This window comes from Podarcis filfolensis, assembly GCF_964270895.1.
Source record: "Podarcis filfolensis genome assembly, chromosome: 6".
In the NCBI taxonomy this organism is placed as follows: domain Eukaryota; kingdom Metazoa; phylum Chordata; class Lepidosauria; order Squamata; family Lacertidae; genus Podarcis; species Podarcis filfolensis.
The window spans coordinates 56,008,701-56,141,824 of record NC_139609.1 but is presented as its reverse complement, the minus strand read 5'-3'; the positions used below and the strand labels follow the sequence as shown (position 1 = coordinate 56,141,824).

At 43.2% G+C, this 133,124-nt stretch overlaps 5 protein-coding genes and 2 long non-coding RNA genes across 16 annotated transcripts in view; 4 read left to right on the top strand and 3 right to left on the bottom strand.

Moving 5' to 3' along the window:
* The first annotated feature begins 29,963 nt into the window (after window positions 1–29,963).
* LOC310764374 lies at window positions 29,964–59,000 on the top strand. Of its 2 annotated transcripts, XR_014549127.1 has the most exons (5): window positions 29,964–30,954; window positions 33,499–34,626; window positions 39,769–39,853; window positions 56,570–56,703; window positions 58,083–59,000. It is a non-coding gene; the product is annotated as an uncharacterized lncRNA (long non-coding RNA). The 2 variants fall into 2 exon arrangements; XR_014549126.1 differs by lacking the exon at window positions 56,570–56,703.
* Window positions 59,001–64,920: 5,920 nt separating this feature from the next.
* Window positions 64,921–75,843, top strand: LOC310764363 (triggering receptor expressed on myeloid cells 2-like). 3 transcript variants are annotated; one of them, XM_083618083.1, is made up of 5 exons: window positions 64,938–65,062; window positions 67,596–67,937; window positions 69,233–69,287; window positions 74,420–74,586; window positions 75,530–75,843. In XM_083618083.1, the coding sequence occupies exons 1-5, from the start codon at window positions 65,020–65,022 to the stop codon at window positions 75,532–75,534; spliced, it is 612 nt and encodes a 203-aa protein (XP_083474209.1). In that variant the 5' UTR covers window positions 64,938–65,019; the 3' UTR covers window positions 75,535–75,843. The 3 variants fall into 3 exon arrangements, with proteins under 3 accessions (XP_083474207.1, XP_083474209.1, XP_083474208.1); XM_083618082.1 differs by having other exon boundaries at window positions 67,593–67,937; XM_083618081.1 differs by having other exon boundaries at window positions 64,921–65,062; window positions 67,593–67,937; window positions 74,420–75,843.
* Window positions 75,844–77,559: 1,716 nt separating this feature from the next.
* Window positions 77,560–88,312, top strand: LOC310764347 (uncharacterized protein). 4 transcript variants are annotated; one of them, XM_083618052.1, is made up of 8 exons: window positions 77,560–78,546; window positions 80,433–80,828; window positions 81,108–81,518; window positions 82,321–82,369; window positions 82,940–83,043; window positions 84,215–84,270; window positions 85,310–85,428; window positions 87,922–88,312. In XM_083618052.1, the coding sequence occupies exons 1-8, from the start codon at window positions 78,489–78,491 to the stop codon at window positions 87,956–87,958; spliced, it is 1,230 nt and encodes a 409-aa protein (XP_083474178.1). In that variant the 5' UTR covers window positions 77,560–78,488; the 3' UTR covers window positions 87,959–88,312. The 4 variants fall into 4 exon arrangements, with proteins under 4 accessions (XP_083474178.1, XP_083474177.1, XP_083474176.1 ...); XM_083618051.1 differs by lacking the exon at window positions 87,922–88,312 and having other exon boundaries at window positions 84,218–84,270; window positions 85,310–85,667; XM_083618050.1 differs by lacking the exon at window positions 87,922–88,312 and having other exon boundaries at window positions 85,310–85,667.
* Window positions 86,356–102,570, bottom strand: FANCE (FA complementation group E). 4 transcript variants are annotated; one of them, XM_083618025.1, is made up of 12 exons: window positions 101,524–102,570; window positions 99,452–99,700; window positions 97,905–98,152; window positions 96,015–96,672; window positions 95,000–95,044; window positions 94,772–94,831; window positions 93,529–93,672; window positions 90,828–90,951; window positions 90,220–90,295; window positions 89,350–89,416; window positions 88,830–88,955; window positions 86,356–87,845 (listed from the first exon to the last, which is right to left on the bottom strand). In XM_083618025.1, the coding sequence occupies exons 2-12, from the start codon at window positions 99,503–99,505 to the stop codon at window positions 87,729–87,731; spliced, it is 1,719 nt and encodes a 572-aa protein (XP_083474151.1). In that variant the 5' UTR covers window positions 99,506–99,700; window positions 101,524–102,570; the 3' UTR covers window positions 86,356–87,728. The 4 variants fall into 4 exon arrangements, with proteins under 4 accessions (XP_083474151.1, XP_083474153.1, XP_083474150.1 ...); XM_083618027.1 differs by lacking the exon at window positions 101,524–102,570 and having other exon boundaries at window positions 99,281–100,892; XM_083618024.1 differs by lacking the exon at window positions 101,524–102,570 and having other exon boundaries at window positions 99,452–100,892.
* Window positions 102,571–102,695: 125 nt separating this feature from the next.
* On the bottom strand, window positions 102,696–115,870 carry LOC310764348 (uncharacterized protein). The gene is made up of 8 exons (XM_083618054.1): window positions 115,592–115,870; window positions 111,041–111,160; window positions 108,439–108,755; window positions 107,567–107,670; window positions 106,601–106,815; window positions 105,363–105,473; window positions 104,693–104,837; window positions 102,696–103,665 (listed from the first exon to the last, which is right to left on the bottom strand). Exons 1-8 carry the CDS (start codon window positions 115,690–115,692, stop codon window positions 103,513–103,515), a joined length of 1,266 nt encoding a protein of 421 aa, XP_083474180.1. The 5' UTR covers window positions 115,693–115,870; the 3' UTR covers window positions 102,696–103,512.
* A 3,519-nt stretch (window positions 115,871–119,389) lies between these two features.
* Window positions 119,390–133,124, bottom strand: part of PPARD (peroxisome proliferator activated receptor delta) — a 45,306-nt gene continuing 31,571 nt past the window's right edge. Inside the window, exons 4-9 of the mRNA XM_083618001.1 lie at window positions 131,084–131,235; window positions 128,969–129,107; window positions 128,059–128,261; window positions 126,179–126,629; window positions 121,251–124,873; window positions 119,390–121,013 (exon numbers count right to left, since the gene is read on the bottom strand). Of these exons, the coding sequence (XP_083474127.1) occupies window positions 124,626–124,873; window positions 126,179–126,629; window positions 128,059–128,261; window positions 128,969–129,107; window positions 131,084–131,235 (1,193 nt within the window). The 3' untranslated portion in view covers window positions 119,390–121,013; window positions 121,251–124,625. The remainder of the gene's footprint in view (window positions 121,014–121,250; window positions 124,874–126,178; window positions 126,630–128,058; window positions 128,262–128,968; window positions 129,108–131,083; window positions 131,236–133,124) is intronic.
* LOC310764378 lies at window positions 126,932–129,076 on the top strand. The gene is made up of 3 exons (XR_014549132.1): window positions 126,932–127,083; window positions 127,617–127,663; window positions 128,943–129,076. It is a non-coding gene; the product is annotated as an uncharacterized lncRNA (long non-coding RNA).

The window sequence follows — 133,124 nt, the reverse complement described above, 5'->3', positions numbered from 1 at the left end:
TCTGCACATCATCCCATCTGTCAGTAATAGCTGGGGATGATGGTAGAGAACCAGAATGCTAGGGGAATGCCTGTCAAAAACAGAGCTCCCTTTAGGCTCTAGTTAAGGGAGCAGGTACATAACCCTAACATTGCAACTCACCTGGACTCAGCATTGTCCCTGTACTCTTAGGTTTTGACTGTGGTCAGGAAAGCCTTTGACCAATCTCACCAACTATGCCCACTGCTGAAAATTACACGGCTACCATCATTTGTGCCTTAAAGTCTACTGTAATGCAGTCTGTGTGGGGCTGCACTTTAAAGTGACTAGGAAAGTACGGCTAGTGCACAGTGATGCTATCTGTTGGTGAGCACATCACACCCATTCTAAAACATCTGCATTTGTTACTAGGGTTATACACCAGACACTTAAGAATGCATCTCCCCACCCCAAAGAATCCTGAGAACCATTTTCAATTAGCAATAATCACACCCTGGATTAACCCCATTGGCTATGATGCTGGGGATTGTAGCTCCGTGAGGAGTAAACTACCATTCCCAAAATTCCTTTTTGGGGGGATGTGTTTTAAATATGTGTATGTTGCCTATACTAGCTTAAGTTTAAAGAGTCCAACCTTAATTTAAAGATGCTAGTTGTGACCTTTGAAACTCTATGGTCTGAATTCACCTGAGTATCTCAGAGACAGTCTTCTCCCGTGCAAGTTCCCATGTCTACTAGCCCCTACTAAACATCTTCCAAGATAATAATGCCCGATCACATCGTAAAGAGTTCATAACCCCCCTACTCTCAGCAGCCAGAAACATCATAGCCAGACACTGGAGAGACCTGTCAGGAGTCAGCATGGACCAATGGTATCAAATAGTATGGGAAACAGCCTTATTAGAAAAACTAATTAGAAAAACTAAACTGAAACTGACACAGGAATAAATAGAAGACTCCTTCACCCCGGTATGGCTTCCCTATATCACACACACAGCCCAACACAACAACGACAAGAATCTGCCAACAGCATACAAATCAATATGGTTAACCTGATACAAAAACACCCACCCACCCCACTCAAACATGAAAAAAGTTAACCACAGTCAATCACAAACAAACAAACAGCCACACCCTAGGCCAACCCCAACCTCTCTCACCACCAAAGGAACACAAGCAAATAGTAAAGAGAACCTGCATAAGCGATGCTGACACAAAACCCCACACATACATTAAGCAGAACAGAAGCATTGCCACCCAACCCCAACCCCAACCCCACTCACTGTCATGGTCCAGTTCACAGGCAATCGAAGTCCCGGCTGGGGATGTCAGGACCAGGGTCAAGATGACAGGGTGGGAGCAGGAACGGGAGTCAAGAAGCCAGGAGTCAGGAAGCCAAAGTCTGAGGGTCAAGAGAGCCGGGAGTCAAGAAGCCAAGGGTCCGAGGGTCAGGAAGCAAGGAGTCAAGGAGCCAAACACAGCAAGGCAGGGAATGTGTTGCTATGGCAAAGAGCCAAATGGAAATGCTGACCTTATATCCCTTCTGAGCTCTTGCCACCAGGTGCTGTGAGTTACCAATCAGCCTCACCTGTGCCTTGCCTCTTCAGAAGAAACTTATGAAGGCCAAAGTCCTGCAAAGTCCTATTGGTCACGGGGCCTGGCTCCTGCAGGTACTCCTGATACTCACCATCCCCCCCACCTCTTTCCCCCTTTTCTTCCTAATGTAACACTAATGTCTCAACAAATGAAACTGATCTGTAGAAAATGTATCTTGAAAAAAGAGACATTGCTCATACTTTTGTAAACCAAGAAATCTTTAATAAAAATAAGTTGTTTTTTTTAAAAAAAAGATCTACTAGCGAACTGTTGGAACTGGATATTTTGTCATTTAAAAAAATATAAGGCTTATCAATTTGCTGTAAATTAATATTTTCATTCTAAAAATGTTAGCCAGTTTTAAACGCTAGGCAGGTGGGTACATGAATTGCACTGGAACTCTTGCATGCATGTATATAATACACAGGTCCCGTTGTGAAGGTATTTTGTGTTTAAATCGCAATGATTGCTGATTTTAACGGTCTGTGCCTGTGTCCATATGCAGTTGCGCCAAGGTGTATATTCTGCAGGGGTGTGTGAATGGAATTTCTAAGTGTGTGTGTGTGTGTGTGTGTGTGTGTGTGTGTGTGTGCATGCACGCATATGTGCACACATGTGAGAGAGTAACAAATTTATGCCTGGATATGTAAACACAGCATCAGTGAGAGCACTTGCAGCTCCAGCACTTGGCATTCTCGGTGCAGTTCAGTTGCAAGGTTAAATAAATATCTGACTGCAGCTCAAGGAAATGAGTGAAAGCATTGAGAAAGAAGAAACCCAGATCTCCAGAGAGATGAACTCTATACACAGCCTGTTTGCCTGCTCTTGGGCTGCCACCTTCCCCACAGGCCCTACCGCCGATCTCCCCCAATGTGCTGTCTATTTTCAGACAGCTCCCGACTTCTTCAGAAGCCAAGTGGACAGGCTGATAATTCCTCTGGTCCCTCCCATGGGTCTGCAGCATGGCCTCCAGCTTATTGGCAGCGTTGTCGAGGGCCATCTTTAGACCATGGCTGCTCCCCTCTTGGCTAGAATTCATTCTAAGCTAGCAGAGGGAGTTCCTTACCTGGGGAAATCCCAGAACTGGAGCGGGGAAAGGAAGCAAGTGATGATGACAAATGTCTCAGATTCTCTTAACAACCCAATAGGAAGTAGGCGAGCAGCAAACTGAATGGCATCCAGGGAATGAGGCAGAACATCAGCTAGAGAGCTAAAAGGAGACGCGGAGTCAAAACACAGCAACCAACCACCATAAGTGCCTGAGGGGAGGGGAAATCAGATCTCCTGTGTGGGATCTCTCAGCCTAAGCCAGCTGAAACCCAGCCATTTGCTTTGTTAGTAATATACCAAGCCAGCTGGCTTCTATCATCTGTCTTGCCCTGCTGGAAGAAAGAGCTGTAAGCGTGAGGCTTCTTTGCCACCTTCAAATAGGTAGAAGTTCATGCCGGGGCTTCACAAGGAAAAGGCTAATCTGCAGCTTTTGCTGGAGCTTTGAACCAGAGACCTGCAGCCTGGAATCTGGCCACTTCACCCAAACCAGTGTTTGAAATCCAGGCCCTCCCAAACTGGCCTCTTGCCCTCCTGCTCGGTTGGTTTCCTGGCCCAGAGTTCATCAAGCAGTCTTGCTTGCCTGTCAATTTCCTTCATGCCAACAGGACACACCTCTCCTTAGGCCCTAGTTTTTCCACCGCTCCCTTTTCCACCAACTTCCAATTAAGCCTCTGCCTCCTCCGCCCGTCCTCTCTGCCTCCCTGCTTCTCAGACTGCCGCCGACTCGTTTCCCTTTCCTTCTTCCCTTCTGTCTCTTGGGCCTTCTTCCCACTCAGCTTCCTGACCTGGATGCTCCCGCCTGCCCAGCTCTCCTGTCTCTGATCCCCCTTCTGCTGCCAACAATAATTAAATCCTTCCTATTCCTAGGCACTCTGTAACAGATTACCCCACCCTTCCTTCTGCCAACCAAACTGGACTCATTGTCACAACACTCCAGAAAGAAGCATAATTCTGTAGCAGATTTGGGGTTTAGCAGCAGATTTGGGGTTTCTGGAGAGAAGATGCTGGCCACACTTATCCATGCTCTAGTTAAACATCTGGCTAGATTACTGTAATGCAGTAAAGGTGGGGCTGCCCTTGAAGAGCATTTCAAAAATGCAGAGGACTGGTGTGAAGACACAGAAGAAGAAGAAAAAGAAGAGTTTGGATTAGATATCCCACTTTATCACTACCCGAAGGAGTCTCAAAGCGGCTAACATTCTCCTTTCCCTTCCTCCCCCTCAACAAACACTCTGTGAGGTGAGTGAGGCTGAGAGACTTTAGAGAAGTGTGACTAACCCAGCAGCTGCATGTGAAGGAGGGGAGACGCGAACCCGGTTCACCAGATTACGAGTCCACCGCTCTTAACCACTACACCACACTGGCTGTTCCATGTGATTATCAGGAAATGGGGGCACACTGCTGCCCCCCCCCCCGATGTACATGTTTTGGTGCAGATATTTACTGAGGAAGTCTGCATTTGAGCAGCTGTTTGCATATGGGCTTTCATGTAGTCAGGACCCCTGCACATTTGGGGTTCCCAGCTGGGTGGGTGCTTGTACACAAGGCTTGTACATTTTAATCTAACTGCAATTTGCCATTATGTCCAATTCTGGACAAAACGTGACTCATCTTAATGATGGCTTAGGGAAACAAGCCACCTTCAACACCCTGGTTTCTGATCCTGGCTTGTTGCCCTAATCATAGTTCTGAGGTTCACATATGTAAGGCAAAACCAGCCTTCCCCAACCTGGTGCCCTCCAGATCTTTTGGACTACAATTCACCACCAGTCCCAGCCATCAAGACCAATGGGCAGGGATGATGAGCGTGCCAAATCGGAGGTTAGCAATGTATCCAAGCCCAACCTTATTGCCCAGCTTAGTGCAGAGGAGTGGTTGGTGACCCCACCTTTCTGCAGGACATGTCTGCCTGTTGCTCCTGGGTTGCATAGTTCCTGTACCGCAAGAAATTCTCAGGACTCCCTGAAGACATGGGGTACAGCCTTACTAGCTTCACTACTTCCTTTATCACTTTGCTATCCAAAATTAAATTATTACTATGTGCATTGTCTGTTTTGAAAAAAGCTCTTAGCCCCTTTCAGTTGGAAAGAAATGTGATTACTGTAGAGAACTGTAGAGATTACTGTGATTACTGTAAAGAAGACAAAGGAGGAGGAGGAGCAAAAATTGTGGCAGTAGGAGACCAGGGCAGGTGTAGCAGAGGCTTGAAAGGGTTACTATGATAGTGCTTGATTCATAATGCAGCTGAGCATAGGGATCTGGAAAAATTCATATTCCAAGCCAGGTAAACTTTGGCAACATCTTTAGCAGCTTGTACCTCAACTTGTCTTATTTTAGATTTAGATTTGCCAGAGTCTGTATGCTCTTCTTTATTTTCTTCATTTAGAACAGACTTCCATTTCTTAAAGAAAGCCTTTGTGGTTTTCATAGCCTCCTTCCTTACTATTTAGCCATGCTAGCATCCTTCTACACTTGTTTGTACCTTTTCTAATGTGAGGCACACATTTTACTTGAGCCTGTATTGTAGTTTAATAACTTCCAAGTTTTCTCATGGATTGACCCCTCCCAATTGTAGCTTTCAGCTTCATTTTAACAAATCCTACCATGTTAAAGAAATATTAAAATATTCACGTTTTAACTGTTGCAATGGACTTTCTATTATGTTTGCTGACTGGGAACAGTTGTGGACCACTGGTATGAAATTTACGGCATGTAATGCCTTAAGAGAGAATATTATGAAAATGATATACAGGTGGTACATGACACCAGTCAAGCTTGCAAAAATGTATCATCTGCCCGATAATAAATGTTGGAAATGTAAAGAAAATGAAGGTACATTCTTTCACCTTTGGTGGACGTGCCCAAAGATTAAGGCTTTCTGGGAGATGATCTATAATGAAATGAAAAAGGTATTTAAATATACCTTCCTGAAGAAACCAGAGGCCTTTCTCCTGGGCATAGTCGGCCAATTGGTGCCAAAGAAGGATAGAACATTCTTTATGTATGCAACAACAGCAGCAAGAATACTTATTGCAAAGTATTGGAAGACACAAGGTTTACCCACCCTGGAAGAGTGGCAGATGAAGGTGATGGACTATATGGAATTGGCAGAAATGACTGGCAGAATCCGAGACCAGGGAGAAGAGTTGGTGGAAGAAGATTGGAAGAAATTTAAAGACTATTTGCTGAAATATTGTAAAATTAATGAATGTTAAAATGATGCTGGATTGAAATTAAGTGGCATTAGCAACAAAGTTAAGAAGAATATGCAAAAATGGATTGATAATGGATGAAAATATATAGCTATAATATGTTAAGATATTGAGTTAAGATAAATGAAAGAGGGTAAGGATTTGCTGAATTGATTATGTAAATGGGAATACAAAAAGGGGAGGTGTGAGGAGGTCAAGGAAACAAGCAAATGAGCTTAAAAATATCAAAAAATGGATTTGTTTTTATTTATTTTTACCTATTTGCTTTTTGTATCTTGTATTTTTTTTCCTTTTTTCTCTCTATGTATTTTTGTATTTTTTGTATTTTTTCTTATCTCTTTCTTTTTTATGCTTTCTTTTTATTTTGTAAACTTCTGTTTTTTGTAAAACGTTAATAAATATTTCATTAAAAAAAATAACTGTTGCAATGGACTTTCTGAAAGGAATTGATGAAAATGATGTTTGGTCTGCATTTTTTTAAGTGAAGAAACCTAATTTGCACCTCCCAGACTAATACACTGATGGTAATGTAATTATCCTTAAGATTTTGCACTTCTCTAAATTTTGTGATAATAGTTATCAGCTCAAAAATAACAACACCAAGATTAATTTAAAATGTAAATTTTAGGATAAAATACATTTAAAATGTGTACATTGAGATAGAATACATATTTAAATAAGTATTTTGTGGTGTTGTGCTTAGGCTTTTGGAAATAGGACCTGAAAAACCCGAGTTCAAATTCCCGCTGAGCCATGAAGCTCACTAGGTGACCTTGGGCCCATCACTGTCTTTCAGCCTAGCCTACTTCCCAGGATTGCTATGAGGAGAAAAGGGGGGAAAGGGGGAAACAAGCACACCACTTTGAGCTCCTTGAAGGAAAAGTGGAATATAAATAAAATAATATATATATTTGAAATCACAAAGGAATGTATGTATGGGCTTAAAAAATCAACAACTACAAATTAATGTGGAAATGGAATGGAATGGATTTACAAATAAGCACATGTGAAAATTACATAGACTAGAAATCGACCGATCAGCCCATCCCTACTTTCTGGGCACTTTCTCATCCACATATATGTTATCGCTATTTCCAATAAATCTAATACTTACAGTTTCCATTAGATTGTAGACATTGGTTAGAATTAAATCCCAACTACAGTTTACATTTTTGTGCTTTCACAAGGAACTTTTTGAAAGCAGAACAATTTATTCTCTCTAGAGATTTTGTCTACTTGTCATAACTCATGTGTACGTTGATCCAGTCAATCTGAGCAGGGCCAGATATACATTTGATGAGGACTTAAGCTACTGAAGGTAATGGGGCCCTTTATATGTCCAGCTGTCCTTTGTCAACAACAAATTGTCACTGTTTTATGTGTTGAATATACGCTATATGGTAATTTATGGACCTAACAGGTATCTAAAGCCATTTGCACATGTTGTCATGCAACCAGTCCATGCAGAATGTAGGCGCCCTATAGTATATAGAAATGAGCAAACCAGTGATGTTTTAGGGAGCAGGCTAGCAGGTGGGGCCCATTACCTACGTCATAGGAGCCTACACAACACAAAACACTGTTGCTGTATGTAGGTTTTATTTTATTTGTTTTTTATCTTATATTTTGGAAATGTACATCCAGTTGTTGTTTTCATTAAAAAAAATTGGGGCCCCAAGAGAGTGGGGCCCTAAGCTATAGCTTGTTTAGTTTATACATAAATCCAGCACTGAATCTTTTATTACTTTTTCTACTTAGGCTGCTTCCTTCCTTTCTTTGCAACTAAAGGTTACCATCATTGTTTTGTTCACGATGTGGGACTTAGTATATCTTGCTTCTGTGTTGCTTTTTTTGGTCTGGAATAGGCAGAACCTATGCTGGTTCTGTGGACAAGTGTGTTTCTTTTAAGATCTCGTTAGAAGCTATGCCCACTTCACATATAAAGCAACACCATTTCTATGTTCAATCTACTCTGTCCTTTATACAGATTTGAATTATAAAAATAACAGTAACTTATTCGCCAATATTATATTCCTCTTACTACCTTTGAGTATATGTAGTAATATGCACTCTAGTTTGCTTTGAGACTTCTGGCATTTACTTATAATAACCTATATATGTCCTCTTGAAATGTTACTTTCAAATATAATAGACTGGCTCTCAAGTCTCTCTATGGCTTTTGTCAATTTCTGTCCTATCATCACTCTGAGAACATAGATCATCATCCCTAAGGGATAAGTGGTCCTGAACCAAATGCTCCTCCACAGCTGTTGGCTTACCCGGGAAGTTGGCTTAAAAGATGTTCTCAAACCTCTTTGATCTTCCATTATAGTTCAAGTGGAGTCAAGGCAAATGAGCATTACAATAATCAAGTTTAGGAAGTATGAATACAATAATGACCGTGAGATGCTTTAGCCAAGCGAAACCCATTTTTAGACACAGTAGTCTAACTTTCCAGTTATGTTGTCAGCACACACAACCTTGTGCAACATATATATCCTAGTTTTCCAAAGGATTGAGGTGTGTGGGGTGTGTGTGTTTGTGTGTGTATAGTTCCTATAGGCAAATACATTTAACATTTATTTAATTTATATTTAGCATTACTACTGGTATATATTTTAGGGTTGCCGTGTTCCAAAAAGTGAAAATCTGGACAAAAAAGTTGTTGAGGAAAATCGGCAAAAATGATGCTGCCAACATGGGTTGTTGCCATACATCATGACCAGGAAGGAGACCACTTTTATTCCTCCCCGCCACATTTTTCACCCTTCATTGGGGGGCAGAAAAAATTGCTGGGGGGCTGGATCAGACACCCAAACTGAGGGTTGTGCAACTCCTGAGCTTTTAAGCCCCACTTATTCCAACGGGAGAACTAAGTATATGCTAAATACCTCCCCACTGGAACCAGTGAAACTGAATTTTAGTCCTGTCCACATTTAGGAACAGAAGTTATTGTTTCCATACTGCAATGTGTGTAAATCACTGGTTTATTTGTTATTAATTTATTTATATATCACCTTTTTCAAGGCATTCAGTTCCGTTGCATTGCATCTTGAAGTATTGTGTGTCAATCTGGGTGTGGTACCCAATAAATTGAAACCTTGTGAGTCTGTATCTGGGGCATAATTTTGAGTGCACTTCAAAAAAAGCAGGCATTTAGAACAAATTATGCTCACCATCAAATAATTGGCCAACAAAAGTTGTTAGTGCACTAGTTTTGGAATCCCATACAATGCTAAAAGAAAAAGAACTTCCGTGGCTTCTTTGGTGGTTGTATTAATATGAGCTGGCAATTATTGGATTTGATGCATTGAGCTTTAAAAGAGCTATCCTTTAGGAAAAGGTGGAATGAGTGCATGAAGGGGAATTGCTGGGGTAGTGATGAGTTGAAAGAAGTTAATGGAGTGAACTCATAGTTAGATACAGGTAATAGGGTTATTATTACCTGTCAGGGAAGGTTGATAGGGGTTTAATTTCATCATACTTTGGGTTAAATAATTGGCCAGCCTCAATTTAAATGGAAAGATATGTTGTAGAATCACCATGGAAGTTTACCAACCTTGGCCCAGAGTATCTAGCAAGACGGCTTAACCATGAGGAACGTGTCCAATGATGCTTCCCATATTCATCAAATAATATTTAATTGCAATAAATGGATCTGGTAAACAATAATTCCATAACCTTTGGGGGCAAGACACATAGAAGCTAGCCAAACATCTTAAGTTATTTTCTTCAGTGGCCAACAGAAATAACTAAAAACCATTGGTAAAGAAAGCTATCAGAAATATGTACTAAAATCCTTTAGCATACAATGGATTTAGCATGGTTTTATACCTTTGACTGAAGATATTGAACTGGTGAAAGTAGCCATTTCCCTATCTGAACTTTTTGCTGTGGAAGTGCTGACAAAATAGAACAAAGATTCTTAGGGCACTTTGCTTCTATGGAACCTTGCAGCAAAATACTGCTTGATGCCATCACTACTTAATCTCATATTCACAGGGATGGCACTGGTCATTATGGTAGTCTGTAGTGGGGATCCTGACTCAATTGCATGTCAATGAATGGCACATTCCACAAGTGAATGGCTTAGGTAACCAGTTCATGGAACCAATTCAGCTCATATGGACACAACCTTGGCTGAAACATAAGGGGTTTGTAATGAAGGGTTTTGGATTATGTTCTTCAATGTTTCTAGGGAAGAAATAAATGGCTTCCTTGAACTAAATGGAGAAAGAAAAGAAGATAAATCAATGGCAGCCTTTTTAATTTTAAAAAATAAAATTTATATACCATTTAGTTGTCAAAATATCTAGGTGGCTTACATAAAAAAAATATACAGTGGTACCTCAGGTTAAGTACTTAATTCATTCCAGAAGTCCGTTCTTAACCTGAAACTGTTCTTAACCTGAAGCACCACTTTAGCTAATGGGGCCTCCCGCTGCTGCCGTGCCGCCAGAGCACGATTTCTGTTCTTATCCTGAAGCAAAGTATTTAACCTGAAGCAGTATTTCTGGGTTAGCGGAGTGTGTAACCTGAAGCGTATGTAACCTGAAGCGTATGCAACCCGAGGTACCACTGTATAAATTAAAATTACTGATAATTTTGAGCTGCTCCCTGGTGCAGCATATATCCAGGAAGACTACTCATATGAGCTCTCTGTGCTGTCCTGTTATGTTTTGGTGGTTGAGGCAGACAATACCAATGGTGTCCATTGCAACAACGTATAACAGAACACTAAATAGTTGGCAAATTGCTGCCTTTTAATCATACCCCAAATCCACTATCTGAGTTACAGGAGCACAGGAATCTGCCTTATACAGAGTCAGACCATTGCTTCATCTAGGTCAGTTTTGTCTACACTGACTGGAAGTGGCTGTCCATGATTTCAGACAGGAAATATTCCCAGCCCTACTTGAGAGATGCTGAGGGTTGAACCTGGGTCCTTCTGCATGCAAGGCAGATGCCCCGCCACTCAGCTGTCACCCTTCAATAAAGGTGATTATCTCTTCCTGCCTAAAGTAGGACTGGCCCTGTTTTGTTCTGTAAACCGCATTTTCACAAAGTCAGTTTCCATCTCCCTTCTTGGAACTGTCCTGTTTGATTATTCCATTTTTAAAGTCATTCAAGTTATCCCTAACTGTGGATTCAATACTAATTGTGTATATAGTTGTTCTAAATGTTTTATTTTATGCCTTTATAGTGAAATGTTTTTGTGAAAGTTAATAAAAATATTATACAAAAAAAAAAGTCATCAACCCTGAGATTTGGGGATGCAAACCTACATAAACAAAAAACAGTGGTAAAATAAGAATCTTGAGTAGAACTTTAAAATACCATTCAGGTGAAAAGTTAGGGGTTATCATTCTGCTTCTAATACCTTTTTTATTGTTTGCAACTGGAGCCTGGACCCATAAACAGCTCTCGAAACAAGGTTTCTCAGCTAATTTAACTGGTGTTTCCATTCCAGCCACAGCACTGCGGCAGCTAAAGAGTTAAGGGCATCAGCCAGAGGCTCCTTTCTTTTCCCTCTCCCCCTTGTAAAACTCTTTGTTTTACAAAAAACACATCATCAGAAAACCTGCTCAGAATCCTCTCAGTCAGTGACACAGAAAATTCACATCCCCAGGAGCTGCCAGGGCAACAACAAATAGCAACAGTAAATACAGCTGCCTAAATTTCACTGGATGGTGTGCCGGCCTGCAGTCAGGGGATCAGAGAGGGCGTCATGCTTCAACAAGACTTGCGCAGCGTCTAGAATTCAAGAGGACACTCTTTGCTTTTTCGCTGTGCTCCTCTCGCTCCTGCTCAGACATTCATAGGCACCTCTCATCCTTTGGCCTGTCTGCCCCCCTTTAAACAATGGTGAACGTTTTATCCTTTTTTTCAATCTAATGTTTTGGTTCTCTTTGAACTAGTTCTTGCAGATCATCTCCCCATTTTCCCCTTCTCTTCCTTTCCCTTCCTTCTTTCTCCCTCTCTCAATTCCCTGATTTCCACCATTTTTCTTTCAACCAAAAAAGCAGGACCTCCCTCAGTCAGGGAATCAGGATCCACTAGCACTTTGTTTATTTGTGTTTCACTGGGTGCCTGAAGGCCAAACTGGGCATTATGTGGTTTCTCAAATAGTTTGCCTTTGCAGCCATTTATTTTTATTCTATCAATACAATTCTATGACGCTATGATAGCCAGTTTGGGGTGGGGAAGCCCAATTGAGACAGTGGTGTGGGGGCCAGGGTTAGTTTTAATAATCCTTTGCCTTTACTGTGGTCTCCATCAGAATCTCCCAATGGGACGGGATGCCAGGGGGAACATTCCTCACACTGAATTTGACTCTCATTCTCTGGGGGCTGGTTTGCTTATGTGGGTACCCAGCACGCAGGGTACCTACCCATCAATGGTACCATACCTGTGTAAGTGAACTGGTGGCAATCAGCACACAGGAACTTCAAACTTCACCAGAAACTAGTAGCAGAATCTCCAACTCCAATGGGTGACAGGGATCTGTTTTATCAAATACAGTGGTACCTCGGGTTAAGTACTTAATTTGTTCTGGAGGTCCATTCTTAAGCTGAAACTGTTCTTAACCTGAAGCACCACTTTAGCTAATGGGGTCTCCTGCTGCTGCCGCGGCGCCGGAGCACAATTTCTGTTCTCATCCTGAAGCAAAGTTCTTAACCCAAGGTCCTATTTCTGTAACCTGAAGCATATGTAACCCGAGGTACCACTGTACTTTCTGTGGCAATGAGACACTGTGAAATAAGATTTCTATAATCATAAGATACCATATATGCTCTTAAATCATGCTTAATTCTGTCTTGCAAAGCTGCAGAATAAAATACCACACGTTTAACAAAATCTTTCAAACATACACTTTTAATTCTGACATCCAACCTCCAGAAAAGCTTATTTTAAGCTGCCCAAGGTCCATAAGCTTGTGCACATTTCACCAAACATATCGAGAGAAAACTATACCAGGTGTTATCAAACCAACAGACCTGGAGGCTTGCTGTGTTCTCTTGTAAATGCTAAAAGTTTTATTTCGTTCACCCTCTGTTTCTCAGGGTCATTATTAGATGTGACAATAATCATGCAACTGGCAGTTGCATTCTTACTATTCGTTTAGCAAGTAGCAGCTCTGAAGGAAGGGGGGGGTGTTCCAGATTCCTCCCCTGCTATTTGTATTGGGAAGAGAATTTCCATTGGTGTCATGTCTAATTTGGCCCTCAGACAAACTTACTTTATGTGATTATTGTAGGATAGATAGCCCCATTTATATTGCCTAGAGTTCACTGGATAAAGAGTGGAATTCTAATGATAATGATAAATAATGCTTATTCAGCATATTCTCAAAATCCAAAGATGCTTATAGCAAAATAAGAAAACCTGAAATTATTTTCTAACTTACCACTAATAAGGATTCTTGGAGTGAATTCCAAATGCCAATATACCTATTTTTTATTCCCTCTTCTGTTGACTTACCTGGTATGTCCCAGATCACTGACAGAAATATTTCTTATTAATCCCTGAATGCATGGCTCGGGCCCATTGGATGCCCAGTTACCTAAGATGCCCAGTAACTAAATGGGACACCAGCCCTGTAAGTACACGGAAGGACAGGTGCTCTTTGTCTCTAGCTTAACTGCTGCACAGTGACAATTGCTTAGTGACGATGTATCAGAGCTAAGGCTTCTAGGACAATATGTTGGGGACAATTTGACCTTCATTCAAAGGTTTGAGTGACAGCCACTTGAGTACTGCAAAGGCAAGATGTACGAAATAAAAATCGAGCAAAAATCACAGCAAGGCAGGTACATGATATTAGGATACATCCTGGCTCCCCCTTAAGGCAGGTAAAGAGCAAAGACAGTGGAGACGGGGGAAGAGAGCAAGGCAGAGAAAACTCCTTCCCCATCATATTTACTGAATGGTGCTGAGTTATGACTGGAGGCCAAGATCTGGCTTCAGGCGATTGCCTAAATCATTTAGGAGCTGACAAGGTAGGGAGGGGGAAGAATGTTCTTGTAATTCTTCAGTCTGAGGTACATTAAGGAGCCATAAGCCATGTCGAGAGCTTGAATTACATTAGAGAGATTATCCTGTTACAGTTCATAATCCTGGATAATATACCATCCTGCAGCACACCTGCTAATGATAAATCTTGCCCTGTAATGGGGCAGTCATGACCCTGGCAGTCCTGAGGACCCTCCTGGCATAGCAGAGCTGGGCAGACAAAGTCAGAAGGGAGAGCAGTTAGGAATAACAGCCTGGCATCCCACTCTACACAGAAGCAAAATTCATATCCTCCCAGCTCTTAAATATTTTCAGCATGGTGCAATTTATAATGCTTGCGTATGAGGATGCCCAAAGTTCAGAGCAGCTGCAATGAAAATTATGTTACCCACCAAAGTGATGGAAGAAAGACTACCATTTTCCTTAGCACAAACACAGGAGATTATTTCCAGGGAGTGGCGGAGGCAGCCTTAGAAGAGAGACAGGTCATCTTTTTTCTCTCTCATAAAGTGGCATGATAGAGCCATCAGTTGTTCGTTGTGTGTACATCCATCATTAATCAAAAAGGTTTTGCACATTTTTACAGTACTTGGGAAACCTGCAAAACCTGTTCACTCAGAGGGGTTAGCAGGATTAAAGAAATGAGTGTGCATATTGTAGGCAAAGATAGCTCTGATATATCACATTCAACTTTTTTACATACTGTGAGCCTTCAGTAGAGAGATGATTCAGACATAATGTGAAAACATGGTTTGTTGTGATGCCCAAACCAACACCATCCAACAAACCACATTTTCTGAGTGGCCACCAAATCAGGATCTGAAACTAGTTTGAAGCTGGTGTATGTGTGTTTGGGCAAACTTTGGTTTGGTGTTACATCTGAATCAAGCATCATTTGGAACATTTCTCCACCCTTGGAGGCCATTGTTTAGGAAAGCATCTGGGAGGTTTCAGGACTAAGTTGCATTTATATTAAAATATAAGCACTTCTCTTTCTTAACAAAAAAAAAAAGGGTCAAGTCAGACTCTGATCTGAACTAAAACAACAGCACTGGTCTTTCCCCCATGTTTTTTCCCTATCAAAACTATTATTTACTCATTTATTATTAAAACTACTTTTTATACCATCTTTTAATATAAACATCGCAACATGGCATACAAAAACTACTGCCTGAAATTGCTATTTTCCCCATAAAGGGGGAAATAAAGTCTCAGTGGTTGCCCCCAGAATTTGTTTTTGTCTGTTGTCTCTGAATGAGCAGTAAGTTGGTCCCTTGGGGGTATTTAGCAGCTCTGGAAGGGTGATTTTTCTGATTTTTAAAAATGCACAGCATTAAACCTGCTCTCCTGCATCATGGTCTTGAACTGGCTCAGGGCAGGGCAGCTGCTTTTCATTAAAAAAGAAAACTAGCAGGTCTTACACACATTTTAAAACAGAGTATTCAGTGTAACATGTAGCTTGGCCCTTAAGAAAGGTGGGAAAGAAAGAAAATCCTACAAACTATGATTTACCAGTATGTCTGGAAGACAAAATATGGTTTGTCGTTACTTCAGAACCTTCCATGGCTAAGCTAGTGGGTTCCCACATGTTCTTAACTGAGACACCTGTCATTTACATGAAGGCTTTAGAATACTGCCTTGCCATGGAATCTCCACACAACTCTGGGAAAGAAGGAACTGGCCAAATAGTGCTGACATTTTAAATTTGCCCCAAACGAGTTATATAAAGAAGTTCGGAATGCGAACTCTTTCAAGCCCCTGTGCCATAGACTCACATAGATCTACAGTGGTACCTCGGGTTAAGTATTTAATTCGTTCCGGAGGTCCGTTCTTAACCTGAAACTGTTCTTAACCTGAAGCACCACTTTAGCTAATGGGGCCTCCCGCTGCCGCACCGCCGAAGCACAATTTCTGTTCTCATCCTGAAGCAAAGTTCTTAACCTGAAGCATTATTTCTGGGTTAGCGGAGTCTGTAACCTGAAGCGGATGTAACCTGAGGTACCACTGTACTGAAATCCACAATTCACAGGTAACCCAGGCAAAGGTGTCATTAAGAACCTAGGAAGCTGCTTTAAACAGAGTCAGGCCATGGGTCCATGTAGCTCAGTATTATTTAGATTGTCTGTCAGCAGCTCCTTCAGGCTGGATTCTCTCTCAGCCCTACCTGGGTATGGCAGGGATCAAACCCGGGGCCTTCTGCAAGCAAGAACAGATGCTCTGTCACTGAGTTACGGCCCTTCTAGCGACTTACTCATCATCATTACCAAGAAGTAATAGTCTCCTTTTTCGGCAATCTGTAGAAACCCAAACAGGGGCTTAGCTCTTGATTGCCCCAGGCACAGAACAAAAATAGTTGCTGCACAGAAGAGCTTGCTGTTAAGATAAAAGACAAGACATGACAACAAACGGATGCGGGTAGCGAACAAGGAGCCAAGGAAACAAAGAGGTAATAACTGGAGTTGTGTTGACTCTTGCCATTCTGCTGCACATCTGCAGCTCTGCTAACAATGCCCATTGACTCCTGCCCTCCAGACTCCACTACTGTTGCTAAGTGTGAATTAGAAGCTCACAGCCAAGGTAAGGAGGCCAGTGATAGCTTGCCACAGCCTGTCTGACCCCACAGCAGCCAGTTCTGTTTCCCCCAATTGCTCAGTATAAAGAAAGTGCCTTTATATTGTGTCAAGGATTTGCGGTTTCCCCGATGGCCATGGCTGATACTCGACAGAGTCTCTGCTCTTGGCCCTTGTGGGTTTTGTTTAAGTGCTTCTAGATAAAGCCCTTTTATCACTTTTAAGAGCACTGTTGCCCTGGTTTCTTACCCTGGCCTGAAGGCCATTCTTTCCTTCCTTCTCATCTTCGACCTCAGGTTCAAGAGTGCCAGACCTCCCTGGTTTAAAGGGGGCTGTGGCAGCAGGCGTTCCAGTGAGTGTGGGAAAGGCCGAGGCAGGGATTTCCACACTGCGCTTCACCGGGGAATGGTAAATCACTAGGAATATGAAACGGCTGCTCAAAAGGCAGATAACTACAGAGCAGTACCGCAGTGTGTTTTGCTTGTTTTGTCATTTCACTTTCATGCTCCTTCTGTTTTCTGTGATTGTTTTTTAAGGAATAAAATAGTTACTTTTGAATATTGTCATTATTCCAAAAAGCCAAATACAGATTGCTTTTCCCTCCAGGATTTGCTTTCATAAATGTAAAAGAAAAAGGGGAAACTCTTTCTTTCCACATACCCCACTTTAAAATATGAATAGTTCAAAGAATATAAAACCACTGGGGAAAGGGGGACCAAGAATACGTTAAACTTTGCTACGTTAATGAAAATGTTAGATTTTGCCGTTTGGGAACTGTTGACAGGTGAAGCAGAGAGAAAATCGCTACCCTGGCCTTTGACACCTGAGATATTTATTTCTCTATTTTCTTCACTGTGATATGCATTGTTTTTAATATTGTATTTTTAAATTGTTGCAATCTGCCCTGAGACCTGATGGTGAAGGGTAGGTAAGAAATCACCACCAGCATCACCATCTTGCGTCTCTTCCTTTTGGCGTTCTGGTTCTCTCATTCCAACCTACAGATGCTGCCCCTGTCCCCCACCCCAAAAACCCAATATTGTAAGGTTCTCTCTTCCCATCTACCTTTCCCACTCATCTGTTCTTTCTCATCCTAGTTTTGCCTTCCCTCCTCCTCCTCCCTCTCTCCCTTTCTTTCTCCCCTCGTGGCTTGCCAACTGCCAGAGGATGACATCTCCTTTCATGTTTGGGGCTGAGCAGAGGCTCTGAATGTTCGTTTGATTCCGTTAAGATAATAGCTGGTTCACTGTCAGATGCAGACTGATCAGTTAAAACCTTAATCACTGCCTGTCTACTCACATGGCACTTATTTTTTAAGAGATTAATCCCCTAAGCACTGCACCAGCATACATTCAGGATAGAAAGAAAAAAAGGGGGGGTGGTTTTTATATTATTATTTGATGCTGTTTCTTTTCCTCTTTTCTTTCATTTTTTTTTTAAAAACAGGTATTTCTCCCCCTCTCTTAAATTTTTTTTCCTTTTTAATCTGGTCGTTGAGAAGTATTTGACCTCTCCACCTTAGAACACCTCTCCTTCAAGATGTGTGTATGATAGAGACGTATGTGAAAGTTGGCAAAGAATAGACACCAGTTAGTTCTTTGGCAACACACACACACACACACACACACATGAGAGAGAGAGAGAGAGAGAGAGAGAGAGAGAGAGAGAGAGAGAGGATGAGGAATGCCGCATCAACTTGTTTCTCAGTGTTACCATAAATCTGAGCATGCTTTCTCCTTGTCTGCTCTTGCTACCCTGCTTTTGGAACTCCGGGCTCACTATGGGATTTGCAGAACTAGACACGATGATGAGTCCTTGTGAGCATTTTGGCAATTTCAGGGCTAAAGTATATGTTACGCAGCAGTCACATCATGTAACAGTCTCCCAACATTTATTTTTTTTACAACTGCACAGAAGCTACAGGAGGCTGCCAGTTTGAGTGACGGAATGTTGGTGGGGGAGGTCACTGCTTAACCCTTTCCCCTCTGGCAGTTTCCCCTCCCAAACCTGGATCTTTTCTCTCACGGGCAGAGGAGCAGGCCTATTAAAAAAAAAACCATAAAAAAGCAGAGAGACTAAAGCAGCATCTCCCTCCACATTGCTCATGCATTCGAACTGGAAACCTCCCACAGTTGTTTTCCACTTTTTCTAAAACAAACAAAAAATGCATAGGGAGTTTGTTACATGTTTGTGTAACTTTTCATTTGGCCCTCGGTTGGGTAATTTTACTGTGAGTCAGCATGGGTTAAGACCTTCAGGCAACCAGCCTGCCCTGATGAACCACACTGGCACATACCCCTGCAGAGTGTGGGCAGGGGAGAGCAGCTTAAAAAATGGATTTTGAGTATGGAAACAGCCACTGGCACAAAATCATTAAGCACCTCCTCCCACACCATTACTCCTTTCTCAAAACGGCAGCCTCCATTTAACTAAATTAACATATACTGTACAAAGAAGAAATACCAGTAGGTCAGACTTCCACTGAGTATTGTTTTATTTGAATGTTATTATTAATATTAATAATTCTTTTATTTGGTTTCTGGGAGTAAGCCGCCAGAAAATACATCAAAGAGCATTTGAGGTGAAGATGAGAGCCTGGATTTTTAATGCAATTTGGATATGCCCGTTTTAAATTAAAAACAAACGAATAACCAAAGTTCCCAACTTTTGAGTTTTTGAACTAAGTATGGCACCGCTTGTCCATTTCATGGTAATCACATGACGTCACTGAGTTCAGTCGCATTGTCTCTGGATTAGACCACCAAACTGGTCTGAATCACCAAAGAGGTGGTACAGTTTGCTCATATCCTTTGATCTGTCTCTGTTTAACACCTTAGAGCATGTTGATCTATTTTACATATCCTTAGATATTTTAAATGCTTTTAATATATATATTAGTGTTATTGTTTTAGCACTCATTTTATCACATTGGTATTTGCTGCCCTGGGCTCCTTTGGGAGGAAAAGTGGGATATAATCAGTCGATTAATTAATTAATAATCTGGGAATGCTAATATTATAGTAATGTGTATCCCCCATTAACCACATGAAGCACTGATAAACACATTGCACAGAAAAAATAAATTAAACAGAGAGAGACAGACAGACAGACAGACAGACAGACAGACTGAGGACATTTCTAGAATGTTGCTGTTTTACAAGTGAGATTCAACCAAATACTGGCAAAAATTCATGTTGTGCCGTTAGGACCATAGGAAGTTGCCTTGTACTGAGTCAGACCATTGGTCCATCTAACTCAGCAGCATCAACACGGACTGGTGGCGCCTCTGCAGGGTTTCAGGCAGGGGTTCATTCCAGCCCTACCTGGAGATGCAGGGCCTTCTGCTTCACCACTGAGCCATGTCACTTCCCCAAGTTAAAATAGACTTGGCACTCTTGTGCAATAAACCACCCGTACACCCCTCCAAAGGGTTAAAGGAAAACAGCCCTGAGTGCTCACTGGAAGGACAGATCCTGAAGCTGAGACTCCAATACTTTGGCCACCTCATGAGAAGAGAAGACTCCCTGGAAAAGACCCTGATGTTGGGAAAGATTGAGGGCACAAGGAGAAGGGGACGACAGAGGACGAGATGGTTGGACAGTGTTCTCGAAGCTACCAGCATGAGTTTGACCAAACTGCGGGAGGCAGTGGAAGACAGGAGTGCCTGGCGTGCTCTGGTCCATGGGGTCACGAAGAGTCGGACACAACTAAACGGCTAAACAACAACAACACCCTCCCAAAACAGACCTTTTTGCAATAAGGAAAGTGATTGCAAAATGCCCTGGAAAGTGGCTTGAAATGACATCACATAACCTCCCCGCAAATACTTCAGAATGGATGCTTAATCTAAAGTCGGCGTCACAGAACCACCCTGCAAACTTTGTGCAAACGGATCAAGATGAATGCTCAGTAACCAGGTTGTCTGGAAGCAACCTTAGCCAATAATGCAAATTCACATTGAGAATCAGCCTTGTAACAGTAGGGTGGTTTACGGTTCAAGTGCCAACCCTTATTTCTCGGCTGCTGCCACCCACTTATGTGCCGCATAGGGCAAGGGGTATGAGATTCTTACTGCCTTATGAAAGTATCCTTGGGAGCGAGAGAAGAGCTAGCTGAATTCCAAGTCTCCTGCTTGGCCAGTTCACCCTACCTCCCCTCCCCTCTCCCAGGGACATGTAGGAACTTCATGTTTTCTGAAATTGCTTATGAAATATCATGCAATTGAGTATTTTGTGCCCTCATCAAAGTGAGCGCACATTGAGTAAGATTCCATAAGCAGTCACAGGATTATGATGCTCGGGACTGTATTATTATTTGGGGGGAGGGGAATCATCATTATAAATCCTGCTACATTAGCTCCACTTTACATAAGTAATCTCCATTCTTATGTCTGTAGTAAAATGACATAAACTAAAAAGTGTTATCGGTTACATGGATGCAATTCATGTTACGAAACACACATCAAAGTTTTTGAAAACATTTACCGTGCAAAAATCCTGCACAGGGATGAAAGACCATTATGAAAAGAGACAGAGCTGTGAAAGAGGATGAGCTCAATAATTCATGAAAAATGAACAAAGCAAGGTGACATCGTAAATTGCAGAGCACACATTGGTTGTAGTTGTTCTGCCTATCAAGCTAGCCATTAGCCCAAATGTGCCCCAAAATATAGGTAGAGCCTATGCCCATTTACCTGGGAGTAAGCATCACTGAATGCAGTGGGGCTTGGTTCTGAATAAACATGCATAGGATCATACCATTAGGTGCCATAGTTCAGAACATCCTCTACCAAATTAGATTCCAACTTTATAAAGATTTATTTTATAAAAAAACAACATCTGGTTTCCTTACACAGTGCCCTTACCCTGCCTTTCTGTATCTTTTCTTTGTAAATGTTTCTTGTATTGGATTCCCAGCATAATTTCAATGGCTCAAAGTTCAGAAATACTATTGTTGATGTTGTTACCATCACCACCCGGCCCATGATGGCAGCTCCATTATGATAAAAGAGATGGATTTGCACTTAACGTAAGTCAGATAACCATTCTGGTAATGGTGTTAATTACTGTTTTCATTTTGACTGTTTCTTTTCTTGAAGGATGTCAAAGTCTCTTGTATATATTACCAGGCTAGTCTTGAAAGCAGATAAGCCAGTGGAGATACAGAAGTCCAAACTGGAAGTGACACTCAGCTGCATATATCTTTCCCGCAGTGTTCTACATCCACACCATACATTTAAAGCACATTGCTTCCCTCATCTTGGGAACTGTAGTTTATCCCACACAGAGCTATAGCACCAAGCATCCTTAACAAACTACAGATCCCAGGGTTCTCTGGTGGAAGCCATTTGCTTTAAATGTACGATGTGGATGTGACAGTCTTGGAAGAAGGACACTGTTACACCAGTATCCTGCCTGTCCACCAAACAGTGATCAAGGTGTTTTAGCAGCATTTAAGACACAAAGCAAGGTAACAACCAAAGACATAAACACTCAGATGTACTCCTCTCTGTGGGGAAAATATACAGTTCATATTTTTCCTTTGTGGGGAGAAAAATAGCCGAGGAAGACAATTTTGAGAGGCGAAATGGACAGAGGGGAAAAGATCCCACCATTCACTCCTTCATTTAAACTTGCAGCCACCCAAGGCTGCTTTTGGTTTAAAATAACACTGAGGGGAAGAAAAGCATAACAGTGCATCCTGTCATGTCTGTTTTGGCTCTGGCTGTCTTGTGAATACATTTGGTGCCGTATCTGGCGTTCATAACTTTGAAAACATACTCAGTTGGACCCTGCCCTAAATACACTGTTCTCAGCAGTAGGTGTTGTATAATGTTTGTGCAGTCAGGAGGGCCTAAATGGTACTTCACAAAGAAACATTGGGTGCCAGTGACAATGTTGAGAGCTGAACCCTATATTTCTTCAGCCCTGATCTAACCCAACAGGTCGTCCACCCAACTGGACACATAAAGAGGAATATATATTTTTTGCCTTTCCCACAGAGTCTTGCCGAGGCTTTTGCCGAGACACACAATGAAAACAGTTAGCTTCCCATTGGAAAATATATGGCATCTTGCTCTGTGCTTGTAGCGAAGGGATAAATTTTAAGAAGACCCCTTCCCTCTGAGGGGATAAATCCTTCAGGATGAATCATCCAAGAGAACCAAGGAACAACCAGAAACCTATTGACCCTTTTCCCTGACCGGCTAAAATCCTGAAGTGAACAAGTGGTCAACCTAAGGTCAAAGGCCAGTATGGGGCCAGGGAGAGCTGCTTCCCTCCAGACCCATCTGCCTGTGTGCAGACAGCAGCCACCCTAAAAGGTGCACTATTGATCGCGCTACAGGCCTTGAATGCGTCTTTCCCCAGACAGTAGCAATTATCATAATCAAGCAGTTGACTCCAATTACGCCTTCCTCTCATTAAAGCCAAGGGGATGGCCACAGCCACGGCAGCAAAGGGAAAGTTCGCAGCCATGTCGCCTTTGCATATCTTAATCTAAAATGACAGGGTGTGACACAGGGGGCAGGTGACCCTGCCAGCGTTCAGCTGTTCGTGTGGCAACAATTTCCAACACCAAATTGCTCCCAGGCAGGCCTTGATTGGAGGTTCAAGACAGCCAGAAAGAGAGAGAGAGAGAGAGAGAGAGGGAAGCCATTTCAGGGAACTGAAGCATTCTTCACAAGCATATTTAAATATGGTCAATTTACATTCAAGACCTTACTCTTTGTACATCATTAAATGCATCTTGTACCTTGGTGTATTTTCTCTTTCTGATGTTGCTCGCGGGGAGAACTGAACATAGTTATTTTCCAGCAAAGTGAAAATGACAGAGTAAAAACCTTGACCCTCTTAATCTCAATGGGAGTGTCCCTCTCTTCCCTGTCCTGCTCAAATTTCGCTTTAGGCTAACACTGATCTTTAGGTGGTGCACCTTCCCAAATTCAAATCAGATGGAATATATCCAGTACTAGCAGTTGGCAGGGCAGAGCGGTGCTGCTTGCCTGAGCTTCCAACACTGCCATCCCTGTGGTGTACCAGAAGGGGGAGAGTCAAGGCAGCAGTGAGGTTAGTGCAATGCAAACACATCTGTGATTTGGTGCTCCTGCCAATGCATTTGCACTGCACCAACCTTGCAGCCACATTCCTCCTTGCCCTCCAAGTCCAACACAGCAACGGTGGTGGTGGAAGGCCAGGGAAGCAACACCACCCTGCCCCACCAACTACTACTGGCCAATGCCTGAACACACAAAGGGTTAAACCAAGCCCACCCCCAATGCCCCCTGGCAGGAAGGCTGCTCTTACTTCAGATCTTCACATGAAGGACTCTCCCAATGATTGGAGATCTTGATAAGCCAGGGTTCCTGCTCTTAGGAGGTTTCCAAGAGGGGTTGACTGAACATACCTCTAAAACCTCTTCAGAACTTCTCACTAATTGCAGGAAGACCTGAAGAGCATCCTGGAAACATTTGGAGCAGAGCTTATGTGCACAACCTGGCCTCATCCTCAATTTAAGAGGTTATGGTTTGGGTGAATGCCTGAACTCAACTTCTATGAAAGGTGCAATATAAATGTAGCTCCTTGAAGGAAAGGTACAATATTAACTTAGAAAATCTACCTCTAGATATTTTTTTTATTGTGAACGGACTCTATGCATATTGAGTTCCTCCACTCTCAGCTGAGGGTGCGGGTGGTGGAAACAACACTGGCCCTCAGTGCAGTGAGCAAGAGGGTGTGGTTTCGAATAAGCTTTCAATCCCTGGACCTTGCAGAGTTTTAAACAGGTCCTGCTGGCCAGGTATTTACCTCAGGGCAACAAACACTGATAGCCCTATTGAAAGGGATAGGAAACCCATAACAATAGAATTGGTGGGGGCAGAAGGAAGGTTATTTGATGATAGCTGGAGGGGCTGCTTGTGGCACAAACCATCCCTTTTGACAGTGATGCTACTTGCCAGGGAAGAGGCTAAAATACTTTTACATCTTTTTCTGTTTCAAGGGGAGTAAGGAAATATTGGTTTGTGCCCAGCCACAAGGCAAAAACAAAGTAGTCTTTTACCATTTCCCGGAATCCAAGGCTGCACACGCACAGTACATTTAAAGCATGCTTAAAACACATCCCACCCCCAAGAATCCTGGGAACTGTAGTTGACTCACAGAGCTACAATTCCCTGCCCCCTTAACAAACAACAGTTCCCAGGGTTCTCTGGGTACATTGTGTGCTTTAAATGTGTGGTGTGTATCATGCAGTCAAATTACTTTCCCAAGCAACTGGGAGACAGACAGTTCGCAGAGTACAGAGGGACTTGCTTTCCTAGCAACTGAGCATCCGATTGCAGCCTTAGGTAAAGGTAAAGGGACCTCTGACCATTAGGTCCAGTCATGACTGACTCTGGGGTTGCGGCGCTCATCTCGCTTTATTGGCCGAGGGAGCCGGCGTACAGCTTCCGGGTCATGTGGCCAGCATGACTAAGTCGCTTCTGGCGAAGCCAGAGCAGCGCACGCAAACGCCGTTTAGCTTCCCGCCGGAGCGGTACCTACTTATCTACTTGAACTTGACGTGATTTGAACTGCTAGGTTGGCAGGAGCTGGGACCGAACAACGGGAGCTCACCCCGTCGCAGGGATTCGACCCGCCGACCTTCTGATCGGCAAGCCCTAGGTCCTGTGGTTTAGACCACAGTGCCACCCGCGTCCCGATGTAATTGGACTTGCTGTGTACAGTTGCTGTTCAGTGTAATTTATCAAGGAATAAACTTTCTTAAGTTGAGTTGGATTTACTTCTGAGCTGCATAGGTCTTGGGAGTAGTTCATTCGCTAGAGGAAATTGATTTGCACCCACCAATATGATAATAATTTTTAAATATATATATATCTCCAGTTGCTGAGCATATAACCGATCCTGCAACCAGGGAAGAGACCCACAGTGCAAGCTTATGTGAATCTACTAAGAGGTCTGTCTCATTGAGTTCACTGCTGCTTACTCCAGGGTAACAGTGTATAGGATTACAGCCTAAATAAGGTCCCCTCGCCTCCCTCAGTGATGAGGGAGAGAAAATATGTACCTGCCAGTACCCCACCCACCCTAATCATTTTTCAGCTTCCCCCCAGTAAGTTGCTGGAGAAATCTGTTATGAGAATTATAAGATATAAAATAAATGTTCATAAATGTACCAGGCAAACACATATAAACCACATGTCTGAAACAGTACAGGAAAAAAGTCCTGAAACCATTTTGACTCTCCCAAATTGAACTCAAATGTTTATCTGCAAGGAAGAAGGAAATGGGAAACGCCTCTCCATTGTCTCTGTACTCACAAATCCTGCCTTAAGGGCACATTTGGGCACATGTATAGGGTGAGCCTGTGACCTGGACTCAGGAATTAAGTATTTATCGTCGCAAAAGAATAGCCAGGCTCTCCAGGTAAACACATCAACAGGTTTCCTGTCAGACAAGATTTTGCTGTAGAGCGCCCCTTCTGCTGTAGACCACCCCTTCAGTGATGCATGTATGATGTTTTGAGGGTTGGTCCTGGGCTCCAGAGTGGGCAATTTCAAAAGTCTATATAAGGGCTGGCACACCATTGTTCACTCCTCCATCCTGCGTGTGGTGAGTGAGGAACCGGTTGCAACAGTTCAATAAAGATCAGGCTTACTAGCTGCTTTGCTTCTCAATATTCTCTGGTTGTCCTCTGTTATTTTCTCCTACAGATAGGGAATCTACATAAGAACTCTTGGATACCCCATAAGGGAAAAGGAGCAGTTCTTTTCTTATAACAAATCTGTCCAACATTTGTAGAAGAGAGCAAAGGATTTCAAACCCATGACAGTCACAACCCCCTCTCCTTTTCCCATGCAAAAATATAAAACCTTCACTTTCTTGCCCAATTCAGCAGAGAGAAGTGCTTGCCCAGGGAGGCCACTAGCCATGGCTGCTTTAGTTGAGATTCCAGGGGTTGGACTAGATAACCCTCAGGGTCCCTTCCAACTCCACAGTTCTATGATTCTATATCTACAGTGGTACCTCAGGTTACATATGCTTCAGGTTACGTACGCTTCAGGTTACAGACTCTGTTGACCCAGAAATATTGCTTCAGGTTAAGATCTTTGCTTCAAGATGAGAACAGAAATCGTGCTCCGGCGGCGCGGCAGCAGCAGGAGGCCCCATTAGCTAAAGTGGTGCTTCAGGTTAAGAACAGTTTCAGGTTAAGTACGGACCTCCAGAACGAATTAAGTACTTAACCCGAGGTACCACTGTATTCTAAAATAAGCTCTACTGAACTCAGTGGGGCTTACTCCCAGGCTACTCAGAACTGAACATGGAACAACATTTTCTGCTACAATGCTGACTGAACATTGAAAATGGCGCCAGCTCTCCTGAAAATCACCTGTTTTAAGAAGAGGGGGCTGCAGGTGCTGGGATTCAAGGATGTTAATAGGTGCAAGGCAGCGGCCTCCACTGCATACAAGCCAATCGGCAGCCAGGCAAAAAAATAAAATATGATGGGGTTTTCACTAGTTGATCATCAATCTGGGATTATCAGCAGATATTCGAGATAGTCCCAGGTAATTTAGGTGCTTGGAGGGTAAGCAATCTGCTGCCACCCCAGGAGCTTCAAAGGAGGGGGTTAGTGCTCTGCTTACTCCCTCCAGTCATAGAAATTCCCTGCCCGCCAGCCTTGCCTAAATAAAAAATAAAAAAAATTAAGGCAGCAGCACAGAAGAATGTAGAGGGTTTGAAAGCCTCTTGAGAACAGGTAGAGCCATCTGTGAAAGGCCTCTACCTCCTCCGAGCAGGCGGGGGGAGGGGGAGGGCATGGAAGATCAGTTTACATAAGTGCTTTACCATATGAACAAATAATTTAGTGGTATTAATAGAGGTTAAAGTTTCCCAGGAATCAAAAACAGGCCCCTCAGGCACAGGTGGGTTGTTTCACTCACAGGGAGGGAGGGAGTAACCTGACACCAGCGAGAGGAGATGACAGGAGGCAGAAACCCGGCCAGAATTTACACTGTGCAAATAGGGTGTGGTGGGTCTGCCTGCATCCCAGCTGATTTATTAGGAGGCCTTCAAACAAAGGCTTCGGTGGGGCATGTGGTATCCAATGCGCTACCTCCTCTGCCTCCATTGTCGAGAAAATCCAAGGCATAGGTAGGTGCAGAAACGAGGTTCCAGTGAGGTTTTGGCGGGGCTAAAAGCCTTGAGAAGGAAAGGGAAATTAAATTGATGGGACAAATGCATACAGCAAGAAAAGAAATGTATGGCCTGGAGGCTTTGTGGTACATGTATATGCGCTCAGCATTCATAGCTCACTGCTCAGGTTTTCACACTTCAGCCACGATGCCTCCAAAAGATCGCCATGCGCACAAAGAATGTACAGTATTGCAATGTCTTGAAGCTAGGTCCTCCATCCAGCCCTTTGATTTTATAGCTGGAAGGTGCAATTTCTTCAGAACAGGGGACTGTAAAAAAAAAAACAAAATGGTCAAGGCCATTTCTTTTGTTGGCACATACCCTTTTAGCTGGCAGAATGGGCCGCTGCATACAAGGTGACAGTTTACAGGTGTTTTGTTGCCGTCAGAGCTGCTGGTCAAAGATCCTTCTGGAAGGTGAGCAGAAGGGGGCAATTATTTCTTCCGCTTTCCCTCTGCCTGGAAGTGATGTCCCTGGGTTGTGTGAGAGAGAACAAATGGACCGGCAAGGTCTGTCTTGCTCTCTGAAGAATCCAAGAGCTATGGTTTGGGTGCGTATGCGTGCTCAAGACCCCACCCACCCATCCAAAACCTCAGTGAAGTAGCAGAATTTGTTGGAATGTCAATGCTGTGACCCCTTCCATCTTAAACTCAGCCTGTGAACATTCATAGATGGGCCGTGTATCACAGAAAACACCACTAATCTCCAATAACCTTGGTTGCAAGGAAGCCAAACACAAGCTAAATTCTGGGAGCCCTGAAAAATTTCACGGGGTACACCTAACAGTTTATTCTCACATCACGACCATGCACAGAACATATTTGTACACTCTTAAATTCCAGTACACACAAAAAAAGAATACAGATAACAGAATCCTGCACACTGGACCCAGAGGGGACATAGCATTCACGCTAAAGATATGGGCATGAATGTACATCAGGGGCTCATACTCAAATCTCTTACTGTAGATTCATTGCCACTTAGCACCTCCACTTATCAGCCTTTGGCACATTACATATAATCAGTCAAGGTGGTTTTTTAATGTTTGTGGGCCTTTGAATAGAAGGGTGATTTGCTGTCACAATGGGCTGTTGATTCTCCTCTACTTTAATATTATACTAAACTCTTATCTTTATTTAGGTTTCATCTGTCTAACATAAACTGTACATCTTCCTGGCAAGGACTGCGTCCCTTTTTTGGACTGGTGGGATTGCCAGTCAGCCAGAAAAACAGGCTGGCCAATTTTGTGTGTGTGTATTTCAAGATGAAGCTGTACATGCAGTTTTCCCCTCAGACTCCTCCATGGGGTCCAGTACAGCTGGGATCCACTCCCAGATCCAGCAAAAACTGCTGGGTGGGGTCTCCAAACTCACTCTATCCTTGGATGTCACGCAGATGCCAGAATTTGATTTTCTATTAAAAAGATATATTTATTATCAGATATATTGGTCACCAGGGTGATTTATGAATGAAAATATTTTTAATTGTATAGGTCTGAGAACATCTTCAATAGTTCCCAAAATTAAAATCTAGATGCATTTTTTTTAATTATCTGAAGAATTATACTTTTATATGCTTCGTCAGTTACTGGTCCTCAATAATTAGTTCTTTAATTGTTGAAAATTGAAAAAAAATATATAAAATGTAGTTCCAACTGGCTTGCTCAATTTAGTTATAAAAATATTTACTGTTATATGCTGTTTTTGCAGCGTTTAAAGCACTCCCCATACATTATATTATCAGCACATCAATGCTGTAAAGGAGATTGGTATTATGAGCCCTACATTGCTGATGGCATAGCAAAGAGTGGTTTGCTTAATGCCACTTAGTAAGCTCATAACAGAGGCAAGATTTTAGCCAGGGACTTCCTGGCAGGTGTGGCAGTGCTTGCACAGCACTGACCTCTTTCCTCTCCATCTCCTTTTGGTTACCAGCAGCAACCTCCACTTTGGGAAGCCCCATAAACAACACTGCCCCACACTGCTGGCCACTAGAAGGACATTTTTATTTGCTCAATATTTAAAAAGGTAAAGGTACCCCTGACAGTTAAGTCCAGTCACGAACGACTCTGGGGTTGCGGCGCTCATCTCACTTTAAGGGCCGAGAGAGCCAGCGTTTGTCCGCTTCCGCAGACAGTCATGTGGCCAGCATGACTAAGTCGCTTCTGGCGAAGCCAGAGCAGCGTACAGAAACGCTGTTTACCTTCCCACCGGAGCGGTACCTATTTATCTGCTTGCACTGTGTGCTTTCGAACTGCTAGGTTGGCAGGAGCTGGGACCGAACAACGGAAGCTAACCTTTCGATCGGCAAGTCCAAGAGGCGCAGTGGTTTAAACCACAGGACCACCTCCGTCCTGCTCAATATTTAGGTGGCATTTAATTAGTTTTCTATATACAAGCTGTTGGTTGGCTGCTGCTTTTGTTTCTAATGGTGTAGTTTCTTGGCTTGTTTTTGTTAGAATGGACTGTTTGATTCTGTTTGTAAACTGCCTCAGAGACCTGTGTTTGTGGAAAGGTGGAGTATAAATGTTTTAAATAAATCATCATTAGTTTTCTTTCCCATAATGATAACTTTTCATCAAACAAAATATGTTGGCAAAGAAATTTGCCTAGCAGCAACAATCTAGGTTCGTTTATTTATTTTAGAGGACAGTGAAGCTTGTCCTCTTCAGCATCTAAGAGCTCTATTTTGTGATTGTCTGATTAAGTTTCCAAAATCAAGGACACTGTAGAAGTCTGTTGCCTAAAATAAGGAACACCCATTATGTTCTAGGGAAGTGTAAAGTAATGAATATCAATTCCGTTCTAATCAAGCTGTGTTGGAGGAGAATTTGTTTTCTCAAACTGACCTAATTTGCACCTCCTAGTCTAATACACAGAGCAGAACATAATTATTCCTTGGGTTTTGCACTTTTACAAATTCTACAATATTGTTCTCAGAACACAGTGTTATTATATACATGCTCCAAAATGGTTTTTTTATGTACTTCAAAATAAAATATGGGTGTCAAAAGAAATGTTATTTTGTGATAAAAATTGTAACTATACTTTTTCATGTGGATGGAGAAAACATCATGGAAATGGGACGGAATATAATTTATGAATGAGCACATGCGAAATTAACATGGACCAGATCTATGTAGCATATGAGGTGGTTCCCGTTAAAACAAAGTGCACATAACGTCTGTGGAACCCAAGTTCCATCTGTGTGCGAGCAAAAGCCAAAAGCAAGGAATCGCCATGGAAAGAATGCGGCATTCTTATTTTTCTTCACACAGATTGTTCTCTAGACTAGGCCTGCGCTACACTGCTGGAATCAAAGGTTCCTCTAATACCCTCTCCGGTACGTTTAAACATCAGTTTGTCTGGGGCATGAACTCTACACACCGCAGTTCCTGCCTAGCTCTTTCTTTAGCTTCTCTCTCTCTCTCCCCCCCCTTCTTCACAGGCTTGCTTTTTTTCTCTTTCTCTGCTTCCCTGTCTCTCTCCCCCCCCCCAAAAAAAAAAATCCTCCCAGAAGCACTGGCGTGTTTTTGAGCCCAGGTATGAAACAATTCCTCAGCCACGGCTTGCGATGTTGCAGATAACGTACGGAGAATGTAAATCCTCTCAGCAAGTGCAGCGGCCATAAAAGGCTAAAATGGATTCCTGTGGATTAGAAATAAAACACAGAAAGGGCCCTGTTCTCTTGCTTTCCCCACCCTGTGCTACTTTCCCCCACCCTTTAAAAAAAAACTGTTGGAAATGCAAAGGGCTTTGCTATATATATATATATATATATATATATAATCACAGACTTAAAAGAAAAATAAAATACATTCCAGGAAAAGGACTGCTGCTAAGAAAACTAAAACCAGAAAATGTTTAAAGATGTTTTAATGACTTAAACACAGAGCCGGGATTGTGTCTAAAAGTTTCCACGTTTGCTTAAAAAAAAAAAACCTCCAGCAAATTCAATATTAAATATCCCCCTGCCACCAGCACTACTGCTGTATTTCCCCCACCCCCAACCATCTTATTTAAGCTTTGTGTTATTAACACAGCAGACATGGCCTTAGTAAAGTTTTACATTTATGTTCCCATTTTGAAAAAGAGGGTCCAGCTGCAGTTCCCTTCTGCAATTGACCAAGGGTCCAAGCAACTGTTAACAAGCAGCTGACAGGTTTTTTACACTAGGAATTAGCCCTCATTTAGAGAGGGATTAGCTAGGATCTCCCCTCTAATTGCAGAACAAGCCTGGCTCATGCAATCACCGAGATCCCAGCTTTGCTCCCTTTGGATGACTGCACAAAGAGACAGCACAGCCTCCGTCCTGCCAGAGGGGTCTGGTTCAAGTCCAGTTTTAAGGCCTGGAGCTGAGCGATGCTGCACCAGTTCTCAGCTCCCTCTGCAGACTCCCCGTGTAATTTTCCCAGCTGGCAGTTGATATCGCAGGGTTGCCCGGCTGCTGACTTCAGTTCAAAGCCTGAATTAAAGCTTTTCATAGGAAAGAGAGTGGGTCAGAGGAGAGGTTAGGGCAAGCGCAAGGCAGGGCAGGGCAGCTGTCTGCACTATATATGGCCTCTGGTACATTCACAGAGGAGAACAGAGATAAAAGCCTTTTTTTTTTCCTCTGGTGGAATTATTCTGCTACATATCCTAAGGAAGATTGCTATTTAAAACCAAGATGAAGGAATTAATATATGAAGCAAGTATGATATAAATACAGAAAGACCCTGCTACGTTGTCTGAGTGTGACATTGCAATTGTAAGCCATTAGTTTAAACAGTTAGCTGGAACTCAGAACAAATTGACAATCCAATGTATAGATTTCAGAATCTGATTTGAGATCCCCTCCCCTTCAGACTGAAAACTTGTATGCCCTTACATGTACTGGAAGGGAGTCTCATTAAATTCAGTGGGACTTGCTTCAGAATACTCATGCATAGGATAGTACTGAAAAGGGTACCTCTTTGTAAAGTCTTTGAAAAGTGAATTTGGCAGCAGTTTTATAGGCAGAAATTCCTAAGCAAAAGATGCACAGATGAACACTTTATTTTCCCCCTTTTTGTCAGAAAATAGTTTCCAACTTTGTAGAAAAAAAAATTATATTCATCATTTCACCACTAGAAAAATCTATATTGGAAGAGTTGCTAAAAAACAAAAAACAAACAAGTCTGAAAATTTTAAATATTATACAATTGAAAACTTTTTTTTTTATTTTCTTGGTGTTATTTTTGTTAGTGAGGTGAGCAATCTTGTGTGCAAAGATTTAAAGGCATCGGAATAGTGAATGCCAACCACAACTAAATTTTTGTCCATTTTTAAAAAACTGAGAATGGGGAGAAAACAATCATTGTTTCAAAGATGGTAGGCTCATTTCTCAACCAACCTTTTTCCTGCTCTAATCAAGTCACTCTTAAAAGATGGAGCTCCTCAAGTCTTCGTAAATTAAGCATGTCTTTCAGCTCATCTCTTCTTGATCACTTTTCCAGCGGCCCTGTTCCTTTTAATCAGTATTTCCAACAGCATAATCAGATCCTATATAGTGTTGCACCATGGCATGGGTTCAGGGAAGTGGTGCTGAGCACCGCAATCGCACAATCAAGAAAGGCACATGGACTGAATTTTGTTGAGCCAATTGAGGGAAAGGCCAGTGTAATTAACACTGTATTCCAATGGGTGCTTTACTCAGGAAAAAGTGCAGAATGAAACACGTGTTTAGGATTGCAGCCTTATAATACAATCCTATGTATGTCTACTTAGATGTAAGTCCCACTGAATTCAATGTTCCAGATAAAGAATTGCAGCCTTAAGGATATTTTCCTGGTATTCTTTCCAGTTGGTTCAAATGAGAATTATTTTTTATTTTGCTTTTTCTTCATGCTGTTTCCCATATTTTCCGCAGGAAGAACTTAAAAATCAGGGACCTGGACAACTCCCCTTTTCGTTGGGATGGCCAGAGAGGGCTGAAAATGTCCTCCATTTTGAGACGGGGCAAATGGCATTCTTCCACTGACATCAGCAGAACAAACACAAATTTAAATCCACATACCTCTACCTGGTAATAGGAGTCTTATTTGAAATTTTGAGGAAATAAGAGGTCTTTGCTCCCCCTGCCACCCTATGCTGTAAATCATACTATTTCCCTTGCTTTTAAGGGATGAGAAATGTCTGTACCCTAACTGAAAAATTAAGTTGTTAAAAAAGAAGCGCTCGTACCCTAAGATTAAGGCTGTGTAAACACTACCAGCTTAAAATGCAGCAAGATTGCCCCTCCTGTGTTTCAGTTCAATTTTGCACATTGTTACACTGCTCTTTGATGTTGTCTGGCCACACCAGTGGGTGGAAAAGGGGCAGAGATGGCCTCACCTGATGTGAATTGCCTGGGTGCTTTCCCACCTCTCTGCCCACCCCCAACTCTGTGCAGCTGTCATCTTACTTCTAAGCAAATGTAAAAGCATAAGATTTCAGCGTGTCAGAGCAAACCTGTTCATGACTACCCAGAAACAAGTCTCATTGAGTTCAGTAGGGCTCTGGCTATTCCCAGATCCCTTCTTCCCCCTCACCAAGCCTGGGGTGCAAGCCAAGAGCATCACTGCCCTGTTTGAGTGGCAGGAGCCCAGTGCAGAGGCAGAAACCGGGTTGCCATTATTGCTGTGATCATCTCCTCATACACCCCTGGTTTTGAGAAAGGTGGGTGGGAAGTGAGGTGCTCCTCCACCCATGCTGATGTCAGACATGTAGGACCACCTGTCCACAGGGAACCTGAATGGAATATAGCTACTGTTTTCAAGTCAGATTGAAGCTGGTTTGGGGTAGAACTCATGAAATGGCAGTATTTAGCAAGAAACTATGGGCTACCTCTTGATCGTAGGTAATGCAGTGTGAATACACGGATTCAAAAAAACAACCCAGCAGTAGGAGCACACTGGAGCCAGAGTATAAACAGTAATATATCCACAGCCACAGCTGCCAAAGAACTCTTCAAACCATCAATATTTTCTTCCTTTCGCGTCCCCTTCTCTAGACTCCAGTCAGTATTCCAAATTTCTTTATGTTTGTTTTGTTTCAGTCTGCTGGTGTTGTTTTTATCTGCTGTGGTGATGTTTTTTAGAGGTGTTATTGTGTTTTAGATCAGTGTCTCTCAAATGGTGGGCCAAGGATCACTCAGTGCCTCAACCCACCCAGATTTCTGGCCATACTGTCGCCTTTTGGTTGGACTGATGTCAGCACCAGCAACTCCCGGCATGGTGAGTAAAGGTGGCTGAGAAGAAAAATTGGAGAGGGAAAAGAGGACTCCCTCCTCTGAGGGGAAGCCGCCCGAGAAGGCATAGAACAAAACCACAAACAGATAAAAGTTAATTATTTTTAAAATAGTAAACCTGGAGTAGAAATGAACGGCATAAGATAGAGAAGGTGTTACAGAAGGAAGTGCTAGCAAAAGGAAGGCTAGAAGAAACTAGCAGTATTAAAATCCTTCCAAAGCTAATGCCTAATCTTTCCACGAGGAAAGATGACTACGGAACTCTTTACCACAAGGAAAATTCTGTAGCAAAGAATTTTGTGATTTCCAGTAGAAAATGATGCCAGTAATTGCCAGCTGATTATGCTAAACGCTGTCACAATTTTGTAACTTGACATGGCTTCAGCTGCAGAACCCTCATTTTAGATTGTATATTAGGGTTTGTGTTATTGTTTGTTATTAACATTTTTGGGGCCACCTTGAAAGGGGCAACCCTGAAAAGCGGCCTAGAAGTAAATGAACCACAAGATTTTGAAAGGGTGGTATGTCACCTTTTATGTATGGGTCTTGGTTGCATTACCATGGATGCTAGGGGTGTGTCTGATGCATTATTGTCTCTTGCTTAAAGTGATACTGTTTTCTTTTCAGATGTGCTTCTGGGAGCACAGAGGATCCCAGTTATGCTATGCTGACATTATGCCAATTTTTGTTTGTTTTGTAAAATTATTAGATGCTATCACTTTCTGGAAGTTGTACAAGATGTTGGTGTTCCGACAGCATGCCAAGTACCATGGGATGGCTCTGCCAGGCAACAAATTTGTTGCAGGCGGGGGGAGTAGGATTTGTGGAGAGACGCTGTGTGTTGCGCTAATGTACGAATATTCCTGGACATTGTTTCAATCCAGAATTCCCATCCAAAAGAGTGTGACTAACTTCCTCAAACCACAAAGACAGACAATTCTCCTTTCAGCCACATTTTCCTTTCAGTTGCGTTCTGCCCAGATAAACTCTTCAAATATGAAGGTGCCTAAGTAAATGTATATAAGTGAGATGCTTTCATTAGCTTAATAAACCAGCCCATCGCCTAGTTGGGTATATGTGTCGAGGGGAGTTGGTGAGGGTCTTTAATCCCCGCTTTTAATAAATAGAAGACATTCTAGTCATAATAAAATGTGTTTTACACTCAAAGGGGGAATGGTGGGGGGGCAATTGGCTGGGTAGCGCTGGCTTCTGAGCCCAAACAATGAGGTTAAGAAACATAACTGTAACGCATTAGTAAATTGACAATGAAATTGCAGTTACTTCACTGGCTCTTTATTAAATAAACACAGCCTGAAATGGACCTGTCTGCCCTGGAGGTATTTGTATAGGGTTCATATTACTAACTCAACACTGCTGCTAACACACACTCAGGCACTGCATACCCTGGCATGCAAACGCATTCCAGTACAGCCCCTGCAAGGTGGAGCAGACCGCCCTTTCCCCTTGTCACTTTTTCCTTTACATTTCAACCTCAGATTTTACAGCCTTTGGCTGCGACTCCGGCATCTTATCCCTCCAGATTTTAGCTCCTTTGGAGACTAATAGAAAGAAGTCTATGCAGGATTACACGTGCCAACAGCACCTTCCAAGACCACCCCACTAATGAAACAACATACACACACACACACTCATGGCCTTACTCACACAACCAAAGAAAAATGTCTTCATCTACCACAACCCCTTTATGTGGCCTTTGAACGACAGCAGCCAACGTATGCCATGGCCCGTCTCGCCTTCCCACACAGAAATCATTTACACATGCAGCTGTCCATACTCCTTTATATGTGCTACACAGAAACTGCCCATCTACACAAATTCTAAGGGCTAAACAAGATACGATGTGGGCGATCCATGATCATGTTGGTACAAGGAAAACAATAGGTATATAAAAACCCTGGATGCCAAGATCCAAGTTTGGGGCAAATACTCTTTGGTGAGAGAACCCTAGCAGAGATTTAAAATCACAAAATATGCAGCATGGAAATATAGGCTGCTAGACTTTTAAAATATGCTCTTGTGAGTTCCAAAACTTCCCTCTTCCTCTAGCATAGAGAAAAAGACCACACATTTAGCAAGTTAAAAATGGTTTACTTACAAACTCTCCAAAGATCAGATTTATGTGCTTTTTCATACAGCATTCTGAAAAAGTTGTACAGGCAGTGAAATTTGGCTTAGTTACAGTGGTGAAATACTATTGGTATAGGGACTCAAGAGTGGCTTGTGAGAGCCACACAGTCTGAGCTGCAGCAACCTGCTCAGACCTCCTCACAATGAGCTTTGTGCCTAGACTGAGGTACAATAGGCTTGACTACCTTCCTCCCAAGGTGAGAGGGAGTGACTTGCTAAGCCTAGTAGGACAGCTTACTCTATGGCATTAACCCCTTCACACATTAATTTGACTTAAGCATGTTAGTTATACGAGGCTGGTTATCCCACAGATCAAAAATAAGCAAATAAAGCAAAGTAAGAATAAGCAATTTAAAAAGAGGCAACCATATGGTGCATGTGTGTCAGGGACTGTGCTGAGGAGGGTTGCACTAAGGAGGAATGGTGGGAGCCTCCCCTTCCCCTGGATCAGGATCCTGAATCTTCCCAGGAGCAGGAGGACAGTATAGATTTGGAACAGTGGTTTGCAGAGGGACATAGTTCAGAAGGCAAAAGCTGGGAAGTACTGGGTGGGGAACAGCTAGGAGGAGAAGAACTGGGAAAGAGAGAGTGTTAGCAGACTCACTGTTGCTGGAAAGTGTCCATCCACTCAGCCCAAGGTCAAGAAGAGCAGATAAGATGGCAGCAGAGAAAGCACAGTGGTTATAAGATCAGGTTGCAAGACATGTTAGTGACGTGGAAGACTATGGAAAAAGTGGGTGGAACCCTTAATTGGGAGCACCTTAATTCCTAGGAATGGATTCTTTGTTCTCCCACTGTGATAATTAAAAATTTCTAACTGGTAAGAGACTCCTTTCTCTTTGTTTTGCTTATCTACTGCTAAAGGGGGAGAGAAAGCCAAGTCCCTGAAGCCTGACAATGTGCTTCTGATGAGAGCAGTAATGCAGCAGGGAGGGAATGGTTTAGCCTCACCCCTCAAAGCAACTATTAGCCTGGCTAGAGGAGAAGAAGAAGGAAGATATAGGTGTTGTGTGCTCTCTCTCTCCTACCCACAAACTGGGCTTCAGAGAGTGGGGGTTGCTATTAAGAATGGGAGATGGGAAAGGTTAAACACCCCACCTGCCAAATGGAGCCCTGCCTCCACAGCTGCTTTAAAGTAATAAAAGGGGTGGGCAGATTCAATTCCACATCTTGCTTATTATGTCCGGTTTGGTCCTAACTCCATAGCTGAACCAGAAGTCCCATGATATACATACTCACAGCACAAATGAGCATCATTCCATCTTATAACCCCAAATTGAAACCTACAGCCTTTGTGCTGCACATACATGTATAACTAAAGAACATCCACACTAATATTGTATGCTAAACTGAAGTGGTCAGCCAGCCAGCCACCCCACCATAAAAGTATTTTATTGATCTTTGCAAGGCTCTGGCAGGACTTCGGTTGATGGCCATTCTAGAAATGGAAACAAAAAATAAAGCATATGTATCTATATCCACAGCCAATGACCATCTGTTCCCATTCCTGCATATGCAGCCAAGCCAGCTGTCAGGTAACCAAAGGGAGCCACCGCCACCATGAACAGTCAGCCTTCCCATACTGAAATGGTCTGACCAAAACTTAGGTGCCTTTCTCATTTGCGGAGATGAAACAACGGCTCTTCGCATACGAGTGCTGGGATTTTTCAGCAGCTCGTGGGGTCACCTTTGTCGGAACAGCTGCCTGATTTGTTGACTCTGATAATTTTTGCTTAAGGTATAAAATATGTTTCCTGTGCGATCACACCTTCATTAAAAATGTCTGCTCCTGTGATAAGCCAGACAGAAAGATCCGGGTCTCTGATATATATGTAATCAATTAGGATTCAGGCAGTAAGTGGCCTATACGATGCATCTTCTAATCATGTTATCATCAAACCAGCATCAGCAACAAAATCATGCCATTACTGACACTATAGCAACATCTCAGCATCTACCTGATTTCCATTCAGTTAAAAGCACAGTTAAAAGTCTGTGAGAGCACCAGATAGTGTGATTTGTATTGCCAGTTGCAATGTTAAACTGTGTTTAAGTCCCATTGATCTGCCTTGGTAGCTCTTCACTGATTTAGCAGAAGATTATGTTTTGGGTTCATTGGACTCCAGCAAAGAGACTGATAACTAATAATATTTGCTTATAGGTATTGTAGGTCACAAAAAAAAAAACCTGGACCATGTGTTTTGGAGCAGCCTGCTCCTTGTTTCTTTTTGGAAGGGTGCTTGTGAGCAAATTAACATGGTTCTAGATACAGGTAGGTAGCCGTGTTGGTCTGCTGTAGTCGAAACAAAATTTAAAAAAATCCTTCCAGTAGCACCTTACAAGTTAAAGGGTCCCCTGACCATTAGGTCCAGTTGCGGATGACTCTGGGGTTGCGCACTCATCTCGCTCTATAGGCTGAGGAGCTGGCGTTTGTCCACAGACAGCTTCCAAGTAATGTGGCCAGCATGACAAAGCCGCTTCTGGCAAACCAGAGCAGCACATGGAAACACCATTTACCTTTCCCGCCGGAACGTGCTTTCAAACTGCTAGGTAGCACCTTAGAGACCAACTGAGTTTGTTATTGGTATGAGCTTTCGTGTGCATGCACGAAAGGTATCTGAAGAAGTGTGCATGCACACGAAAGCCCATACCAATAACAAACTTAGTTGGTCTCTAAGGTGCTACTGGGAGGAATTTTTTTATTTTGTTTTAACGTGGTTCTTTCTCTGAAATCATTGTTTTAATTGAAGCATCTTATTCTAGGATACATTCCAGCATGCTGCTAAGGCAGCAAAGCTGTGGATTGGGAATTTGATTCTGGTGGTCATGCATATTGTTCTGCAGTACTGTAAGTACTTAACACCCGATAAGGTTTGTAGGGAAGTAGCTGGTCTTTCATATGTTAACATGAATAAATATGTCCATTCTGATGTGCTTCAGCAGCCATCCATAGTAATGAATGGGTAGGGTGATGTCACTGTGCAGGAAAGAGTGAAAAGGTGAAAATCCGGACACAAAAGTTGTTGAGCTTTGAGCTTTTTTGGCAAAGTTGTTGAGCAAAATCTTTTAAAAATAAATAAATTTCTGAGCTATTTTTAAGGGGAAATGCCAAAAATCTACACTTCGACATGGGTTGCAATATGTCCGGATTTTCCCGGACATTAGCGTAGTGATTTCTGCCTGGACACTGTTTTCAACGGCTTAATATCATCTATGTCCGGAAAATTCTGGGCGTATGGCAACCCTAACATATGCTTAAGTCAAAGGGATCACTGATAGTCCCTACTGTCGGGGGGGGGGGGTACAGTGCAACTGCAGTTACAAAAGTTTGCTGGACTCTGTGTCCTCTGCTTTCTGCTATTTGCCTTTTCTTTGGCATTTCCATGACATAGAACAGATAGTGGGCAACATAATGGACATCCTTACACTCATGTTCTCATTTTGCTGTTAGCCCAAAGGCCTTGTCAAGGAGGCTGGAAGTGTCACGAGTGTTGCAATACACCACAATATAACATGCTAATTCACTCAGTTGTGAGATGCTTTTATTTAAAGCATGCCCCTTATAATTAAGTGAAATGTTTCCTTACCTACAACAACAACTATGCTTTACAGAAGCCAGTAAAAACAAAAGACCTACAATAGTGTGTGTGCATGTCTGTGTTTGTTTGTTCTATTTATCAGTTGTCCAATAATGACACACACTCTCTCTGGGCAGTGTACAATAATAATAATAATAAAGCAGATTAAAATCACAGTTATGAATGCATGAACCAGTGTCCAGGACAGTAATAGATTTCACATATTGCACTGTAGGTATCATTAAGGTAACAAAGCCAACTGTCTCAGTTTATATGATTCACTCTTTTTAGTTGCATTATAATCCACATACAACTGAGTTTGTGTTTCCTTTTCATATCCCACCCCTAAATAAGAAAAGGTAGGGCTATCTGTATCTAAGCTCCTCATATTATTAGTTTTTTAACTTCAGTTTTTGGAAGGTAAAACTCTAAGAACAAGTGATATATTTGACTATATAGTTACCAACTGGAGAGGTTCTGGCTGATGTTTCTGCTTTCAGGTCATTTGTCAGAAGTGCAAGAGGCAAAGTCAGTTCCTTCCTACCAACAATTCTGTCGCCCTTCCTCTGCGATATATCTTACACCTACCTGCAAATGGGCCATCACATATATAACATCATGGAAAGCAATTTTGTATCTACTAGTGCCACTCCACTAATTATTTTACAGTATTTGTTTTCTAGAGGAGATTGTTTTCGGTGGCGACTGTTCACTCGTTTAGCTTCTGAGCATCAAAGATGGTTTCAAATGTTAAATGTGCATAAAATGAAGTTGGCGGGGGAGGCAAGTTTGAAGTTATAAATTCCTGTGGTTGCGCAATCTGTTTATTGGGATCATACGTAGATCAGAGGTCAAGACAGGCCACATCTCAGTGAAAGAACACCTGCTTTGCATGCAGAAGGACCCATGTCCAATCTCTGATTTTTCCAGGTAACGATGGGAGACACCCGTGTCTGAATGCCTGGAGAGCTGCTATCAGTCAGTATAGATGTTGCGTGTCGAGGTCCCCAGGGCCACCCCAATAACTCACACACCACACAGAATTTTTTGTTTAAGGTTTTTGGCATAATTTTGGCCACAACTTAATTAAAATACAAAAATGTGAGTGGTTGCTTAGGCATTGGTTGCGACTATCCGCCCCCACCATGGGGGACAGACTGACATTCCGCATGATGCGAAAGTCAGAAAAGGGGAATACACTTGGGGGTAGCGACGGAGCAGGGAAGCTGCCCTCAGCCCTCCCCAAATGCAACCAGGAGCTCATTGCTATGGCCCGAGCCCCCTTGACAGAGTGGACAAGCAATAGTTAGCCCCCGAATCCTTTAACGGAATCCCTTGCAGCAGCAGCATTAGAGGGGCAGGCACAGCCAATCCATGCCCCTCAACCAACCAAACCATAAACCAATGCCTAACCACAACCTTACAAGTTGTGATGATTTGCTACGCAGTAGGCAAAAACCAAATGGCCCCAGCCAATCAGCCAGATGGACAAAATTCCTACCGGGCCCCTTCCCCAAGAGCAGACGACCCCATGACAGGCATAGCAAGGTCAAAGCGAACAACCCTAATTCTAGGGAGGCGGGGACGGGCAATCCGATGCACGGGTGAAAAGAGGAAGCCCTAGCCTCGTGCAAGGAGTTTTAGCATTTCTGGCTGTCAATCAACAAATGGCAACATTAACTTCTTCCCAACAAGAAGGGAAGCCCCAATCGCATCAGTGGCCAACGATCAATTAGCCCGCCCCAACTTTGGAGTGTCCTGGCGGCCCCCACCGCAACACGTGCTCTCCATGAAGGAGAACACGCTATATTTGAGCTGGATAGACCAATGGTTTGACTCAGTAAGCAGAAGGTAGCTTCCTATTTTCCTAACATTGGAGTTGGGTTTTATAAAGAGGAAGTGCAGAATGTGCCCAAGGGAAGAGAGAAAAACTAATCTCTCACTGCCCCCAGTTTAGCATGAAATACATTAAAGATGGTAGTCCTAGCTGGGCTTGCTTCAAAAGGATTCTAAAGAGGGAAAGAAGAGAAATATACTTTCCCCTAAAGATGCACATTTATTAAAATTGAAGTGGAGGCAGGGAACAGCAAAGTGATTAAGAGAACGCAGGGTCCATGAATGGTCCCTCTGCAGTGGAGAAACATGCCACAGAGGCCTAGTTTCTCTGGAAGACATGGTACTAAAGGTTTGTTTGGCAGTCGTCCCCCTTCCACCCTCCATGTACACAGAGTGACCCCACAACTTGCAGATTGAAAAGCCATACAACCTGGCTCAGCTTGACTCAGTCAGTGCCATAGTTTTTTCCATCTTCTGCTGGAATAACAGGTTCCTGAGGGACAATGAAGCCAAATTTTTGTTGCTTCTATTTTCCTTCCCGTTATTATTTTAAAAAATTCAAGCAGATGCAAGGCAGACATTGCTACTGATCTCACATGCCTGGTCTAATTGTTGTGCTGTGGTTGCTTGGCCCATATGAGGTGATGGAAAACTGTTTCATCAGCATCAGGTGCCGCTGTCGAGACCAGCCGGGCTCTAGTTACACTATCAGCAAACGTTATAAACACATAGGCACATTCCAAATATTTATCCCACATGAAATATCCCATCTGCTATTGAAAGAAATGAGGGGGAGACTTTTTCCTTCTTTCTTTCTTTCTTTCTTTCTTTCTTTCTTTCTTTCTTTTAGCTAAATTAAAGAAAAACTCAGGGTGGATCCAGCTAGTATCTGAAATGGAGGCAGCACAATTATGACGGGGTTTGTACTACAACTGCAATTTCACTTTGTGATAAGGTTGCCATCACCAAGTTTTCAGATCTGGAAGCTGCCATCCCTTCCATTCATCCTCATGAAATTAAGGCTGCAATCCTATGATGAACTCTATCCTGGGAGTCAGTCCCACTGAACTCAATGAGATTTACTTCTGCAGACATGCAGAGGATTGTAGTTAAAGTTTATTTACGCTGGTTGGAGATTTGGTCAACCTTAAAAAAAACCATACATGGTTTTGTTAACTTTTAAAATAATATTGTATTACATGGTGTATCCGTGTTTTATTATAAAATGAAACAATGAAGACACTGAAAATGTTTTATTTTTCTATCTAATGTTGTAGCCAACCTAAGCCAATGGCAACAAAGGGATGCCACATCAAACAAGGGAGGATTCCCAAACCTTCTGGGCCAGATCCTCAGCTCAAGCTGATTCCCACAGTATGACAAGTCAGAAAGACTAGCACAATATGAGTTTTTGAGTGCAGCTCTGACTACAGATATGAAAGCATGCCTTCAGAATAGGTGGGGTCCATGTGTTATTTTTAGCTCAGCATAAATACAAGAGCAGAAGCGTTTCAGTCCCCCCCCCCCCGCCCCAAGCCAGAATTTCATTCCATTTGCAACCTGAAAGTTAGAGTTGGAGTAAACTTTATCATGCTTAATATTCCAAGGATCTGACTCAAGTTGGCTACAGCTATAAAAGGGAAGCGTGCAAGGTTATAGCCGGAATCTGTCAAGACGAAGTTTGCTCCTTTTAATCACGGGAGAGGGGCTGTTTCCTTAGGACTCCCTCCCAGTCCCTCCCTCCCTCTTTCCTTTCTTCAATAGATGGTGTAAACACCTGCAAGTCTCTCTGACTTCAAGGAATAGCTCCAGGTGTCCCTCTGCTCCATGCTGCTGCCAAAGTAACCAAGCAAGCTGTCAGCATCAATGCATCTCTTAACTGTCTTCAGATGAGTAACCATCCAAGAGAAAGTCAAAATTGATTCTTAATTTAGTGAAAACCATCTCGGGTCACAATTACAATTGACATCTGCCCAAAGAATATCTTAACAATAACACGCCACATCTGTAGCTGGCGTAGAGTTACCAATTGACCAAGAGGGTGGGGGGAATAAAAATAAAGTGGCCAGGTCTGTTTTTGTTCTTTTAACAGCAGCTTGATATGCAGAAATTAGCAGGTGACACTTTTCACAGCAAGGAGACTGACACTGACTTGCTGGCATCAGCAGATCACAGAGCTGCTATTGACATGTGTACAGTTCTTGGTTTAAAAGTTGGCAACCTAGGCTGATGTACACTGACTTCAACCATGTTCCACATGCAATTAAATTAGAATCACAGAATTGTAGAGTTGGAAGGGACCCCAAGGGTCATCTAGTCCAGCCCCCTGCAATGCAGGGTTTGTCTTTATTTCTGAGTTATTTAACATAGTATGATTCTGTAGCAATAATACTGCAATGGCACTTTTGCGAATAAGGCATAAACATGGCAAGACACCCAGTGCTTTCAAAGTTTCAAGCAAGTAGTTCAAAGTGCATTTGAAATGAAGCTGTGTACACATTATCGTTTACTCCAGCTCCAATGTGCTCCCTCTGCTGATGTTTGTAGCTGGGTACACATGTTGCCACAATCCTTATGTATCCTGTATTCTCTTGAGAAAGACTTCTGTATGATTCCTCCCCCCCCCCCCCCCCGGTCAAACCAGCTTCCATTCAGTTTGAAAACAGAAGGTGTGGCTAAGCTGAGGTGTGTACATTTGAGACAGCCGTTGCGCATGTGCGGATGACAGCTTCAGTGAATTGGAGTTCAGCGCAGGGAAACAAGCCAGATAAATGTGCTTTGGGTGAAGACATCCCCACTCTCTCTCTCTTGTATGCACAGCAATGTAAAAAAGGACTTGAAATGCAGCAGGGGGGAATAACCTTGCTGTATTTTAAGCCGGTAAAGTCACAGCGCCAGCCTTAGTGAGGTCCCCTGTGAACATGCAAATCACTTGCTAAGAATACTCAGGTTGGTCCACACTTCCTGTCAGTCCACTACAACAAAGGCACAAGCTGCATGTTACCTGCTTGTTTTCCCCTGACGTTTTTATTATTAATGCAAGGCAGTCACAGGTAGTTTTTGGATGAGTGTAGGATTGGCAAGGGGAAAAGGCTGCTTTACCCTCTACCTTCCACCTTTAGCCCAGACAAAATTGCCCCTCCCCCAGCTGCTCTCCCACCCCCAGTGTGTGTGTGGGGGGGGATACACATGGGTCACGGATGCAGCACCAATGGGCACAAGTGTACCTACCAGTACCTCCCATGGTGCATTCTAAAGGTTTCAGCATATATTCTCTCAAAAATGTTCAACTTCCAAGAGACTGTTTGCTTTTCCTGCACAGTTCCTGTTAGCTTAAGCCTCTCCTACATTGAAACATGCCCACATTTCATTGGATGCCTGGATTGTTAGGAGCAGAAGAGAGGTGCAAAGGGTTTCTCTCCGTGAGTGAGTGTGGCAGTGGCTGATGTAGGTGCCTTGGCCCCCCACCCCACCCCAGTTGAGGGAGATGACTGATGTGCAGAATGCCAGCACCATTTTGTGGTTGTGTCTATTTTTCTGTCTTTTTAGATCTGGCAGACATTTTGTGTTATGCCACACACCCTATGGCTGCCTTTTTGTGACCAGCACCCATGGCACTTTCTCAAAATTCCAGCTGAGTCCAAAATGGTTGGTGACCCCTGCAGTACAGAGTCACTGTATCTTATCCTCTGTGGATGGAAAAAGGCAGTTTGGGGAGAGTGAATTTGAGTAAACAAATGGTGTATGTATGTGTGTTTGGGGGGGGGGAGGTGTTAAGCAGACTCTCCCCATCCATAGTTCTCTCTGTTCAGCCAGTTTCCCTGCTTACTAAGGTGGTCTCTAGGTTTGACCCCTGAGGAAAGTTCCATCAAGGGTAGCCCCTCATATATTGGTGGGCCTTGGCAGACTAACCAGGCCCTGGTATCAGCAGAATACAACCCTGCTTGGCAACTTGGAGCCATTTTAATTCCCATAATGCTCCTTGAATGATTCTATGTGGGAGGCATTAAAAGTCCAGGAGAGGGAAGGCCTCAGTTCAGAATTGGTCACTGCTGGGGCAATAGAGTCCTGGCAGCTGACCAGGATCCCACATTTTGATGCTGGACCTGTTGCCTGCTTAGCCCAACACCAATTATCTGCTCAACATAAAATCATATGTTGGGTTTTTGGAAAGAAAGAAAAAGCTTAGAAAAACTACCCCTAACGATGGGAGTACAAGATCAGATCTGTACAGTAAGGGCAGCGGTGTAACTAGAACGTTCTGATATCATGTATTGTGCTTTTTTAAAAAAAATAATATGGATGTTTGTCAAGCTATTTTAGAACCATGTGGGAGTCAGCAAGGATGTACATGGAGAAAACAAGTAGTACGTTCCTCCTTTCTCCCTCTTCCTCTGTCCTTCGTAATGGATCAAACTCCAGACTTTACTTAGCAAAAAATGACTTTTCTTAATCCATTTCCTGAGGTTTGTTGTGACTGCAATGCATCTTTGGGAGCCCTGGCAGGCAGTGATGTATATGTGTTAAACAATTGCTTTTAAGTCTTAAGCTTTGGAATAAAAGGTATATACATCTCCAGCTGAAAATATAGAAGTGCAATTAAGTGCAGACATCTTTGATTTTAGACCATAGACCTGATTCTGATATGGGCAGCTTCACTTATGTTGCTAGTGGCAGCCGATGGGAGTTGTAGTCCAAAACATATGGAGGGCACCAGGTTGGTGAAGGCTGTTTTACTGCCTAGAATTATATTACTTGGCTCTGCAAATATAGTTGTGTGTGTGTGTGTGTGTGTGTGTGTGTGAGAGAGAGAGAGAGAGAGAGAGAGAGAGAGAGAGAGAGAGCGCCTTTGCCCTCTATATACTGTTACAGTCTAAATAACCATTGGCTGAACCACATGTTGGTTATTCTGGTTTATTGTATATGTGCTCCCAAGTCGACATAACTATGAAAATAGTACTTACGCTTTTCCAAAATTCCTCCAAGCCATTCAGATAAACCAGACTGTAACTTGTACTGTACTGTATTTCACGCCTTTGAAATTTAATTGATGAAACACTAAGATTCTGAAGCCCCAGTGTCTGTGGGGAGGAGAGGGACAGAGATGATCCTTTTGATAAATGTCATTATGGTAGATTTTATGGCGAACTCACACATCCTCTAAGCCTGAAAAGAAGAAAGGCTGCATTGACACACAGAGAAGTAGGCTGCTTAAAGACGTACATAGCCAGAGCGAGGAATCCACTATGGATCTATATTCATGCCCATTTTGAAAGATATACAACCTTGGTGAATAAAATTAAGGAGCAATCAGTACAGTACTGCCTATTTCTATGAGAAACAAGCTGCACAGAGTGCTGATTGGTTGGCACTTGTGGCAGTCACAACATCCACCCACCCTACACACCACCACTACCCACAATACCTTGCCTGGAGCAACGTTTCAAGATGGATGGGTGTGTGTGTGTGTGTGTGTGTGTGTGTGTGTGGTGGTTTTTTAGTACTGGACAAACATCTAACTGGATAAGTAAGCAAAGCATGCAAATTATGTCATTAAAGTAGGCAACTGAATACAGTGGTACCTCTGGTTACCTATTTAATTCGTTCCGGAGATCCGTTCTTAACCTGAAGCTGTTCTTAACCTGAAGCACCACTTTAGCTAATGGGGCCTCCTGCCACTGCTGCGCCACCGGAGCACGATTTCTGTTCTCATCCTGAAGCAAAGTTCTTAACCCGAGGTACTATTTCTGGGTTAGGGGAGTCTGTAACCTGAAGAATATGTAACCTGAAACGTACCGAGGTACCACTGTACCACAAAAGGAGAGGGGAAACAAGATGGAATAAAAGGGGGAAGTGAAATGCCTAGGACCAGAAGAACTTTATGAGAAAGCTATACCTAGATTAAGCTCCAGCCCTTTTGGACTCATGATCCAGCTTTGGGGAGAGGAAGCTGGCTGTATGTGAGATCCTTCTAACCCCTGGATCTAGCAAGTGTTAAAATATAAGCCAGGCTAGCTTCCTGTGTTGAAGTGATCGCCTGGGTGATGGGCCATTAAGGGAAACAAAGGAAAGGGGCTCTGGGTAAGATGGCAAAGGAATGGGACCGCTCCCTCAACTCATGTTGTTGTTGTTTAGTCGTGTCCGACTCTTTGTGACCCCATGGACCAGAGCACGCCAGGCACTTCTGTCTTCCACTGCCTCCCGCAGTTTAGTCAAACTCATGCTGGTAGCTTCAAGAACACTGTCCAACCATCTCGTCCTCTGTGTTCCCCTTCTCCTTATGCCCTCCATCTTTCCCAACATCAGGGTCTTTTCCAGGGAGTCTTCTCTTCTCATGAGGTGGCCAAAGTTTTGGAGCCTCAGCTTCACGATCTGTCCTTCCAGTGAGCACTCAGGGCTGATTTCCTTAAGAATGGATAGGTTTGATCTTCTTGCAGTCCATGGGATTCTCAAGAGTCTCCTCCAGCACCATAATTCAAAAGCATCAATTCTTCGGCGATCAGCCTTCTTTTTGGTCGAGCTCTCACTTCGATACACCACTACTGGGAAAACCATAGCTTTAACTATAGCTTTAACCATAGCCCCCAACTCATAGTTAGAAGGAAAAAGCCTGAGTTTAGAGTTTCATTGCAGTGATGTGACCTAGAAGTAAAGCAGCAAGCTGCACATGGCCAAAGCAAACTTTGAGAGTAATGTTTGATCTCTGTGGCTATGGATTTGGAGTATTAATGCTGTGAAGCCCTCCATCTCAGGCTCAGGTTGTATATGCATCACAGGCTGTTTTGCCTAAATGACCCTTGTGGTCCCTTTCAAACTCTACATTTCTTTGATTCTGTGATATGTGTAAATAAACCATATATCATAATGACACCACAATCTCTGCTGTGCCTCATTTCCTGAAGGAAACACGAACCCTGGAGCTCTAGAATGGATAGTCCTAGGACTCTGTGATCCAGCCCAACTAGCCTCAGTACAAAACCATTCCCCATGGTGGTTAGAATGCACTTTGTTCCCCTTGAATGGTATTTAAACATTTCTGCATAACCCCCACCAAAGCTGCATACTTTCTATGGTGCTGTACAGGAGCATTTTCTGAATTGGTGCCCTCTGAACGTTGTTTGACTCCAACTCCCATCAGCCCCAGCCAGCATAGCCAACGGTCAAGAAGGATGGGGGGTTGCATCCAGAAACATCTTGAGGGACATCTGGTTGGAGATGGCAGTTGTATAGAATTTGGGCTCTTTAAGAAGCTTGAGGGTTTGTCCAAGTTCATCAGACAATTCAGGACTATTCAGTTTGTGTTCAAGATGGACAAGTGGTTAAGTGTTCAGGGTTCAGATAAACTGGCCCGAGTTGGCCGTTATTTTCAGTAATCTGAATCCTTTTTTTATTATTTCTTCTTGTACATTCCCCTTTCAGGTGTCACCCTCACAAAGCACACATTTAATCTGCACTGTGTATTTATTTTAATTGTGTGGATTTTCCTTTTTTCCGTCACCCCAGGTTATCTTGGCTTTGCTTTCATAATGTCTTATGTTGGCTAAAACAGAAACAGAAAGGGGTGGGTGCGTGGGTGAGCGAGTGCAACATGGAAAAGGAGAGGATTTTTAAAAGAGACTTTTGGCAGCAAAAATCACAAAGTAACAAGATTTTATGGACAAAAACTCACCCAATAAGCTTTACAAAGGCTTGTGCTCTGAAAACTTTACCTACCTTTAATTATATGGATGACATTTCAGGCATTCAGCTTCCTTCCCCCCCCCCCCTCATATTGAAAACACCCATTTAACAAAAAAAAAAACTTTACAAAATAGCTGCAACAGAACATTTATTTAGTATAAAGTAAATCTTATAAAAATTCAATTGCAAAGTAGCTAAGGTATTTGAATTTTAAAAAAATAGGGAAGAATCCCAAGAAAGAAAGTATTTGATGGCTAATAATCTCATTTCAATATAATAGGACCTTTCTTTTGCAAAGAGCAAGACAGGTTAAAAGATATAATTATGACTTTGCAAACTCTCCCAAGTGCTGGAAGATCATCTGACAGTTCTGATCCCGGGCTCAGCTCTCAAAGGGGAAAAAGTCTTTGTCTAGTTACAGAGTTAAAGAGACAGGATCCCTATTCCACTCTCTGCCTACATTGCAATTTAACTGTCAAAAAAATCCAAGCTGCAAAATTGTCTTATTCCAACACAGCATAAGAAAAAGAAAGAGAGAGAGAGAGAGAGAGAGGATTGAAACTGACCTGTCAAAAGCACCCTGTTTAAAAATGTATAATATATTTTAAATATTTTTTCAGGAGGTACTTAAAGGTTAAAGATGTGCCAAAGAGGTAGGACAATTCTCCCACCCTCTTCCTTTCACAAAAGCATTTTAAAACAATTAAAAAAAAATTCATTTCAGAATTAGGGATCATCCACGTACAATCCCCTAAAGATAAAAAAGAAACACATTAGAATCACATTAATTCAGATTATATATATAAAAAATCCCTTTTTCAATGGAAGAAGAACTTTAAGAACATTTAATAATGTTTTCGTTGTCAATTTACAACAAGGTGGAGCTGAGTGTCGGGGAGAGAAGAATCTCTGCAAGCAGTGCAGAGGCAAAGAATGGGATGGAGACGAGAGCTTTGACATGTCGACTACGGCATGTGAGGCAGTTTCAAACTCACTATTTCTTTCCCCCACCCCAACGTTTTCTTCTGCTTTTCTTTTTTAAAAAAGCCATACATTTCGAAGAGCAGAAAGGAAGAGAGAATGATATGTTCTTTGCCAACTTTGCTCGAAAAGAATGTGATTCCCTTCTTTAGCTTTTGCAAACAGTTAAGCCATTTTTGTTAAGAAAAAAGAAAGAAAAATAAATCTGAGAGACAGATAAGGACAAACGATACTGCTTGGGAGAGAGCAGAGGTATATGAATGAAGGCCTGTGAAAACTGATCAATAGGAATCAAAGCAAAGAACGAACGATGATACTAAGAGCAACACTAAATCCATCCCGAGCTGTCAGGGAATTCTGCACTGTCTCCATCCTCACAGCCCCTCTGCTAACCAAGAGAATGTTTTTGGCTTGGGATAGGATGCTATGTATTCTCCCACATATTCAGGATGATAGGGTCTATGGCTGTATATACACCCACCCACCCATTTTATTCTGCATCTAGTGTGGTTGAGGAAGCAGTGTACACATGACATTAGCCACAATCCATATCTATCCTGTCATTTCTTAGGAAACACTGCATTTTGATGCGTTTATCCCTAAACTGGCTTCGATCCGAATTGAGAAAAAGCATGACCTAGCTGCTTTTTAAGCCAGTAACATGTACCAAGCCTCAATTTTACCATTTTATGAATGTGTCGGTTTTATTTTGATTGTGAGGTACCCAGAACTTTTTAATGGGCAGCAAAGAAGAACAATACATGAAGGGTTCGAGCAAGCAAACAAGCTCAGTCCCTCTTGGGATCAGCTGGCCTTTCGCCTTTTAGCTGACACAGGTTTTTCTCCTTCAATGGACAACGGCATGTGTGTGGCAAATGGCCACCAGGAGAACAAATTCAAACAGCCTGCGTAGATTCCTCCTCCCCACCCCACCCCCACCCCCGCTTGCCTCACCTCATGGCATGCAAAGTGGCAATCAGTGTTCATAGTGGCCAGGTCACTTGACATGATTGTGATTCATCGCACATGCATTCATTCTGTGCAGTGGGAGGCTATCATAGTGGGAACTGGTCCTTAGTCCCACCTTATCAGAGTAGCAAAACAGGCTGCAAAAATCTTCAGCCATACTGGAATAAATGCAAATTGAGTAGACATACATGCTTCTTCTAGTTGCATTGGAGGAAGCACTAAATTTGAAATTGCGTGAGTTTTCTCTTTCAAGCCAGGTGCGATGCCTTAATTTAACACTAATACTTCCGCACGCCCCACTGCTGTGTGCGTGACCGTACTGGCCTCCAACAGAGTTGTACCAGATACACTTTTAAAAACACACACATTCAAAATGCAAACATCATCCAGAATCCTTTTGAATAAATTTACAGGTGAATTTTGTTGACAGATTTGGATTCTTCATGTAAAACATGCAAAACATTTTGGAGACTGACAGCTTCCAGTTTTCAGGTTCAGAATTCACAAAATTGGGTTAGGCCTGAAAATATAACAAACTATGGGCTTATCCACACTTACCTTTCCTCCTCACTTTCCAGGCATAGTCTGGTTGTTAGACTTCTGTGTGATGCATTGGAGGAATCCTTCTCCCCTTCTCCCCTTCAGGGAGTGAATTCAGGGTCTCTCAGGGACAACAGAGGGATCTAGAGCTTCACTGAGAGAGGCAAAGCTCCTTGGACCCCCAGAGGCTGATGGTTTTCCACAAAGATGCAGCATCTCGGGGGATAAGGGCTCCAGCTCAGCTCCCCAAGGCCCACAGCTCACACCTGGCCATGGTCAATGGCCTTAACACCCTTATGGCCCTTATGACCTTTGAGTAACTGATCTTCCTAAAATAAAGCATGACATACTATTATTATTATTAATAATAATAATAATAGGTTAATCTTGCACAGCTTTGTGCTCTAAATACACTTATCAGGCGTACACTGCTTAGTCTTCAGTGAAGAGTTGGACTTTCTTTTATTATTCCAATCAAGCCATTCATAAAACTGTTACTGCCCACCAGGGACTGAGATGAAATGGTTGCCTTATATTTGACAGTGGCATGTGGCAAACAGTTTTATGTAACACTTCCATGCTGTATGGAGGGTAATTTTCTTCAGAAAGCCAAGAGAAAGGGGTCAGTGGATTTGCAGAGTTTGGGGGAAAGTGCTGGAAGACATTTCTCACGCCACCTCCAAATCCTGAAAACATAAACATCTCCACAAACTTCCTTGTCCACATATATATCAAGCTGCGCACTTAAGATGATTTCAAAGGCAAAAGTAGGCCATGATAATTTTTCCCTCGACCTACATTGGACCTACATTAGCTACAAGCCCAGAATTGATCTTGTTTATGTGGGCTTGGTTTTCCTGAAAATAGGATACAGTGCCACAAGTCAAAGACATGAGACCCTCCCCTCCAACTGTATGAAGAAGAAAATACAATCTCTATATTATTTTCAATGAAATCAGGAACAATTCAAAGTAAATGGATACATTTGAATTCATTTAACAGCCATACATAATTCATGGTTCTCTGTGTAACCCTCTGGTTTTGCACATCAATATTTAGCACATCATATGCCACATGAGCTAATCATGGATATGGCCAGGGCTGTGCAGAGTTTGTGTGAAGTCTGGGATGGGAGTCTTGTCTGGGCCGGACAATGTACAAGCCTGGCAGGGGGCCCCAACCAGCTTAGTCCTCTGATGCTCAGGGCAAATGTACCCAGCTGCCCCCCACCCCTGTACAGGGGTGGATATGGCAAAAATAACTGGGTATGTGGTGAATCCAGTTTCTGCTTCATTCAGAGCTTGCCGCATATATCCTGAAGCCTTTATCCCACTATACTAGTAGAGTTGGGTGACACAATTCCTGAGAAGCAGACGGGTCAACTGTCTAAGACTTCACAAATTATAGAAAATATGACCTTACATGTTTCCATCATAGGTAGAATGGGTGTATTTTTCTGTAGCTTTTGAAAGGCATTGAAGTGCCTGGGAGATATGGTTGACTGGTATGACCAGACATATGTTTACCCAGTGCTTTATTTCAGGAAAAATAGGTGTCGCAACTCACCAAGAAGTTCTTAACAGTAAGTCACCAGTCGACTATGGTGCCCACTTGAGAGGTGCCAGAACCGTGCTCCAGCTGGGGGGGGGGGGAGGCACTGCGTTTACCATACATGGGTTTTCAAACATGCAAATAACCTACTAGAGAGAGAGAATATATTGTCTTTTGCGTGCAATGGGTGAAGCTATCATGAAAGTCACAGCTCCTCCTAAGGGCTATTTTTCACATTCCAGGAAAAGAAAGTTCCCTATTCAGGCCAGCCATGTCTTTTCTGCAACATATGCATGTACATTTTCTCAAAACATATGGCAAGCAAGGCTGTAGGAGCACCAGAAGATCACAGTGCCATGTGTACCTTGTGTTTTCAGATCCACAAATATCCTTCAAATCTTATGAGCTGTCAACCTGTGGTGGAAATGTTGGACTCCATCTTCAATGTAACATTGTTTGAACGTTTTGATGTTTGCCGCCCTGGGCTCCTTTGGGAGGAAGGGTGGGATAGAAATTGAATACATCAAAATAAATGTACATCAGCTCTCCATCCCAGGCTGGCTTTCTGGCTGACAACTAATTTATTATTCATTCTGGTCTAGCACTCCAGCTAAACTTTCTTCAACAAAGCGAAACATCTGGGCCACAAGAATCGAACCCTTGTCCCTCAAAACCTAAACTATGAGTCAACTTGAATAAGCTGATGTGAATAGATTGGCTGTCCGCACCTGAGAGGAGGCAATTCCCATTCTGGTTGCTGCTAACCCATGCGGCTCAACAGGGTGATGATCACATGTGTGCCCTGCACGGACATTTATGCCATGTATATTGCACATGGAATGATTGGCCATGAGTAGTCATGATGCCTTTTTACAGAGCCTCATGTACCACTGTCTGTGGAAGGGGTAAGAAGTCACTAGATGAGTGTGTGTGTGTGTGTGTGTGTGCGCACGTGCAAATGGTATAGAGTATGACTGTGAGAGGAGCCAGTGTGCCCTTTGCCTTTATAAGTGATTCACGTCCATGAGTGCATGTATGTCCAGTCTGTAGGTGCGGGTGGTTAGCCGTGTGACTAAGCAAGCTGATTGGCGGATGTACAAGTGGTAAGTGCGCTTGGGTGAGTATGCTGCACTGGCATGTGTCAGGAAAAGGACAGGAGGGCCCAGACAGGGTCAGGGGCTAAGGTGCACTCAGAGGCCACACGGCTCGGCTGCTCCAAAGTGAAGGAGATCGGGTTTCAAGAAAGATGCGGAGCCAGGGGCTGCAGGGGGACAGGAGGTGGGCTCTGCTGGGCTGTTTGCATTTCCCTGGCAGGCAGAAGAAGTCAGGTTTAAAAGAATATCCTTCCATTTAGGAGTTTGTTTATTGTTCTTAACTAAGCGGCTCAGACAGGCAGCCTGGCAGCCCCACATCCACATGGACTTCCCAGGGAGGGGATCAGAGGAGGTGCAGCTTTCCAAACCGGGGGCACAAAGAGATTGTTGTATGGCTGAGGAGGGGGCAGAAAAGGTGGGTGAAAGGAAGTTTTGCAGCCCAAGATCATGAGAGAAGGCATGTGCTAATGCATTTAGGACATCTGTTTTGGGGAAAACCTCCGGAAAGCTTTCTTTTAACACTTCACAGCAAGGAGTTCCATTGGTTAACCAAATATAACCCCACTGCTAGCACTCAGCATGCAGCATTTGGCTTCATCAGTGTTCTTTTGCTCTTGAAATCACTCTGGTCCTTGGGCACTCCTCTTAAATTCCTTATTGGCTTATTCCTCTGGCCAACATGCACGTGATGTCTGCACACACAAATATTCACCCACCTCACAAATAACAATATGCTTAGTATTTACTCATTTCAAGCTGCGGTCCTAAGCACACCCTGGAATTAATGCCAAAGTCCTGTAGATAGTAACTCCCATTGAGATCAATGGAGCTTACTCCAAGGTAAATGGGTATCAGCGTGCAGCCTAAATCACATTGAACCCAATGGCATTTACTTCTGAACAAATATGCCCATTATATCAGGAACCCTTGCAACAATCTTGAAAAGGCAGGTCAGTGTTGCTATCCCCATTTTACAGCTGGGAGACTGAGGCTCGAGAAATGAAAGCTTACCTAAGGCCACTGTGAGCCAGGGAATCCTTGTTCAGACCGCAGTCTCTTAGCCCCTCAGCTATGCATATTGTGACATGCCGTTTCCTTTCCTACCATTAAACCATGGCACTCTTTATTTCCAACAAATGGCATCTCCCCAAAGCACCTTTCTTTCCAGAGTTTCTCCCAGATGTTTCTATATGCCGATCAGTCATTTCTCTCCCGTAGTGTGCCAGTATCAGGGTACACATAGCTTATAAGTAATGCTTGTTTGCTTTCACTTCCTACATCTGCACTAACACCTAGTGGCTGGTTGGCTCGTAAATGATATTTTTTTCCTTACAGGAAAAGCACACACACATAGGACATCACGTCTGAAGTGCTGCAGGAGAGGATTTGGGGCTGTTTGCCAGAGTTACCTGGACTGAGCAGACAATATCGGGAGGCGTCAATCCAGAGACATACGCACATTCCGACGTGTGAGTGTGTGTGTGTGTGTGTGTGTTTGTGAGGCGTGTGCATCCTCCGCACCATTGTAGGGGCGTGTGTTCTCTCTGTCATAAAAGCGAGGTCAAGAAAGTTCACTCCGTTCAATGATATCCATCAAGCTCGGGAGGAGCGCGCTGGGGTGAAGAATCCTCCGGAGATCTCACCAGTCAGTAGCCAGAGAGGGATGGGGATGGGGAGGAGGTGGGGGGGGGGTGGAGAAGGGCTGATGAGATGGAAATAGCCACGTGAAGACCCAAAAAAAAAGAGGGAAAGAAAATAGCTGTAAATGAAACCAGCCAGATTCCTGCAGCCAAAACAGGAGACAGGAAACGCTCGCTTTTTAGATTATTTATCCTAAACTCTAACCTATGGGCCACACGCTGGCTCCCTAACTGGGGAAGACTGCTCCACACCCTTTAGGCTCGGCCCGCTGCAGCCAACTTCACCCTCACTTGATTAGAGCACAACAATTCTCACTTCTGTTAGCAATTTGTTGCCAATAACAAACATCCTGCAGCGAAGTGGACCGTCCGAAAGAGGCGCCTGGTTCCTGCAGGCACGGCGCCCCCACCTGGTGATCTGCGTAACAGCACGAGGGAGCGAGCGGCCAGTCCGATTTCACCACCGATTCCTCTTCTCATTCTCTCCCTTTCACCCCACCTCCGCCCCCCTCTCCTTCTCTGCTTATATCTTATTTTACTCTCTGCGTGTCCCCCCTCCGTCTTTCATTATCAAAGGGGATTTGGATCTTTCTACTTCCCACCCCAAACATTGCCTGAGCTATCTTTTCCCAAATCATGTCACTCACACACATTTCCCAAGCACACTTCTTTGGAAAGAAGTCCCATCAAAACCAGCCAGGCGAATATCCCCCTCTTTTTTTTCTTTTCTTTCTTGCAAGAGACACTACAGGGCAGCTTTGAACCTGTCTGGCAAGATTTGTGCTACAGGTGACAATCGCGGTGCGTTTGGGGTAGCAGAAACAAAATGTATATAGATTCGGTTAGTGTTTTACATTTGCATGAACTGATCTTCCTAAGCAAACACTGATTTCAGCCTCAGACATGAATCTAGCCCAGTAAACATGACCACTGGAATGTAAACTCGTTGAATTTTCCCTCCCTCCCTTGGCAGTGGGAACTGGCTTTTTTTGACTTGGATCTCATTGGTTCTAGGATTCTAGGGCTCCGTCAGAATAAATGTGCCCCCCCCCCCGCACTTTGGGGAGAAGCTTCTCTTTCTCCTGTCTCCTAATATTTTCCATATGAAGAAACCTTCCTGAAGCTGCGCACTGCCCTGCCGGTGAGTCTTAGGCGGGTTAGAGACGACCCTGGGATCCTTTAATCCTCTCTTTCTCTTTCATCCTCAGCCACAGCTGGACGCCCCATTGATGTGGAACAGACCAAACACCAGGCCTCTCACTAAGCTGCTGCTGGCTGCTGTGGGGCCTCTCTGCTTTACAATACAGCCAAGGCCACTGTTCTCATATCTCTGCAAGCTCACAGCCCTGTATACCCAGAGCTCAGCCATACATTCAGCCTGCGCCGCCGTGGCCTCCTCCATCTGTAACCCCTGAACAAACACAGCTTGTCCTCCAGCCCCCAATTCAGATCGGTCCATCCAAAACCTTCCCCCACCCCCCAGCTATAGCCTCCCTGCATCTGTGCTCCTGTATGTTACTGAAGTCACAACTCTACAAGCAGGGGTGCTTTTCCTTAACAACATTGTGCCTCAAATTCTTTCCCTTGCCTTGTGCTTACTGACTGAGCAACCAATTTTGTGCTAAAATCCCTACCCTCTAAATGTTTGAACCAAGAGGTGTAGGGGCACATGTGTTGCAGCTGGTTCCATTTCTGTGTTTTTCATGTCTGGGCGAAGGAGGTAATTTTTTTAATGTTTTCACAACCAGAAGGAAATGATATTTTGGGGGTAATAAGAGTTTGAAAGGCCGTGTGTGCCTATTTTTGCTGCTGCCTTTCGCTTTGGAGATGATACTGTTCTCCCCAATCGAAGTTACACTAAAATCCTGGGCACCTCAATTGTTTTCTATGGGACAGCAATCCACCAGGGAAGACCATCAGAAAAGGCTTAAAAGCAAACTAAGAATCTAGCACATAATTCATGTTTCACTCTAGCCTTCTCTTTGTCTAATTGGCTAAATCAGCTTTCCTAAATGTCAGTCATTGCTATGACTTCATTCATTGACTAAAAATACTGAAAAGTGTGAGCTGGCTAGTTTCTCACAAAACAAATGAGGAGAATAATGCCTGCACATTTTGCATCATATATCAGGTTTTATATATTTATATTTATATTTATATATGCTAGAACTTTATTCTTTTGGGAAAAAAGAATGCTGGCAATCTGGGGATTGTGGTTCTTCAGGGGGCAATTGCACCCCTAGCCTCGCCTCCCCCCCCCCCCCGAGACACCCATGGATTGAACTTGTGACCTTCTTGTACACTACCACTAAGCTATGGTTAGAATTCAGATCCGCACTCACAACCAAAGATGGGGAAATCTGTCAATTTAGTTTCTCTGTTCTCATTTTCCCAATCACAAGTTCTCCACATTTCCACATCAGTTTGCTTTTAAAAAAAAAGTCCATTTCCCCTAATATAATGCTTTTTGGTATGTTATTTTCACCAATCTATGCATTTATACACACATTTGACCTTAGCATGTGCATTTTTGTACGAGTTACTTGGCTGGAGAGATGCATTGCAAAATCTGGGTAAGTGCAAAGTCAAAGAATGCCTGTGTTTCTGTTTGCATACTGTTTCAAAAAGTGTGACCACACTAGGTTTGCCTTTAAATGTGAACTGAATCAAATTTCTTACCCATCCCTACATACAACTATTACCCATCTCTAGCTAAAACAGCGCTTAAACGTCTACAAATTCTCCCAGTTCTCTCGAAGTCTGCAACCTCTCTGTAATGCTTATAATGACATTAGCTATAAAACAAAATAGTCTCTTCTTCCTTCTGTCCAAAGTGTGTTTTCCTTGCACGCTCCTCAGTTGGGAGGTTCCTGTGCTTGCTCTAGGCATACCTTTCATCTCTAGCACTTTGCTGCCTGTCATTTGGGGATGGGGAACCTGTGGCCCACAATGTTGCCGGACTTCAACTCCCACCAACCCTAGCCAGCAAGGCCAATGGCCAGAGATGATGGAAGTTGTGGAACCTGGAGGGCTGCAGGTTCCCCATCCATACTATAGTACCTATGAGAGAGAAGAAGTCACTGGCAACATAGTTTGAAATAACCTCTGTTCCAAGTTTGTCCAGTCACACCAAGCCCAAAATGACTGGCTCAAGTTGAGCAGTGGTAGCTGCTTCTACTTCTCATAAGTCAGCAAAGTGCAGCTAGCTATGGAAAAAACTGCCAGGTACGCTTCTGAGTCCTCAATGAGCGATCAAGCCTTGGTCATTACCAGCAGTGTGGTCACAGAATTCCATCTAGTGGTCGTTGGTTGCATTACAAGCCTCTCATCAGTAGGGACTGCTTACGGGTTGTGTGAATTGTTTTTATTTCTGATCCTTGTCTGCCCTCTAATGGCTGAAAAGCCTCAGTCACAGGAAGGCAACCTTCACTCCAACGAGCACGGACATCATCAGCTCCCCCACTGAAAACACACATTTCCCAAATCCTTTTTGTGCATCAAGGAAACCGGGCCACTTTGACAGACAGGATGATGGATGAAACAGACCTTTGGCCTGCCAAAGCAAGACAGTTCTATGATTATTACTGCAATTTGATGTGTGCTGCTATCCACATAAATGTCCCGCGAAGAAGCTCACAACACAATGGGAAATGTCAAGACATAAGTAACATAAGAAGTTGCATTATATTGAGCCAGACCATTGGTCCATCTAGCTCAGGGTTGGCTACACAGAGGGGCAGGGGCTCTCCAGGATTCCAGATAGGGGCATTCACATCCCCTACATGATCATGCCAGGGACCTGGGACCTTCTGCATGCAGAGCAGATCTCTGCCACTGAGCTATGGACCTTCATTCCAGTAAGCAGTCTAAATACCAAGTCATTCTGAAACATAATGGAGCAAGCCAAGTAATTTTGATAACACAAGCATCATAACAATTTAAATTCATTCTATATATTAAAAAGCAACAACCACTGTTATCAGTAAAGGTAAAGGGACCCCTGACCATTAGGTCCAGTCGTGGCCGACTCTGGGGTTGTGGCGCTCATCTCGCTTTATTGGCCGAGGGAGCCGGCATACAGCTTCCGGGTCATGTGGCCAGCATGACTAAGCCGCTTCTGGCAAACCAGAGCAGCGCACGGAAACGCCGTTTACCTTCCCGCCGGAGTGGTACCTATTGATCTACTTGCACTTTGACGTGCTTTCGAACTGCTAGGTTGGCAGGAGCAGGGACCAAGCAATGGGAGCTCACCCCGTCGCGGGGATTTGAACCGCCGACCTTCTGATCGGCAAGCCCTAGGCTCTGTTGTTTAACCCACAGTGCCACCCGCGTCCCACTGTTATCAGTATTATTTGTCAATTGCTCAAATTTAGGAAGCAGAGTCTGTTGTGAAAACTTTCCAGGGCAGCCAGGCATTAAAAAAACAAAAACAAAACCATAACCAGCAGCAGCCAGTTCCTCAAAAGTGCCAAGGGCAGGAAATAGCAAGGAGATTTCTTGCGCTGTCTACCAAGTGATCTCTCACTATGTTCTGGCGCAGGTCTTAAAAACTTCAACAACAAAAACACAGGGGTGGTGGGGGCCGTGTTCTGTCTCTTTCCTTGAGCTCTGGCTGTTCCTACAGTGGCTGGAGGGCCTGTGGTCACTGCAGAAGGATATCCACAGAAACCCACCTCTTCAGGGAAGCAGGTGTTTTCAATTGTCCCAGGCTAGGCCTCAACCCACAGCTAGATTCTTAGGCCTCACTGGGTGGCCTCACTCTATGTTTCCCCTGAGGAAGCTTGCCTTGGCAGAACTAGCAGGAACCAGAGGAGGAGGAGTAGGAGGAAGCAGTTGCTCTTCCTTTGTTTAGCTTTGGTTCCATTGATATGTCCCTTGAGTACATAATCCTGTATCTGGGATAACACAATTCCCCAGTTCACACACCCTGGCAAAACCATAGCTCATTCCCTTCTGGGCAACCAGAATGGTCTTTTGGGGGCAGAGCCAGAGGCAAAAGTGGGTGAAGCAAAGAATGTCATTTTTACCTTTGATAGGCTTGCCACCCATCCCTTTGAAAAATGGGACTGTCCTTTAAAAAAAATAAACATTAATGTTCTGTTTTTGAACTTGGACCTCATCTTCCTCAAAACTGTGCAGCCAGGAGATGGGTCCGGTCACTGGTGGGAGGAATGGAGCGAGAGAGGCTGAGCATGAGTTTGTGCAGGGAGAGGGTTGGTCCATGGGAGAAGCAGAGCGACAGTGATCACAGGACACAGGCAGAGAGTGCGGTGGGCCTGGGAGGAGGCGTTTGAGAGAGAGAGATTTAGTGTGGGCAGAGGGTGGGATGCAGAGAGTAAGAAAGAGAGTTTGCACGGGCCTGCTGTGGTGGAGAGTGGTGTAAGAGTTTGCACGGACACAGGGTTGGTAGGAGGTGGAGAGAGGGGGTTTGCATGGTCCTGGTCCCATGAAGTCTCAGGAGAGAGAGTTTTTGTGTGGGCACAATGTGGGTCAGAGAGTGAGGGGGGAGGGGTTTCACACAGATCTTCCCAGGTCTGTCCCAAGGGCCATTTCAAGATAACTGGAGGGCTGCATTTGTCCCCCAGGTCTGAGCTTGCCCACCCATGCCATAATGAATGATTTACTGCAAACACAGGAATTTTTCCCACTTAGCTCCTCCCCTGGAGCAAGTGGGGGCAACAAACCACACTCAGCATTATGGCTGAACCAGAGATTGTGGTTTATTTCACTCAAGCCAAGAACAAACCTTAGCTTCACATTGTGGTTTTTTGGGGGATGAAACAAACCATGATCCCCAGTGCAGACATGACTCTAAGCCAAGGAATGTGGGGTTTTGCTCCTATTTGTGCTAGGGCAGCCACATAACAGGTGAATGCAGCTCTGATGACAACTTTGCCACAGACCTTCCAGAAGTGATCCCCCAGACAGAATGTAAGATGTGCAACTGGCCTGGAGCTCTGTGGAAACAAGTGCAGCTAATTTGCAGAAATAAAATGCACCAGCCTGGTTCATCTGTCTAGAGACCCTCCGAGCAGTGATGCTCTAAACCCAAGCAGGGGGGCACTGGGTAATGGAGGCACAAAAGCAACACACACTGTACACAGTTGCTGTGAGGTGTGAGTCATTAAACCTTCTTACACAAGCACACCCACAGAGTACAGCTGTGAAAAGAGGCAGCCAAGGAGAAGTGGTAGGAATGCGTAGGGTATTTGCAGATGCAAGCAGACAAGAGGAACTGCTAAACAAAGCAAAGATCAGGCAAGGATCATGGGGGACAAAAGAGGAACAGGAACTACAGTTCCCAAGTTTGTTAATACCCAGCTCCCAGAAAGCACCATCAAAGGTTAACACAAAATGCTAGAAAACTCTCCAGGAGCCCCTTATTTTCCCGAGGAACTGAGATGCTAAATTCAATGATGACAAAACTAAAGAGGGCCCTCTTAATGCCAGTCTGGTTTTAGGATATGATGCTATAGTGCCAACTTTGTGTGGCATTGCTACATATCAGGAACACAGAGACTATGCCCAACACAGAAAAATATGATCTACAGGTTTCCACAAAACCTTACCAATCATTATTGATGGCATGTACTCAAGCCTGTTCACTTCTTTAAAGATATGGAGTGTACTTCTATCACTCTCATGTGTGTAAGAAATTGCTCTCAGGATCTCATATCTGTAGTAGTCTCTGTCCAAGTATATGTGCACAGACTGTGTACCTAACAAGTGAACCCAGTGCAATAAGTATGACACACACTGAATCAGGTTCACTTATGTATAACCTGTGAACCTGGCTATCAGTTGCAGATTTCAAGAACTTGCACAAATCTTTGCAAATTGCCAGGGAAGTCAATGGGACTTCGGTGGGCATCAGCAATGATAAGCAGGCATGGGTTGTGGCTGGGGGTCAATGCCTATCATCATGACTTCCTCTTCTGAGACAGCTGTCCCTCTCCTGCTTTCAGGTTCTAGGTAACCAATTTATACCAGCTGCCATTCAGATTTTTCAAACTAAAGTGTCATACCAGCTACTTTTTGGGATCCCAATATGGATACAAGCATATAATAGTGATTTAAATAAGATACACTCAAGTTTCTTCGGGCTCCCAAATTCAATCAAGTATGAGACAATGTGTGCAGAATTAGGTATACACATGATGGAATATTGGGCGTGGACTAGCACTATAAAATACTGGCCACATTGCCATTTTCGTTCCCAACCTTCAAGTATGCTTTCCGATTTACTTAAGGACTCCTATAAATCCAGATGGCTCCAACTCATACATAGCAGAATTAGATCTACTGTATTGATATTGACTTGGAATTATTGCATAATTCTATTATTGCATAATTCTAGTGAGCAATATATTTATCGCAATATCCAAATTAGATTAAGGGATATTGAAAAACAAAACATTGAGTCAGCTGTAGATAAAATCTGCTCCCCCCAAGTTCTATGGTTTAAATACAACTGATAACAGGATCACTTATATCTCAAAGTTAATAATTCCAGCCCATTTCCCCCTCAGATTTTGTTAAGGGCAGATATTTAAACATCCCTAGAAATGATAGACATTGAGGATGTTATTTGAATGTGCCAGACACTGTAGAACATATTCTTTTCTATTGTCCACTGCACAACCAGGTACATAAACACGTTATTCCCCCTTTTTGGGTAGTTAAACATCATGGCACAATGAAAATATCAGATTCTACCTGTCTGATATTAACCTGGAGGTAACTGCAAGGGTGATTGAGTTACTGTCGATAGGATCTCTTAGTAAATGACACAGTTTAGCAGGAAGACACTCCAATAAAAATTTCTGTTACTATATATCTTCTATGGCTGCTTCTTTGTTTAAATTTTTGTACATGGATGTTTTAAGATGGTCTATATCTGTAATGCCTAATAAAGGTTTGGAGAAAGAAAACTGTCAGGTTCTAGATCCCTCTCCCTGGAATAGCACTGCTGATCCCTACATTTTCAGTACATTTTGCTGGTATATTGCTTAATCCACAACAGAGAGTGACAGATGTTCCTCTTCTGTGTCTTTTGTGTCTAGTAAAGCAAAAAAAATTGCCATTGTGCAAGACTCTGTTTTCATCTTTACTTGCGAATCTTCTCTCTTTATCTGCCGGAGTGAGATGGAGAACTTTGTGCATCTCATCTTCTTGGTCTCCTTGTCAGGTATGAGATTTAGAATCCTATGCTGGTTGGATAAGTGGGTGATAAGCAGGCTATAGGAACAGATTAGTATGAATGGGTCAGATAAGGACTGGGTTGATATGCATGCATGATGCTGAAGGCAAGGCACAATTGATCCTGCTGAAAACAAGCTATCTGGACTAAGAAACTTTTTACTAAAATGTCATTCTTAATTTGCCAAGCACCAGTGGTACATCTTGCTTGCTTCTGCTGTCTCCATGTGGCACGCTTTGCAAATTGCATTGAATGGGATAATGGGCTAGGGATAGTGTATATGGAAAGTTATGTCCACAGTGCAAGAGACTGAGCTAAAGGAGTCTGTTGGGTCTGTCCTCTGGCTGTATAGACATAACATTCTATCATTCTGTACAGCAGATACAAATTACGAGAACCTCAAACTGTGATCAGCCAAAGGGCAAAGCAGAAGCACTCTGTGCTAGATGAGAACATAAGGAAAACCCGCCTATATCAAGCCAGAGGCCAACTAGTCCAGCGTCTTGTTCTCACAATGGCAAACCAGATTCCTATGCTAATGCAACAACAGTGGAAGCTGAAGAAAGCCATCATGGCTATTAGCCACTGATAGCCTTATCCTCCATGGTATTTATGCTTGCTTTTATTTATTTATCCATTTGCTCCGCTTGCTTGCATGCTTGTTTCACATCCCACTATATTCGGTGGGTGCAGAGGAGTTTGTACCGTCCTCTTTGCCACAGGGGAGGGCTGAAAATGGGCAAGGAATGGAGTAGCGATGAGATAAGAAATATTTGAATCATGACAGGATGTGTTTAGCAAAAATCTTTGCGTTGATCAGAAGCAGTAGTTAAAAACAGTCATTGGAGGCTGTGAGTTTAAGGGATGGTGATGTGGAGGGGATGCTAAACCCTTTCTCATCCAGCCATTTCTCTTCTTCTCAGTCCTCCCCTCCACTATTTTTCACCTCTAAGGACAACATAACACACACACTATTAAAGGTTACCAATGTGCAAAATATACATCATTCTGCAACGGAATGAAAAGGACCGACACATGTACAGAATGTTATAGATTGCAAGGGAGTTGCACTGGTGTGAACACAACCTTTCAAAGCTGCAACAAGAGGCATTATGGACCATGAAGCAACATAAAACTGTTTCTTCAGGCAGCAGATTCCATTTTCCCCTGTCCCAGCTCAGAAAAGGGGTTGAAGGCGATTCTGACTTCAAGTGCAAAAATCTGTAAGTAATTCCCTTATGCAGTGGAATCGCCCGTGTCAAGAAAAGATGCACTAGAGAGAGCTCCTCTGTCTATATCAATAGATTTCCTTCTCTCGAAATTGGTCGCTAAATCATAGAATCATAGAACTGTGGAGCTGAAAGGGACCCCAAGGGTTGGATAATCCAACCCCTTACAATGCAGGCAGAGAGCTCTTCCAAAAGACCTGTTTGTTGAGCATTCATCCCAATTTGTTGCACACATTTGCACAGAGGTTGTACGAGGTTATATTGAGCATGCGTCCTGATTTGTTTGCGTGGAGGTTATATGACATCACCAAACATCACCATTATCCCACACTTTGCATTACATTTCCCCATTATTTTTCTAACTCCCCCAAATCTGCGGGTTTCGGGGAGAGGGTTTGTTCTGCCAGACTTTGATTGCTCAACCTAACTTTCCCACCGTATGACTGAATCATACCCACAAAATAGTGACAGTCTGAAAGCAGCCTCAGGCTGCTCTTCCGCAATCCCCATATTGCACCACTCTGGAGCAGGACTTAAGGCAGAGGCAGCATGCGTGAGTCACATCTGACCAAATCATACTTTACATTACTCATGCTTTTTAAAAATGTGCTTAAGCTAGCCATTTTTATTTTGAACAAGAAGCAGATTTGTGGGCTTCTGATCCTGAATTTATTCCTGGTCCAAATTGACAGCCTGCTGCATATTGCCCCCACCAGCTGCTTTGTGCCACCGTAAGTAAAGTTAACAGCACTTGGGGGGGATAAACAGCCACAGGAGAAGGAGAATTTTCAGCTGGAAATCAGTATGGGGCCTGACCTAGATCAGGAGCATGTTCTGGATTAAGGCCCCCCACAGCTGCTGCTCCTTCACACAAAAATGCCCAGCTTAAGCAAGATTTTTTTAAAAAAATGTAAAAAAGCATGAATATAACAATGTTTTTAATAGGCCTTTGACCTGGCTCCAAGGTCTCGCATCTATTAAAACAACCCAGTAACCTTCCCACCAGTGATGCAGAGACTTCAGAGACCTCAAGGTTTGGCACAAACTGAATTTTGAAAAGTTGTTGACTAAAGCAATTTGCAAGCAAATCAGCTGGGGTGTGGGTGGGTGGATTTGCCTTCTTACATCGAGGGATCTCCTCCCCACTTATGCAGGTCATGTATATTGTAAACTATATATATCTGAGCAATGTGGGTGGGGCTCTGGGTGATTTGGCCCCAGTGCTGTAATATGGTCACCTCCCATTACAAAAATGGAAGTATGGAATACAACCCTTCTCTCCTTCCTAGAAGCATACGCGACTGAGGATGTTCCAACGGTGTATGGTGTCGAAGGAGAGCCCATCACCATCAATTGCACTTACAACCCCCAGGAGAACCAGTGGAGAGAGAAGAGTTGGTGCAAGCTCATCGGTGAGATGTCATGTCAGCATATTGTCAGTGCCCGGCGTTTTTGGATGCCGTTCCTCAAAAGAAAGAATGGCACCACCGCCATTGCGGACAACATCCAGAAGGGGATTCTCACAGTGACCATTGACCCATTCCAGAAAGAGGATGCTGGTTTGTATCAGTGCAAGACGGAATTCTTGGGGCTTACGAATATCCTGCAGAAAGTGAAGGTGGAAGTTCTGACAGGTAAGTCCCACCAGTGTCTTTAATCAGCTGTAAGCCTTGCCTTCTAAATAGTCATGTCTATGATGCAAAATTATGACCCCAAATAAGATATTAGACCCACTGTACAAAGACATGATGAAAAGCAGGCACAGGCGTAAACTTCTTGCTCAGCACAAAGGAAGGCGAGGAAGAGCTTTTTTCTCGCTCTTCTTGTATAGCTTCCCCCAGTGCTTTTTTTCTGTGGGGATGCAGGGGTACACATACCCCCTAAACATTTTGTAAATCTAAGTTTGGTCTCATTGAGGGGCAGTATTTCAATATGAGTAGGAAAATGAGAGTACCTCTGAACTTTTTTTTTAAAGAAAAAAAGCACTGGCCTTCCCTGTTTCAACAAAGATGGAAGACTTCAGCTACAGAGCAATGTCCTTAAGGCTGCAGTCTACACACTTAGGGTACTTACCTGGGAGTAAGTTCCATTGAGAACTTCCAAGTAGAGATGTATAGGATTCCACTGCTAGTCCAAAACCTACAAGTGGTCTTTGGGCTCATCTATACTGTTGCTTAATGGGGATAGTTAGCTTCCTGTGCTTCCATTCATTCTGTGTTGTCTGAATGCCATTCTTCTCCAAATTACTGTCTTCTCATCTTTCTCTCTTCCTCAATCTGGATTTTCTAATACCTTCTCCTTTTTGGAGTATCCATGGCATGCAAAAATCCAGACTGAGAAAGAGAGGAAAGCAGTGGTTTGGAGAACATCCTATGCCCAACAGTGAATTGATGGAGGTACAAGGAAACTTGCTATCCACAATGAGCAACAGTATGGATGAGCCGGTCGTGTTTATTCCTGGTTGTGACAGAGGCCTGCTCTTAATCATTGCCTTGGGTAAAGGAGCAGAAGGTAAATAGGGGTTTACTCTGATCAATCTCTGACTGATTTGCAGTTGATAGACAATTGGAGTCAGAAATCCTTGCTCAACAGCAGCAGCAGCAGCAACAACTAGAAAAAGCTTTCCTCCTCTGTACAAAGTTGCTGGGAAAACAAGTCTTGGGAGGAAACCAAGAGTGGATTTATTGTGTGAAAGGACTAAAAAAAAAGAAAAGAAAAGAAGAATTTAGCACCAATCCCAAATCCCTGGGCAGAGCTTATGCTCAGATGTACCTTGCTCCTTAATTCTTAACATATGTCCACTTGCCTGAGCCACTATTCTGCACCAGCTGAGATTGGTGGACCTCAAGATTCGGGTAAAAAAATCTGCCCACCCCTGCCTTAAGATGTTCTTATTTTGCCAGCTAAATTGCTGTGTTTCTGCCACCAGGTCTATGGGAGACTGAGGCACCTGAGGAGCCCAGAGCAGTGCACAGCATCTCCAGGTAAATCTGTACATTTGTTTTATTGGTAAGCCTCAGGCATATTGTCATATATGCAAATAAATATATGCATATACATGTACTTTGCCTATATGCAAATATCTACCCCATCCTTCTGTGAGAAGTACTCTCAAGGGACTCAGCTATACAGCTGCAAATATAACGTTTTAAGTGCATTATACAAATGTGACGCTAGATGGCACTGATGGGATAATGGCAAACTCCATATATATTTTAAAACATTTTTTTAAAAAAATTTCACAGTGTTTTTTTTTATCTGTGTGGATTCAGCCAAGGTGGCTTACATGGCAAAATCTGAATAAAAAGCAAGTTGAAATGAATAATAACCATTAGAACACAAAAATAACAGCAGCGCAGGAAACATCTCAGCACACACCTAAACTTCATCAGCTCGAGGCTGGGGGGGTGGGGAGCTGGAATGAATAAATCCCATGCCAAGCTACTCTGGTATGGGGAGTGCACAACAGGTTTTTAAGTAGCAAGCTTGGCAGTTCTTACTATAGATAGGATACAAATACAGTGGTACCTCTGGGTACATACTTAATTCGTTCTGGAGGTCTGTTCTTAACCTGAAACTGTTCTTAACCTGAAGCACCACTTTAGCTAATGGGGCCTCCCGCTGCTGCCGCGCCACCACTGCACGATTTCTGTTCTCATCCTGAAGCAAAGTTCTTAACCCGAGGTACTATTTCTGGGTTAGCGGAGTCTGTAACCTGAAGCATCTGTAACCTGAAGCGTATGGAACCCGAGGTACCACTGTACAGTCGAAGTTGAAGCCTGGTTTTTCATTAAGGAAATTTAGGCTCTTTCCCACTGATGGTTTGTGAAGCCATGTGTGCATGGCATTAGCCACAATCCATGTCTATCCTGCAGATGATTGAGAAGTCCTGCGTTTTGGTGTGCTTCCCCCCCAAACCAGCTTCGATCTGATCTGAAAATGTTAAGACGTATTAAGACATCCCAACACACTGGTGTGGGTAGAGAGTGAGTGACTCGGAAGCACATCCAGCCATACTGAGGCGTACAATAACATGCAGGTACTTTTTCAGGCGAGGGGTGGAGGAGGTAAGCAACCTCGCTGCATTTTAAGTTGGCAATATGCATACAGCCGGTTGGTGATGAAGCTTGATGGCAGAGATGAGAGACAGATATAATGGCTTTAATAGACTTACGTCCTTCCTTGGGACTTCATTGCTTTTTGGTCCAGCAGGTTTTTAGGTGGCAATGTGTATAGATCAATTAGTGGTGGTCTAGCCTTGCTGGATTTTGGAGACCTCTCTGCTCGTTCTGGTGAGTGAGAGGTACCAGACTCCTGCCCTGTTGGTTTCACTGTAGGAAGACAATAGCTTCCTTCACAATCTTGAGTGTCAAGGAAGTTAGTAGAGTAGATGCCACACCTCACCTCACTGAGCCTGGGCCCGTTCCTGTTCAACATGTAGCCTGCAAAAGAATATAATAATAATAATAATAATAATAATAATAATAATAATAATAATAAATGCTGCTGCTGCCATGGAGCAAAGCACCTCATCCAACTAAACTGCAGGGGATTCGAAGGACTCAGATGTGTTTCCAATCCTTGGAATTAGATTTGCCTGACCATCTCTTAAGAAATTACCCTAATCATCATCTCCCCCCTGTGTTGCAGAAGGGAAAATGTATTCGAGGCCCTATTGAACCTCGTATTTCCTCCCCTCTTCTTGACTGGCACATCTCACCAGGGATATGCAAGATGATTCTGACATAGAAATTACCCATTCTCATTACAGCTCCTACACTTGTGTTGCTAGCAAGTGACAAAGGGTGGGCTCAAATAAATCTGCTAAATGTGATTACCTTGAACATAATTCACTGGGACTCTTCAGCTGTGACATCTCAGGAGTGATTCAGCTGTTATTTGCCCATGTAAGGCACAAACAGACATGCTGGTAGCAGATTCCAAGCCAGGCCTATAAAGCAGGGCAGCGGGGGAGATTTAAAGCACAGTATGAGGAGGCAGGAGGAGAAAGCTAACTCCATCCCTCTCCTATGCTTTCCTGATGAAACTTGAATTAATGCAATGCTTCATACTAGGGGTAGCCAATATGTCATAGAATCATGAGTTGGAAGGCACCCCGAGGGTCATCTAGTCCAACCCCCTGCAATGCAGGAATCTCTATTAATGCACACCTGACAGATAGCCATCCAACCTCTGCTTAAAAACGCCAAGGAAGGGGAGTCCACCACCTTCTGGAGAAATGTGTTCCACAGCTCTTACTATCAAAAAGTTCTTCCTAATGTTTAGTCAGAATCTCCTTTCTTGTAACTGGAATCCATTGCTTCGAGTCCTACCCTGAAGAACAGGAGAAGACAAGCTTTCTCCGTCTTCCAATGTGTCTGCCCTTTTAGATAGTTGAAGGTGGCCATCATATCTCCTATTAGTCTCCTCTAAACATACCCTATTCCCTCAACCGTTCCTAAGGCTTGTTGTTGGACTACAACTCCCATCAGCCCCAGCCAGGATGGTGGGAATTGTAGTCCAACAGAGCACCATATTGGCTACTCCAGCATTGAAAAATGATCTGGAAACTTCAGCTGGTCCAAAATAGGGCAGCAAGATTATTGTGAACAGGCTGAAATGGTGACATTATGCCAGTGCTTTGCTATCTGCACTGACTTCCAGCCTATTTCAAGGCTCAGTTCAAAGGTCTGGTATGACTTTTGAATAGCTTGCAGCCAGGGTACCTGAGGGAACAACTCTCATATACCTGTCTGCATGCTAAAATAATATTCAGAGGCCCTTCTCCACCTGCCCACCCCAACCCCATTAGGCCAGGCAGAAGACTACTGAAGACAGGACCCTTTCAGTGGTAGCCCCCTACTTGTGGAAAGCCCTCCTCAGCAGGGCTCACTTGACACCTACATTGTGGTTTTTACTGCATCTGGATAAGGCCTCTTTATTTCCCCAGGCTTTTCAGTTTTAAAAGCATGTTTTGGGTACTTTTTTAGACCTTCGGACCTATTGGTTTTAGTTTAAAGTTGTTTTAACTGCTGTTTGATTTCATATTTTTATATTTTTATATTTTATTAGGTGTGGGTGTTTTAAATGTGCACCATCCAAAGAAATTACTGTTAATGGATGGTATGAAAACGCTGTAAACTAAGTGCTTTTTAACTATTTCCATACTGGTGGGAATTCTTTCCTGTTATACCCTCCGCCCCTAAAGTCAGAAAAGTTAGCTTTTAAAAGAACTGCTGGGGTACTGGTAGGGGAAAGGTTCGTCCCCCACACCCAATCCATGCTCCCCTGCTTTATAGGGATTTGTCAGGAACCCAGTCTTGACACTCGGGATTGATGCCATCATGTGTACTTTGGCCCTTAGAGAACAGAATATTTCCAGTCTCTGTAGGAAGAGTTTCCACCCTTCATTAGGCTTCCATGTGGAATGCAAACTCTTGGCAGCAAAATGAATTTTATACTTGCCAAAAGCTATGTTAAACAAATGGAACTCGACAGGAGGAACATTTTCAAAACACAATGAACTGTGAAGGAAGGCAAAAGCACCTCATAAATCTAGCCAAGCTAAAAAATCTTAACTTTCCTCTTCCATGTGAATGTTAAGACCCTCAGTTCCATATCCCACTTCTTCTTTTTTCCATGGAGCTCCATGTTCCATCCAGGCTCAGACCAGCTTTGCTTCAGCAACACGGCTGCGTCACATTCCTTCAGACCGTGGCTGTGTACACATTGCCATCTTAAAGCACAGCCGGGTCATTCTTTTTCTCAATGAAAGAACTAAATCCTTTTGTGAGGGATGGAGTAACACATCATACACTGTATTTCATAAGAAAGGACAGAATATATACGGATTGCAGCTAATGCCATGTGTACTCTGTTTCCCAACCCAGCAGTGGCACCCCACTGAATGCTGAGTGAATGGGAATGTGCACACAGCCCATGTCCTGGGCTCCAGGGAAGGCAACTCAGCAGCTAAAATCTGTAAAAAGCACTCCCACTGCCCTCCCCTGGAGCTCAATGAGATTGAGTGGCATCAAGGAGCACCCAAGACTGCATACTTACTCCTTAAGGGAAAGTGTGAGTCCATCAAGGACAGCACAAACCCCAAGACCTACCCCTCAGCACCTCCGTCTTGTCAGGCTATGGCTGGTGGCTGATGCAAATAAAGATTCATTCATTCATTGTCAGGCTCACTGTCCATTTGTTATCCATCATCTAGGGAACTATTCAAGGTCTCCTAAAAGTGGCATACAACAAGCAGAGCTGGGGACTTCTTCATATATAGGAGATACTGAGCTTTGGTTATTCGTGCACAGCTGCTATTGCTGCATGTAAATATTGACAAGAGTGGGAAGAGGGATCTTTGAGGTAGAGCCAAACCATCTATGGGCAGCTTCTGATACCATACATTACATTAGGCTCTTGCAATGTCTATGAGCCCTGCAACTCTAAGCAACTTTGAATGTGAGTTGGGGCATCAAGCAAAAGGAAATAAGCCTTGCACTGCAGAGTTTGGCACTCTGAGCTTTTATGTTAGTGCATCAACGGGGAAACTCTGCCCACCAAATGTTGCTGAACTCCAACTCCCAACAGCCCCACCCAGCATTGTCCACGGGAGGGAGTTGTCATCCAACATCATCTGCAGGTCCATGAGTCCCCTCCTCCCTGTGTTACTGTATACAAAGTTAACTAGTTAAGCTCAAAAATAATTCTGGAACATTGCACCTGAGTCCTCACTGCTTAAAGACCAATAAAACCGCTGCAGTTTCATTACTTCACTATTTCTGCATTTGCAGTGCAATTCTATTCAGAAGCAAGTCCCACTGTGTACAATGAATAGTTCCCTGAGTAAATCTGAAGGACTTGTGATCAAGTGGTATATAAATTTGATGAAAAAAATACATAAATAAAGGAAATGACACCTGGACATATTAATTAGAACTGGCAGTCGCTAGCTACCCCAAGTGAAATGGCTGCAATGTAAAATAGCAACAGCCATGCCAAGCAACCTCGAGTGGCTCAATTGAGAAATTGTTTTCCCTCCTTTTCTTTATTATAATTCTTTTCACAATAAATTACCTGCTTCATGCCCTGTCGCATTTGTATTTTTCCAAAGCACCCTGTCAGATGCTGAAGTCAATCTTCGCTTCCTTGTGGCTGGATTCTTGGGTTTCAAGCTCCTGGTTGCTGTAGTCATCTTGATCGCTGCCAAGAGCCAGTGCAGCAGACAGACAAAGGATGAGAGCCATGGAGAAAATGAGCACCAGCTCTACCCAATCACAGGTGATGTCAGTACTCTGAGTGCAAGAGACTACTGAGAGCAGGGCTGCTGCAGAGGTCCTTTTTAAATGACTTCCACAGAACATGAATGGGGCTGGCCATATCTTGTGCCAACCTAGTAGAATAGGGAATGTCAAGGTGAGTGCCTCACTGTTCTGTACCCTAGACCACCTTGCAGAGCATTTTGGCGGCATACAACCAGCTTACACAAGGAGCCAAAAATGCTAAGATGGGAGCCCAAATGTGTATGTTGTTTCCAGCAAGGTGAGTGCCTCCTGGAGCTGAGTTGCCTACGTCTAGTCTAGACCTGAACTTAATGCAGCCCAGAATCACCTGTGACATCACTGAATTCTGGGGCCTGTTTTCAGTTAGTGTGCAGAGCTACCCACAGTGCAACCAGCACACAATCTTGGATTTCTGCATTGCTTCCTTGAATCGTGGCTCTCCTGGTGGCTGCCTATTCTAGCCGTGCTTTTCAGTTGCCCCCTCCCACAGCCGATGGGTACATTCACAATACAAGTTCATGACTTGCCACAATTAATCCTGATGACAAGTTCTGTGAAAATGCTATAAATTTGTTGAGAGACATCCAGCAATCAAGCCCTGTTGTGCCTTCTGGAAAAACCCATGGCATTGCTAACCCCAAAATGGAAATAATGAGTCAGGAATTTAGTGTGATGCAATGGGCTTGTAGATCACGAGCTCTCTAAGTGACACATTTGAGGCATTGCTGTTTGTTCACAAGCTTTTAGAATGAATTACTGTTTCATTCTCCTACTCCACCACCCCAATATTCCAACTGCAAATTCATTTCTTTAAAATGAAAGCTTGGTGTGCTGTATATTAAATAGAGAAGATAACTTCATGTGGTAGTAGTGACCTTGGGTTATATTTGGATGCTTGTTTCATTTAATTTCATAGCACATATGTCTTTTCTCGTTTCCAGGCTAAAAGGGAAAGCTTGGCATAAATGGGATGTGATGGAAAGACGAATGAGTAAGAATTCAAAGATAGGTGCATAGAAATTGCTCCAATAGACAAGATGTGAAGGACATGCTTGCTTTATCCTGTGGACAGTGCCCCATGACCAATGCAAGGACTGTGGTGGTTCCATTTATAAAGCCAGACGTTGCCAGCAAGTCAAACTAAACAGCTTTGCTGTAGACAATAAAGAGTATCAGATGGATGCTCCACCCAGAAGCACTTTTAATATTATCTTGAGAACAATCTGTATAGTGTAAGAATAAATGTAAGAATGTACATCTCTTTCTCTAAGTTCTTTCTGTTGCAAAGGGAGCATAACAATAATTACATGCAGAAAAAGAAAAGAATGGCTCACACAATATAAACTGCAAGAACTCAAAACAAAGATAATAAAAACAAATTGTAGTATGAACACATAATAGTTCCTTGAGTGAATTTGAGACTTAAGTATGAAAATTATGAGTGTATGTAAAAAATTACCTCAAAGGTAACTGCTGCATTAGAGATGGCATTGGGGTTAGGTTGTACACTACATCAGACCCTCATGTTCATGGGCCATTTACGTACACATGCCCAGAGACAAGGTGTATCCTGCCACACCAGACTCACAATGGAATCCTGTTCATCTTTACTCAGAATTCCAAACCTGGAAATTTAACTTCTAGAGACTTTGGGGAGGGAGATGAACTCTGAAGAACACTTACTCTAGCAAATCATGTTTACAGTGCAATCCTGTGACACAGTAATCTGAGAGTAAGTCACAGTGAACACAATAAAACTTGTTCCTGAGCAAACATGAATAGGAAAGCACTGTCACAAATCTTTAACAAGGCATCCCCAAGAGACAGGACCAGGGATGGTGAGCTGCCAGGGACAGGGACAGACAAACAGAGATGTCCCTGGTAACTTGGGAAGAATGAAGTCCTTTGTCATGATTTGGTAGAATCTTGGAAGCTTATTGATGCATGTTATAAAATATACAGGTCTTGGTCACAACCTTGGGAACTCAGGTTCAAACCCCTTTCAAAGTCTTCAGGGCAAGGAGTCTGAAAGGTCAGGTCCATTGAATGTGGTGAACAGGGCAGCCCTACCATTAGATAGAGTGAGGCAGCCACCTTAGGAAGAAGCTGGGGGAGAGAAACTTTATCCTGGCCTTTAACACCTAACATATGACCACCCTGTTATTAGGTTGGAAGGGCAGATCAGTAATTGAGTAAATCAGCAGCAGCACTAAAGATTTCCACTTCTCATGGTCAACTTAGGTCTTTTTGATACCTGGGTGAGGAACACTTCAACCAAATCAAAAGTTGACACAGATATCCACAAATATCATGCTGGGCACCAACCTAGACCACTGGTACCAAAACGTATGAGAAACTGCCGTACTAGAAAAGTTAACCAACAAACTCAAACTAGCAAGGGGACAAGCTACGGAGGATGCCTTCAACCCAGTGTCGTTCCCCTTTTTTATATACACAGGACAACAAGAAAATGACCTCTCCCCCACCACAACAGCATACAAATCACTATGGCTAACCTGACCCAACACCCTAGTCTGCCTCCCTCACACAAATAAGCCACACTGCAATCAACTAAACACAACCAACCAAGCTCGGGAACCCCTAGGTAAAGGTAAAGGGACCCCTGACCATTAGGTCCAGTCATGACCGATTCTGGGGTTGCGGCGCTCATCTCGCTTTATTGGCCGAGGGAGCTGGCGTTCAGCTTCCGGGTCATTTGGCCAGCATGACTAAGCCGCTTCTGGCGAACCAGAGCAGCGCACAGAAACGCCATTTACCTTTCCGCTGGAGCGGTACCTATTTATCTACTTGCACTTTGACGTGCTTTCGAACTGCTAGGTTGGCAGGAGCTGGGACCGAGCAACGGGAGCTCACCCCGTTGTGGGGATTCGAACAGCCAACCTTCTGATCGGCAAGCCCTAGGCTGTGTGGTTTAACCCACAGGGCCACCCGGAACCCCTAACCTCTCACAATATCAATAAACACAAATAAATACATAAAGAACCTACCCATGTGATGCTGACACAAACCCCCCTACAATAGAACAAAATAACAATATCCCCATCTCTCTCCCCACTCCCCTTTTCCCCAACTGCAAGATATCTATGACAAAAATGTCTCTCACCAAATGTAAACAAACTGTGAAAAAGACTATGAATTGAAAGTGGAGATGATAGATGTAGTTCCCTGTTTATCTGTCCTCTTGTAACACAAAAAACCCCCAATAAAAGCTAATTTTAAAAAATCATGCTGGGCACCAACAATGTTCATAGATGCTGTTGTTTTGCTCACTTCAAAACTTGGTGAAGTGATGAAAGAACATCCAACAATCAACATACTTTTAAAATGCCGCAACCTACACAGGCCTGTAATATTCTTGGATCCATAAATAAATAGATAAAGAATGGTTGTGGGGATAAAACACAGCTTTAATAAATCATTACAAAATAGCCAGCACAACAATTTTTCTTAAGGCTTTATTCTAACATAACATGCCACAAAATTACTCTTTTCTTAATGTTGTGGTTCGTGCCCCATTTAAGGGAATCCAAATGAGGAGCTCTGTTACTACAACTCCTACATCTAAGCCTCCACATGCATGCAAATTGAGATGCGGTCACATCATATTGAGATGGGAAGCTGCAGAAAGCAGAACTGGCTTTATCAGTCGCTGCTTAGTCCACTGTCTTGTCTGGTGCGATGCATCTGGACAGCAACTGCCCACAACCCAAGTTGGGCAACTCTTCAGCACTAAAATTAAAACATGTTTAGAAGATCTTCCCACAGCGCCAAACCAACTGTACTGATCTGGGACAAGAAAAGGAACAGGCAATGACAAAGGGCATTTGCTTCCTTCCTGCAAGTGCAAATTGACTCATTCACTGCTCAGCAACCTAAACTATGTTCAGCCACAAGATGGAGGGACTTCCAGGTCTTCTGCTAAGGCTGATGTTGACAGGTAAGGCACAGAGGGAGACACCCTTTCATGGCCATCAGTACAGAACACACTAGTATGGTGTTGAATTAAAAGTAATATGTTGTTTGTTTTTGTAGTTACTGTTTGAAAGCAAGAAACAAGTTTTGTTCCCATTTTTTAAATAGAGAAAACATTCATTGTCATTTATACAGTCCCAGTGATTCACAAAATGAAAGACTATGAATGTTAGCCAGATCATAATTCTCTTGTGGGCAGGGCTGGATTTAGGTTTGATGAGGCCCTAAGCTACTGAAGGTAATGGGGCCCTTTAGGGAAGTTTTCAATATTTAATGCTGTATTGTTTTTAACACTTGATTGGAAGCCGCCCAGAGTGGCTGGGGAAACTCAGCCAGATGGGCGGGGTATAAATAAATTATTATTATTATTATTATTATTATTATTATTATTATTATTATTATATCAACAGCTGTCCTTTATCAACAAATTGTCACGGTTTTTTGTGTTGAATATATGCTATATGGTAATTTATGGACCTAATAGGTCTCTAAAGCCATTTGCACATAACAAAATAGGTATTTTATAAAAGTAATTGTTGAAATGTGGAAGACAGAAGTGCCTGGCATGCTCTGGTCCATGGGGTCACGAAGAGTCGGACACGACTAAACGACTAAACAACAACAACAACAACAAATTGTTGAAATGAAATACAATTAAGAAGTATACTAATAGTGAAATAATTATTAAGCTCTAAGTGTATGTAGGTTTTATTTTATTTGTTTTTTATCTTATATTTTGGAAATGCACATCTAGGTGTTTTTTCTTTAAAAAAAATTTGAGGGCCCAAGAGAGTGGGGCCCTAAGCTATAGCTTATACATAAATCCGGCACTGCTTGTGGGAGTCGGACAGCAGGGAGACTGGTCATCACCACCTTCCTTTATGAACCAAAATAATCCTGATTATCTATTTCAGTTCATACTATAATGTCAGCGAAAGAGTCTGGACATGTAATGTGATTGAAAGGAAGGCTGTAGTGGTGCTTCAAGGAAAACAAAGGCAAAGGGTCTTCTGGTACCACAAGACTCCATTGTTGCTTTCTGCAACAGATTAACATGATGAAGGGCTGCTGGTACCTCAGTGCTAGAATACATGCATTGCATGCAGTCTCAGGATCAAGCTCTGGTGTCTCCACATGATCACCAACTACAGGGTTTTTTCTAGTCTACTTACCTAAGAGAGTAAGTCCTTAACTGTGGTAGAGCATAATTTGTAGGCAGAATCTGCATCTCCAGATGAATTTAATTGACTCACCTGAGAACCAGCTATGCAGCACAGCATACTTTGCATGCAGATAGCCTCCAGTTCAATCCCCAATATTTCCAGTTTGTTTTAAAAAGTTAGGCTGCAGTGGTGGGATAACAACAACAACAACAAATTATAATATTTATTTATTTATTTATACATACATACATACATACATACATACATACCCCACCCATCTGGCTGGGTTTCCCCAACCATTCTGGGCGGCTTCCAACAAAATATTAAAAATACAATAAAACATCAAACCTTAAAAACTTGCCTAAACAGCGCTGCCTTCAAATGTCTTCTAGAAGTCAGATAGTTGTTTATTTCCTTGACATCTGATGGGAGGGTGTTCCACAGGGCAGGCGCCACTGCCGAGAAGGCCCTCTGCCTGGTTCTCTGTAGCTTCCCTTCTTGCAGTGAGGGAACGACCAGAAGGCCATCGGAGCTGGATCTCAGTGTCCGGGCTGAATGATGGGGGTGGAGATGCTCCTTCAGATATACTGGGCCGAGGGCCATTGTAGGCAGCACAGCATTGAACTAAACAGACAAATGAAAGATCAACATTATTTTACAAAGTGCATTTTTACTGTTATTCTCCTAGGTCTTCTGGTGTCTGCCAATACTTTCTCACCTTCAACACATGGAATTCCATTCTTTGAAAAGCCTAACAAGCCCGGAAAACTGGAAGAGGAGATGAAGGTGCAAGGAGAGTCCCTCAGCATAAAGGGCTTCTGTTCACAACAAAAGAAAGTCTGGTGCAAAGGAGATCTGCTGAAGGAATGTAACCCTACAGCGTCTCCTAGCCTCTCAGGCCCAGGGTGGAAATATCTGACTACTGAGCCAAACCAGAGGGTTGTACTACAGGATCTGAAAAACGGCTGTTTTTCTTTTCTGATGTCAGCTCTCCAAGCAGAAGATTCAGGGATATACTTGTTTGGGATCACCGATGGCTTTAATATTGTCCCTTTAAGAAAAATCAAAGTCATTGTTCGAAAAGGTAAGCACATGTAGGTAACTAGAACTAGTTCCTGTGGTAGATCAGGGCTGACTGAGACACACGGGGGCAGGGGGATCACATGATATAGCTTTTCTGGGATTGTACCATAGTGTCAAATTTAATTCCCAGCATTACCCATTTAAGGAGGTAGGTTGCAGTGCTGAGAATGACCTCAAGAGAGCCACTGACAGCAAGGGTGGACATTACAGTCCTGGGATAATGGGCACGCGGAAGGTCAACACTGTTTTACAAGACGTACTTTCACTGTTATTCTCCTAGGCCTTCTTGCACCTACCAATACTTTCTCACCTCCAACACCTGAGGTTCCATTCCTCAAAAGCTCTAGTAAGCCAGGAAAGAGACTAGAAGTGGTGATGAAGGTGCAAGGAGAGTCCCTCAGCATAGAGGGCTTCTGCTCACCGCAATATTTGCAACAAGAGGGAGTCTGGTGCAAAGGAGATCTGCTGAAAGAATGTAACCCTACAGAGCCTTCTAGCCTCTCAGGCCGAGGATGGCAGTATCTCACTTCTGAACCAAGCCAGAAATTTGCACTACAGGATCTGGGAAATGGCTGCGCTGCTTTTTTCACAACAGCTCTGCAAGTAGAAGATTCGGGGATATACTGGTTTGGGGTTCTTGATGGCCTGAACATCACCCCTTTAAGAAAAATCAAAGTCATTGTTCAAAAAGGTGAGCACATGGAGGTAACTGGATCTAGTTCCTGTGGTAGTTCAGGACTGATCTAGATCACATGGTATAGTCCTCCTTGGAATGTAGCAGTTTAGTTTGCATATAACTGAGTTCACATTTGATTATTCTTCCAGAAATAAAAAATGCCTGTCAAGGAAAAATGCATTCTAGCATAGCCTTTGCCCTTACTTGACACTTTTTTAAATCTCCAAGTAGATTGGTTTTTTATCTGTGGAAGCACCCAAATATGTGATTATCCCATCTAGTTTGAATCTGCATGTGCAGGTTCCCCATCAATAAGAGCTGCATAGAGTTTGAGATACACCACCACAGCAACACATCCACAACTGGAATAAGAAAGCAATGGCTCTTTAGTTGAGACAAATGGTAACAGCATCAGTGTTTGTAAAAGGAAGCTGCAAAGACAGTGTTTCAAAGATCAATATAGGAGGCCTGCAGTGGCGTAGCGTGGGGGGTGCAAGGGGGGCTGGCCGCACCGGGCACAACATCTGGGGGTTAGGGTTAGGGGGCGCAAATCCACGGGTTAGGGGGCACAAATTACTTGCCTTGCCCCGGGTGCTGACAACCCACGCTACGCCACTGGAGGCCTGTGTTGTTTGTTAACATATTAATTATCATGCTAATAAGGGACAATACTCTGGCTTCTCTTCAGATCGTATAAATCGTTCACATTTTACTAAAGAGAATAAGGGGCAAAAGAAGGCAAGTTAGCAAAACCTGAATGCACCTTGGAAGAGTTACAATAAAGACAAAAGTTTTATTTCTCTTCCTTTATTTTCAGGGCAGCAAAATTACGGGACTGTGACAGAAACCAGTGAAAATGAACAAAGGTACCAACATTATATTATTTTTAATTTAAAGGCAACTGGATTAGGGATTTGTGTTTGCTACAGTATCTATTCCTCCCACCGCTCTATACTGTATTGCAGTTGGGTCCAAAAAAATTATGTGAACAGAGGCAATTACAGGGTTTGACTTTTCCATTCAAATAATTATATTATGGCACTTCCAGAATTTTATATCCTCTACAAAAAACCATGGTATGATTATCTGCATCTAACATGCAGTCTGCATGTGCCTTTTCTCTGCTGCACAACTGTGCTACAAAACCTTGAGCTCTTTGCATACTTCTGTCTGACTTTGAAAGCTAAACAAACTTTATTGTGTACAGTACATGTAAATGACAGTCTAATAAATATATTAGGTACCTGTTAGCAAAGCCCATAGGATGACCTTAGGCCAGTCAGTATATCCCTCAGTCTAACTTACCGTAACTCACAACGCTATTGTGAGGATTAAATAGGGGCAGGGGACAATTTTCACCATCTTGAGGAAAGGTGGGGTTTAAAATGTAATTAATTAATAAGCAGGTTTAACTAATGCACTATGGATTGTTTCAGACTTTATCACATTGTCTTAGTCCTGGTTTCCATTGCGGTTGGCATAACAACTATTGCAGCCCTCATATTAGTCGTCACAATGCTCATCAAGAAGAAAACAAGAGGTATGATTTTCTTTTGTTTTTCATGTATCCCAGCCATTTTAAAGATTTCATTACATGCATAACTGTAATAGCACCTGACAGGCATCTAAATGGATGGATTGGATTTGAATACAGTATTGTAGCATCGAAGATGGTCAGGATTGCACACCTAAATGGCTTCATCTGAACAGACTGTGTGCTTTCATGTCAATATTTGCCTTTCTAAATGAAGGCTGAAAAGTCTCTATGATATACAAAACAGTAAGCGAATCTGAGGCTCTGCTCAACAGAAATTCGCAAGCATCAACTGACTACATCTCATCACTCCCTCTATGAGTTACGTGTTTGTGCAATGCATAAATGCACCAAGTGGCAAAACATCTGACATTATCCCACTCTGTGGCATGATGGGCTTTGGATGCATGGGGGATGCACATCACCACCCATCTCAAACCATTCATCCACATAGCTGTCAACGTTTTCCTTCTTTTAAGGGAAATTCTCTTATTCCGAATAGGATTCCTCGCAAGAAAAGGGAAAAGTTGACAGCTATGTTCGTCCAGTACAACACCTTACTTCATGTGACTCAATAGCTTTTACACTTCCCACAGTCACCTTTTAAGCAAAAAGGTTTGACAAAACGACTTTCAACGATGCTATTTCTTCATAGCTCAGAGAAAGCCAATGCACTGGATCCATGTCACACTGTTGGCAATCAGTAAATACAGTGGTACCTCTAGTTGCGGACTTAATCCATTTCGGGGTGCTGTTCGCACCCTGAAAAGTCCACAACTAGAGCACCTCTTCTGCACATGTGCGCGGCGTGATTGAGCACTTCTGCATGTGCGTGAAGCACACAGATCGCTTCTGCGCATGTGGTGAACCCGGAAGTAAACACTTCTAGGTCTGCTGCATTTGTAAGCTGAAAGTCCATAACCAGAGCGGAACACAACACGAGGGATGACTGTATAAACAGAACCATCTCACATACTATGCAGAGGCAGCCAATGAATGTACATTCAACAAAGAGATGCAACTAGTCAGTTGTCTGATGAATGTATCCCTACATTTCGCCATCTTCACATTTTTAAGGTGTACACTTACGTCTTAGTGTTCAGTTAAAAATTTAACATGTGAAGTGGCGCACAGACAGGCACATTTATATACTAAAATGAGACTCTCTTCTTAATAGCAGCAGATGACCTGAATTTTGGTGATAACCCAAACTGTAGAATAATAACATTCCAGGTAAGAGACCATTTCACAAGTTAGGAGAAAATCTGACCATGGGCAGTTTCTCCACTGTGGAAATATAGTAATCATGAGCATTATAATTTCCCATAGAAAAAAAAACCACCTTCAAATATGCTTTGCTTTGCTAGATTATCACATTCAACTCAGATTTTGCAATCAGATCTATGGGGATCCTGGGCCACATTTGGCATCTGGACTACAGCTTTCACCTCTTTCTGGGGGATAAGAAAGAATCCATGTTGTCATTCCATTTCCTGAAAATATACAATTGCCCAAATATAGCATGACTCTAGACCCAGCACTAAGTTGCAAACCAGGCAGTAACCTTGACTGTGAATGCCATGTTGAAAACTTTAGTAATATACAACTATAATTCATTCTCAGTACTGGGTATTTTATATGGTCTATGGGAAATGCATTTAATTCAGGCTCCCTTGGCACCAACATTATGTTTTTTTCACCAAGTAAAGATGCATTTGTTTTTCCAGGCATTTAGGTGATTTTTGATACTTTTATATATGGTTTGCTGCTGGTGGGACTATGCAATTATGTGTTTTTGCTTTCCTTAAAGGTTTTATTTGCTTTTAAATTGCATTGTTCACCACCCAGACACCAAGCCAATTCCTATTCCCACCCACCCTCACTCCCAGTTCAGTTACACTCACAGACTCTAGACCAGGGCAGAGATGCCATGGGTATTCTACAGATTTAACTATGTCCCCCTCCCACTTAGTGGAAATGTGATTATAGGATTATTCTATTAACCATTTTCTGCTTAAATGCCTATACTGCTGGGCTATAAACGTATTACTACAAAAATTACTATTTATCCTAGCAGTAGTTCAGTTTGTCTTATTTGAAAGAAGTCTGTCAGAGCCAGTTTGTATTTACACATTTTAAAAAAGATAGAAACCCTTAACAGATGCAGACACAATACCAAAAATGGGAATCTGGTCTTGGAGGTGAAATAAGGCTGGCATTTAAGAGTCTATTTCCAAAAAAACAAGCCTTTTTGTTTCTTATCCATGCTCAGATACATGAAAGCACTGCTACCGACAATCCTTTGGACAAAGAAACAAACGCGGTATACGCCATATTGAAGAAGCCAATGACAGAGGATGTGACATATGTCAACATGAAGTTCCCATTAAGGTCAAGTTTCAACAAAAACCCCAGTGAGCTTTCCTCTCCAGGAGAGTGCTCTCCTGGTGTGATCTCTTCAGGATCTGTGAAGTATGCAAATATCATATTTGGTTCACAGGTTCCACATACCAAGGACTAAAGACAAACTAGATGTATAAATTCTAGATCTCCAATTGTGAAATTCAATTCTGAAACAAAGGTGGAAGCTGCATTTGGCTGAGAATTAAAAATAAATGCTATTTTCCAAATGCCCCCTTAACTTCTTAGGAATGTTGAACTAATATTCATTATTGTAAGACCTGATAGTAGACCTGCTACCAGCTTTTAGATCAGCCTATCCGGAACTTGTATGCATGTCAGTTCACATGGGCAGGTACTCCCATGAAAGTAGCTTTGACCCTATAAGATGGAGACACATTTGCTTGAACCAGTCTGTGCACAGGAAAGCAGCCACCATCTCTAGCAGTGAATAGCATGGATGCAACAATCAAGCTACAGTGGTACCTCCGGTTACAAACACTTCAGGTTACAAACTCTGCTAACCCGGAAGCAGTTGCTCCGGGTTGCAAACTTTGCCCCAGGATGAGAACGGAAATCACACAGCGGCGGCATGGCGCCATTAGCGAAAGCACGCCTAAGGTTAAGAACAGTTTCAGTTTAAGAACAATTTCGGGTTAAGAATGGACCTCCGGAATGAATTAAGTTCGTAACCCGAGGTACCACTGTAATGTGCTTTTGCTTTCCCATCATACCAGGCTCCCAAGTCCAGTTCTCATTCATGTTATGGATGGCTTAACATCCTGTTGTTAAAAATGTAACAGGAGTTATAGCATGTAGTGCATGTATGAATAAGTGCTCTTTGTATAAGAAAGCATTGGACCATTTTTTCTCAACAATTGGACGACAGCTTACAAACCTGGGAAGGGACAGGAGATATTCGAGTTAAATGGTTGTACTTAGCTTTTAAGTTGTGAACATCTAAGGTCAAACCTAATCGCAGCACATTCTGTACATTTAAACACTCAAGCATCCTTTTTTCACTTGGGGGAAGAAGAGTAAACAGGTCCAGTTTTATCTCCAACACTGGAAGTGTTTGAAGATGTGAACGGCACTTGTGAAGAGCCATGGGGAGACCCATGGCAGGGAAGTTTAGTACCCTGTACCCTAATACCATTATTATTGGTTGCTGCTGTTGTTAATTGTTTTGCTAAGCTCAAGTTGCATCCCCATCACGCCCTTTGAACATGACAAAGGAAGCGTTGTGCTTTAAAATGCAGAACTTACCTCTGCTGCAACTACTTCGGCCCTAAGCAATAACTGTCGGGCAAATGCCCAAAGAACATTTTATCTTATACTTAAAAGTGTAGTCAACATAGTAATCTAGTGCTTTATGTTGATTGAATTACATGAGAAAACATACAAAGGCATTAAAGTCTCCTCATATACTTTTCTACTCCTCTTTTTTGGTCACAGCTGATTTTTGTGTGGGCTGGTGCCCAACAGAATGAGGGAAATGGTTGCATGGGTCACATCTAAATCCATGCTGCAGTTAGAGCATCAGCCAGCCTTTGCCTCCAGACATGGTTTTTTCCCCTGAGTGGTCTGAAACAGTTCATGATCCAACAGAACTTGTTGGAAAAGTGATGTAGTTCATAAATACCAGCTTTCAGGTGTGTTCAATTTTTTTATCCAGGCAATTCAAGTTGCTACTTAGGCTACTACAGCTGCACTGACTATACTATGGACCAACTCCTTGTGGGCTTTTCATGCTGAAAGATAACAAATTAGTTAACTGATTTTTATTTGTCACTGCAGAATTCACACAAATAGCTAGATTATGGAGTGTTTGTTTTTGGGGGGTGGGGCAGTTATTTCATACTACGGCTACCCTAGAGGTATCTTTATTACCAACCCTGGCAGTTCCAGCAGTTGTTGTTCTCAGGAGGCACACCCTTGCCACTGGAAAGTGACAAAGATATATAAAGCTCCCTATCTGCATGAGCTTCCAGTGTTAATGGCAATGAAAGAAGTTTCACTTCTCACAACTACTGATGCAAAATTGCTTGGCAGTCAGGCTCACTCCAGATATACTCCAAGACAATGTGCACACCGTTTGTTCAGACAAATCCAGCTGGCATTTTTGTAAAGTCACATCTTCTTGAAAGACAAGAGAAAGAGTTAACATTTAAAAAGACATAGGTCATCTTTGATTCCTCAGCCTCTCAATGGGTCTTTAGTCTTCCCCATCTTATGGTTACCAATACTAAAGAAAGGTCGCCTTCTAGCATTTTTCCACATAGGAAAGGAACTCAGGTTTCCTCTTTATTTGAAGTCACTCGCTTCAGTGCAGCCTGAAGAGACTTCTTCAAGATTGTTCTGTTGAGGTCCAAGGCACAGGATAAGCGATGCTGATGGGCCAATGTAATCTAAAAAGGAGAACAAAATGTAGCTGCTTGGCGCATGCTGGTAAAAACCCATAACCCTTTTGCTACATTTATGCAGGTTGATCCCACTCTCATGCCCTGCCCCAGTTGCCTAGATTGTCTACAGTAAAGTCACAAGTTGGAAGGACAAAAGAGGATTTTGCAAGCCCTTATGGTGGCTTAAGAGACTTAGTGGTTGTCCATTCTTCCGTGCTCAAAGTCTATCTATTCCACAATGGTATGAGGACCTCACTACTCTGGCAACATTCAAACATACTTCATATAGCCATCGATTTCATGTGGATAGCTACTGCACATCTGGAGAGTTTATGTAAACTTGTACGTTTAATTTCAGTTTGGTGTACTGACTGTAGTCTATGATTATTTGCATATCATTGAATTCAAAGCATGTTAATTGACCAAACCCAACATGGGTATTCCCATCATGCATTAATAAAAAGAAAGCCACACCTTGTGGTGCCATACTCTCTAAGAACCTGGGAGTGGGGATCGCTATTTTGCTACTATGTCTTAGCACCAAGATTATCTATGTCGGTTCTGTCTTACTGGCTTTTTCAACCAGGTTTTCTACTCAGCAAAGAAAACAAATGGAGGATTGCCCCTTCTCTCTCTGTCCCAACCCCCGTCACCACCCTGCCCACATACAGTAAAATAACCATACTTTTCATGCAGAGAAACATATAATAATACTGTAAGACTAATTCTTGTAAACTCAGCCTAATGCCCAAACTTCATTATCAGGCTGAAGTAGCATCTGTGTTCTGCTATAGGAATAGAGGCTGCTCAGCACTTCGGATAATTAGGTTCACAATCTCAAGAGGAAATTCAAATGTATGCTGGAAGGTATGTGAAAGAAACACTACAGTACACACTATCGTAATGGAATAGGAAAGCTCCACAGAAATATCTAAGAAAGCAAGCTGCCATTTTTCATTTCTTTTCAAGCGCCTGTTGCAAGTAACTCACACTGCTTTGGTATTTCGTCAACACTGTCAGAACCAGATTTGCATAATGCATTGATGTGGCAAATTCTTGAGCCATCTGGCAAAGATTCAAGACCAACATGTTGAAGAGCTCAGTGGATAACACTACCTGAAAAGTGAAGAAGATAAACAAGGGGGAAGGGGTGAGAGAGGCAGCCTAAATATTAATTGCCCTTGAGTACATTTTAGTTGTTCAGATAGACTCAGTGCAAGCCATTCTGGACAAGAATGAATTAGCACTAGGACAGTAAAATGTTGCTCAGACAGAGGCTTCGTTAGACACTAAAAGAAACTAATATCACAACTAGCTCTGCACTACAGTTTGAGATTACTGCAACCACATTCAGCAAAGGCGCACACCATGCTGTCAAGACAAAGGACAAAGGTGCAGGCAGCAGAGAAATGGCAAGATGCTAGGTTGGAGAGAACAGATTCTAGTCTCCATTGCTACCCAGCTAGTAAACTCTATATTGAAGCGCAGGAAGACTTAAATTTATAGTCACCTGTCTTCCCAGCAAAGAATGCACAGCTACGAGGAGATCTTCTGACCACGGCATTTCTATAATATGGCTGCAAAGAAAGGCAGAGGAGGGAGAAAGATAACAAAATTATATGAGGGGTAGTCTTTATGCCACTCACAGATTTCAGGTCTCTTCTATGGAGCAGTGGTTAGAGAAGATGTGTGACATTAGGGCTGCAACCTTTGATTAATGGATAAAAAATAGCTCAAGGGCCTCGGCAGCGGGAGGCCCCTTTAGCTCAAGTGGTACCTCAGGTTAAGAACAGTTTCAGGTTAAGAACGGACCTCTGGAACGAATTAAGTTCTTAACCCAAGGTACCACTGTATACTTCTCCCCTGCTCAACTATTATTTTAGTCATATGCACATTTATGACTATTCATTGATTTAAAAACATCTTATTAATCAACTCAGGTTTCTTTAATTTTAGTCCTAGAAAACATATAAAAGTAAAAGGTCCACAGGGAAGACACAGGATGGCCCACCAGATGTTGGACTACAACTCCCATCATTTGTGGCTGCTGGCCATGCTAGCTGGGGCTGATGGGAGTTGGAGTCCAACAAATTCCTGTTTTAGTCGATTCTTTTGAATATGAGAGAACTTGTGGCTGTTATTTATTCATTGTCATATGTGTGATTGTGTGACATGCAGCAAGTGCTTAGGTTTGCAATGTTGCTCTGCAACTTACGTTCATTAAGGAGACACAGAAACTTCCCCAGTATACAGTCTCATATATCGGAAGGTAGCAACTGAGGATTCTAGAACACCTTGACACTCATTCCCGTCATTGGAAATCAAATCCCCTTTCATGCAATTCCTATATTACATTTCATTTTACACTAGGAGAATTTACCTGAATACCAGCCTCACATACTCAGGCTCCAAACACTCCTCAATTAGTTTGCACACCAGCTTCATCTGCTCAAGGCCTTCAAAAGCAAAGATACCAAAAATTTGCATTTTATATATTTTTAAGGGGCTAATGAGAACTTTGTTTTCAGAAATCTGATGATTTAGCTAAATTGTGGACATTCTTACCTGCTCATTTCTTAAATGCCAGAGGCTGGTGATTCACAAGTGTCTTGTACTTTACTGCTAGTAGTTCTGATTCTTAAAAAGTTAAAAAATGTAGTACCAGCCTGCCTAGAACCTGTGGGCTACAGGTTCCCCACTCCTGTCGCAAGCAGTAAGATGTACAAGCAGGTCACTTCTCTCCCTCCAGCCCTTTCCACCTGATACTCAACATTCTGTATCTCCTGGAGCCTGCTCAGCCCTCAATAGGCTCTTGAGCCCTGCACCCCTTTTCATGTTCTGTTTACCAGAACATGTCACTACCACCCTGTTTCATAGAGATCCCATTTTCCTCTCTAATCATGCCACCGCTCAACCACTCGAGTTCTCTATTAGAGAGAAGGATTTATGCCACCTCTACAAACAGAAGCTCGGGCAAAATAAGCTCACCTTTCGCTGGAGCCTGTATAACTGAAGAAATCAAGGTACAACAGACTGGGCGAGAATATTTGGAGCAGAACATCATCAGGGCAGTTGTAAGAGGCCAGGAAGGTGGCTCAGTCAACAAGAGAACCTACAGACCAGAAGCAGTGCAGGGAGATAATACTGTTAGATCAGTAGCAACCTTGCATACTTTGGGGGTTCAGAGGCAGCTATAATTCTGTTTTAACAAAGAGTGAAAAAGGCTGATGGGGAAAACAGACAACCTTCTTCAGGTTGTTTTGCATTTAAAATTGGATGGCAACATGTCATATGAGATGAGAAACTCAAAATGCAAAACACATCTACAGGAGCTGTGTTTCCGCTATTCCACTGAAGGACATAGAACTCAAGTTATGGATAATAGATACCTAGTGATCATTGTCCCATCACCTACAGATCAATACCACCCAGGCGGTCACCATGCCTTGCCGCAAGGGTGGGCCGGCCCTGGTAGCACCAAAAATAATTGCAATCCTCTAGCTATTGATATTTGAGAATAGAATGCCTCACTGGTCTATAGCAATCTCCAGTACTGCACTCAGCTCAAAGTATTTTCAGTAACGTTCATATCCTCATAGGAAACTATGGAATCTGCACTCGGAGTACCATAGAGCATAATATTTCAGGGTGGTTGCCACTCATTAAAAAATGAAAACTATGTTTGCAAGCCCCAATTTTAGTACAATATTGTTATAGTTTTTGGCCAAATAATTTCACTTGGGAGTGCAGTCCTAGCTTCCCAATGTTAAAGGATGGGGAGAGGAGTTAGGATGGCGCATAGTCACCTTTCTACAGGCCACTCTGGGGGCTCTGTGCTAGTGGGTAAAAGGCTACTGTCAACAAAAAGCCCCCAAAGGGGACTTTTCAGCATGGAGCACTGACAGCTTTGTATCCACAGGATGCAGGTCTCTGCAGAGCTGTGCCAGCTCTAGACAACACAAGCAGTAGGCTTCTAATGTGATCGTAACAGTGAATCTGCCATGCCACTCCATCCTGCTTCTCCCAACTGTAGGGTAGGTTTGCTTTGCGCCTTACTTACTAAATGAACTGTTCTTTTTAAAACACAGAATATGGCAGCAGCAACAACACAGTCGTACCTTGGCTCCTGAACACCTTGGGAGTGGAACATTCCGGCTCCTGAACAATCAATAACCAGAAGTGAGTGTTTTGGTTTTCGAATGTTCTTTTGGAAGCCGAAGGTCCGACAGGGCTTCCAGTTGGCTGCAAGAGCTTCCTCCAGCCAATCTGAAGCCATGCTTTGGAAGTCAAATGTTTCAGAAGTTGAACAGACTTCTGGAACAGATTCTGTTCAACTTCCAGGGTATGACTGTAATAATAATTTATTATTTAAAACCCGCCCATCTGACTGGGTTTCCCCAGCCACTCTGGGCGGCTCCCAACAGAATTAAAAGCACAATAAAACATCAGACATTAAAAACTTCCCTAAACAGAGACACACAGGTTTAACAGCTCATATCAGCATCCTAGGAAAACTGTCTGTATAAAACGCTGCCTGCATCCACCATCGGATTATCTGGCTTCCCTCCACCCACCCAAGCTGACCTTTTCCTGCTCCTCAAACCACTTCTGTTAGGTTCAGTGGTTGGCTCCCCTAGTCCTCACATTTCTCCAGCATTTCAATCCTGATGCACAGATCTCTGTTGCCTATTCCTGACTTAATCTGCCGTAAACACTTGAGTTAACTGGCTAGTTTAATTTCTCAAAAAAATGAGCATGAATGCTTACATTTAAACTCATAGGTGCATATTTGGGACAAGAAACAACATGTATGTGGAGCAGGGATAATAGGCTGCTGAGAGAGGAATGCAATATTCTTTAGCACCAAGCTAAGATATTTCCACAGGAGATACAAGTGTAACAGTCTCCTGGTTTGTTTATTTATTTCATTTAAAACCATGAAAGGTAGCTGCGAAAGGCTGCAATCAAGAAAAAAAAAAAGGAATTGGGGTGGTGGCTGCTCAGCTCTTTCTTCCAGATTTTTTTCCCACTCAACTCCTCCCCCACATGCAAATCTGCCAGAGAATATAAAAAACTTGAGACTGTTATATACCTCCCCATGTAACATCTAGTTTGGCCCTCATTCACAATCGACAAGTAATTTCTTACTGCTATGACTTAGGATGGGGCAAGAAATATATGTGCTTTATATAGTACTACTCCATTAAAATCCCCCGTTAAAGGAGAAGAGAAAACTAGGCGATGTTTTATTATGCATCCTACACTGCAGATCCTACATTGAGCAGACGATTGGATGAAGGTCCTTTCCAACCTCATGATTCTGTGCCTGATGGATTGTTTAATTTCTATACCACTTAAGATATTAAAAAATATCTCTAAGCAGTGTACAGAAAACTAAAGCAACAACAGACAACTTAAAATTTTACAAAATTACAGTTACATATAAAAATATTACATTAATAAGAAGTTGCTATTATATATATATATATATATATATATATATATATATATATATATATATATGAGCAAGAAAGTATATAAAAAAAAACATTTTTCAGGGTAGTGGGCCTGGAAGATTTCACTCCCTAAAGAACTGGAAAAGACTACCACCCATAAGGTAACATTACACACATCAATAAACCACTGAAGGAGGTTCCTTCTTCATCTGATTTATATTCTCAGTACTTACCCGAGGTAGAAAGAGCTTTTCAGCAAGAACTGCTGCATTACTATAGCCAAGATCAGGTGAGAGTGCGACTAACCAAGTGCAGAAATGCAGAAGTTTGTTTTCTGGGCACTCTGAGAGCTGCAGTAATGAGCACAGAACTTCCAACTAAAGGAAAAGAGGACATGAAATATTACCCAATAGTCTGTTTCCGAAATATCACTAGTACCTGGGCTGGTTGGTTTCAGCAAGGTTTGGGAATATAGTTACTTGGGAGTCTCACTAAGTGAGTTAGTTAATTAAACTTCTTAAACGCTGTTTAATAATAAGAGTAATAATAATAGTAATAATGTGTCTTACAATGGATACGGGGGGGGGGGAATTAAAAATCACATTACAACTTGCATAAAATAGTAAAACCACCCCATCCTCACAAACAAACTAGTGGCTAGAATGTTGAAGGGGACAAATGATTGCCAGCACATAACTCTGGTGCTCAAAGGCTTGCTTGAACCAGCTGCCCACATATTTGTATTACCATATTTACTTGAATCTAATGCTCACCTTTTCTGGCCAAATTACGTTGCAAAAATTAAGGTGCACATTAGATTCGATGGCACATTTACATTTAATACTTTTTTGTTTCAAGATTCTGAAAATTGAGGTGTGCATTACATTCAATGGCGCATTAGACTTGAATAAATATGGTAATTTACAAGACCCTTAACAACTTGGGTTCGGGATACCTCAAAGACTGCCTTAAATCTCTTGAATCCTTGCCTGATCACTGAGGTCTTCAGGGGAGTCACCATTAGTGGTATCCCACTGCTTGGATGCACAGCTCATATCCAAAAGGAGTCATGCAATCAGTATAGTGGGCCCAATTCTGCAAAACTACTTTCCTGTTGAGGTCAGACAGACTCCCTCCCTGTTGAACTTCCAGAGCCTACTGGAATCTTTTTCTTTTTAATTTCAGCAGGCATTTTAACTGAGGTCTAATTTTATAGTTTAACCATTAAAAAAAACCTTTTCTGTATTGTATTTCTTGCACAGCAGTAAGAGGCAATTGTAACCAATTAGAGAGGATTGTAGTTAAGCAGTATATAAATGGTTTAAATAAGTAAATAAGACAGACATCGTGAATATTCAATTGGCATAAGGACATTTTTTTAAAAAATAAAATAGATGCATTAAATGGGACTTAATTTCAAGTAAACCTACTTAAGACCAGGCTGTAAATTACTTACATTCATTTTGCCCTACTAACCTGGCTTGGAGTACATTCATTAAAAACTTGTAGCTCAGGTGGAGCAATCCCATCAGAAAGCTAAAAGTCAAAGGGGGGGGGAATACAGATAATGTAACAAGGCAGGGTATGAATCTGCTTCTCCTTAAAATAAAACTACTCCAACTGAACAGAACTTTATTCAAGCGGTATATAAGAAAGTCTGCCAGGGCATCTGCCCCAAGCAGAAATGCGGTGACAAATACTTACATCAAACTGCATCTCTAGAAGTTCTTTTAGTTTTGGTACATGGTCCTCAAATACAAGAGAAAAATGGTTAAATCGTTTATGTGCTTCAGAAAGTTGCACACTCTGAACAACAACAAGCAACACATTGGCTAATAATATACTGACAACATTTTTATAACACTATACTGTTTCAAAATTCATAAACAAAACACATGTGTTTATGGAGTCACAAACTAATAAGAATCAAATGTTCCATGAACAGGAATGGTAGGAGTGGTAAGTCACTGTCAAAGATCACTGAAATGGAGGCAGAATGCCTTTCCACAGTCAATATCCTACAAATGTGAGATGACAGGCACTCCAAACGTAGTAATAGGGTGCTCCAAGTACAGCAGCAGACAGAACAGTTCTGCCAGGATAATGAACAGTTTCAATGATAATTCTTCATCAGCTGGCAATAATATAAAATGAAATCCATTACATTCAATTACAATATAGAGACTGAAATGACAGGCTTGCATGTAAACAACCAATAATAAATACATACCAAATTAATTGTCCCCAATTGATTAACTTACTTACAAAGTGGTGAAAGTTCCTGGATTATTAGAATAGGAACTCAAGAATGACACATTAGAGCCATGCAGTCTGAGCTGAAGCAACCAGCTCAAATCTCTTCACACGGGGAGCTTCTCAGGTAGACTGAAGAACAAAGTACTGATTATCTAATTCCTCTCAAGGTGAGCTAAGCCTGGCAGAACAGCATACTCTATGGTCTTAACCCCTTCATGCATTAATTAGATTTAAGCATGTTGTTTATATGAAGCTGGTTATCCCACAAAATCTTCCTGCAATTGCAAAACTTGTTCCAACTGTCCAAGGGATCATTCTGTTGTCAAAGGGGCCAATATTTCCTAACGGGCATTAGCGGAGGATAAATGATACTTGTGAAGCATCCCTGGTAAGAAGGGCTTATGTTCCATGTTCGCACTGCTAGTTTGCCAAAGAAGGAAAAGAATCTAATAGTTTTTCATACCTTGATATAATCAGGGACCTCGGCTGCAGTGTCCTGTTGGGGACTCCAATTGGCAACTTTTGCTTCTTCTGCTTCCTCCTTTGGGCAACTTTGATATACATCATTGCTTGTGCTATGAACACCTTCATTCTCAGACACCTCCATCATGACTTCATTCCCTGTGTTAACTCCAACTCCCTGCATTAGACCATGTGGTTCACAAAGTTCTGTATTCAACTCAACTTCCAGTCTGGACCTCTTCTCCAGCACCTTTTCTTCAGGATCCAGTGGTTCCTCAGCTACTTCCTTATTTTCCCTTATCTGAGGCACAGAACCAGGAGCATCTCCAGTCCATGCTATGTAGGGACTTGCCTGTTTAGCACACCAGCTTAATTTCCTTTCTAATCCAGGTTTGCCGCAACTAACTTTCTGGCAAATATATTTCAGCTGCTGCCGACATGAATCAGATAGTAGGACTGGCATCACAGAGCTATTCTCTTGCACCCTCACTTGTAGTAAATCCCTCAATCTCTGCACCCATAGATCAGGGCTGGGATCCTGCCTAGAAGCTTGAAGTAGGTGTTGGAGACATGCTTCTGGCACTGTAGACTGCACTGTAAGCATCAGGGAAAAGAGGTTTCTTTGGCACAACACTGGAAGCAGCAACAGCAACGGTTTTCTGAAATAACCATTTGGAAGAAGAAAAGCAAGATCATCACCAGGGAAATATGATAACTCTATAGTAACATAGGAAGTACAACTCAACATGCAGTACACCTGAATATTTGGTGACATTATACTGGGTTGAATGTTGTTATTACTGTTGCTTTATTGCTAATGGTTTCCACATGTCTTAATGGTGTTTGTTATTATTTTGCCGTTATAAAATGTTGGGATTTTATATCCATATGATGGAAACTGGATTATGAGCACCTGGCCCTAAAACAAAGTGGAGAAATTGTGGCCCTCTAGTTGTTGCTGGAATCGGGCTCCTATCAGCCCCAGCCTGAATGGTGAAAATTTGATCAGCAGCATCTGAAGGGCCACAGGTTGCCCACCTCTGCCCTAAAATACATTCTCTGTGTTGAGTAGTCCTTTCCCCTCAATATATAGCCACTTTCTAGCATGTTCTGGATGTGTGCTTTTCTGTCACATATGGGGGAAAGGGAGGAACAAGACCCAGCCATTATATGACACCATAAAATATGGTATTATATGAACATATGAAGTTGCCTTATATGAAGCTAAACCATTTACCCCAGTGTTGTTCATTCTGACTGTCAGCTGTTCTCAGGCAGAGGGCTTTCTGAGTTCAGCTAACAGAGATCTTCTTTTACTGAAGATGCTTCAGAATTAATATTCTCTATGGAAATCTTGTGCTGTACTACTGAGCTATGGTTCCTTCTCCTTTGTAGATACAACCTTGGTTAACCTGGGGCATAATTTTAACAAGTGTGTTCAGGTTGTCACTTCTAGATATCCAGCAGCATTAGGATCCAAAATTTGAATACGAGACCAGAATACTGAGAGGCTATGAATGCAAGAAAAGAAAATGACGTTCCAACACTGCATATTATAGGCATTATTATCTGCAAATTATACTTATTCACCAAAACAATCCAGAATCCAGTACGCATAAATTGATTTTTAAAGCCTCACAAACTTTCACCCATGCCCAGAGGACCAGTTCTACCATCTTTCATAACCCAGATTGTCTGCTAAAATCAGCAGGGATAGAATACACACCTCAACACAACCTTTTCTGGTTCTGAGCATGTCCCACAACCTACTGGATCATCACTGAAGCAAGTGTCAGATGCTGCATGATTGGGGTTCCTAGGACCTGAAATAATTCTGATTTATGAGGACACTATGCCATACTTTTTAAAATGAGAGATTTGAGCAACTCACAAGGTGAGGGTCTTCTCAGAGCCTGTGAGCACGGGCTCTTGAGAACACAGAATCTCTGTGAAGGTCCACCAGCTGAAGCCCTGGCTTGCTCCTTGCCCAGACAGGGAGCGCTGAAGAGTGCGGAAAGCAGCCAGGGCCCCCCAATGCCCAGACATCAGTGTGCAGAGGAGGAGACGAGAAGCTTTATCAAATCGTTGCAACCAAGGAACGGGCGGACCATCCATGTTGATAGCACTGTTGATCAAGCTCTAATGAATATAAAAAGCATACAAAACAAATCAACGGCAGAACTGGGATGAACCCAAGAGTCACCTGGTCTCGTCCTAGCTTTTCAGACAAGTATTTCTTTCACAATCAACAACTCATCCTTAAATCGTCATCCTGTGCTTAGAATATATTAAGTGCTTTGTAAGTAATAGTAATACACATCACAAGTGGTGGGAGGAAACAAGATGCACTACAACAGTGGGACCCACAGAACTCCAAGTTTTGCAATGTTCTGTATTTCACCTATAACGTTTTCGAACCACTATACATACACGACAAACTAGTACAGTATCTGTCTGCAGGCTCACAATCTACTAGAAAAATACAAAAAGAGAAAAGGAATGAGGAAGAAGAAAGCAAGCACTGCCATCTTCTGCAGAAGCCCTCCTAGTTATGCTTACTAAGTGATGTAGAACTGTACTCTGCACATGCTCAAAAACATTTACACACACACACAAACACACATTCAAGACTGAGCACAATCAGTCCTTAGCTACGAGGTATTTCCCACCAAGTATTTGTCTTTGTCAAACATTAAATGAAAAGTTGTGATTCCTCAAGACAAACCCACTCTAGAAATTTGGGGGTTTGACAGTTTCCTCATCTTTCCAAGAGCCATGGGACTTACTCATAAGGACTGCAAAGCTATTAATGAGCAAACCAACAAAAAAAATTATTTCCTCTCAGCATACTCCCAGAACGGTGAAGCTACCTACAATAAGTAATTCTTTCTGTAAGACGATTCTGTTCTTGCTGGAGCCTGATCATAAAATCATGGAAGGGCCTCTAGAGCAGCCTTTCTCAACCTGTGGGTACCCAGAGAAGCGCTGCTCTAGAGTGATCTAGTCCAACCCTCTGCAATGCAGGAATCTCAACTAAAGCATACATGCTCTTGGGTCGCTTAATGGGGGGGAAACAGTAACGCAGTAACCGACGCCATCTTTTAAACTGCATTTTTAACTTTGTTGTCCAAGTGAGGGAAGCCCCATAACAGAGGCGCCGCTTTCCTGGTCAAATATGCCGTTCTCCTGGCGTCCAACCGAAAGGTAAGTCTAATCGCAGCAGGGATGGAGGTTGCAATCCTATTGAGTAAGCATGTGCACACCTACCTGGGGAGGAGACCCATTGCACTCAGCGGGGCTTACTTCAGAGGAGACACGCACAGTAGGGTCGCGCTGTAAGGCTGCAATCTGGAGCACATTGGGGAGTGAACCTCACCGAATTCAATAGAATTGAATCATAAGAAAAGTGAGAAAAGGATCAAACTACGCGGCAGCTACCTCTACCGGTGTGGCCCGGGCGAAGTCCTGCTTGGAGGCGCGTCCCTCTTGCATCCCAGTCGACCCGCTTCTTTGGAAAGCGCGCAGGCCGGAGTCCCCGCGCCCTTCTCCTCCGCCTTCCTCGTCTTCCTTCCCGCGCTCTATTTGTGCTCAGATACAATGTCCAATCCGGCGGGAGGGAGGCGGGGCTAGCAGGCGTCTCAAGGCCCCAAGAGATAGGAAAAGTGAAAGAGTAATTCTCTCTGCTGCCTATAGAAAAAGTGAAAGAGTACTTCACTCCGCTGCAAAGACCCCACCGGGGCGGAGCAGAGAGCTAACCATTGAAAACAGCGGAAAAACCTTCCTCTCCCCACAATAAAAGAGAGTTCCTGCTCTAACTGGTCTTATTTCACGATAGAAAAAAATAATAAATGCCAGTGCAGTTACCTATCCACGCATAATGGAACCACAAGCAAAAAAAAAAAATCAACCCACCACTTTTATTCTGCCAGGGGTTTTGCCTGATGTTCTAAAGGTTGTGTTTTGCCTGAGGACTACCTTTGTTTGCTGTTTTCAATGTTGCATTTGTGAATCAATTCCACTTGTCGTGATTTAAAACTGCGGGGGAGCGCCTGGCGGTGTGTAGCTACCTACCTGCAGCTCAGCGGGGACTGAAGGCTTCTGGTTGCAGCGGAGCTGGAGTTGGGCGCAAGGGAGACACACAAGCCGCATCCTGGCTTATGTTGTGCATGGAGAACTTTTGGCTAGAGTCAAACTAATGCCAGCCTTGCCTTTTAACCAACAGTATGAATGGTGGACTACACTGCAGGGCTTGTCTAAGCAGGAGGGCCACCCTGCTCAGTCACGACTCTCCAGAATTCTCAGCATTGCCTCATGCGAGCCCCCAAACCCTGCACTGCACCCTACTTGGCACATGCCCAATGAAACTTGGGATTTGGAACCTCCCAATTGCAGAGCTCCCCAGCTTGCCCATGAGATTTTTCAGTAAGTCGCTGGAGACTTTATTGCTGCAAGGCATAAGGTGAACATGTAGCAACACATACCAGGGCCTTCAGTAGTTCAGCTGCCAGCAATAATTACGTACTCAGCTTGTAACCTTGTTCATTTAGGCATCATTTGCAGAAGCATTTGCTGTTGTGGCATTTAATACCCACTTCAATGATTGTTTGCTGTTTGAATTATGTATATTCTATCTCTAGGGGTACATTTGCCTTTTTGTTTTAATTTTGGGAGGAGCCTGTAATGTAACAATACACCTCCTTTTCTGTGTGCAAATCAGAAACTACCGCCAGCAGAAAGTGGTTGTAACTGCAATCATTTATCCATGTCTTTTCAGCAAAAAACCTTGCCTTCTAAACAAATATACAGTGGTACCTCGGGTTACATACGCTTCAGGTTACAGACTCTACTAACCCAGAACTATTACCTCAGGTTAAGAACTTTGCTTCAGGATGAGAACAGAAATCGTGCAGCGGCGGCACAGGGGCAGCGGGAAGCCCCATTAGCTAAAGTGGTGCTTCAGGTTACGAACAGTTTCAGGTTAAGAACAGACCTCCAGAACGAATTAAGTACGTAACCACAGGTGGTACCACTGTATATGAGAGTTAGGTGATGTGTTGGTGTTCTTTCAATAAAATTTTCTTATTATGCTGTCTTTTTCTCTTATACATGCACAGTAGTAGTTTCAAGGAGTGTCCCTTTATGTGTCTAAAGGGACACAAACCGTGCTATCCTATGCATCTTTCTGCAGCAAAGTCCCACTGATTTTATTGTGATCAGGCATACAATTATGCACATCCTTAATTAAAATAGAAGATCATGTTTGATGCAAGATTTTAATTCTCCCTTTCAACATATGAATGCCAGTCCCTAGTTTGTCTTCATGAGATTAGTTACCATGTGAAAACCTAACTAAGTCATACACTTTCCTGTTTCATGTACGTTTACTCATATGTAATCCTGTTTCACTATTTTGTTTTATTTTGGAGAGGCAACACACACCAAGAGAATGCTTTAAAAAAACTGAAAAACAAATATTTAAAATTAAATGTATTACAGTGAAAATAACCTACATTGCTTATATATACAGGCCTCCTGTGGCGCAGTGGATCAGTGCATCTGGCTATTAACCAGAAGGTTGGTGGTTCAAGCCCATCCAGGATTCCTGCATTGAAGGGGGTTGGACAAGCTGACCCTTGCAGTCCCTTTTCAATTCTAAATCTTGGAAATCCTGCAGTGACACATCCTTGGGATTCATGGTCTCAAGACAAGCAAATGCTTTCACCACTTGCTTAAGTTTAGAAACTAAATTCTTCCACATACAGCCTAGCCCATCGTCTGCATAGCTGGGGGACAGATGAAATGGGATTGCTTTCCAACAGGGAAACTTTCCATCAGAGCAAATTCAGTACATCCACAAGGCAGGACTTGGTAGCTGCCATACTCAAGTAGCCTGACACCATTTAATTATGTGTGATTTACAGCTTGTCTATCCAAACAAGTATTGTAAGCCTTGGTGATGTACTCACTGGAACAGGTTTTGCATGAACCAAGACAAAACCCCTGCTAGAGTTATTTGGGTCAGGTTATGTCATATGCTGTAATTTAGTACTGGAATGATCTGACTAGTACTACTGGAAAGAATCAAGGACATGTTTTGCCTACACAATGGAGGACAGAAAATGGTTCTTCAGCATTTAAACATTCTGAGTGTCAACGTAAGCATCTTAGAAGAACCCAGACACTGATGAAAGCTGAAGCCTTTATAGGTTTCAAATAGTCACTTATTTATGGAGGGTGGTCACAAAATAAGAAACGCAGGGAGAACAGACTGTAATCAGCCAAAAGCATAGGTGGCCTTCGGGGTGGTGGTGGGGAACGTCTTACATTAGCTGGAAGTACCAAGTCTCTGGACTCAGATTTCAGGGTGGGGGCAGCCTCTATTGACTACATCAGATTGGAGAATGCACTGGCAAGTTTGCATGCTTAGGAATGTTGTTTGAATGGCACTAAAATTGCACTCCTTGGTACTTTCTCCACAGGCCAAGAGAGTGATACCCCTATGCCTAGCAGTGTTAAATGTTACCATTCTTACAGTCATGTAGCTAGAGATGTGCAATATTTTTTCGGGGGACGGGACGGACCAGGATACTATAGTAGACAAAAACTGAATATATTTGTGTTCATACACTACAACACGTTTTAACAAGTTAACAGAGGGATAGAAAAAGAGACTTTGCATGGCTACATTTTTAAAGCTCATTTTATTTGATACTCTCTCCCGATCCTTCTAGGATTAAAAATACATTCAGGGGGCTTACTGATCCCAGATCCTAAGGGTTTAAATCACCGAGTTCTAAGCCTCCAATACTAAATTGATCACTGCATCAATAAAAATTCAAGATTTAGTTCACATTACCCTATGTTACACCCCTCCTCCGTAAGCCTACGATAGATACCTGATAGCACTGCTAGACAAAAAGCAAGATGCAGGTGCTGCCTGCTGCAGATAATAGCACTGCTCAGCAAGCCTGCCTTCCTGAGGAAACAACTAGCAGCACCATGAACACACCTGAAAACTCAGTGTCTCCAGTATACACAGACTTCCTGAGCACTAGCAGAACCTGGCACCCTCCTAGAAGAGATACAGCTGGGAGGGTCTTCATGGATCCCAATGCTGGGAAGCCCAGGATGTGATGAAATGTTGAGGGCGGGGAAAAGGAACATGAAGATATAGCCAAGCAAGGGATAGGAGAATGGCAGTGCACTTGGGTGACGTGTTAAGATACCGTATGCCAACAGTGGTGACAGCCATTATCTTGCCCTGTGGAATCAGGAGGCCTTCCCAACATAAAACAGGTCCTTGCACTATGTTCTCCCAGCTTACGGATTCCAGGCAAAAAGCAATGAAGACCCGCCAGACAACTAAGAGCCCCCCCCCAGACAACCATTCAACTGATCAAGATCCCTTCTTTCCCCACCCATTCTCCCCAAGCCACAGCTTCACATGTCAGTAAGATTGTTCCCGCAGCCTCCAATGATGTCGTCATCACCGTCATCATCTAGTCGGAAGAGTCACTCGAATCCCAAATGAGAAAGTCTGAATAGTCAAAGTCCCTCTCCCTCTGCAACAGTGCAACAGTCAGAGCCCACTGGATGAAGTACATATCGTCATCATCTTCATCCGAGCTGTCAGATGGAGATGGGTTAAAGGCCTGCAATATAGGACACAAGAAAGAAGGCTTTTGGATGAAATCACACCACTGATCTGTCATGGAACAGGGAATCCATAGACACATTTCATTAGAAAAGCTAAAGGAATGTCTCTATATACTAAATTTGTACTTATCTGCCGTCATGCTGGCAACTGAATGCACATGCACACACACAACATTGCAAAGCAACGCCTGAGGAGCCCTGAATGAATAGGTGGGGGAAGCAGCCAGCCAGGCGTTCCCATGCTACCACCACTGGCAGCAGAGAGGAGAATGAAGGGGAGAAAGTCTATCTCCTTCATGAATGCCACCACCAACCTGCAGCAATGGCGGCACTCTGGGGAACAGGCACGAAGGAAGGAGAGGGAAGGAAGGAAGGAAGGGCAGCAGCTGCAACAAACCTGGTCTGAGTCAAGGCTGCAGATACGCTGTGAGCCCCCATAATCTGTGCTGTTGCTAAAACAGGCCTGGTGGAAGTGGGCACAGCAGGATTAAGGGGGGTGGGCTCTTGAAGGGGACTGTGGGGAGGCAAAGAGCTGTCGGTTTGTATGAGATGTACGCGTCGACAGGCGGGAGAGACATATGTGTGGCATCTGAGAGAGCTGGTGGAAGTGGGAGGAGAAAGGATTACATGGGGCTTATTGAAGGGATGGTGGGAGCTGTAGTTCCAAAACAACTGGAGACCCACATTTGGGGAACCCTAGTCAAGAGGGATACCATAGGGGAAGGAAGATGGGGGTCGGCAAGCAATGTGTGCCAATTGAGAACCACCGACTTAGCCTGCTGCTGTCATCTTCAACCCCCAGAAAACAAAGCTTGATGAACAGAAATGCCTAGGGCTGGACCAGCGACTACCGAGGCAGTTGCCTCTCAAGGCAGTGTGTGCATTTTCATGTTGCATCCCATAGGGATCCTAAGTATGGAGGCTTTGGGAAGCAGAATATCTTAGGAAGGACACCCTACCTCTCAATGACTAGCTTATAATGGCTTGCCATATCATGACTGCATCAAGGAATTTGTTACTTACAACGGTCCTCCGTCTCCGCCGTTCAGGCCTCTGTTGCGGCTTTGCAGCTGGGAGCCGACCTCCAGGCAGCTCATGCAGGTAGATGCACTCTGATTTAAAGGGGCAGTGACCATTGCTTCTGACAAAGAATTTGCACCTTATTTTGCTAGGGGAAGAAAAATCATGAAATTAGGCCACAAGAGGCGCGAGTCTTTTCAGAAATCTGAATAAATATTGTAGATCAGACTTACTTAGCTTGGTTCCTCCACCCCTTCCACCCCTAGTCAGCACAGCTTTGGAGGCTGTAGTCCAAAGCAACTGAAGGGCACCCAGCTGGGGAAGGCTGCTGCACATCAACATCCACCCAGAACTGAGGATAGCGTTGGAGCTGAGAGCTGGGTGTGCAGGCAGAATCATGGGCGTTACAGCAAGGCATACTTAACCATGAAGGGAACACCAAAGTGTATGCACATGGATTAAGTTATTCCACCCTTAATCAAGCCAGTCTAATTCCTATTTGGCTCTTAAGCAAATGACCACAATGAGAACATCAGTTTCATCCCATGAAGCCAGTCGGCAGCCTGGCATTCTCGGAGTTATTGACAATGGTTTCGAGATCGGAGACCTTGATGCTTCAACAGCATTAGACATATTTAGTGACCTTTTTTGCTGAAGTGACCTAGCTGCTTACCTGGTCCGTGCCTTGAAATTCTCAATCAGTTTTTCTTTCTCTTCTGAATCAGAAACCCAGTATTGGTTGGGGATGAAATAAGTTGAAGTGACTCTGCACTCTGGGCAGCCCCTGAGAAATTCACATAGAGAGGATATAATATACCCAGACAAACCCTAGAAGGGCAGTCACTCTGCTTCTGGCCCAAAGCAATCTGCGTATCATAGAATCAAAGAATTGTAGAGTTGGAAGGGGCCATGAGGTTCATCTTATATAATAATAATAATTTATTATTTATACCCCGCCCATCTGGCTGAGTTTCCGCAGCCACTCTGGGCGGCTCCCAATCAAATGTTAAAAACAGTACAGCATTAAATATTAAAAACTTCCCTGAACAGGGCTGCCTTCAGATGTCTTTTAAAGATAAGATAGCTGCTTATTTCCTTCACATCTGAAGGGAGGGTGTTCCATAGGGTGGGAGCCACTACCGAGAAGGCCCTCTGTCTGGTTCCCTGTAACCTCACTTCTCGCAATGAGGGAACCGCCAGAAGACCCTCGGCGCTGGGTCTCAGTGTCCGGGCTGAACGATGGGGGTGGAGACGCTCCTTCAGGTATACAGGACTGAGGCCGTTTAGGGCTTTAAAGGTCAGCACCAACACTTTGAATTGTGCTCGGAAACGTACTGGGAGCCAATGCAGATCTCTCAGGACCAGCGTTATGTGGTCCCGGCTATCTTGTCCAACCCCTTGCAATGCAAGAATATGCAGCAGTCCTGTACGGAGATCAAACCTGCAACCTTTGCATTATTAGCACCACGCTCTAACCCAACTGCACTAACATCAGAACGCTTAGCAACATGGAAGCCTAACAGCAACTTCCTGGGGGTGCGGTCCAGAACAGCAGAGCCAGAAACCTTCTTGATAAAAAGTGCCTTCACAAAGGGGGTTAAAGCCACAAGTCCCAGCAAGCATGGCCAATGGACAGCAATGATGATGGTTGTTGTTTGTCGGCATCTGATGGGTCAAAGCAGGCTTTCCCAAACTTGGGCCTCTTGCTGCTTTTGCAGAACAACTCCCATAAGCCCTGACCACTGGTCCTGGTAGCTAGGGATGATGGGAGTTGTAGTCCAAAAACAGCTGGGGCCCCAATTGTGGGAGATCCCCGGCCAAAGGTTGCCAATACCCAGTCTACACACTTCAGACAGCAACCTGCCAGAAGACACAAGCACAAGGCAAGCAATTGGGCCATGAAGCACTTACTTAATCACCGCATTGTGAAAGTCCCGGCTTTTCCTCCACTTCCGGATGCAGGTCACGCAGTAGGCATGGGAGCAGTTAGGAAGAATGCCAAACAGACGCTCCTGAGGCAAGGTCTTCTGAGAGATTTTGTCCATGCAGATTCCACACACCACATCCTCACTTTTCTGCACCTCTGCAGAAGCAGCAGCTTCTGCCGCTTCTGAACCTCCAACTGCCTGGGAAAGGAACACGACAGTTGGAGAATACAGTGGTACCTCGAGTTACAAACACTTCGGGTTACAAACTCCGCTAACCTGGAAGAGTTACCTCGAGTTGAGAACTTTGCCCCAGAATGAGAACGGAAATTGTGTGTCGGCGGCACAGCGGCAGCAAGACGCCCCATTGGCGAAAGCACGCCTCTAGCTAAGAACAGTTTCAGGTTAAGAACGCACCTCCGGACGAATTAAGTTCGTAACTAGAGGTACCACTGTACTTTCTAAAACAGGTCGTGGAAGCCTTCTCCACGACACTCCAGCTTCTCTGAAGTTCATCCACCTAAATTCTGCACTGGTTCCACACAGCTGGGTGCAACACCACCACACATGCCTAAACTTGATTTCCTATTAATCAATCTCATTTCAAAAGCTTGAAGTTATAAATTCCTTTGGTTGCGCAACCTGTTTCTTGGAAGCTCATACCAAAAGAGGTTTATGGGTGATGATACGACAGCCTTCACTAATCTGCTGGGGCTGATAAGAGTTGTAATCCAGAGCATCAGGAGGTCACCTGGTTGGCAGATGCTAAAAATCCGGGTGTGTTTCAAGCATCCCTCCCCTCTCGTCTCACCTCACATCTCCCAATACTTATTTCCTGCTCCAACTGCATTCCAAAATCCCTCAGTCAGAGAGCTCAGGAGAATCCCACTGGTTTTTATTGAAATGGCAGTGTCTGTTCTCATCACTCTACATTTGCAGGCATCCCACCTACCTTTGGCTCTTCCGAGACCACAGACACAGGAGCAGCCTCCTTGGCTGATGTTTCTTCTGGCATCAGGGAAGTGGTGTCAAGTCTCTCTTCATGGGATGTGGAACCTGAGCAGCAGAGAAACAGCTAACTAGGACGCTGCTGCCACCAGTCCAACTATTATTCTATCAAGTGTCTAAAAATACAAGGGCCCGCACAAACATTAGAATAACAAGCTTACAATCTCCCCCATCACTTCTCTAAAAAGAGATAAAGATGCAACATGTAAGGAAGAAAAGGAGAATCAGTTGGGGAAAGCTGGAATGAATAGCCTTTAAAAGATGCCATTGGAAGAGTCCCTTCCTGTCTCCATTCATGCAGAGTTACCAACTGATGATGACCTGGCTCCCTTTCCCCACCTCACAAACAAGAGGCCTTTCATTATAGCTGCACGAGAACTGGAGAATGAGCCAACGTGTTGTGTTGGGTCCCTTCCATGGCTGGGACTGGACAAAGTCATTCAAAATGGCGCCCTATCCAAACAGAAGTTTCTCACAGAAAAGCATGTTCCATGTAACTGGGCTATTGGTTTAGGGACCCCAGATGCACTTCTCAAGACTGTGGGGCATGTGTGCGGAAATTCCTTTTCGACTCCATTAGAACATTGCCAAATCAAAATCCCATTGTGTGTGTCTTAATAACAAAGTCATCTTGACAGAGAATTATGAGTTAGCAGTCAGATGACAAAGATTGTGAGAAGCAGGGTGGAGATAGGGAAGCGAGGGAATAGAACTGTTTTGCTCATGTGCCCCACTACAAGGTCCATCCCCAGAAGCTTCAACAAAGGCTGCAACAAGAGCCCAAGCCCACAAAAATCAGCCTCTCCATGAGCTTACCTGAAGCAGCCTGCCTGGGAACAAATTCTTTACTGAGGGCCCAATTTGGAGGGTGCCAGGAAGGGATGGCTTTATCATCATCTTCATCCTCCTCCTCAAATGACATCCTCATGCTCCCAAAGTTCATCTGTAGCTGTGCCATGCCCGAGACAGCTGGTTCTGAGCCACGCCGGGCCGCTCCCCAACTCCTCACTGAAGCTTCTGGCAAGATGGCTGGCTCCGAGCCTCGGCGGTTCACAGTTAATCCACGCAGTCCATGGTAGGCAGCCTCTGAGCCACATCTGCTCAAGGGCGGTGCTTCCAGGACGTGCTGGTAGCTGAGAGATTGAATGTCAATAGTGTGTCATTCACAGCACAGGAGCAACTCATTCACAGCACAGGAACAAAGTGTATCCTCTTGCCCAGAAAAACAAAAATTACCTCATTGCTCAAACAGGGAATAGCTGCCTTTGAGATAAGACACAGACCTGCCCCCCCCACACATTCAAGGGAGCAGCTGGCCTTCCACAAGCAGCAAGACAGGATGACTAGAACTCTATACACAATTTGGTATACAGCTGAACTCCATTTCCCCAGCATGGAGCAAACACTGGGAGGGATACCATGCTGGGATAATAAACACCATATACAAGGGAGAAGCCACCTTTTAAGCAGCTGCTTCACTGCCCAGTTAGCAGGGGGGATGGGAAGAGGGCTCTCCTCTGACCCCGCCAATTCATTTTTTATTACATAACCTCTTATATCTCTTCTCTCAAAATAGTTGCAGGGTTTTGTTTCCAATACTGAACAAACTTATCCCCACTGTTCCAATCAGGCTTTTCTCATAACCACCAAGACACAAGTATGAAAACTTAAAATTTCAATACAGTGGTACCTTGGGTTACAGACGCTTCGGGTTACACGTTTTCAGGTTATGGACGCACCAAAACCCGGAAGTACCGGAATGGGTTACTTCCAGGTTCCGGCGCTCGCGCAGAAACACTAAATCACACTTTGCGCATAAGCGCCGAATCACGTCATGTGCGTGCACAGACATGGCGCTGCAGGTTGCGAATGTACCTCCTGCATGGATCACATTCGCAACCCGAGGTTCCACTGTATTCTCTACCAAACATTACTTTCCAATTCTCCTCCTGATGGCAATTCTTCCCCCTCCCTTGGGCTGAGACAAACATATTTGCAGTTTATTTTATTATTTTGGAAACACAGCACTGAAGAATTTAAAAGAAGGTGAGGAAAAGAAATGATTTTATGAACGTCTAGCTGTAATGACTGCAATGCAATAGTCAAGGGTGAGCGTTTTACCCATCTATGCCCTCTTCCCTTCCACCTACAAAGAGGTGGAAAACTGGATCTGGTTAGTGGGCTAGATCCCAATTTCCCGCACAGGTCAGGTTTGGCAGGTGGGTGGGGCTGCCCATGTGTCAATTACCTGATTTCAACAAGGAAATCAAGGCACAGGGCTTTTGAAAGCCCCACCCTTTTTATCCAGCTGCATCTGTACCTGACTCACACTTGATGTCATATATTATGTCAGGTGAGTGTGGCTTAGCCAAAAATGGGACAGGCAGGCCAGAAAGGGAGGCCTCTCAGGCCTGCAGGCTAGAAGTTACACATTCCTGTTCTATGTTATGAAGCCAATATAAGGTTCCTAGGGGAACAAATTACCATCACCTTCAACAATGCAGCCCCAAAGCTTTGTCTAATACAGCTTAGGTATCAGTCAGGAGAGACATGACCAACTCAGTAGACAGCTACTGTAAAATCATCACAGGGGAGGTGTTTCATTAAGAGTTCAGACAGAGCCCTGTTCTCTGAACAGCTGGCAGTGACAGAAACCAACCACTAAAGCCCAGATGAGGGTGCTGGTCCATCTACTTCATTACCACTCTAGATAATCTGCTCCTCCACCTGTTTCTAACGTTGGCCCAGCAAAGTCACCACTTCCACAATCTCCACCCATCATGCAGCAGGTACCTTAGTATGAAACATCTTCAACTTGGCCAATGCACCATGTGGTTTTACTGTACTTTTACTACCCATCCCCAAACATTTTTTTATAAAACTGCCTTATTGTATCAGACCAGAGATCTACCAAATCACCAAGCTTACAACGAGGGCATAAGGTCTACGTCCAAGTTTCTGAATCTCATTTAATTACAATAATGCCACTGATAGCACTATCCTCAAGGACTTAGTTTGGCCTTTTCCAAAAGGCTTCTGCTACATCCAGTCAAGTCAATGTTTGTAGGACTAGAGATGGTCCCACTGCTGGTAGAATAACATTTCTCCTCAAACTTTCCACTGGACCCGAGTGATCAGAATATTTACAGGTGGGCAATATAATTGCAGAGTTAAATTTCCTTCTCCCTACTGCATTTTTGTGCAGTTCGCAGCTTATTAAGCCTCCCCTGAATTTTATTTTTCCTTAAAGGCTTAACTTTGAGACTAGGACAACCAGTTCTAATGCAGCCAAAAATATTGCATCATCAAGCTTCTAGTACCTTCAATATAACAGATTTTTGCAGGAAGCGGGATGAAGGAAGAGTGTGGTTTTGGGTTTGTTTACAAAACACAAAAAGAAAACAAAACTAGCCCTTACCTGCAGCGGTCTCCATAATCACAAAACCCATTCTGGAAATATCTGCAGATCTGAGTAGACTTCCTATCATGGGAGAATCGGCAGTTCTGACCCCATCTGCAAGTCCCACGGGCAAAGTTCCTGAAAACGAAGTAAAAGCAGAATTGTAGTAAGAATCAGAATTCAATCCTAAATGAGACCAAGAGACCAAAGTCCCAGTAAAATCAATATGCCAAATAGGAGATGCAAAAATCTTTCCGCTCTGGACTGGGGTTGAACAAAACACTTCCCAAAGAGATGAAAAGGAAATGATAAAGTCCCTAGCCCCTTAGAACAAATGACAGAAAGCAAAATATGCAGGCACCATTCAACGCAAGAGCTTTGTGTGATATGTGACCTTGCTCCCCCAGCAGTCAATAGTGTCAGCCAACAAGTGAAGTCAGAACTGTGAATGGTGACTACTAGAGAAATTTAGTCATACAAGCCAAAGGGAAGATACAAAATGGCTTCAAAAATGTTCATTCTGAAGCCATTTTTAGAACTTTCTAGGTGGCAGGATAGATAGGTCACTCTATGGAGTTCTCTCGAAATTCATGTAATGAAGAAGGATTGCCATTTTGAAGAAACTTCCTGCTTCATTTTGAAGCTATTTTGTCTTCTTCACCGGCAGAGAAATTGATTGTCGCCTATAGAAAATAATGGCAACATCCAGGATTTTAGTGTAGCTGTGACTGGGCAATAGCATGTCCACACAAAAGCAAAAGGCAGCAGCAAAGACTGAGCTCATTCTCTTCCTAACTCAGGATTAATTTCATACAAAATTTTCCCCAAGTATGTAAACATTAAATTTTTCTTTAGCATATTTATATTGCAGAGGGATAGGCATTGTCATAGAGAAAGTATGTATTACGTACTGATGGGTTGCCATTAGGGGAGAGCATGGTTCTTATGTCTTTAGGAACTGTGACTGGCAGAATTTAAACAGGTTAACCTTTCTGTAGTATGAAAATACAATTATGGGGGAAAGCATTGTCTGTTCACACTGTCAGATGTGTCTTGTTCACAGCATTAGACACTCAGATATATAAGCTTGGTGCCAAACGGTTCCTTAAACCAAGGTTAGGTAACGGTAAAGGGACCCCTGACCATTAGGTCCAGTCGTGACAGACTCTGGGGTTGCGGTGCTCATCTCACTTTATTGGCCAAGGGAGCCGGCGTACAGCTTCCAGGTCATGTGGCCAGCATGACTAAGCCGCTTCTGGCGAACCAGAGTAGTGCACGGAAACGCCGTTTACCTTCCCGCCGGAGCGGTACCTATTTATCTACTTGCACTTTGACGTCCTTTCAAACTGCTAGGTTGGCAGGAGCAGGGAACGAGCAATGGGTAAACCAAGATTACAGTTGCCAAAACTGAATGTCTAGTTGCCACTTTGGGGTAAAATAGCTCTAAAGTCTTATTTTTCAAATGATGGAGTGACTGTGCTTATCAGTTAAACACCTGGCTAATTCAGACAACTACCTTGATCTATGTTAATAACATTGAGAACTTAAAAGTCACTTGATCCAGGGACATTCCACATATATACAGGGTAAGTCTTTTAAAAGAGGCCCCGTGGACCATGTGTGCTTTGTATCCATGGGGCCTCTTTTAAACAACCCACCCTGTATACAGTGGTACCTCGGGTTACAGACGCTTCAGTTACAGATGCTTCAGGTTACAGACTCTGCTAACCCAGAAATAGTATCTCAGGTTAAGAACTTTGCTTCAGGATGAGAACAGAAATCGTGCAGTGGTAGCGCAGCGGCAGTGGGAGGCCCCATTAGCTAAAGTGGTGCTTCAGGTTAAGAACAGTTTCAGGTTAAGAACGGATCTCCAGAATGAATTAAGTTCTTAACCCGAGGTACCACTGTATAGGCATATTTCTACCTCTTTTTCTTAATGGTGACACAGACCATTCATAGCATAGGGATATTCTTCACAACTGTGAGCAGGGAAGTGGAGTGGTGTAAGTGAAGACAAGCTACAACAATTAACCATAATGTGGCTCACTGCTCCTGGTGCACAGAAAAAGCATTTTGGTTCTTGAAATTCATTCTGATTGTGCTGATAAAATATAACTGATAGAATTCTACAGGTTGTAGTATTAGTGTGTGAAAACAGTCCAGATTCAATGATCCCAGGCATGCACCTCCAAGATGGTGGATATGTCAGGTGCCCTCCTGGAGTCCAGGCATCTTCACTTGGTTGCAAGTGATTGACAGCTAGGTGCAAAATCCGCCTAGCTAATTTCGAAGACTACTTGCTTGTGATCCCAGACTTATTTTTGGGCCCTGCAAAAGATGATAGAAATTTGCATGTGGCACGAAGCACATAAAATTATTATGTAAACTTGTCGTATTTCACAAGAAGAGCATAGAACCCAATCCAAACACAGTATCCCGGGCCCAGAAAATCCTTTTGGCACCCCTGGCAGGTTGAATTCTTTCCTGCCATCATCATACTATCTCCCATCCATCCTCAGACTACAATCATGCAGCATTCTTTAAAATTCCTCTGCATGGCCAAGGTCAGGAAGAAATCATTACAATATTCAGACAATCACATTTGCAATGTCTCCAGATGAACCAAACCTCCAATGATAACTTTGTATATCTACAAGATGGACAGGGATAGCATCTCAGCTTCACACCAAACAAAGGCATTAAGCAAATAGCTTGTATGGGCTTGGATTGCACACTATCATAAGCCAGTATGAAACAACTACAGCTTACTTTATATGGTAAACCACCCTGTGATCGTCAGATGAAGGGCAGTACAGTATAGAAATTTTAACAACAACAACAACAACAACAACAACAACAACAACAACAACAACAACAACAACAACAACAACAACAGGAAAGAGCAGAGGGCTGGCTGCAGCAGCTTAAATGGTACCTGCCCCTTTCCACTCTTTTCTAAACTGGAAACAAACAAAGTACAGTGCTGGCTTAGGGTAGGAACCAGTACTTGTAGTTTGTTTGAAGAAGCACAAACCATGAACACCGGTTCTCACACAACACTAATCCAGAACTGTGGTTTGTTTTCCTCCAGCTCAGAAAAGAGCAGTGTGGCAGGTGTGTTGCCACCAGCTCACTGTTCACTTGTGGCAAGCCACAGTTTGTTTCAGACTACAGCTTACAGTTGTGCACAAATAGGATCGATGCCATTTTCAAAATAAGCTTTAATGTTTTAGGTGGGCAAGGGAAAGAGAATAAAGGGCAGATTAAGTTTTGTCTACACTGACTAGCAGCGGCTGTCCATGGATATCAGAAAGCGGTACTTCCCAGCCCTAATGGAAGATGCCAGGAATTGAACCTTGGAACTTTTGTATACAAAGCAAATGTACCCTCCCTTTTGTGTGGAGACATTTGAAGTGGGCAAAGCGCTTTAAAGTGGGTGAGCAGGCAGAGTGCATGGTAACTGAAGAAGGGAACCATAAACCACCTAAAAACGAGGCATGCGATTTGCACCTAGTAGACCCTCACTTCAGTAGGCACTGCCCAACACCAAGTTATATTTAAAAGCAGCAGAACCACTAGGGGTGCATATATTTCTTTTTAAAGCTATTAGGAGAAACTGGGTTTCCCATATGTTGACCCAAGCCAGTAAAACTTCACCGGTATATGAACAGCAATGGAGTTGGTAAAACCAGCAAATCTTGCTCTATGAAATATTTCAGACTCTGCCCTTGCTATGGAAGACTTTTGCTCTAGCCCCTTTCAAGGGGACTGCGTTTGCAAAAGTTTATTAGAAATTATCAGTCCCTTGGATAAGAGGCACCAGCCCTGGAAAGCTCCTTGCACAAAAGCTGCGAGCGCCCCCCGCCGCAAGGAATCCAGCCATTCAAAACACACCACTCCTTAGCCTGGTTTACTTAAAAGCAAATACACCCGGTAACGGCGCGTGCGCTTTCCCCTATCCTTTTACATACAAGACGAATGGGGAGGGGACCCTCTCGAAGTTTTTGCTGCCGAAAAGCAGGGCGTGATCATGTTGTTGTGCGCGGCTTTGTTTCGGGCCACACTACAGCCACCGCCACGCCCTGAAAGTAGCAGCAACACTACTACGGGAAGGCCGGGAAGGAGTACCCCCCACCATCTTTCCTCCACCCCCCTCTCCGAAGGGGGTGCAAACCCAGCTCGATTGCCTGATGCCGATAAAGGTCTCCGGAACTCCGAGGGCTGCAAAGCAAGCAAGCGCGCTACAAGTTCTCGGTCGCTGGGGGAAGAAGATGCAAGTTAGCAGCGAGGTCGCCAAAGTTTGCCAGTCACTGGGAAGAAGCCGCTCAGCTGTCGAGCAAAACAACAGTGCTGCTGAATCACTTTCCTGCAATTCCGACTTCCTGTCCCAGCCACCTATATGGAAGCATACAGCCCAACAACCATGACGGAGGGAAAACTCCGCTTTGGAGCGCCGCTGCCGTCCGAGCGCACTCGGGGCCTGGCGCGCCTCTGGACGACGGGACGGAGGAAAAGACAGCGCTCGAGGAGCCCGGCGACCCCTTTCCTGCACATTCTCTATACAGGTACCTGCAAGGGATCCTATGGGATCCAGGCCCTTTGGAAGCCCGGCGGCCGCTACCGCTACCACCACCGGCGCCGCCTTCTCCAACAGATAGCCACGGCTCCATCGGTGTCCCTTGCAGTCGGACCCAGAAACTCCGAAATGCAACCCGCCTCCTCTCCCTGCAGAAATACTTCGGGCAGGGGAGTGGTTTAGGACAGGAGATCCCATTGGAGAAGAGCAGACGGGCACACCCAGCTTTTTAGTCGGCCGTCGAATGGAAGAGCTTCAATTCGAAAAGGACTCTCCTCCCAGCCGTCCCGCCTCGTCGGGAAACTGCGTTCGCCCTCGTACGCAGCAGGCGCGGGGATGGAGGGACGGCCGGGAGGCGCAACATCCTATGTTTGGCTTCCGGTGCCCCGCTGCTTGCACTTTGTGGGGCTGCAATCCTGTGCACGTTTACTTACGAGTAAGACCCACTGAACGTAGCGGGATTTTATTTCAGGGAAACATGCCTGCGATTGCATTGATAATGACTTCGTTGGGTCTTCCGGAATAATAAAAGGAGGCGGATGATTATGTTTTTTGCAACGTAAGACAATGCACTTTTTATTTTATTAGCAAAGGGTGGAACTGTGCACGTTGCGACGTTTGTAGCACAATTAGAGCTACTAACGTTTACTCGTAAGGGGAGGGCGGGCTAAGCGCCCAAGCAACGTGGTAGCAGGTGGAATTTATAGTCGCTTGTGGACTGAACCGAAACAAAGGATTTTTAGCACGTGTGCCAATTGGCTTACCGATGCCAGGCTCCCTTTGGCACCATCAAGTTTTGTGAATTGCCAATGTTAATTTTAATTACCGTCAGTACTTTTCCTGCCTTTCATTTCCCTCCGACCTCACTGTTTACAACTCCGCCCCCCGCAACTCTGTGTGTGTTAGTGATTTTTCTACACTCCTCAGGATAACATTTCATGCATCTGATGAAGTGGACTGTAGTCCATGAAAGCTTATGCCACAATAAATTCAGTAGCCAATAAGGTGCTACTAAAGTCCCGGTTCTTTTAGTTCCAAAATAGAGTTTACAGATTGAAATACTTTATGGTAATTGCTGCAAGTATCGAGGTACACCTACCGTACTAGGATAAAGCAGTCATGACTGATTACTATTTCTGACAATTTATATTGGGCTTTATAGCCCAATAAAGGCATTGTCCAACTACTGATTTAGGTTTTTTTCTTATGGAGATCCAGCCATTCACGGTAGAATTCACAACCAGTGGAAGGTGGATTCCTTTGTGAGGGTTGCATCCCCTCCAGCCACTAGGTAATAGACAGTTTGGTTTTAATTTACTCATTTTTACTTATCCCACATTCAAAATTAATGCCTGGCTTTGCTAAATTAAAGTTTCACGTTTCTCTTTACTTCTACTCTCTGCTTACCCTAGGCATTTAGGGTTTGGGACTGATCTGGATTACAAACCAGACATTCATACCTCAGAAATGAAGACATTAGCTTCTTTAGCCCAGAAACCTAGGTGTGTATTGTGAAATCTATAACACCTGGGACAGGTTTATTCAGCCTTCAACCTCCATCTTGGAACTGAGTCTACAAGCTGAGGTCATACCTACTTCAGCCAAATTTTTGTACCTTTAAAAAAAAAAAAGTTTCTTGTCCCTCACCTCCCAACATCTTGCATGATTAAGCATTCTGGAGAACTTGAAAGCTTGCCAGACATTTTTGTTGGTCCCAATAAGTAATTTCCAGCTGTGGGTTTTGGATTTTCTTCTATAGCCCAACATGGCTACCTACTTACCTTTGCTTTTTATAAACCCTGTTAGTTACAGGAATGCACAATAAAAAGGATGTCTGCCCCCCCCCCCATAGCAACTCACCAGCTGGCCATAGGGCAGCTATTCTCTCTTTGTCTCTCCCTATCGGGGGATGGAATAATAATGCTACCCTATCTCTACCCTATCTTCCTGAGTTGTAAGGATTACTGAAGCAATATATGTGTTCAAAGTGCTAGATTCATGACTACTACCACTGTCACTCAGTGTTTGAAACTCCCATTGTTCTAGGTGCATTTTGCGACAGGGAATTTCCTTAGCATGAGCAGTTCGAATACTGCGCCTAAGATTTCAGATTAAAACTGCAGAGTGGAAGCAATGGAGGACCTTTTTCTGCCTCCCCACTTCCAGCTACTCTGTGAAGACTGGAGGAGAGACCCTCCTAAGAATATTGGGGGGGTGGGCAAGGGAAGGGCTAAATGAACATAATATTTTAGCTGCAGTTCATTCATTTTCAGCTTTGTATTCTCGTTATAAAAAAGTGTGCCTAGACATTCCGTTGTTGTGCCCATAACCTAGGATTAAGGTGCCATTTAGCTCCTAGCTTTCATATCTCAGTTTGTAACACTGCTGTCACTACTACATAAGAGCTTGCACCAATGTCCCCAATCAAGTAAACAGTGATGCTCTTTGTTTATTGCTGTGTTTACCATTTGTATATGTTTCTAATTCAATCGCAGCCATTTTTAAAAGGGTGAATCCTTGCTTGGCTCTTAAACCCCACGAGAGAACAAAGCCACCCATGCTATAGCTTATTCCTTAGTCTATTTGTTTAGAGAAGTTTTTAATGTTTGATGTTTCATCGTGTTTTTAATATTCTGTTGGGAGCCACCCACAGTGGCTGGGGAAACGCAGCCAGATGGGCGGGGTATAAATTATTATTATTATTATTATTATTAAAAACAGACAACTGCAGCATTAGCCGCAGGACCCATTAATGCTGTGCTAAAACAGATACTGATGGAAAAGGTCCTTCCCTTCATTGCTATCTCTCATTGCCTCACCCAGGCGTAGTAAGTATGGCTTTCTGTGGTTTAAAAACAGCCACAGTATGCATGGCAAAAATGAACTTTCTTATCCTCAAACATCCCATTCAATTGTGCAATTAAGTAATTTTAGACTTTGGGCTTAATAGTCTTAAAAGGCCCTTCTCCATCTTCAGATAATATAGTATCATTATCATTATTATTAATTAAATTTGTATACCGCCCTATACCCACAGGTCTCAGGGCTGTTCACAAGATAACGTCATAATACACAGTATTTCATTTACTTCTGACTGTGACAATCCGACGCAGCTATATTTGGGGACCTTCTGATTATTCCGCTACATGGGGCCCTGGACGTCTGCCCCCAAGTCTCACCCTGATGGTACCACTGTCCCCATCCACACAGACAAATCCATTGCTACCATTAGAGCAATGCGCTCCTATTACATGTACAAAGAGGAGCATGGCATCCTGCATTGCTGTTCCCCAGTCTCTGTTTCATCATGGAGCATGTTTCATCATGTGTTTCTTCCAGAGCTTGTGGAGAGCTTCCATGAAAGCAATATTGTACACATTCCTAGAAACAATTTCTCTTCCCGCTCACCCCCCCTCCCAACCTGTTTCTGGATGACTCTCTTTTTTACCAGGCATTCCGTTCTAATTAGCTAGCAGACTTCTCTCCATTATCACTAAATTGGAAGAAAAAGCCTAAAAGTAGGGCCTAATACAACACTTGTACCTAGAAACAATTTCTCATTTCAGATTGTTTTGATCATCCCTTCTGAGGAATTATTTAGTGTAACTTAAATGCTAGTATTCTGAATGGGGGTTTGTAAAAACAATAACAACCCCACAGTCTCTCTGAATTTTGGAAGAGTTGGATGAAATATAGGCTTATTCCTTAGTCTACTTGTTTAGAGAGGTTTTTAATGTTTGATGTTTCAAATGTCAGAGGCCCCTGCAATGGGCTAAAGAAGTGCTATAGTGTAAAAGTTTCTTAAATATTTATTTCCAATTTAAAATTGTCAGTCACTATTTATATTATTAAAAACACCTGGAGGTTGAACTTCTAGCAAAAATATACATTTCAGTTTCAGGATTGCTACAACATCCCAGAAAAGAAAGAAAGAAAGAGTGTGCAGTCCTCAAGTGCTGGAAATACATGCCCAGCAAGTCCTGAGGGATAGCAAGATAGCAGGTGAAGGGGCTTTCAAGGGTGGTGGGTAAAGATGAAGGTTTAGGGCAGGTGAAATTAAAAATCACAAACTCCTTGTCAGTGATCTCTGGTTCCTGCTACATGAAGGCTCCAAATTGCTTTACTAAGACACATTCCACCAGCCTCACAGCATTCCTGTGAGGTAGAGATGAAACACACCAGTTATTTCAACCTGGAAATAAAGAGGCACAGCAAAATCAAGTACCAGCCAGTCCATCAGTGCAACCCTGGAAGAAGATCGCAAGGATTAAGCAACTTACTTCCCTACACTCGTAAGGAAAATAACAAGATTCAAACCAATTCTGTGTATTAGCCATCATGTCTAGGTAGTGAACAATCCTAAGGTTGAAAACCACAAAGGATCCCATTACTATTAAGGACTCTGCGGGTGGTGGAAGCAGTTATGGAATGGGATTTGTTGCTAAAGCACTGAGGGTCCCTGATATTGGAAGTGGCAAGGGGGGAGGCAGTTCTTGTTTCCAGACAACTATGATCCCAGGAACCACACAGACTGTGCCAAAAAGAAAGGGTTTCAAAGCACAGTAAGTGTTTGCTTTATCTGAGACAGAGAGGATCTGAAATGGCTCAGATGAGTGCTTGCAGGATCTTATGTGTCTGAGAATTTTACGCACTAATCAGCCTAAGGGAAGATGAGTCAGGCATGGTAACATTGTAGGGCAGTGGTTTTCAACAGGCAAGAGAGATGGATTGCGGCAATGCTACCACCGCCATTTTGCTTTGTGGCAAAGATGGATGACCTTTCCTGTTTGCACAGGGTCTTGGAAGTAGGTCCCGTTTTCCATGTTGATGTTCTAGGTGCTACTTAAATAGGTCTTGCCTTTGCTATCATGTGACCAACATCACCAAAAGGTAATTTTGTATTCAAAGGATGAAGTGCAGAATTCAAAGCTGTAGCTCCATCAGTGTAACTGAACTTCTGCACCCTAAAGCCCCTGCCTCCACCCTCCTCTGGAGGGTTGGGAGACCCCCTGGAGCAGATTTGGCGGACACGCAGGGAGAGAAAAAGAAACTCAAGCGCTGTTGTCCGAGTGGAACTCTGCTCGTACAGTGCTAGATACAACCCTTAATGTTGTCTGGCAGATGTAGAAGAGGAGCTTAGAGACAACACATGAGCACTTGGACTACAATTCTATACTCATCTGAACTTACCACTTAAGAAACTGAACTTATTTTCTAGCCTTCTACAGTGGAACCTCGGGTTACGTACCATCCTCCTTACGAACACTTCAGGTAACGAGCTCCGCTAACCCGAAAGTAGCGAACTTCACCCTGAAATGCGAGCGGAAGTCGCGTGCCAGTGGCACGGCAGCAGTAGGAGGCCCCATTAGTGGAAGCACGCCTCAGGTTAAGAACGGTTTTGGGCTAAGAACGGAACTCCGGAACAAATCGCCGTATTTTTCGCTCTATAAGACGCACCAGACCATAAGACGCACCTAGTTTTTGGAGTTTCTGAATCTCAGAAGCCAGAACAACAAGAGGGATCGCTGCGCAGCGAAAGCAGTGATCCCTCTTGCTGTTCTGGCTTCTGGGATAGCTGCGCAGCCTGCATTCGCTCCATAAGACGCACACACATTTCCCCTTACTTTTTAGGAGGGAAAAAGTGAGTCTTACAGAGCAAAAAATGCAGTAAGTTCGTAACCAGAGGTACCACTGTATATGGATTGCATTCCAAGGGCAAAAAGGGCCTAGACTCTGGTACTGTCTGAAAAAGAGCTGGTGGCAAATTAGCTAGGTTATAATCAAACTCTAGGCAAACGAGTGGCCGAGTAAAATGTCCATGGTGTTGATTTTACATTTTTGCTTACTTAATAAGGAATGCACATAGGTTAAGGGCATCTTTCCAGTAAGGGGTACAAAATGATATATCATGGGTTAAAGGCATCTACTCTCTGAAGGGTGCAAAATGATAAATCATGAGTTATTGCAATAAAAGATTTCTACTAGTAGTTCAGAACAGCTGAGCTTTGTGGCTTTAAAACAGAAACACAGGAAGCTGTCTTATACCTAGTTAGAGCCATCTTGTTCAGTCCTTCGTACATTGCCTGACAGCTGGGGATTGAACCAAGAGCCTTTTGTAGGTAAAGTATTTGCCCTACCCCTGAGCTACGGTGCCTCCCCAAAAGCCACAGTTGGGACAAAAATAAGTTCTCAAAGTTCTGTCCCAGCCCAAAGACATCTATTTCAGCATTGCTGAAAGCAAGCACACATAAAACCAGTAATCTCAGCATGAAGCAATGGAGTTGGTAATTCACACAGATTAGGCTCTCTTGTTCAGCAAATCCACTCCACAATTCCCAATGGAAAAGGTTCTCTTCTCGTCTCATTTACTGTGGCTGGAGTGGAGAAAAATCTCACAGGTATGTGGCTTACTTTTTCAGGTTACATAGGCACTAAAAACTGCACATCATCAAGTTCCCGAAGATGGAGTGTTGGAGGACAGGAACTCGTCAGGAACTACAGCATCAGAGAGAAGAACTATTGTAAATATTATTTCCCTTCTCCATAGACTGTCAGGGAAATCCAAATTAAAAATATATCACGCAAGATGTCGCACACAAAGCACAGAAAGATCAACCTATCTGCTCATCATGCCCAACATAGTCTGCTCTGGCTTGCAGCAGCTCTCCAGGGTATCGGGCAGAGGTGATTCCCATCACCTACCCCCTGACCTTTTAACTGGAGATGCCTGGGATTGAATCTGAGACCTTCTGCCTTCAAAGCATGTGTTCTGCTGAGCTATGCTCCACAGATATATTAGGTAAACTTTATAGCAGCAGACTTTTAAAATATCCCTATCTTCTAGTGAATGGCCTTTAGAGCTCTCTGCACCTAAATCTAGAAAATGAAGACAAAATGCTAAAATTTCTGTTTGGAGGGAAAGAAAGAAGGAAATTGCATTATTTGAGCTGAAATGGTTGGACAACTAGCAGTTTCAAACAAACTTTGGTGCCACCTACACATCCGTCACCACAAAGTTGTAAATTATTACATTCTGTTTGTTATGTCAAGATTGTTTGGACAGAAAGTTCTCTCCCTTTCTGAAAGCATACTGTCTATTTGAAATGTGCAGAAATAAGTAAACTTGCCTAAGGCCACATAGCAACAACACAGTACCTCAGTGCCAAGGCTAGCAGGCCATACCCAAACATCATGCTAATCTGGGAACAGTATACTGGAAGTCACAGGTGGAAGAAACTTGACAACTCACACAATGCATCAACCATGTCTAGGCAGAATGGTCTCACACAGGCATGTAACAATGACCTCCCTGCTGCCACTAGAGATCCTCCTGCAACTGACCAGCAAAGAAGACCAGTGTTCAAAGTGAGCTGACAACTGCAAAAGGTGTCTGGTGAGATCCTTAAGGGCTGAAGGAGGACCAACTCAAGGAAATCAAAAGGAGCCAGAATCTGATATAAGGCCTTTAAAAATACAGTAAAAATTGGTAATCTGATGAGGAAATGTTGAGGGAGTGACATTGAAATGCTGTGGTTTTTGCTATCTATCACTTTTTTATTACGAAGGTGTAAGAAACAATGGGCAGAACCAGCAGAAAGTGCCGTATGTGCCTCTGGCACTGCAATTCACATATAAAGTGTCTTCCTCAGATATTTTGGGCAGCACAGGCACTGGATTCTGCCATAACGTATTTTAGGAGGGGCAACACGTGTGTAACATCACGTGTGGTGGGAGGAGGCCGCAGGTAGGGCCAGCGGGGCCCGCTGTAGCCACGTGAAGGCCCTATGGGGCCTGTCGCAGCAGCAGGAAGGCCTGACAGGGTCTCCAGCAGGCCACAGAATATTGAGGGGGCTTGGCCCCTCCTTGGAAATTGGGGGGCACTCGGTACCCCCAGATGGTGCCCCTCTTGGGCAGTCTGGAGAATACCAGGATGCAGGAGGTGAGGAAGTGCAGCAAAACAAAAGCAATCATCACTGTCTTCACTAACATCCTTGTATTGTCATGACCTCACAGTGGTCCATGGGCTGCCCTTTGAAAAGCAAAATCCACATTATATCTAGCCCAGATAAGGAGACACCCAAGTGCTTATTCAAGTGCAGGATCTACCTCGGAAGGAAGCAAATAGACTTTTGGCAGGTACTATCTGAGAGCAAAACTTCCACGACATCAGGCTCAACTTCATTTGGCAAGCACTGAAGCACAGGGCAAGGAACAGAAAAAGAAACCCGCCTCTCTGCTGTAAGCTTGCAAGTGCCACAGAGGCCCATAAAGGGCTTCAACAAGCTACACTATAAAACAACCCAAAGGAGAGGGGGGGGGGGAGAGAGAGAGAGAGAGAGAGAGAGATGCAGAGGACAGGAGGTATGGCCTTTCACGGAGAAGGCATTTCTGTTTTTGTGCACCAAGGAGATAAGCAAAGGCCTTTTCCCCCTCAAAGTATCTCCACAAGGAGTGTCCGTACCCTTCATCAAACACTTGGAGGTTTCTTTGGGAAATGTATACACAGACACACACACGCATGAACACACACACGCCCTTTCCTTGTAACACCCTAGAATTTACAGCTGAGGGCCAAGCTAGAATTCAGAGTGCAATATAAAAATAATATACAACGGATATATGTTGCAAGTGCTGTTCCTGCTTGCTTTAACTGGATGGACAAAATCCGCGTTGTCCAACCGCAGAATCCAACCCACAGTTCAAACACGTTTGCAAGGTTGTGTGTAAACACATCAGCTGCTCTGGAACAGTGTAACAGCTGAACTGTAGCAACAGGTATTTAGCTTATGATGTGCCTTTAAGTTTCACTTAGTGTATGTTAACGGAAGCCCTGATCTACCACCATGTGATAGATGCCAAGTCTTTTGCTGTACAACACCCCCTCCCCTCTATGTACAGAATGCAGCAATCATAAAGAAAAAAGCAATTACAGTAGAAGGAATGGAAGACACAGGGGATTTCTTTGCTAATGTACAAAGCATTTTGCTGGATTCCATGGCTTTAACCTATCTCTTAAATATAGGCTCCTCAGTACATGTCCTTGTAGATTTCCTGCAAGAGTGGGTGCAGAGAAGTCTCTGTCTCTGTCTTTTTGATCTTCTGCACCAGCTGCGCATGCTCAGTCACCAACTGTCGCAAGTCAGCCATTTTCTGCAGCAGCTTAGGGAAGAGGTATTGAGTGTCTGGGTGGTTGGCCTGCAAGTGGAACTCGAGGGCCTGGAGGATATTGTCTTGAATCTCCTCTACCTGTTTAACGTTCATCAGGCCGGGACGGTCTACAAAAGGGAGAGAGAGAGAGCGCACAAAATTAGTTTCCAATCCTTTACCTGTCTGAACACCAAGAGAAGCTCAGACTAGCCTGCTCCTCAGCGTGGCATTTTGACATCTGTAGGGAGTTTTCTTCATGAAAGAGCATTCAAACATGTAGCACCCTCTCTCCTGAACAAATGCAAACATGTCTGCTGCCTGAAGTGATCTTAACCGCTTGATGATGTGTATTATATAGGTTGGGGAAACCAGGATGAATTCAGATGAGACGTTTTGAGCAAAAGGTGGGTGTTTTGATGTCAGTTCCCCAAGTACAAACTATGTCTTTTTTCCGTCTTCCTGCAGGCTCCAATATTGTAACTTCTGCAGATTTTTGGCACACTTCGTCTGAATGGGAAATACCCAACTCTTCCCCTCAAAAAGGTTATGAAAACAGTTGTGTGTAAGGCTATGTGTGACTAGTGCTGCATGACATCACTGAGGATGGTAACACATTCTATTCCACCCTCCCCACAATCTCTGGAGTTTTCCAACTGTTCTAAAAAAGATTTCATACACACACAGAAATGCACAGAATGAGCACATACATGCAAATGTGCTTCTATAAACAAGAAGACAAACAGAGTAGTGCCAAGGCTGCCTTGACCTCTCACTCACTATTTAAAGATTTGTTTATTTTAAACCACACTTTACTGAGCAATGCTGCACTACAGCAAACATTTACCTTTTTTTTTACTTTAAGGAATGAACAGGATATCTCCACAGCAAGGTTCATTTTCTTCTTCACTACAACTTTCTGTTAAATCAGTTATAGAAGCTGAACTGGGGTGTGTGAGATGTGGTACCAAAGACAAGGTCAAAATGGCCAAAGATCTCAACAGAGTTAAGAGAGATACTGAGGACCAAACAGTCATGGGAGGTAAAAGAGGAGAGAAAGAGTCAGCAAAGAAATAACAATAAGGATTTTTAAAGATTAAAAATGAAGAAGTGGGTGGTATCCTGAATGAGAAGAAAGTAACAAGGATGTTGTGGTAAGTGGTAAATTGGATGTGGATGCAATCCTATCCATATTCACTTAGAAGTTAGTCCAACTGTGTTCAGTAGGGGTTACTCTCAGGTAAGCTTGCACAGGACTGTGGAGAAGATGATTTAATCCTTTCTAGCTTTTTCATCCTGTCTGAACTGCCAGCATCACAATCGCACCTTCAAACTAATATTAATTGCCCTTAACTTAGCAGGATAATGGCCCAGTCTTCATCAGCAAGCTTTTAGAAAGCATATACCATTGCTAGCAAAGAACTCCCCCTTCTCACCTCCACACAGGATGATGGCAGCTACAAACAGAGACAGGTCACTGTCATCCAGCTCCAGGGCATTGAACTTCACAGCAAACTCAAATTTGGGCTCCATGATGTCACTGAAGGGCTTGCGCAAGCTGCGCAGGAACTCACGCGTCACAAAGCCATTCCCATTGGCCACCAGGAGTCCATCCTTGTTCATAATGGAGGCCAGCATTGCAAAGATGGCCTCGTGCACCCCGTATTTCAGCAGAGTCACTTGGTCATTAAGGTACAAGCTAATGAAGCTAGGGATGCTCTTGGCAAATTCTGTGAGCTCCCGCACAGTTTCCACGGATGTGCACTGGCAGCGGTAAAAAACGTGGACGCCAATCTCCTTGGATGGTGGTATCCCATTCACTAGCTGTTTCCACACGAGACCCTTTTCCGCTTGCCACAGGGTATCCATGTCATGAATCACAAAAGGCTACAAAGAACAAACACATAAGAGTCAGGATTCTGCAGTGAGGAATCAAGCCACAGGCTGAAGTGCAGTGGTGGGGAAGCCCAGGCCTGAGGGTGACATGTGGCCCTCCAGATCTCTCCATCTGGACCTCAGAGCTCTGCCAGCCACCCCCTCACTGGCCCTGCTCCCCCCCCCCACCAAGTGTTATTGCTTGACTGGAATGTGTTCTTCAACTCTGATAATGCCTCTAGCTTCCTACGATGGCAGACAGAGAATATCTGAGTCTGTGTAGAAAATAGCCTCCTCTACAAAGGTCCCTAGCAAACAACACTGTGCTGAATTCATAGAAGGAAGAGAGGAAGAAGAAGGAAGAAGGAAGAGGAGGAGGAGGAGAATGGCAAACAACTTCTTTAAAATAAAATTATTGCTGATACAGAAGAAAGATTGCACTGAGGACTTGTTTATAATCAGGATGGTGAGGCACTATACAAAACTTCAATTTACTGAATTCAGTGAAGTTTGAAGTGAAATACAGAATAAGCACTTCTGGATATTTCAGACACCGGTTCCAATTTAGAGTAAAAAAACTTGGGTTCTGCTATTATTTTCAAGGATAATTACCTTCTAGGATGGAGCAGGATATAAAATGAAAGCTCATCTTACCTATCTATAGTTATTATGACACCTGTGTACAATGATAAAGAAGCATTTTTCAATAGTACAAATGAATATGTATTACCACTATTTAATAATGCTATAGGGATGCCTACTTTTTCAACTTTTCACCCTAAAATTTTCTCCCACCTTTTCCTGCATGGTAATGCTGATGTCTATATAGCTCGATTTTATAGTCCCCAGTGAGCTATATGTATAAATAAACTTCTATATTTCTTTTGGGAAGCCACATGGGATAGAGCCTTAAAAAGGAAGGGGAATGTGTTTTCATGGGAAACATTCCCTCAGTGGAATCAATGGATTATAATTTTTTCTTTTCTTTTGTGCATTTAGGATTGAACTCAGTCACCACCGTTTGCACTAACTAAAACTCTGTACAGGTAGGTAGCCGTGTTGGTCTGCCGTAGTCAAAACAAAACAAAAAATTAAAAAAATCCTTCCAGTAGCACCTTAGAGACCAACTAAGTTAGTTATTGATATGAGCTTTCGTGTGCATGCACACTTCTTCAGATAAAACTCTGTAGAATAATTTGAGTACAGAAAACTTCTGGTTATCCTGGTGATGTAACTCAGGTCACACTGATCACACCAGCAGCCTCAATATCAACAAAACACCAAGCTTCTCTTTATGAGCAAGACCAAATAGTTGATTAAAGTTCTTTGATGTCAGAGAGTCTGCTTTGGGCACAGCATTGAATCTCTTGGACTGCAGATGCCAAGAGCTTGCCTAGCAAGTTCTGCTCCACTTTCATCCCTCTGGGACTGAGGTACTCACTGGAGTGCTGCTGGCTTTCCCAGTCAGGATGCCTCGTGCCTTCTTTTTGGTCATGTTGAAATTTTTCAGGTAGGCGTTGTAGATGTGCTTGGAAAATACTTTCAGGTCAGCTACCTGCTGGTTCTGACAGGTGATCTCACTTGCTGTCAGTCCTGCCACTAACTTCCTTTTTTCAGCTTCAGGCATGCGGCCGAAACGAATGGCTGAAGAAACGTAACAAAGAAGATACTGTTAGGAGTCTTGGGCCGAAATAGCATCCCCATGTCTTTCCAACTTTTTATTTATTGAAGACATTTCATATTACACAATTATAGGTGGACGGGGAGGGAAACAAAAAATAAGAGTGTTAATTATTACATTTATATCCGTCTTTTTCCATCAGGAAGCACAAGGTGGTGTTTTGGGGCACTGTGCTCTTGCACAGGTCACGTGACTAATGCAAGAGCGCATCCCAGAAGATGCGCAACCCAGTTTTCTGCTGGGACATGTTGGAGGGCATGGTGGCACCATTCACATATAAAAACTACCACAGAGATATCAACGTTTTCAAAAGTAGGTCTATGGCTTGGCTTTTAAAAAACAGGGGGTCCGCAGTACTTAGCTAATTGGGAACCACTGTTCTAAAGACAAAACAAGGAAAAATAGACTGGAAGCAATAGACATTGACATGCCTTTCTTAGGCTGTGTCCATAACAGTCATTTCCAGAAGGAAAGATATGCAGGTTGTGCAATGATTCCAACCCATTACCTGGCTAATGATGACTGCCAGAGCAGCATAGTTAGACACTCCCCGCCCCCAAACACCCCCACCCACAATACTAAACATGTTGCCTACAGAAAACACAAAATTCCATATCTAGGTATGTTTTTCTTCCTGCATCTAGAGCTAAGGAGAGGAGAGGAGTCTCACCGTTGTGCGACATGCCCAGGGAGAGGCATTTCTGAAAGCGGCAGTACTGGCACTTGTTTCGGTTCTTCTTCTGAATTTTACAGCTCCGCTCACACCTCTCGTACTCCAGTTTCATACGGATTGTTCGACGAAAGAAGCCCTGTTGGAGAGCAGGCAGAGGGAGAAAAGAAACAGGGAGTTGGGTCATTGTGATAACACAGCAGCTCCTTATAAAATGTCCCAGGATTGCTGTCAACTTGAGTCTCAGGACAGAGTATCGTTTTCAGCAACAAGCAAAGAGACTTCAGAACAATGGACCACACTACATGTTAACATACACATGGAGACGGACTGAAGGTAGGACAAAACTCCCAGCTTATGAACCGATTGCTTACAGATGTAGGCTTTGTATGGACAAGCATAACAATATTTGGAACTCGTTTATTAAAAAATACGGTAGGTTATAAATAACCATAAATCTATCTGTATAATAATAACATTCATATACCTACATACTAGACTTGCATATATGGAATTGTAGTTGTCTGCATATATAGTGATATAATATACCTTTTATTTTTATTTCTTTATTCACGTTTTATTTTTACTTTATTTTGTTCAACTGAAATATTCTCAAAAAAAAAATTTTTTTTTAACATACACATGGAGAAAAGAATGGTACAAGGAGGAAGAGAGCCTAAACACAATTGTCCCGTGTAAAAAACAGCAAAAAACAGACTTGTAGTCTCGCAAAGATCCAGCAGGGGGATATGAATAAACAAATCCAGCTTTTCAACATCCTTGTCTCTCTCGCTTTAGCTTCCCCTCCCCCGCCCCCTTTGGATAATTTTGGCATCACTTAGACATTGAATAACTCATCTCCTTTGGCATTCTGCGATTCCAACAGCCAGCCAAATGATCAGGAGCAGAATACGTTCACAGGTGTCCCGTGAAGTATATCAGCCAAAGATTACGTCTAAAAGTAATGTCTATGTTCTCAAGGAGACCAGAGTTGATGGAGAATAGTGACAGGGAAGAAGGGCAGAGAAGACGTAAAGCAGGAAAATGTCCCAGGCAAAACTCCTGTGCATATTAGGGACAAATTCCAGAAGGGTGTCCACGTTAGTCTGTGGAGCTTAGGAATATTACTACCAGTCCATTTCAAGGGATATTGTTACTTCATGTCCTCAGAATGCAGCACCTTGTTAATACTGTTTGCAGAATAGTGCTTTTGTTCTGTGCTATCAGAATAAAGGTTGGTCTTATACCATTGTTCCAGTTGTGGGTTAGAGATACTTGGATCTTTAACCTCTGAAGAAAAGATTCTGTTTCCTTCCATAATTTACTCACTGAAGCCTCCTATAACCTTGTGAATTACAGGAGTAGCTAAAACGTGGCCCTTGTAGATCTACTATAACATGTGTATAAGTCATACAATAAATGGCTAATAAATCATGCTTTGAGGAATAAAGGGGCTAAAATAAATGCATAGTTAAATGCAGTTAGAACTCAAAAAGAAAAGCAGAAGTGAAATTTGGCACGTAATTAGAACTGAATACACTTGGGTCAGACCAAAAGATGATGAACACAGACTTTTCTAATCAATGTGCTTAGGTCAGGGGTTTTTAGCAGCACAGACCAACACATTTCTAGGTTAAAGAAAGAAAAAGGAACTGGTTTGATGTCCTGTCTTGGGAAATGAGGAAATCCATTCTTGTTAGAAAAGGAGCAAGAAACAGGGCAAAAGTTTACCAACAGGGGAAGAGAACATTAAATATAAGAACTGGTATCTTTGTATTTGTTGCTTATTCTTTTGTGCATTGTAGTGGTAGCTTATTAAAACTTTATAGTCATTTGAATTTTCCTGATCAGTCACTGCCTGGTTTGGTTGGTGAAGAGACTCCTATGGACACTATAAATGTATGACTTCAAACACGGTGGTAAGAGTCTTGAAGGAGGGTGCTAAAGCCACAAAATCTAATACCTTCCAGGTGTTGTTAGACAACAACTCCCAGGAACCTTGGTCATCATGGCCAATGACCTGGGATGATGGGAGTTGTAGTTCAGTAATATCTGGAGGGTCACAAGTTAGCCACCCCTTCTGCATAGAGTTTGTACATTGCATATTGTCCATACCTTGCAACCCTCACATGCATGCACTCCATAGTGGAACCCCGATGCCTTATCACCACAGACCCTGCACTCTACATTCAGACTTCCTGAGGTTGCCTCATCACAGCCCATTTGGAGTTGGTCTGACAGAGAAGGTGAAGAACTCTGGGAAAGATCTAGCAGGGAAACAAAAATAAGAAGTCATTGCATTGCCGTTCTGCACCAGACACATAGCATCTCTACAACACAACTTCCTTACCCATATTTTCCCCAGATGCAACCAACCAGTTTGCATTTGTAAAGCACTGGGTTTCAGAGAAAGTCCAGCTTCAGCCTGTATTTGATGCAAACTTACCACTGTGCGTAACATGCTTGTCATTTTCTTCATTGGTTATTTCATCCTTCCAGTTCACAGAATCTAGCAATGCATTAGAATCCAGCAGTGCTATGGCATCAGAACCCACCTCCCCTCCCCAAAGCACAGAAGGTTTAAGTGTTTGAAACCAACAGTCTTCAACACATGAGACCACAGAACTGCTGTTCAGAATGGAGTTTATTGCGACTGCTAGCAAGAGGATCTCTCTTCTCAGTTAGGGCATGTTCTGGGTGCCTTCCTATTTCCTTTTCATACCCTGGTCAGGCGAAATCATTTTTTATTCAGTAGAATCGCTGAGTCTTTGACAGCCTTGTTTTTCAATGAATTAGTTCACAAAAAGATCAAAAGAAGGCAACTCAGGTATCTCTACAGGTCACTGGCAAAAGCTATGGTGTAACACTTGAAAGTGACCAACATAAAATATTCAGAGGAAAACTTTCCCACCATTCAAGTCCACAAAACTGAGGGTGGATTTACCCAAAGTTTGTGGCAGAAACACACTTGAAACCTTAGCCCAATAAGTTAAGTTAACTTGCCTTCCCTCACACTCATTATTACTTCAACATTCTTTTCCGCATCTGTTGAAAGGCTAATTCAAATAACTTCTCTTATTCTGGATATGTTCACACATGCCTCTTTATGTGAGACCAGCAAGTATTAATATAGTACCATACTAGCTTCAGCACTGTTTCTCTTAAGATCATGTCCAAACATAAGTTAAGGAGAGTAATTACAGTGGATTTCCCCCATAGGATGAGCCCAGCTGCCTTTCCCCTTTAAATCATAAATGACAGATTCACACATTGGTAATCTGAATCCTGATTTAGTTAACAGATTTACCCCTCCCCAATATTTCAGATCATCTTTTAAAATGTATTCTTTTGAAAGCAACACATGTCCATTTAGTAATTTAAAATGTTCATTCATCATCTATTTTTTATTAGAGGCAATCAGTTTAAGAGCTGAGAAAGTAAACCAGGGATGGGAGGTAGGTCGGTTTGTGATGTAACAGGCACCAGCCAACTAGTGCTGTACGCAGGTAGCTGAGCCAGTATTCTCTGAACTCCCCCTTGAACAGAAAATTATTTGTTTGCACTCACCATATTCTACAGTTTTCACAAAATTTATTAATCCTGTTTCCTCCTGCTTTGCTCACTTTCAGTGAACATTGTAAAGTTCTGCTATGCAAACTCCCTTGCTCAACAGCAACAGAGAGGAGAGACAACAGAACATACAGTAATGAATTCCTGCCCAGGCTGATTAAACCATCTGTGTCCTGTTGCATGACTACTTGCACGGTTCCCTGTGCTAGGGGAGTTCAGAGCAACTGGTGCTGTCTTTGATAGACAGGATGTGGGTGGCATCAGTTATTTCATGCCTGAGGAGTAACATGAAGGTGAGGCTTGGATTAGGTGCAAAGGAAGTGTAGTTTACAGAGGAGCTTCAGCAGAGAGGGAGCAATAAGCAGAAGAGAGTAAGATGAATGAGGGTCACAGATAAAAACATTAACCTGAAATGTGAGAATTCCTTGCATGAGGAGTGATAGGAAAGCAGGGTTGGGGCATTAAGATGAGAGGAGGCATAATCATGGCAAGAGAGGCAAAAATATTATCTTAGTGGGGGTGCTCCCAATTGTCTTGCATATGAGAAAGCAAAGGGAAGCCGACAAGCAGAAGTCCAAACCAGAAA

Bases quoted from the DNA above. Each gene is read 5' to 3' on its own strand.
- LOC310764363 (XM_083618081.1), top strand. From the start codon at position 65,020: ATGGAGAACTTTGTGCATCTCATCTTCTTGGTCTCCTTGTCAG. The intron at 65,063-67,592 runs GTATGAGATTTA...TCTCCTTCCTAG, and splicing joins CTTCTTGGTCTCCTTGTCAG to AAGCATACGCGACTGAGGAT. The intron at 67,938-69,232 runs GTAAGTCCCACC...TTCTGCCACCAG, and splicing joins GAAGGTGGAAGTTCTGACAG to GTCTATGGGAGACTGAGGCA.
- LOC310764347 (XM_083618050.1), top strand. From the start codon at position 78,489: ATGTTCAGCCACAAGATGGAGGGACTTCCAGGTCTTCTGCTAAGGCTG. The intron at 82,370-82,939 runs GTACCAACATTA...GGATTGTTTCAG, and splicing joins ACCAGTGAAAATGAACAAAG to ACTTTATCACATTGTCTTAG. The intron at 84,271-85,309 runs GTAAGAGACCAT...ATCCATGCTCAG, and splicing joins GTAGAATAATAACATTCCAG to ATACATGAAAGCACTGCTAC.
- FANCE (XM_083618025.1), bottom strand. From the start codon at position 99,505: ATGCAAGAGGGACGCGCCTCCAAGCAGGACTTCGCCCGGGCCACACCG. The intron at 98,153-99,451 runs GTAGCTGCCGCG...TATATTCATTAG, and splicing joins CCCGGGCCACACCGGTAGAG to AGCTTGATCAACAGTGCTAT. The intron at 94,832-94,999 runs GTAAGTATTTGT...TTTGACTTTTAG, and splicing joins TTCTAGAGATGCAGTTTGAT to CTTTCTGATGGGATTGCTCC.
- LOC310764348 (XM_083618054.1), bottom strand. From the start codon at position 115,692: ATGGAGCCGTGGCTATCTGTTGGAGAAGGCGGCGCCGGTGGTGGTAGC. The intron at 104,838-105,362 runs GTAAGCAGCTAG...TTCTTCCCCTAG, and splicing joins AATTTCAAGGCACGGACCAG to CAAAATAAGGTGCAAATTCT. The intron at 103,666-104,692 runs GTAAGTAACAAA...CCTATATTGCAG, and splicing joins GGCGGAGACGGAGGACCGTT to GCCTTTAACCCATCTCCATC.